The sequence below is a fragment of the Pituophis catenifer genome, unplaced genomic scaffold, assembly GCF_029215685.1.
Source record: "Pituophis catenifer annectens isolate HBS135680 unplaced genomic scaffold, rPitCat1.0.hap2 SCAF_7, whole genome shotgun sequence".
NCBI classification, from domain to species: domain Eukaryota; kingdom Metazoa; phylum Chordata; class Lepidosauria; order Squamata; family Colubridae; genus Pituophis; species Pituophis catenifer.
The window spans coordinates 43971422-44115600 of NW_027256887.1; the positions used below are offsets into that span (position 1 = coordinate 43971422).

Below are 144179 nucleotides of genomic sequence, written 5' to 3' on the forward strand. Positions count from 1 at the left end.
GGATGGGGAGAAACAGGCTCCGACTCAACCCCTCCAAGACCGAGTGGCTGTGGCTTCCGGCGTCCCGATATAGCCAGCTGATGCCATCGCTGGCTATTGGGGGTGAATCACTCGCCCCCACGGAGAGGGCTCATAACTTGGGCGTCCTCCTGGATGCATGGCTGTCTTTAGAAGATCATTTGGCGGCCGTGGCCAGTGGGGCTTTCTATCAGGTTCGCCTGATACGCCAGTTGCGCCCCTTTCTAGATCGGGACTCCTTACGCACAGTCACTCAGGCACTCGTCACTTCCCGCCTGGACTACTGCAACGCTCTCTACATGGGGCTCCCCCTGGGGTGCACCCGGAGGCTCCAGCTGGTCCAGAACGCGGCCGCGCGGGGGATTATGGGGGCGATGAGGCGCTCCCATGTGACACCTCTCCTGCGCGAGCTGCACTGGCTCCCGGTGGTCTTCCGGGTGCGCTTCAAGGTGTTGGTGACCACCTTTAAAGCGCTCCATGGCTTAGGGCCGGGGTACTTACGAGACCGCCTTCTGCCACCAATAGCCTCCCACCGGCCAGTACGCTCACACAGAGTAGGCCTCCTCAGGGTGCCGTCCGCCAGACAATGTCGGCTGGCGACCCCCAGGGGGAGAGCCTTCTCTGTGGTGGCGCCCACCCTCTGGAACAACCTCCCCCCAGAGTTACGTACAATAACAGACCTCCGGATTTTTTGTTGGGCCCTGAAAACCCATTTATTTCAACTAGCTGGGCTGGCTTGAGTCAAATTTTAAATTGATTTTAAATTGGAACAGTTTTAATTATGGCCAAGATATTTAATTATTTTAACCAGTTTTTTAGATTTTGTATGTTTTGTATGTATGTCTTGTTTTTTACTTTGGCTGTTCACCGCCCTGAGTCCTATATTGGAGAAGGGCGGTATAGAAATTTAAACAAATAAATAAATAAAGAGGATGGCTGCTCAACTGACACCCAAAGGTGCCATGCCAAGAGCCACCCCAGCTGGAAGTGGACAGGACATCGAGCCGGACCCACTCCTCTGTAAAGAGAGACCACGGGAGGAAGCAGATGACCACGAAAGAGAAGGGCCACGAGAGGAAGACAAACTGAGAATGGCCCTGCTGAAAATGATGGAAGCGCCCATCAGCAATGGAGAGCTCATCACGAAACTCCAAGGCCTCCTAGAAACCCATGGAGCAGCGATGAGCACCCAAGAAGAGCACCCAAGAAGAGCACCCTTACCAGCCCGGTAAGGGAAAGGGAAGGGGATTCCCTCGCAGAGGCCCTGGACATAGAGGGGCTCAGTTTTGCGCCAATTTCCCGGTGGCCATCTTGGAATGGCCAGCAACCAGTGGGAAGCCGGGATTTGAATCCAATGGCGGGAAACAGCCAAGGCCCCAAAACAAATGGGGGGCATCCAGAAAACAACTGCAATAGACAAGCCCAAGTAAACCAGAACTTGCCTAGCGTGCTCGAGATAGAAAAAGCAATGGAGACTCTAGCAGCAGCCTTTGGCTCCGCATTCAAGCCTCCTGCACCAACCACAAGCTGCAAGGAAAACCTCGAGGGCCAAGAAGGCACCAGAGTGACCACCGGCTATGAGACACCAACCCTATCACTACCAAAGGGGGCAACGTGCTTCCATGACGAACAAGAAACCCCGACCACCTATGGAGCAGAACAAAGGCAGGACTCGAACTCACCACCCGCCTCACTAACTATGAGGGATCCAAGAGAAGAGAGACGTGCCAGCTACCTATCTGCTCTGCGACCTCTGCCAGGCTTCTCCAACCATCCAGGGGCCAGCACATCCGGATCAGGACCAGCCATCGCCACCGCCGCTGCCGCCATGCCACCAATCCTCGAAAGTCCTCGACTTACGACCGTTTCGATCCCGAGCCTCCAGCCATTCTTCGCCAGGGACTACACAGCCCAGCAGCGACTTCCAGGGCCCCACGATGCATCCAGACCCACCAGGGGTGAGTCAAGGGCTCCACCAGCAGGCCTAGGCCTAGGCCTGAGAACTGCAGCCATGAGCTCCCCTCCAGACGGCCTCCAGCATGAAATGGGCCTCGCACATGCTCAGACGCCACCTGTAGGAAGAGAAGGGAGGAACATAGAGATAATTCAGAACATAGAGACAAGTCAGTACAGAATAGCCATTCCCATGCCATATTGTGAGTTCCCTCACTCATAAAACCATGGACAGCTACCCTCTGTAAGTAACCATTCTAACAATTCTGGGGCTTTACCTGTCAACTTTCCCAAACTGCAAATAGATGGAAAAAATCTTCTAGAGTGGAGTCAACAGCTGCAGATAGTTTTTATGAAAGAAAACTTACTTTTCCTAATATCAGATCCACCCCAGAAACCCTGGACTTTTGAAATTGACTGTAACCACCACAGGGCTTTTTGTATTTTGTTAACCAGTATTTCTCCAACTTTGTACCCAAGCATAGGGAATCACATGACACTGCATGAAGTGATACAAAAACTTTATAACCTTTTTTACAGCAGAAGTAGAGCAACCACAACTAGGATTTCCAGAGAATTCCATTCTGCCAGACTTAGACCAGGGGTCCCCATGAGTGAACACCTGTTAAAACTTAACGCAACCAGGACTGAATTAATGCATAGGGGTGAAGCAATCACTGAGGAGAGTATGATGAGTATAGTCATAAACTCTTTAGACAGTAGCTGGGACAACTTTGTGATGCAATTGGACAGCCTCAGTCTAGAACACTTAACATTAGACACACTCACTAACCGCCTTATTGCAGAGGATAATTTAAGGAGGGACCACCACATGTCAAGAAGGGACCCCAGACCCACCAAAAGGGTTGAGTTCCAGGACAGGGGAAAGGTTGCCCCAGAGTGTTTTTCCTGTGGGTCCAGGAATCATTTAAGGAGGGATTGCCCCAGAGGTGATAGGGACAGGAGATATAGAGAGAGACGGTCACCAGACCGCAGACATTTCAGGGAACAGGGACGTGGCTGGTCACCCAACCCTAGAAAAAGCAGTGAACGCAGGGATGCTTCCAGAGATAGCAACCCAGGGACCATGTACGGCTTCAGGCATGGTAAAGCAGACCCCAAGCAGGGGACAGATGAGAACATGTGGCTTCTGGATTCAGAAGCCACTAATCATACAACACATAACCCCAATCTATTCACCTCCCTCGTAGAGACAGACTTCAAGATCAGAATGGCTAACCAGAGCACAGCCAAGGTCATAAGGAGAGGGAATGTACATATACCAGGGGTTGGGAAAATAGAGGGGGTACTGTATGTACCAGAAATATCCCACAATGTCTTAGCCATCGCAAAGCTCACAACAGACACAGACACAGAGGTAACATTCAAGGAAGGCAGGGTACAGATACTCAACCAAGGAAAAAGGGTTGGCAAGGTAACCACACATGATGGATTACCATACTTTACACCCAGTGAGAACAGCGAGGGAAGTATAAACACAAGCATCACCCATGACCAGGGGGAAGACACTGAAACTAGAGGGGGACCCCAGGAGGAAACAAACACTGTGTCACCAGGCAAAAACAAGGTATCCGTGGGAAAACCCATCCACGACAATTGTGCCCACCTCCTTCACAGAAGGCTAGGACATATCAGTTTCCCGGTTGTAGAAAAAATGCTAGGATGTACAGAGGGTTTGAAAGTAAAGGACTGCAAAAATTATTTGGAGTGTTCAGTGTGTAAATCTTCAAAAAGTAAGGTCAAAGCAAGGCCCAAAAGGTCAGAGCGCACAACCATTTCAGCTAGTACACATGGATTTAGTGGGACCACTGAGACCTTCCATTGGACACAGGAAAAGGTTTTTCTTAACCATAGTAGATGATTACAGCAGGTATGGCTATGTGTACTCTCTCAAGCATAAAAATGAGACATTCCAAAGGTTCAAAGACTTTTATAAAAGGGTGGAACTACAACATGGGGCAAAAATCAAACAGATAATGACTGACCGGGGCACAGAATTCATGGCCAAGGACTTTGCAAAATGGTTAAGGGAGAGGGGCATATTGCATTTTAGCTCCACCCCTTTTTCCCCATTCCAGAATGGGGTCTCAGAATGAAAAAACGGATTGCTCCAAACAATGATGAGGTGTGTTTTGGAGGACGCTGGAATGAGCCAATCATTCTGGTCAGAGGCACTACACTATTCAAATTACACACTAAACAGGTTGTGGTCAAGCTCAATCAATAAAACCCCATACGAACTAATGTACAATAGAAAACCCAACCTAGCCCACCTACACGTATTTGGTGCCCCAGCTGATGTCCACATTCCCCGACAGCTAAGGAAGAAGGGAGAAAAGGTGTCAAAAAGACTAAGGTTCGTGGGCTATGAGCCTGGAACAAAGGGATTCAGATTTGTGGACTGCAATAACAAATTCATTGTGTCCAGGTCTGTGGAATTCCATGAGCACTCGAATTGGTCAAAGCTCCACTGCAATGACATTTTCCTTGGCAGAGACATGCAACCACATAACCAAAGCGACAAAGAACTGACCACCAGGGGGCCAGAGGAAACTGAAACAGACAGACCCAAACACCAAGAACTGAAAGCCGAGGAATGGAAAGAAGGACACCCCACACTGAACCTAGATAGCCTCACCGAAAAAGAAGCCGAATGCCTGCATGAAGCAGATACGCCTCCAGACAGACCAACTAGATCCAGTAGGAACAAGTTACCAAAGAGACTAGAGGACTACGTCATGTCCATACACACAGAGCATTTCACACCCAGTTCCTACGAAGAGATACTCGGCCTCCCCCAGGAAGAGAGGGAAAGGTGGAAGCAAGCCATGGAAAAGGAGATGGAGAGCCTCCGAGAACTACAGGTATACTCGCCAGCTCAAGCACTTGAGAACAAAAAGCCAATTGGGACTAAGTGGGTGTTCAAAGTCAAAACACTCGAAGACAACAAAACGCTCTACAAAGCAAGGTTGGTCGCACAAGGCTTCGCCCAAAGGTACCCGGAAGACTACACGGACACCTACTCCCCCACAATCAGGGCTGAGAGTGTCAAGAGCGCCCTAGTAATTGCCACCATCCTAGGGCTGGAAGTATTCCAATTCGACGTGCAAACTGCATATCTACACACAGAATTGGATAAGGAGATCTATGTTAAGGCCCCACCAGGATACAACGATGGAAAGGACAACACATGGCTCCTGAACAAAAGTTTATATGGACTCAAACAGTCTGGCAAGAGGTGGTACGACTGTCTAGCCAAAGCTCTCAACACCATGGGCTTCAAAGCCACCTCTGCAGACAAATGTTTTTTCACAAAGAGAGAGGGAGGAGCATTCGAAGGTGTTCTTGTGTATGTGGATGATATATTGTACATAGGGAAGCAAAGGGCCAAATGCGATAAATTTACCACCGAGTTAGGAAATCATTTCTCTCTGAAGTCACTAGGGAAGATAGACAAGTACCTAGGGGTGCAAGTGATTAAAACTGACAAGGGCTTCCGGATCTCACAAAGAGAGAAAATCATGGAACTGTTATCCAAATGCAACATGTCAGGGGCAAAACCCTGCGAGACACCCATGCAACCAGACTTCATAAGGAGCATGTACAATGAAGCTGAACCCTTCGTTGACAACAAGCTGTACAGGTCAACAATAGGCTTGCTACTCTACATCGCCAACTGAACGAGGCCTGACATCGCTCTGGCCGTCAATCTACTGTCCAGACACGTGAGCAAGCCCGCTGCCCTGCACTGGGATGCCATAAAAAGACTGCTCAGGTACCTGAAACACAGTGCCAACGCCCAGCTGTGCCTCGAACCAGACCTGTCTGAGAAACCCAAGTTAACCTGCTATGCAGACGCTGACTGGGCCGGGGATGCCAAAAGCAGAAAAAGCACTTCCGGGTACGTAGTCTTCTTAAACAATTGCCCTATACATTGGTATACGGGAAAACAGAAGCTGGTGGCCACTTCTACCACCGAAGCCGAATTCGTCTGCTTATCAAAAGCCGCAAATAACCTAGTGTGGTTTGATGATTTACTTACTGACATCTGGGCCGAACCAACATACCCCATAGTCATACATGAAGACAACAAGGCAGCTATAGAAATATCAAAAGCAGATACCGTGGGACAGAGATCAAGGCACATAGACATAAAATATAAACACGTTAGGCAATTCTCAGAAATGGGGTTCATTAAAGCCATATACTGTGACACTGAACAACAAACAGCAGACATACTTACAAAGCCACTACCTCATACACGCATATCTCACATCAAAAATATGTGTATATATGTAGATCATGTGTTTTATGTACTTAAAATGTATGTTCACAGATATCATATGTCCGCCATTAATTAGACATTTAGAGGGGGATTTGTTTGGGTAAATGTCTAATTCTCCCAGGCAGGGGCTGGCACCTCCCCATATCCCATCATACCCCCTTACCTCAGACTCCTCCCCTGGTATATAAAAGGGTCCTACACGTGGGCATCCAACAGTTCCAGATGTGTGCCTGCAAAGACAAGACAGAGGTCAGTGACCTTTACCCTGAATTGGGCCTAGGAGGACTCCAGGCCTAGAATAAAGAATCAATGAAGAGATACCATTGTCTCCTGTGAGTTATTGGGTTAGATCCATCCAGCATTAACATCCTTAACAGGGGGGTGCCTACTAGCCATCTTGTTTTCCCTGCTCCTGAAGACAAACTAATGGCTGAGACAGTTCAGCTATTTGCACTGTTTTGGTTTTTATTGTTTTGGTAGAAGTGTTTTAAATAGTTCAGCATTTTGAGTGCTTTGGCTATATATAAAAGTAGTAACTGATGGATCATATCCCTCCCTCTCATAGACACACATGCCCATAGACACAAACCGGAGTGCCTTTGCTATACTTGCTGCAAAAGGATTTGGAGAGGGAGTGTTGCGGTTTTTTTAAACTGCTTAAATGAACACTTATTCAGTATTTAGATTACTTCTATTAATTCAGATACTTATTTTGCCTTATTGTACAATAAGTAGGTTTACACCAGAATTTGTTGGATTAAATAATTTTATATACCCTGTTTCCTCAAAAATAAGACTTCCCCTGATAATAAGCCCAATTGGGCTTTTGAGCGCATGGCAATAAGGCCAAGCGCTTATTTCAGGGTTCAAAAAAAATATAAGACAGGGTCTATGTGTCTGCATATCTAAGTCCAAATGAATTCAACTGTTTTAATTCCCTAGAAAATGGACATATCATTACATTTTTAATTATGGTTTTTGATATATTTAATTATGTTTTATAATCCACTTAATCATGATCAAAATATTAAGACAAAAAGAGGAAACCAGACATCTGATGTTGGCAGCACAATCCTAGATATGTTTTTTTTCAAAAGTGAAGCTTATTAAGATCAAAGGCTCTTATAAATCTGATTCTATGAAACTTAGGCACTTGATTTCAGCTCTAGTGTATTTTATTGCATTGTTACATTGATACCTAAAGAAAGGGGAAAGAACAAAGATTAGGGAAGTATTGGTTTGAAACATTCAGACCACAGCACATTAGAAGGCATACATTAAAAATTATTGAGTAGAAATGTATTTGTAATCTACTATATTAAAAAATCCTCTTCTCACCCTTATGGGTGGTTTATATGAATCTTGGTTCCTTTAACAGAGGCCTGGGAGATTTTGCATAGGATCTTAGTTGTTCCTTGCACTCTTCTGGACAGTTGTTCCTGGGATCTGTTGGAGAGTCTCTCCCAGTTTAGGAGTCACAGCACCCAATGCTCTGCCACCACTGGGACCAGTTGGCCTTTACTTTCCACATCGTCTCCAGTTCCTCCTTCAGGCCCCGTTACTTCTCCAGTTTCTCATACACCTTCCTGATGTTGCTGTCACTTGGCACTGCTACATCTATCACCACTGCCGTCTTCTGGTCTTTGTCTATTACTACGATGTCTAGTTGATTGTCTGTCTGGATTTGGAAATCCCAAAGAATCTTAGGCATCTTATTTTCCACAACCTTCTGTGGGACTCCCAACTAGACTTAGTCTAGCCCATATTCCAGTATGCCAGCTACATGTTCTGCTGTTTCTGTCTCTCTGTCTTTGAGGTCTTTTTGCATAGTCTGCACCTTGGGTTCTGTCTAGTGTGGTAGCCTCTGTTTCTATAGACCTGGTGCTTAATGCCTGGTCCTATGCTGTTATGATCAGTGCCTCAGTTCAGCCCTTTCCAGTCACTGGTAGGATTTCCCAATGTCTGTTACCTTAGCTATCTGTTGATTGTATATCCATGCAAGATCTTTATTGAAAAGTTTTACAGAAAAGAAAAAGATTTTCCCTCCCTTTCCCTCCCCTCATCCCACCCTCCCCCCCGACTTCCCAGAGCAAAATACAAGGTATTTCAATTAACAATCATAAGCTAAATTAACCTATCTATTCTTAGACTACTAAATCCCCCCCTGACACCTTAACTCCACTATAGATAACATAATACTTCTAATACTTAACATTCATTCATAAGCTATTTGATATTTTCTTGTCTGATACTTATTTTGAATATAATCAATCCATCTTCTCCATTCCGATACGTATCTTTCTTGTGTATAGTCCTTCAAATGTGCTGAGATTTTCGCCATTTCTGCTAAATTCATTACTTTCAATATCCACTCTTCAATAGTAGGCAAAGAATCCTTCTTCCAATATTGCGCTACCAACAGCTTAGCTGCTGATATTAAGTTCAAGATCAATTTAGTCTCTAATACTGTACAATCCGTCATTATACCCAGTAGAAACAATTAAGGAGTAAATTTCAACCTTTTTTCAAAATGTTCTGCATCACCCACCAAATTTTTATCCAAAATGCCTTGATTTTCTTACAAGTCCACCATATATGATAATAAGTTGCATCATCAAATTCACATCTCCAACATTTAGCTTGCAAATTCGGGTACATACATGATAATTTTTTAGGATCTAAATGCCATCTATAAAACATTTTATAAAAATTCTCTCTCAAATTTTGCGCTTGCGTAAATTTAACATTTCTAACCCAAATCTTTTCCCATGTGTCCATCATCACTGGTTCCTGAAAGTTTTGTGCCCATTTTATCATACAATCCTTAACCAGTTCCGTTTCTGAATCTATTTCCAATAATGCATTATACAACCTTTTAATATGCATTTGACTTTGATCTCTAATCTGTTTTACCAAGTTTTCCTCATTTTGCATGACACCAATTTTCTGATCTTCCCTCCATCTAGCTTGAAGCTGACCATACTGAAACCAAGTATAAATTATCCCTTCTTCTTTTAATACATCTAAAAATTTGCAGCTTACCCCTTTCCATAAAAAGAAGCTCTTTATAAGTAATCACCTCTGTTTTTTGTTCTATACTTATATTTTCTATTGCATGTCTAGGATTTGCCCATTTGGGTATCTTATAATTTAGCTTGTATTGATACTTTTTCCAAACCCTCAACAACGCATTTCTAAGTATATGACCCTTAAACACTTTATCCACTTTTTTTTCATATAACAGATAAGCATGCCATCCATATAACAAATCATAACCCTCTATATTTAACATTCTCTCTTCAGTTAAATTAAACCAATCGCTAATTTGTGATAAAACAGCTGCTTCATAGTACAATCTTAAATTAGGCATTTTAAGACTTCCTCTCTCACGTACATCCTGTATAATTTTCAGTTTCACTCTTGGCTTCTTCCCGCCCCAAATAAAGGTATTAACCCCTTTCTGCCATTCCCTCAAGTTTCCATCTTTCTTAAGCACTGGTATCATTTGAAACAAAAATAAGAACCTAGGTAATACATTCATTTTTATTACTGCTATCCTTCCCAGTAAAGATAGTTGTAGCTTTTTCCAATTTTCCATTTCTTTCTGCACTTTTTGCCAAAGAACTTCATAATTGTTTTTAAATAATTTCGTGTTTGAGGCTGCAATATATACTCCTAAATACTTAACCTTTTTAACTATTTCAAACCCCATTATTCTCCCTAAATCTTCTCTTTGAGATATGGACATATTTTTAGTTATCATCTTTGTCTTGTGTTGATTTACTTTAAATCCAGACACCTTACTGTATTGACCTATTATGTCCAACATATGTGGAGCCGCTTCTATAGGTTGAGATAAAGTAACAACCAGGTCATCTGCAAATGCTCTTAATCTATAATATTGCTGTCTAATTACAATTCCTTTTATTTTATCAGAGTCACGTATCTTATTCAACAAAACTTCTAAAGTTAAAATAAACAACAATGGAGACAAAGGATAGCCCTGCCTTGTACCTTTCTCAATTTTAAAAACATCTGTTAAGCCTCCATTAACTATTATTTGTGCTGTTTGTTCCTGATATATTGCTCTAATTGATTGTATAAAATACTCTCCAAAGTGCATTTTCTCTATTATCTTAAACAAAAATTGCCAATTCAATCGATCAAATGCTTTCTCTGCATCCAAAAATATAAACCCTGCAGCGACCTGGTTGTTTTTTTCCAAATATTCCAATAAATTTACAATTTGTCTAACATTATATTTCATTTGCCTCCCTTTTATAAAACCTGATTGATCATTATGAATAGTTTGTTGCATAACTGGCATTAATCTATTCGCTAATATCTTGGCAAAAACTTTATAATCAGTGTTCAAAGGTGATATTGGCCTAAAATTTTCAGGTTTGGTACAGTTTTGATCTTCCTTCGGGATCAGTGAAACAAAGGCTGTTCTCCAAGAGGGTGGAACTCCTCCCCCTAATTGAATTTTATAAAATAATGCTCTAAGCGGTTCTACCATTTCAAACTGTAAATTCTTGTAATAAACAGCTGTTAATCCATCTGTTCCCGGAGCTTTACCTGTTTTTAACTGTTTAATTGCTGCAATAATCTCCTCAGAGGTTATTGGCTGATTCAATCCTTCCCTCTGTTCTAACGTTAATTCAGGAATATTCTCTTCCTTTAGGTATCTATCTATATCTATGATACCATCTCTATCTTGTCAAGTAAAATTTTTCCTACATCTATCCTTTCTTTAATATTTTAGACATATCCATAGAAACATACATCATTACTGATATTTTTGCTATTGTGATTTCTATTTTCTGTTTCATTCTTCAGAAGTCCTCAGTTTAGTACAGTGGTGAAATTCAATTTTTTTTACTACCAGTTCTGTGGGCGTGGCTTGGTGGGCGTGGCTTGGTGGGCATGGCAGGGGAAGGATACTGCAAAATCCTCATTCCCTCCCCACTCCCGGGGGAGGATATTGCAAAATCTCTATTCTCACCCAACTCTGGGGGCCAGCCCGAGATGGCATTTGCTGGTTCTCTGAACTACTCAAAATTTCCGCTATCATTTCTTTGAACTACTCAAAATTTCCGCTACCAGTTCTCCTGAACCTGTCAGAATCTGCTGGATTTCACACCTGGTTTAGTATTGTCATAACATTTTGCATCATTTTATAGGCTTTTAAAGCTTTCCTCTGCATAAAACCTTTCATATGCTATAGTGCCCAATATTTGAATATTAAAGTTGCTTATCAGTTTTCTCTTGTAAAACCCAAAAATATCTATTTCTTCCAATAAACCACTTGTTCTTTATAATTAATTCCAAAAACTTGTAAAAGTTTCAATATTCCAATTTTACCTGACCCATACTGCATTTATACATTTTATTTAGCTTTTTATTGTATTTCATATTTACATTCTGAAGCTTATGATTAAATTTTTTTTTCATTCAGGATTGAAGGCAGACTCACTTAGCATTTTCAAATTTGTTTATTCCAAAATTCTCTAATAGCTTAGAAGTAGTTAATGAGTGATTTCTGAAAAAGATTAGGAAGTGAGATTAGCAAATTTAGTGTCCTTTAAAAAACTCTTCCAGAGTTGCAAGAAAGTTTGCTAATCTCATCGTCTTCTAGAGCTCAATCCCATTGAAAATTGTTGTTCTATTGTCTCTTTACAAGAAGCCATTTCCCGGAGCACATGTGAGCAATCTCCTGTCCTTATCTGGAGAAATTCCAAAGAACTAGTCTATTCAGCGGTTCCTTACTCTTTGCCATGGTCATTGGATCTGCTTTCATAGAGTTGATTTTGGTTCACTTTGCCTTCCCCAGAAGTCTTGGTAATCTATTATAAATTGATATTTAAAAGTATATCAAAAAATGTAACAAACTAACTGTTTCCACCCATTTCGTGTGAGGTGCAGCAAGAAGGAATATGGAGGCAAGCATTCTCTGATGTGTGTGATGGAGCATAGAGGGAGGATTCTGCCAACTCAGAACTTTCCCGGAGTGACCCAGATCAAGAGACTGCACAGTCCTAAACTGGAGGGGGGGAGGGGCAAAGAGATTCAGGGTAGCCACACCCTAGAATCTCTTAGGATATATCTAGTAACCTAGGAAGATTTAGTTTGGCACAATTCTATTAAGTGTAAGTAAATAAAAGACTGGACCCACTATCTCATCTCTGGGCTTGAGCCTGACACTGTGGAATAATTTAGAAACTAAAATAAGAGCTGTTATCTAGCTTTTGATGTTCAGAAAAATAGTTATATCTAGCTTTTCTGGAGATCATTGGGAGACTAAGGAGTTGAAACAGCTAATGAGGGATTAATACTGGTAACAAATGGGTGGCTTATCATATATTATGGTTCTCTCTCTCCCTCTCTCTCTCCCTCTCTCTCTCTCTCTCTCTCTCTCTCCCCCCCCCTCTCTCTTTGTTTTGATGATGTTGCTATAGTTATATTATGTTTCTGACCGAAGCACTATAGTAGCAATGGAAAGAAATAACACACATCATTAGTGAAAAAGACCTAAATTTAAGATGTTTGACTTCCAATTCAGTAAAGAAGAAGAGGTCAACCTATTTTCCAAAGCACCTCGAATGACTTGCTTCCAAAAGTTGTGGGTGCTCCAATAGTGGAGGTTTTTAAGAAAATATTGGACAACAATTTATCTGAAATGGTATAGAGTTTCCTGCTTGAGCAGGGGGTTGGACTAGAAGACCTCCAAAGTCCCTTCCATTTCTGTTGGTCTATTTTAAGTACAACTGAAGCAATTAAATGTCTCTCTTACTGTTGATAGGAAAGCTGTTGCCTCATGGAGACACAATGTAACTGTGTTCTGTACTGGTCTTGGGAATCACTCTGACAAGAAAGAACCAATCAGGGTTCAATATAGTATTGAATATATTAGATATAAAATTTGTAATTTTATTATAACACATATATGACATTCACATAACATACAACATATAAATATCTTATCATTTTTAAGCATCGTTTCATCATGGTCTTCCTTCTGTTATTTTGTCTTTTTTCCCCTGTGTCTTCATTTCATTCCTCTCTTCCCCCCCCCCATTGTCCTTTTTTTTCCTTCCCCCTATAAAGATCTATATATTTTACTTATATCTTTAATATTATACATTTCTACATTCTTGTTATATACATTTTTATTTCACTCCATACATTTGTTATATATATATTTTATAGTCATAATCTTCTCCCCTAATAATCTTTATTCTTTAGTTCTAGTCTTAAGCTATTTATACCATTTATTCCATATTCTATAATAGTCTCTTCTTTTTCTTTAATTTCTTTTGTTAATCTGTCCATTTCAGCACATTCTAAAATCTTATCTATCAATTCTTCCTCATTTGGAGTTCTTTCCTATTTCCAATTTTTTGCATATACTATTCGTGCTGCTGTTAAGATGTTTAGCATCAAATATTTTACGTCTTTGGAATATGGTCTTGAGAAGATTCCTAACAAAAATGTTCTGGTTTCTTTTCTATTTGTTGGTCTGTTATTTGTTCTATCCATTTTTTGATGTTTGTCCAAAATTTTTTTGCTGCCGGGCACGTCCACCATAGATGGTAATATGTTCCTTGGGATTTCTTACATTTCCAACATGTTGCGCTATTGTTCAGATGTATCTTTGCAAGTCTTTTCAGTGACATATGCCATCTATAAAACATCTTCAGATGATTTTCCTTGTATGCCGCCGATAGTGTTAATTTTGCATTTACTTGCCACATTGTTTCCCACCTCTCCAGATCTATTGTATAATTAAAATTTTGCGCCCATTTAATCATAGTATTCTTCACTATCTCTTCCTCCATTTTATATTGTAGTAGAAATTTATAAATTTATAAATTTATAAACTATAAATTTATAGTTTTTTATTTTGTATTAAATAAAATATTAACGCTTCTATGGTTTAACATATCAATGTCATTTTCTGTTTTGAAAAGATCTTTGATTTGCCATTGAATTTCAGTGCTGTAGCCCTGATTGGCTATGGCTGTTACAGAATGGGTTTGATGGACACCACCATTAGTTTTCTCTTATTAGCTTCTTTGTATTTAAGTTACAGATATTTGTGCAGAATCTTCCTCTTTTCCCCCTTTTCTAGCACTTCAACAATATATGTAGAAAAAATACTATCAAAAAGAAAGGGGGGAAAGCAGATATTATTAGATTGTTTGAAGAAGTTGTGGTATCCCCTCCAGGCAATGACTACCTTCACTTATTTCATTTATAAATGTCTTAAGCATATGTGGAACAGATTTCTAAGGTTGATATGTACCAACTTTGACCTGGGAACTTGACAAAAAATACTTTCACTTCTCTGGGAGTCCAGGATTTGTAAATGACAAACTTAGTAAATGAAAGTGAAAGCTGTAGTTATTGTCCTCAGGTGTCAAAGTTTGATTTCACTTTATACTGCAACATATTGGACCTTCACAGGAAATTCCATTCATGTCATAAAATTACCGTATCATCACAATGTGTGCCAGACCACAATCTTAGAAACAGAAATGTATACTAATAGGGAAAAAGTGATGGGGGCAATGATTCTCTGTTGTGGCATAAAGGCATTATGTGTCAACTCATCTTCCTAATGTTAAAGAGGCAATTTCTCATCCTCGTAAGCAACACACAGTGCAATTCTATATAGGTCAACTTGAGATCAAACCCTGTTGAATGCATTACAGCTTTCTTTGGGATTAGAAAGTATATTTAGAATTGAGACATTAAAAGTGTCAACATTTCAAAATAGGTATAATATCAATGAAAGTAAGAAATGTTTTGTTCCTTTCTTAAACAGCAGGCTGGATCAATAGAATGAGGCAGCTGCTTTAGGTAGCAGCTGCTGAGTGGTAGTAACTACTTGTAGAAGAGAAGACCATGTGCTCTAGATTTGGATAGCATCTTCCCCTTAAATGGAAGTGGATATCATAACTTTGCAGAAATATTAGCTTCCTTTTGTTACACATCCTACATTTGTTTTGCATCTTAGTTGTTGTCTATGCAAAACATCAACAGATATAATTTCTCATACTTATTGATTTGTTTATTCAGGCATTATAGGGAGAAAGGAGAGGAAAAAGAATTTGTCTTAACAAAACACTTATGCACAGTGTTTGAAAAATAGAGGAGATTCCTGTGGATGCTCTATAGTTGTAAATTCTCCTGAAATTCATACCAACTTCCAGAGTATCTTCTGCACATGATGGAAGTGTTCTCCTTTTATGCAGGCTGGTTACATGGCAGTCTCTATTAAAATAGCGAATGGAGAGGAGCATTATCATTTCACATACTACATTATTATTTGATTTGCAGCTTGATATACCATGACACATAGTATAGATGCAAAATTAAATATTTTAATATACTTTTCTCTCTGTGTGTGTCTGTATATGTGTGTAAGGGTGTGTTTGTATAATTGCATTTTCTTGGGATTTCCATATTTCAAAGCATTGAGAACTGGTTTTTCAGTCCCTCTTTTGTTGACTAAAAGACTTCAGTTTTAGTACTGATGGATGTGGTTACATTTCTTTTCAAAGGCAAAGCTTTCTATGCCACATATATCTGTTTCCTGTAGAGAGTTTTTTTTTAACCCTGTGAGAAACATTCTTTAAAATCCCATCCTTTCTTGTGGCTACAAAAAGTGTCATAGAACACTAAGGTATTTCATTGAAAACCATCTTGCTATCTCATCATATGGAAATTACAAATTGCTGACAAATTGTCAGAGAGATTCTTATAATGAGCTTCAAGAATATCCCATTGAAAGTTCAGCATAAACCACAGACATTCCATCCCAAGTGTTTGGGCTGTTTTCCACAGTATAAATGGAACTTCGGGTTAACAAGGATTGTTCCAAATTCAACCTACAGATCATATTCAGCCTTTGAAAAGAAACGGGAAACCATGTTTTCTCTAGGCAACTTTGTGCCAATAACTTCATAGGGTAATACAGATACTGCATTATAATTAAAAGAACACATTTCCTTATAAATTTCACCATTCATATTGTTGTGGCAAAAATAAAATGATAATTTACTTCTCAGACATTTTTCTTTGACCCTTCAAACCTGACAAGGACCAGGAACAGTTCCCACTTAATAGAGTATCAATTATATCAAACCCCAAACTCATGGATGATTTCACTCAACGGTTTCAGTAGAAGTTAAACAGGATGGGGGAGAGGACTGGGCTCTGGGACACCACACAATGAGATCCCATTGGTGCAATCTATCCACTCCCACAGGAGCAATCCCTGAGGAAGGAGGCAAGCTAATGCAGCCCAGTGCCTCCCACTCCCAATCCCCACAGTCAGTTAAGAAGAATGTCATGGTCAACAGTATTGAGAGCTGCTGTGAGATCAAGGAGCACAAGGATGAAAACATCAGTTCTCAACAAAGCACATTGAGAAGCACAGTCAGTGCTGCCTCCATAATATACCCTTATCTGAAACTGAGCTGAATCAGATAAAGATAATCCCTTTCCTCCAAGATCCTCCAGAACTTCTAGGCAACCACCTTCTCCATAACCTTCCCCACAAAGATTGGAAACTGGATGATATTTGACCAGAATGGTGCGATTCAGCGCAGACCCAATGAAAAGGAAATGCCTCCTTCAATAATGGGGAATATGGGGGAGTAAGAGTCATTTGCAACTGCCTCTTCAATATTGATGTATTGGAGAACTGGACGGGGGGGAGGCGGTCTCTGCAGCTCCCAGTAGGATTGATGAATTCTATCTTTCTCTCTCTTCTTTTTTTAAACAGCTTCTCCTCCCTCACCAAATTTGGTTCATTTCTGTACAGTTTTCAAAGATTTAGACTAAACCTGGCTTCTTTTATTTTCAGAAGGATTAAATGGCCACATTTAACATAACATGTGAACATAACATTCTGCTTTCATCAAGAGAAAGAAATAAAAAATTGCCTTTAGCTTGTTCACTATTATTATGGCTGGTTGGACATTCAACCAGATGTTTAGACTAGATTTTGCACTTTTGTGCACCTATGAAGTTCTTCTCAAGGACCTGGGATAGCTATTGTTGTTTAATATTAAAGGTATCATCTCAGGATGTAAGTTGTTCCAAGAAAAGCTGCCTTTTGCAATTGATTGAAGGTGATTTTATCAATGCCAATGGTATTCAAGTCATACCCCAAATGTTTTGGGATTGCATCCAGGACACCTATTACTATTGATACTATTTTGGGGTTTTTTTTGCCACAGTCATTCTTATTTTTATTGTTATCCAACAGAGAGAGGCAGTATGAGAGAGGGAGGACTAGACCTCAAGGTCTTCTGGTTTCTAGACCAGCACCTTAACCACTGCACCAAACTGGCTTAATCAGTACACCAAAGTGGCTCTAATAATGGCATGGGGCTCTGAAGGAGAAGCTGTTAGATGGAGAGGGCTAGTAGTGTAACCGAGAAGTCATCACCATCTCTCCACCCCAAACCCATGGTTTATTAGTGTTTTAATCATTTGTAATAGTAGTATGTTTTTATATTTATAATTGTTTTTGTATTTGTATATTTTATTACACTGTAAGCTGCTCAGAGTCTCCTTGAACCACAAGATGGACAGAATATAAATTTAATAAAATAATAAATAAAATAATGCTGCTATAATAATCTTCATTATTAATATCAATAATAAACATTAATTAATTATTAATATTATTTATTTACTAAATAAATTTATATGGCCGCCCAAATTAATTCTGCTGACTCTAGGTGGCTTGCCACATTAAAATCCACAACATCCACCAGCAACAACACTCCATAGCAGCAACATAGTAGCCACTTGATTGGCTTTGTATTAGCCTGGGGTTCCCATATAAACATAATATGTAAATTATAATAATCTAATAATTGGTTGATTTTTTTTTTTTTTTTTCTGAACAAATGAAATCACAGCCCTAAGTTAAATCTTGGCCAGCCAACCAAGAGACAACTAATGCATGCAGATAGCAGCAACCAGCTCAATGGTCTAAAAGAATATTTTGTCTTATTGGCGTTCTATGCAAAATGCAAAACCTTACAGAGAAGCAATGGTGCTGGTTCCATTGTTATAAGAAAGTATGATAGGATGAGGAATTCTGAGAATGATATTGGAACTTCTGTTTGACTTCTGTTGTTCATGCCTTCTTGTGTGAATCAGTGCAATGTACTCTACATGAGGCTGCTCTTAAAAAATACTCCGAAGTTACAACTGAAGTCAGGTAGGGCAGCTCAAGAAGTTAAGAGCACATCTTCTTTTTCCTAACAACAACTTTGCTGTAGGAACTGATTATTGGTTCGGTTCTGAGTGCAATTTAAGATACTGGTTGTCCTCTTTAAAGTTTCATGGGGTTCAGAACCCAGATATCTTCAAGACTATCTTCTCCCAGCCACCTCTATCCATCCAACAAGAGATGGAGAGAAAGGAGGATTTCTGCTTTAACACAGCATAGAGCAGTGGAGCCAGAAAGGCAAGCATTTCCAATTGCTGCCTGGTTTCTATGGAACATCATTCCTCCAGATTTAGAGCAGCACAAAGATTAAGATCTGGCTTTTCCAGGAAATATTTGGGCTGCAATTGTGAGTCAGGTTCCCCACCCCACTCCTACTCCACTTGGTATTCGTTATTTCAGATGATATTCTTCAATATGATATGATTGTTACTTATTACATTGTTATGATTTATGGTAGATGATATTATTATATTTTAAGTTGCAATTGGATTGAAGACTACTTACAGATATATAAATGACTGAATGACTGAATGATCCCATCATTCATTTCGAAAATTGATTTAATCATTGCTTCTTTATGTTCTCATGAATAGATTAATGTCATTATAACTCAAGCCTTCTCTTTGTGAATGTTACGTAAAAGTATTCTCTTTTGTATTTGTTTTCCTCTCCCTCTTATTCCTTAAATGAATAAAATGAATACTTTTTATCCTGATTTAAATTATGACTTTTATTATTATATTTTAATTGCTCTAATTTAGGTTACATTAATTCAATATAAATAATATATACACACTATTCTCTATATATACACTATTCTCTTTCAGGATAACTAAAAACTAGATTACATTAACCCAGTCACAGTACTTCTCAATACCTTTCTATACTAGCATACTAAACTAGCATCCAACATGTCCATGTATTATTTTATTTACTGTAGATCTTTAAATTTTCATGTCTCTTTTTCAGGTTCTCAACAACTTCTATATAATTTATTATACTATCTACAAAACCAACATAACCCTAATCATGAACCTTGTGATGTCACCACAAGCATTCCTTGTGTGTGTTTTTTTTAATAAATACAATAAACAAACATCTCTTATCTTTGCTTTTTTGATACCCAATCTAATGTAGAACATATTGAAGTAGGCTTTTATTCACTGTCAGCTGTGATAGCTCATTGGATCATTGTGGCCAGTCTTTCTTAGCCAAGCCTATACCACAGGATTGTTGCATGGAAAAAGAAAGTCCTGTACTGAACCTTGAGCTAAGTGCATACCAAATCGATCTATTTCTGTTACTTATTGTTCAGTGCTGAACTACTAAGCATTTTATTTATTCTCATAAGTGCTCTACTTCATCATATACTATGCACATTCAGCAAATTTCAACTCCATATTTCCATAAAACATTCCATTATTTAAGCCTATTAGCTATCATATATGTTATCTAAATCAACATTGTATAATAAACTTTCTCACATTTACAAATTTCTCAATGACTTCCTGAAGAACAAATTCTTGACTATTCACATCTTCTTCCTGGTGTAAAGCCAAACTGCTCATTGTTACCATTCAGAGGTGATATTCAGCAGGTTCTGACCAGTTCTGGAGAACTGGTAGCGGAAATTTTGAATATTTCGGAGAACCGGTAAATGCCACCTCTGACTGACCCTGCCCCCATCTATTCTCTGCCTCCCGAGTCCCAGCTGATTGGGAGGAAATGGGGATTTTGCAGTAACCTTCCCCTGGAGTGGGGAGGGAATGGAGATTTTACAGTATCCTTTCCCTGCCATGCCCACCAAGCCACACCCACAGAACCGGTAGTAAAAATTTTTGAATCCCACCACTAGCATTGTACCCTTTCCATCATAGTTCTTTTTTGACGTAGTTTGTACATTATCCACATGGAGTTTTTACATTTTATTTTCTATTTTATTTTCTATATGGAGAATGCTAACACTATCATTCCTAAATTGCATTAACAGAGGGATAGAATCAGTGGTGGGTTCCAACCGCTATTACTACCGGTTATCTTTGCACACACGCTTTGCGAAGAGAAGCGAGGAGAGGAGAGGAGAGGAGAGGAGAGGAGAGGAGAGGAGAGGAGAGGAGAGGAGAGGAGAAGAGAAGAGAAGAGAAGAGAAGAGAAGAGAAGAGAAGAGAAGAGAAGAGAAGAGAAGAGAAGAGAAAAGAAGAGAAAAGAAGAGAAGAGAAGAGAAGAGAAGAGAAGAGAAGAGAAGGGAAGAGAATAACAGAGTTGGAAGGAATCTTGGAGGTCTTCCAGTCCAACCCGCTGCTTAGGCCGGAAACCCTATACCTTTTCAGACATTTGGTTCTCCAATCTCTTCTTAAAAACTTCTAGTGTTGGAGCATTTACAACTTCTGGAGGCAAGTTGTTCCACTGATTAATTGTTCTGTCAGGAAATTTCTCCTTAGTTCTAGGTTGCTTCTCTCCTTGATTAGTTTCCACCCATTGCTTCTTGTCCTGCCCTCAGGTGCTTTGGAGAATTTGTCTCCCTCTTCTTTGTGGCAACACCTGAGATATTGGAATACTGCTATCTTGTCACTCCTAGTCTTTCTTTTCATCACTAGACATATCCAATTCCAGTAACCATTTTTTATATGTTTTAGCCCCTAGTCCCCTAATCATCTTGTTGCTCTTCTCTGCACTCTTTCTAGAGTCTCAACATCTTTTTTACATTGTGGCGACCAAAACTGGATGCAATATCCCAAGTTTGACCTTACTAAATCATTATAAAGTGCTATTAACACTTCACATGATCTTGATTCTATCCCTCTGTTTATGCAGCCTAGAACTGTTTTGGCCTTTTTGTCAGCTGCAGCACACCGCTGGCTCATATTTAAATGATTGTCCACTAGGACTCCAAGATCCCTCTCACAATTACTATTATTGAGCGAGGTACTAAATATACTGTACCTGTGCATTTTGTTTTTCTTGCCCTAAATGTAGAACCTTACTTTTTTCACCATTGAATTTCATTTTGTTAGATAAGGCCCAATATTCAGAACAATTAATCAATGAAACAACTTGCCTCCAGAAGTTGTTGGTGCTCCAACACTGGAAATTTTTAAGAAGAGATTGGACAACTATTGGTCTGAAATGGTATGGGGTTTCCTGCTTGAGCAAAGGGTTGGACTAGAAGACTTCAAAGGTCCCTTCCAATTCTGTTATTCTGTTATATATTATTCTTATATTATTATGAAATATACGGTTTGATCGTATCATTCAAGGTATGCTACACACTGAACAGTTTCAGCACATTTTGCCCTGTATGTTACAAACAAAACTAAATGACACTCATGCATTCATGCAATCTGAGATCTTTAATCAAGATCTCAGATTGATTAATCTGAGATCTTTAATCACAAGGCAACAGACTGGTGTCCATACTCCACAACCAGGGCTCATACATAGTATATGGACATAAGGGTACTCAATAAATAAATACATTCCAACTGTATATTAAGAGCAAACTATCACCTCATAACCAATAAATGCAATAAATAAATCATCAGAACATTGGGAAACTGTAGAATTTTGAGTTTAATAATTAAATATATATATATTCCATTAAAAACACCAGGTATCGAAAGATTTAATTTTGAAAAAAAAAAAAAGATAAATATGACTGTAATAAGATTAATCTTAGATAATATTATAAATTTAAATAATTTAACATTTTAAACTGATAAATACCAATAAATAAATGTTATATATTAAAAGGTTGTCTTAAAATAAGATAGACTATCATCCTTGGAAATTTAGTATATGTCTCTTCTGTTTTCTTGGATTTTGTCCTCTACTTCTCCTTTCTCTTTTTTTTTCTTCAATGTTCACTTCAGACAAGACACGAAACATTTCAGATATTGCCTTGCGTTGAATTTTCACATCATTCATCTATTTCAAATTAAAAAATAGTAATACATTAACAATAGTTGAAGGTTATGAGAATAAAACAATATGCTATGTACAGTATATTTATTAAATAAAAATTGTGGTAAGTAATAATAGTATGTATGCTAGAACAGTGAAAGGAATAAACCTTTTTCTGCTAGGAAGACCTTTCAAACTCCAATTCCCTAATCCAATAATGTAGAATTGGAAATTTGCAATATTAGGCCTATAATTCTTGAAGATTCCTCTTCAGCCTGTTGTGAATGTGATCACTGAAAATTAATAGCATGGTTTTCTACCAAGTTCAGGTGACTAACATATTAAAACTATGATGTATAACTTTTACACACTTCAAAAACAGTGACATATTCCCAAATGTCTCCTTAAAAACAGGAAATAGGGGAAAAAAATAGATCTTGCTCACATGAATGATGTTTTCCGTATATCTTAGATAATGCACTCAATGTCTCCTAAAGCTCCTCAAAATAACCCAGTAACTGTGGTTTTCTTTAAGGAACCAGGAACTACTACATTATTTTTATTCCCTCCTGCTATAATAGGAGTGGGGACTGCATTGTTTAGATCAGGGTTTCTCAACTGTGGCATTGCTGGCTAGGGAATTCTGGGAGTTGAAGTCCACCCATCTTCAAGCTACCAAGGTTGAAAAACACTGCTGTAAGGGAATACAGAGACAACATTGAAGAAGAATTGCAAGAGAGATTATGTTTGTCAGTCCTAAAAAAGAGAAGTGGTGATGAATTAGAGACTCCAAATAAGCTTAGATGGGTACCGTTTGGGGGCAGGGAGAAATGTTGACAGGTTTTCAAGACTTTGTTATTATATCTGCTGTATTAAAGCAGTTCTTTATGGTGTCTGCTTCCTGGCGTGGCCTTGAAGGATTTCCATTAATTTTGAAAGCTTGACTGAGTTTTCTTCGCCTCTTTTACACCAAAGAGAATCCAAGCAGGATAATTCTTATAATGTAGAACCTTGCAAGGGTTCTGTGCTTTTCTTTCCATACCTCTTCCTTCTGTTTTATACCTCAGCAAATTATGGGGGAGCCAGTCTGAGTCAGTCTAATTTTCTTATTCTTTCCACCATGTTTTTTTTTTCTTTTTTGCATTGGCTGTCTTTCTAATGACCCCTGGCTACTTTTTCCATTGCCATTTTATGGAGAAATGGGCCAGATTAAGAAATCAACCTTATGTAGACCAACACTATTTCTTTTATAAAGTTATAATATTAGAATCCTGCAATTCTGAAATGTGCCTCCCCCCCTCCTTCCTTTGTATGAACTAAGGGGCTATTCTGAGACATTTACTCACTTTGTGTTCCTGCTCTGGGGTCAGGTTTCTTTTATCAGACCGTTCCTTGGCCGAAGCTCTTCCTCCTGTTCCTCAAGGACAGTCCCTATTCTCTCTGCATCCTAAAGTTTCTTTCTCATCCCTTCCTCTTTCTCAGGCCTGAGCAGGTGCTTGTGCAATTGATCTCACATTTCTTCTTCAAGGTTATTTCAGTACTCCTCTACAGTATCAGTATTCTCCAATAAGAAATGATCTAGATTCATTTGTCTTGCCTCCCATCACCTTAACTAGCATTGCCTGTATGTGGGAAATGGATGTACATGAGGAAATCTTTGTTTTTCACAGTTCCTGCACTAAGGCCTGAAGTTGTCTTTGCTATTTAATAATTGTCAGATGACTTCAGATTTTCAGATCAGCTCCTTAGTTCAAACAAAGGAGGGAGCAAGGAGGCCCATTTCAGACCTGCAGGATTCTAATATTATAACTTTACAATAGAAGTAGTATTGGTCTACATAATGTTGATTTCTTTTAATTGTATCCTATATTATAAAGCAAAATAAATTGTTGATACTTACCGGAAGATTTGCCACCTCAATAATATCATTTGCTTTCTTCAAACTTTCACTGAATTGTGTTTTATATTGTTCAACAGCTTCTATTATCTGTCTGAGATGCTCTGGAGTTTGAGTTCTGGTTTTATTTTTCAACATGTTGCTATATATGGAAATCATCTGTGCAAGTAAAATCTTTTTTTCATTGGCCTGCCAGAAAACCAGCAAAAAAGAAATATATTGGTCACATTTCTCCAGTTACAGAAATTTAAACAATTCAAAAAAAAAGGTGTCCAGGTTTTGTTTTGTTTTTCATTTTACCAGAAGTATCCTCACACTTGTAACTGATATCTTTGGCAAAACTCAATGTCAAAACAATGGCTAGTTCTTTCTGAAATCAAAGTGACTTCTTAGAGTTTGTCCTGATGTATCTCCAAAATCGTGTCAGTGTGGTTGATAAAGTTCCATTCTTGACATATAAGTTTTATATAAAAAATGTGAGCATTGTATAATTTAACAAAGCTAACAATATATTCCATGTTCTTGTGTGTAGGGAAAATCTTCTATTGCCAAGTGTTTTGGAGTAATTGATATTTCATCTCAGGATTAAAGATAAAATATGTGTCCCCCTCCATTGAACAAATGGAAGAAATTACCTCTGTCCATAGTCCACTCTTAAATCTATGTGTGAAAATAGATCCTTTATCAGCGATGTCAGACTGACTGGTGTTCTGAAATACAAGATACAAATGGCTCAATCCACAATATAACATAATAAATTCTTTAAAGTAAAAACTCTAGTTCAAATCCAAACTATGTATAGGACATTTTTAAAAACTACAGTAATACTTGGTCTCTGATTCCTCTGTTTTACTTCTGCTCATAAATTCAGCTTAGAAAATGAAAGAAATGTTTTAGAACTAAGCACATGTTTGTCAACTTTGTTGCCTTCCTTTTAAATTAGAGGTAGGAAGAACTCATGGAATGATTTTTACTTCCCAAGCATAGCATACTAGCATAAGCAAAATAATGCATCACACCAAATGCAGCTGTTTTTAGTTTGTATTCCATAAGCATTACTAATGCTAAATTACTATATTGTTATTATTTAAAAATAGCATAAAGTAGTAAATATAAGTGTTAGATTCAGCAATTACATTCCATTGGTTCTGGGTTTCCAAGAAAACTTATTTTCCAAGAATCAGAGAAGAAAACACAGCACTAATTAATTCAATATAGTTAGACAAAGTTTAAAGCTATAGCTACTTTGACAACACAAACAAGGAGAATGCCTTAAAATGCCAATAGTATTATAACATTAAATGGAGAATAGAGCTTAACAACTTCTTCTGCACAGAAATATGGTATTATTTTTAATATTAAACAATTAAGATAAGTAGGCTGCATTTTCCTCTGTGGAGTCAGTAAGTAATTTGATGAAAATATCCCTTGAGAGGTATCACTAGTATGTGATTACTATATGTAATTCAGCTTGTGGTGATACATCCTCAGCCAAATTTTATTAACACCAAAACCTGCTTCAGGTAAAGATATCAATCTGTTGAGAATGATATGAATGAACTGTCAAGCTCAACACTTAAACTATTTTTATTTTCAAGAATCTTCTATAATTATAAATTACAAAATAAGAAAATTGTTTGACACTTTTTGAATGAAAGCTTTGGGAAAAATACATTTGCATGAGGATGTTTAACTTGTCATAGAACTATGAGAAGGCATCTGCCAACTTATATGTTCTAATGTTAGTCAATGAAAAAGTACTAGAGGTTGCTCATTCAAAATGAAATACCTCAGATTATGTAATTGAATAAGTAGACAACTCTACCCGTTTCTCTGAAATAGTCACATTTTAACTATGAACTCCTAGAAAAAAAATCATACATAGACCAATTTTATAACTTTGTCAGATGTATTAAAATAAACAGTGATGTGTATGTGAATTAGTAGTTATAATTGCAAAAATTTTTGTCAACAGAGTCTGTAGTAAAAGCAAGTACTAAATAATTCACCCCAAACTCAAAGAATTAAAATGCAGAGTTTTCCAAATTATTAAAAGTCTATATCAAGCCACATTACATCAAACTGGGTAGTTGCACCAAATAATAGCTGTAGCTATGGTAGTATTCAATCAAAAGGAGAAAAGAGACTTTTAAAAGAAAGTTTGAAAACATACTTACAAAATCATTCTCTAGCTTCAAAATAGAACCTTTGATATGTTCAAAAATTGAACCAGTAGTGAAATCAGAACAAGTACTCATTAGAATGAAAAAGAGACAAATCCTCCAAGCCATTATATCTAACCTAAGTAGAAAAACTACTTTGCTACAGATCTGGAAACTAGAATCAGAGTAGTGTATCTACTAGTAACTTGATTATCTACTTGCAAGTCTGATCTTCGCCTCTCTGGGTGGTGATATATATACTCGATCACTGAAAATTTTCAACCAAGCAGAATTACGTGTTTTAACACAATTCAGGAAATGGTATTAAAGAAGAGGTGTTTTGGTTTTTATTAGTAGGTCTGGTGTGGGATTTCACCATTTGAGAGTTTCCTTTAAATGACAAGGCTCTTCATGTGCTGAATGTTACTTATCCAGCAATCAACTCTATAAGGATCCTTCGAAAGCATGACTACATCAGCAAAAGGCAGAAGAAAATTTCCCTGTCAAGCCCCATGGTCACTTCTTGAAAGAAAACCCCTTAGACTGTAACCTGACTTAGCATCTGTGTGGGGAAGGTGCACGACAGGAAATTGGGATATGAGGAATAATATTCAAAGAATGCATTTTAATCAACCAGATAGACAAAGAAATCCACATCATGTCATTAACGGGTCAGTTTGATACATGTGCAGCATATGTTATTTACTTAAAGTAAATATAAACTCTTATCTTCAAAAGAAAAATACCAGAAGGATAAAGCATATTTTCCATAAATAATATAATAAATATAGGTATAGATAGGTTCATGCCATATTTATATATATTTTTTATAAAATCAAGGAATAAGGACACGGTTGACATTTGGTTCTCTGTTAAGTCCTATAACAACTCACCTGAAAACTGACCCAATGTAATTCCATAGTAAGTTTTTGCAATATTGCTTTTCAGTGATGGGTAAGAGAAATAATGTGTCATTGTGCATTAAAAATAATAATAAAAGTCATGATGGAGGAATTCTCACCAAAATTGTTGTTATGTAGTATCTTATATCTCGGGGCAAGACTGTATCATTGATGAGTATAGTCTTACCACAGAAAATAGGAGTGAAGTATGAAAATACAACTATATCCCTGAATACCTCCAGAGGCAGATCTTTAATTTTCTTAACCAGAATAAGAGAATAACATACTTGCAAGGGACCTTGGAGGTCTTCTAGTCCAACCCTTTCCTCAAGCAGGAAACCCTATACCATTTCAAACAAATGGTTGTCCAATGTCTCTTCTTAAAAACTTCCAGTGTTAGAAGCATCCATTGATTAATTGTTCTAACTGTCAGGAAATTTTTCCTTAGTTCTAAGTTGCTTCTCTCCTTGATTAGTGTCCTGCCTTCAAGTGCTTTGAGAATACGTTGACCCTCTCTTCATTGTGCTAGCTCTTTAGATTTTTAGCCTCCAGTTTTAGCCTTCAGTTCCCAATCATCTTTGTTGCTCTTCTCTGTACTCTTTCTAGTGTATCAACATCTTTTTTACATCATGGTGGCCAAAACTGGATGCAGTATTCCATGTGTAGTCTTACAAAAGCATTATAAAGTGATATTAACACTTCACATAATCTTGATTCTTTCCCTCTGTTAGGGAGAGAATTCACAGCCATTAAAAAGCAAAAGTTAGAATATTTTGGACATGTGATGCGACACCCAGAAAAATACGGCATCCTTCACTTAATCCTCCAGGGAAAGATTGAAGGCAAACGAGGTCCAGGCAGAAGAAGAACATCATGGCTTAAAAACTTAAGGGACTGGTTTGGACAAAACTCAGCAGCACTTTTTCATGTGGCTGTTGACAAAAATAGGATTGCCCACATGATCGCCAATATCTTTCCTTGGGAGTGCGCCAAAAGCATTAATGAGACCAGTGTCTGTGCTGTTAAGTACCTCTTCGCTGGACACGGCTGGCTTACTCCCACTTTCTTCCTCTCTCTTTTCCAAGGTTGAGAATGCGGAAGAGACAGCAACTTTGGGAGCTCACATGTTAACAATTAAGGGCTTAACTCTTTTCTCACAGAAAACTCTGATGGGAAAGATTTGAAAGGTGTGCCTTCATCTTGAATAGCATCAGTGGTATGGTCGGCTGCTTAAAAGACAGAAGAATTCACTTCCAATTTGGGGCCTCAGGAAGCCCAAAGCAAAGCAAGTAGTAATTGATAGAATGAAGGACATGGAGTTCCAAGAAGAACTAAATAGGTTGTCTCTCCATAGTAGGGACAGAATCAAGCAGGGTGTGTGGGAATCAGCAGGATATCTAAATGATCTGATCTTCCCAAAACAAAGAATAGCTTTCTTCAGAGCCAGATTTAATATTCTTCCCTCAGCATTTCTCCAGGGTAGGTACAAGAGAACACCAATAGCAGAACGGGTATGCATATGTGGAAAGGGAGAAGTCGAAGAAATCTCACATGTTTTATTGTACTGTGAGTTATACAGAGAATGTAGGTCAATATACATTCTCCCCTTACTAGAGAGATTGCCAGGGAGGACAGACGACTTTTATGTAGGCTTTCTCCTCCAAGACTCAAATCCGGCTATCATGTGTGCAGTGGCAAAATTCTGTGTCGCTGCAATGTCCACAAGAAAAAAATTGGTTACCGAATTATAATGTCAACTGGTGCCAATTGTTTTGAGATATCTATAACAATACATTTACTCACATACTTATTGGCTCTACATGCATGTAAATTAGATTTGAAATCATGTATTTTCATAACAGAGATGTTATTACTCACGATTAATGTCAGTATTATTTTTAATTTATTGTATGTCTATTGCTGGTCGATGACCGTAATAAAGAAGAATAATAAATTATTATTCTTCCACCAATGTCCGATGATGGATATGGCAAAAGAAGAAGAAGAATCCCTCTGTTAATGCAACCTAGGACTATGTTGGCTTTTTTGGCAGCTGCAGTACACTTCTCATATTTAAGTGATTGTCCACAAGGACTCCAAGATTCCACTCACAATTACTACTATTGAGCCAGGTACCACCTATACCAGTGATGGCTAACCTTTTTGCCATCGCATGCCAGGAGAAGGGGGGCGGGTGAGGGTAGCGCATGCACATGCCCACGTGCATGCGCACGCAACCCCCCCCCCCACTCCTGGCACATGATGGCCAGGGAGGCCCGTTTTTCTTTCTTACCTGGTTCCAGATCCTCTCTATTTATCTGGGAAGGGTGAAAACAGCCTTTCTCACTTTCTCGGAGGCCCTCCAAAGGCCTGAAACAGCCCATTTCCCAACTCCCGGTGGGACAGGAAGTGACACCCCAGCCTCCAGAGCCTCTCTAGGAGTCTCTAGGAGGCTCTCTAGAAGTCTCTAAGAGCCTCTCTAGGAGTCTCTGGAGGCTGGGGAACAGCAAAAAACATCACTTCCTGTCCCACCGGGAGTCGGGAAATGGGCTCTTTCAGCCTCCGTAGGGCCTCCAAGGGAATGGGAAAGGCTGTTTTTACCCTTCCCAGATAAATAGAGAGGATCTGGAACCAGGTAAGAAAGAAAAACGGGCCTTCCCCACCCCACCCCACCCCGGCCCTCCAGAGGCAGGAAACAGCCTGTTTGTTTCCCTACTTCTGGTGGGCCCAGAAAGCCTGAAAATCAGCTGGACGGCACGCGCATGCGCCCCAGAGCTGAGCTGGCATGCCCACTAATATGGCTCCGAGTGCCACCTGTGGCACACGTGCCATAGGTTCGCCATCACAGATCTATACTATACCTGTACATTTGGTTTTTCTTCCCTAAATGTAGAATCTTACTTTTTTCACCATTTCATTTTGTTAGATAAGGCCCAATGTTCAAGTCTGTCAAGAGCCTTCTGCACCTTAAGCCTATCATTTGGAAAGTTGGTTATTCCTGTCAGCTTGATGTCATCTGCAAATTTAATGAGTTCCCCATCTATCCCCTCATCTAAATCATTGATGAATGAACCATATTGAGTGTAGTTGGTCAGCCAGTTACAATTTCATTTGGTGGTGATGTTGGCTAACCCACATTTTTCTATCTTATCAAGTAATAGGTTGTAGTCTACTTTATCAAATGCCTTACTGAAATCCAAGTAAATTATATCCACAGCATTTCAAAGTAATTTGCGGGGCGGAGTGCTCATTGCATTTTGGGGGTTTGGGCGCTTTGAGCACTCGGTCCGGAAAAGGTTAGCCATCACTGATATATATATATATTCAAAATTAAAACATCAAAATGCATAAACACATAGAGATAATAAGCAGCTTTCTTTTAAAAAAAGAAAAACTTTCATACTGCTCTGTTTCTATTATCTTTGAGAGCCATTATTACTATGGTTATTATAATACCACAATAGCTACCATATTTGCCTTATAAATGGAAAGTTGCCAATTCAAAATCCATAGAAACCTTTTTAATTACTATTTTTCTTAACCTTAACTTTTTATTTTCTGCATACTTTTTAATTAAAAGCTACAATGGTGAACCATTTCAGCATTATTTCAATCAACTAAGGTATCAGTAGAAAGGTTTCACACACACACACACACACACACACACACACACACACACACACCTCTGCAGCCAAAAAACCCATAGATAATATCTGAAACTTGCTATATTCCGGGGAAAAGTCATTTCCGGACATCCATATTCTTATTTTTTATTTTATTTTAAACACATTAAAATAAACACACAACATACAACACTTATGTACATATCATTTTTCTGTTGTTAACAGCTCATTTAAGGTGATCCTTTCTTATTATTTACATATATTCCAACTTTTTCTTGATCTGCTTAAACAATCTAATTTTCTTTATATCGACTACACTATAGTTTGATCTTCAACACAATCTCCTTTTTTTTCCTTTCCCCCTTTTTTCCTTTATTCCTTTTTTTTTGTTTTTCTTTTTCTCCCAGCAATCATACCATCTGTACCACACTCTATAATAATCTGTATCCTCTCTTTCCTTAATTTCCTTTGTTAACTTGTCCATCTCTGTGCATTCAAGGATTTTTTTTAATTAAGTCCTGTTGGTGGGCATTCCTTCTTCCAATTTTGCGCATATATTATGGAATCCCTAGTAAAAATTGCTCTGGCTCTCCCTTTACTGGTTTCTGTATTATCTCCTCTAGAAGCTTTTTAACTTTAGTCCAAAATTGCTTTGCAACCAGACAGGTCCACTAGAGGTGATAGTATGTTCCATAGTTATTCTTACATTTCCAGTATTTTGGTGAATTACCAGGGAACATCTTTGCTATTCTAGCTGGCGGAAGATGCCATCTATGAAACATTTTCATCTGGTTTTCCTTGTATGCCGTTGATAGTGTCAATTTCATATTTATTTTCCACATCCTTTCCCACTTCTCTAATATCGTATGATTAAAATTTCTTGCCCATTTAATCATAGTGTCTTTCACTGTTTCCTCTTCCATTTTATACCGCAATATAAATGTTGGCTGATGGCGCCCAGGATGAGGGCATTCTCTGTGGGCGCACCAACCCTCTGGAATGGTTTACCCACTGGGCTCCGGATGGCCCCCGACCTCCGTTCTTTCAGCGCTGACCTGAAGACATGGCTTTTCCAATAAATTTGCTGATCTGATGGGAGTTTTAACTAATCTTTTGGGGATTTTAATTGAGTATTTTAGTCGTAATTTTACTGTTTTATTGTTTTATCTTTGTGAGCCGCCCCGAGTCCTTCAGGAGAAGGGCGGCATATAAGTACAAGTATAAGTATAAAAGTATAAGTATAAGTATAAGTATAAGTATAAGTATAAGTATAAGTATAAGTATAAGTATAAGTATAAGTATAAGTATAAGTATAAGTATAAGTATAAGTATAAATAAATAAATAAATAGAAAATTTTAGAGGTAGGCAACATAAACTGATTCTCCATGTTGTTCTTATTGCTAAGAGATGCTGGATGTGAAGGCAGTATGAAATCTTATGACTTTTGTATAAAAGGCAGAGAAGCAAAAGGCAAAAGAAGAATCAGATACTATACAAAACATACAAGAATACTGCATACACTGTACTGAATCCAAATAATTCCTTATAACTTGGAATTACAAAATTATGGAACCAGTAGAGAAGTGCATTGAAGATTCAGAGAGAAGGTGAACATAACTAAAATATAACACAACAAAAAACTGCATTTTGGCCCAAAGATGTTGAAAATAGCAAAATGTAGGTATGATAGTGAGAGATATTAACTCATATGAATGTCTGGGTTTTTATTTATTGTTTTAAATAAAATATTTCTAACTAGTTGTAGCTGAAAAATTAAGGAAAGCCAGCTGATAAATTTTCCAACAAGAACAAGAAGCTAAACTAGATAAAATGCTCAATCTAAAACTTCTAAATTCTCAATTTTAAGAGGAATTCTTCCTCCTCTCCGCAGCCTTTGAATGGTGTAGTTCCATTCTCTTCCAGTCTGTTCATTATCTATATGAAGCCTTGGGAGAGAATATTAGGGAATGTGAGTAAATGCCAACTTTATGCAGATAGTTCCCAGATCTAGATTGGTTTCTATAGTAGGCAGCTGCTTGGACTGGACTATATAGCCTGGATGAAATTTAACAATTTAAATTTGTTTAAATTGTCCAATTTAAACTGGACTATATAGCCTGGATGAAATTTAACAAACTAAAACTGAATCCTGACAAGTTTGGAGAACTTTAGCACTTCAAAATTTCTATTGAATTTTGCTGGAACTGGGTACGGTCCCACTTCCATTGTGTGCCCACACCCAGGATTGTAAACTGAGGTGCTTCTTAAACCTGTTTTTTTCCTGAACACTTATGTGAATGGGAGATATCAAGAGGTGCTTTCTATCAATTGTATTTAATCTAGCAAGGTTGTCCCTTCCTGATAGATCAGATACGGCTTCTGATTTATGGGCTGGTTTTCTCCCCAATATTGTTATGCGTTCTATGGGTATAGTTTATGCCTTTGAAGGGAAATGAGAAGTTGCAGCTGGTCTAAAATGCAGCAACCAGATTTCCATCACGTGTCTCATCAAGAATATATGGCATCAGTCCTGACTTAGCTACATGGCTCTCTATTGTTTTCCAAGGTTGTTGTGTTTTTTTTACTCACAATGCCTCTCCTGTTTGCCGCCCAAGGGATCAGCTGTCCCAATATTTCATTAACTGGAAGCTCCATTCCTAGATTAGTGATCTGCTTGGCTGCCACTAGAAATAAAGTTTCACTAGAAATAACTAAGATTAGGGTCTCTTCAGTAGCAGCACCAATTCTCTTGCAGCTGATGGTGTGATTTTTTTTTTCTAGCTGATGTGCTTTTAGAGAGGATTGAAAAATTGAAAACCTATCTTTATATTTAATCCTATTGGCTTTATGTCATTTTTATCAGTTATTAATGTTATTGTTTGTAGCATATTTAAATCACCAAATAGCTCTTACCAGAAGTAATATGACACAAATATGTCACTATTTTTGTGCCTTTTAGTCAGTGAGAGATCCTTAGTGCTTTCTGAGCTTAATTGTTTTTTTGGAGACATTAGGTAACATCAAACTAGGTAACATCATCAGTACTAGAAGCTAGGACTAACAATGATGATGCTACCTTTGGAACCAACTTCCTTTGGAGCTCCGGATGGCCCCTGACCTTCGCTTGTTCCGCCATGATTTGAAGACCTGGTTGTTTCGTAGCCTGGACTGATGGGGGAGGGGGGTTCTTAATAGTTTTAAATTGATTTTAAACTGTTTTAATTTGGAGTTTTAATTTCATATTGTTTTACTGTGCAATTGTGCATTTTATTGTTGTCAGCCGCCCTGAGTCCATTGGAGATAGGGCAACATATAAATCACATTAACCTTAAACTTAAACTTACCTAGTTTGGGTAATGAAATGTCTGCAAGAAAACAACCAACCTTGGTTCAGAGAGTACCAAGGACCCCTTCTTTCAAGCCTGACCTACAAATATTCTCCTTTATTGCTTCAGAGCCGCGATGGTACAGTGGTAAGAATGTAGTATTGCAGGCTAACCCTACTGACTGCCAGGAGTTCAGTCCTGACGAGCTCAAGGTTAACTCAGCCTTGCATCCTTCTGAGGTTGGTAAAATGAGGATCTAGATTGTTGGAGGCAATATGCTGATTCTGTAAGCGTAGAGAGGGCTGTAAAAGCACTATGAAGCAATATATAAGTCTAAATGCTATTGCTATTGTTTTTAGTCAATGTTGATTCCCTGCAGTTTTCTTGGCAGATTTTGGAAGTGATTTGCCTGTTTTAGGACTCAGAGAGAGGGACTGGCCCAACGTCACCTGGCTGGCTTTGTGCTTAAGGTGCTTAAGACTAGAATTCATAATCTCCCAGTTCTAGGTCTAGAGCCTTAACCACTATACCAAACTGGTTCTCTATGATAGAAAATGCATTTTTAAAAAATCATTACTACACTTATAAAAATGAAGAAATAAGGTGGTTACCAAGAGTATCTGAACTTTCTCTTATGCCTTCATGCACTTATAGCTTCTGATATTCCAGACTTTCACTAGACGGAATTTTGTAACGTCCTACATTTTAGTAATAGTGACAGTATTTGCTATGCTGCAACTGAATGAATACTATCAATAGGCAAATTTATTTCTTTTCTTTTTCCTAAGCTATCAATGAAACTAAAAAAAAGTGTATAAAAAAGAACGAAAGCACATTTCACACTGTCCCCATTTTGAAACGGGAATATACAGTTCCAGATATGTCTATGCAGGAAAGCTCTTCTTTTTAACTTTCCATCATACAAAATTGCCATTCCTAACTATAATGACTAAGCGAGGCAGTTTTTTTAAAGAAACAAAGCCAGCATACAAAGTAAGATTTACCACCTATGACTAGGTGAGAAACTCCGTCATTATTCAGCCCAACCACTAGTGACAGTTTAGGTGAAACCAAGCCAGCTAATGAAAAATTTCTTCTGAAGAATTTCCAGCCCACCTTAAGCACATATGTGAAACAACCTGCAACTCCTCTGAGGTTTCAAGATGCACTAAACTATACAGACCCTGCAAAATTCTGCATTCTGACAACATGTCAAAATGCCATTTAAGTCCTGGAGGAGATGCCTTTCATATCGTTGGTTCAGCCACACTTCAAGCAGTTGCGTGGAAAACATTGAACAGTACATGCATTGTGAACAAATGAAAATCCATTCTGTGTTGCCACTAGATACAGGTAGTCCTTGATTTACAACAGTTTATTTAGTGACTGTTCAAAGTTACAACGGCATTGAAAAATGTGATTTATGATCATTTTTCACACTTCACAATCTTTGCAGCATCACAACATTGATGTGTCCCAAGGTCATTTGATCATCGTTTGCAACCTTCTGACAAGCAAAATTAATGGGGAAGCCAGAGTCACTTAACAACTGTGTTACTAACTTAGCAGCTGCAGTGATTCACTTAACTAGTGTGGTGAAAGGTTGCAAAATGGGACAAAAGTCACTTACAAATGTCTCACTTAACAACAGAAATTTTGGGCTCAAATGTGGTCATAAGTAGAGGACTATCTGTATTGCAGGGTACACCTTCTATCCTGAGGGGCCAAAAGTCCTTCACCCCACATTAAATAGCTGCAAACGTGCTTTTCACATTTGATTTTTTTTAAAGATACAGACATTTCATTTTCTTGCAACAACAACAACCAAAACTCCTGTGGCATTCAGAAAGAAGTAAGAAAGACCTATTGTCATCTGCACAAATGGTGCCCATTCCAGGCATGGTGTATTACTTTCAAGGTCAATTAGACCAGTTTGACATATGGAAAACAGGTTACTCTTGACATGGCCTCTTCTGCTTTTAATCCATTGCCTCTGGTGGCTGTCTCATGCTGCTCAGTAGTAAGGCTCTGAAAAGTATGGGATTTGCTGGCAAGAATTAGCTTTGTTAGGCCCACTTTACTTAGGCAATTTTTAATACTGCTGTTCCTCGTTTCTTATCACTTTACAGGGTGGTAACCTGTAGAGCTTGCTTAAAATTCACAGTGTGGTTTATTTGTGTATATGAAGTTCTTTACTCAGGCTTCCTGTAACTCAGAGTGGGCAACCTTGTGACCTCTGAGTACTGAAGGGCACACATTTTACACATTGACATCATAACAGAAATAAGGTTGAAATTTGGGGTGGAGAGGATAATGGGGTTTACACAACATAGACATATTTAGCTTATCAACATGATACAAATAGCTGTTTAATTTAGTTGAAAGCTAGGAACTGAGAGGATCTAAGAACCATAAAAATAGAGCACTAAAACCCCTTGTAGTTGGTCCATCATCACTATAGACAGTCTAAAGCTAAGAAACTTCTTTTAGATGTTTCTCTGCAGGCTTCTCTTAGGCTTCCAGTTCTATAATTGAGGTTACTGCCGGATTACGATGTTCTTTCTCTCACTTTGATTTCTGCAACTGGAATTATCCACTGGAAAGTACATTTTCTTCTTCAGTAGAAAGAATTATTTTTTTTCCACTGATGTCCTATGCTTAGATTTTTTTTATTATTATTATTAATGTAGAGTTTTCCTTGTTAACAGGGAATGTTACAAAAATGACAAAACAGCAGCAATTTTCCAGTTTGCGGGTCATTACGACAATCGTTCATACCACTTGGAAAAGATTTCAACTCACTCCCTAGAATGCTGAGCAGGAAAAAAACGATGCTTTATGACTGATTTTGGTATTTCAAGCAACAATGACTTGGTTCTTTCAGTTAGGGATGAAGAGCTATTATACATATAACTCTTTCTTTTTACTTTCTTTCTTTCTTTCTTTCTTTCTTTTTCTTTTTTTTTTCCTTTCAGAAATCAAGTAGGAAATAACTCAAAGCATTGTGGTTTTTTTTCTCTAAGATGTCACCCTCAGCTTTGAAACTCCAGCCTTTTCAAAACTGAAAGGCATAAAGAGAGAAAGCTTTGAGTATTCACCCATCTTTTCTTCCATACACAGCCATGAAAATACTGTGTTTTCACTTCTTCTCTGGCAAGTTCTCTGTTAACTCAACTAAACAGAACTGATCAGAATATTTCCTGTGGTCTTGCGAGTTGTCACCTATCTTGTCACCTAAAATTAAGATTACTGAAAATCGAGAGAGGCATCATTCTATCAATAGGTTATCTAAGAGCTCCTAATATTCTGAAAACCAAATAAAATAATTTAAAAACCTAAATGAATAATATCAGCATAAACACAAAAAGCTTATTTTGCAGTAGGGTTTATTTTTTAAAAATAAAACAAACCCTATGGCAAAGTAATAAGCTTTTTTTGTATGTTAATATTATTCACTTAGGTATCTATGCCTTCCTTCTCATAACTATTTTTCTGATAGCTCTGTAATTATTTTTCCATTTTTGCCTGGCACATTTTTCATTGTAGCCATACAGAGAAGATTGCTGTGAATGCTTATCGCTCTATTTGCCCTATTTCTTTATACACCGCAGTGCATTAAGAATTTAATTAACTTCTTACTACTACTATTCAACCTTCCATTTTTGGCGGATTTAGTTCTGTGGCGATACAGGGGAGAAACCAATAATAATTTCCAGATCCCTATCTAGGACAAAAACCCACTTTATTAAGCAACAGGTTGGAAAAACTGGCAAGCCCTGATACATATTACAAATTCCTCTGATCTTCTGACCAGGGGTAACCAGAATAGCAGCATGCCCAATTAGAATCCCAGAACCAAGCTGCAGTGCCTTTCTGATAGAACATCTCTCTCGGAGTTCCAGTAGTACCCAACATCTCCTATGGCCAAGAAGAGATTGGGCAGCAATGCTCACATGAAGCTACTCATGTGAAGCCCAGACAAAGCTGAAATAATACCAACCAATCCTCCTCCCTTGATGGACAGGTCCCTTGTGCTCATGGATATTCTGATCTTTGCCAATTCCTTGCATCGCAGGAATTGATCCACAGATTGAGATAGCAAAAGTAGGATTTACAGAGAAATGTTTATGGGACACAAAATGAAGTGGGTCATGTTTGTTTGGCCTAGGAAGGCAGGATGCACTTAGGTGGCAAGGGAGACAAGCAATTATTTATGGAGACCATTTTACTTCTCTGATGCCATTCCTGCTCTCTGGAGTTTCATCCAGATCCAACCATGTCATGAATTCCAAAAATCTGAGTTTGTAAACAGACCAGGCTATTTGTGATTGTGGCTGGTAGATAAAAGGAGCTGGTGCATGAATTGGGGGGCGGGGGGATTGCATGTTTGTGGCAGTTTTTTATTTATTTAGGTTTAACTTTTGTGCCACCTTAAGTATTTTTATTTGGTGACCTTTTAAGCCTAATAAAATGATTGTTGGTGTTAAAAGCATTGTTTTTGTTCTTTTTCTTACAAGGTTGCCAGAGAGGTGCTATCTAGCCATCACACTCCAATTCATGAGAACTGGTTGTTAAGTTGTCGTACACATTATAGAGAAGTGTAAAACTCATCTTTTCCTGTTTGTCCAAGCAGAGAATAAAAGAAAGTCCAGTACACAACTGAGAAGATTTTGCACACCCAGGCAAAATCAGTCTGGCACTTCGGCTACTATTGGTTCCTTTTTACAGAACTTTATGAGCATAATTGAAGTTTTAAAATGCAAAAAAAATATTCCAAATATTTATATATACATAGGATTCTAGACACAAAGTTGTGGGGTTTTTTTAATTTGTTGGTTGGTTGGTTGGTTGGTTGGTTGATTAGTTTGTCAAACATGTACAAGATAGCAGGTATGAATATGAACATGGACATGAACGAGGGAAATGAATACAAATAAATGGGAAAAGTAGGACAGGGACAGTAGGCACGCTGGTGTGCTTATGCACGCCCCCTTTATGGACCTCTTAGGAATGGGGTGAGGTCCATGGTAGATAGTTTAAGGTTGAAGCTGTGAGGGTTTGAGGATGTAACAATGGAGTCGGGTAGAACATTCTAGGCATTGACCACTGTTGCTGAAGTCGTATTTTCTGCAGCCGAGTTTGGAGCGGGTTACCTTGCATTTGTATCAATTGTTTGCCTGTGTCTTATTGAGGTTGAAGCTGAAGAAGTCGTTGACAGGTAAGACATTGTAGCAGACAATTTTGTGTACTATGCTTAGATCAGACCTCAAGTGTCACAGTTCCAGATTGTCCAAGCCCAAAATTTCAAGCCTGGTGGCATACAGGATTCTATTGTGAATAGAGGAGTGGAGTACTCTTCTCGTGAAATACCTTTGGACGCACTCAATTGTATTAATGTCTGATATAGAGTGTGGATTCCAGGCAGATGAGCTGTATTCGAGAATTGGTCTGGCAAAGATTTTGTATGCCCTAGTTAGCAATACGTTACCGGAGAAGAAGCTTCGCAAAATTAGATTAACAATTCTTAATACCTTTTTGGCAATGCTGTTACAGTGAGGTCTGGGGTTTATATTATTTGAGATGAGTACGCCTAGGTTCTTGACAGAATGAGAGTCGTCTATGAGGTCATTTCTGCCCAACTTGTATTTGGTGTTCTGATTTTTATTGCCAATGTGTAGGACAGAGCATTTATTAGTTGAGATTTGGAGTTGCCAAATGCACAACCATTCTGACACATGGTCAAGGTTGCTTTGTAAGGCAGCAGCATTGTCAGTGGTGTTAAATAATTTTATGTCATCAGTGAAGAGGACACAGCTGCTTTTAATATGATCGTATAGGTCATTGATGTAAAGCAGAAAGAGTGTGGGTCCTAGAACACTGCCTTGGGGGACACCGCTATTAACTGGTGCCAGATTTGATAGGGCTCTCCCTATTTTGACTACTTATTGTCTGTTTGACAGGAATGCATCTATCCATTTGTGCAGGGATCCAGAAATGCCGTAAGAACTTAGTTTTAACAGTAGTTTGTCGTGCACCACTGAATCAAAGGCTTTGCAGAAGACTGTTGTGACCTAGGCCCATGTAGTGATTACCAAACACAATTCAGTCCTGAACAAACTTATTTTAATAAAACACCTGAGAATTAATTCATTCTCAGCTTAGTCCAAAACAAATTCTTCATAACTAGTCCGTCGGCCTTATCACAACCTTTGATGTCTTTGGCAACCTGCCAAAGGCTTTTCTTAGCAAAAACCCCACAAAGTTCAAGAGACGCTGACAAGAAGCACTGGAATCAAAATTGCTTTTCTACAAAGAACCCAATGGCTCGTTGCTGCTCTTTTAAGCCGTATGGGATTGGCCAATCATCTTCTGACCTTACTACCGAGTCATCCTTTTTGCTTCAGCTACTCTTGCCTTCTGGCAGCTCTTTGCATGTGTGCGCTAAGAAAAGGCTCCTCCTGTTCCTCTGCCTCTCTGCTGTCCGCCTCTGTAGACTCTGGAGTCCGCCCATCGCTCCCAGATGACCCTGGCCCCATCTCTGCCTCAGATGCAGAGCCCTCCTCCGGGCCTTCCCCTGACTCCAGGACTGGCCCATTGTCCTCCCCAGCCTCCTCACTGTCCGACTCCGCTGCCAGGTCTGCAGGCTACTGGTGGACCACAACAAAGTCTATGTAAATTGCGTCTATTGCTTTACCCTGGTCAAGATGTGTGATCCAAATGTTTCTGCAGTGTAGGAGTTAATCTAGATTGTACCTCTTGGTTACTAAGAAGAAAAGACAAAGCTTTATGTAGCAATGTGTATTAATTAACAGTAGGCAGCACAATTTATGGATGCTTTCGTTAAAGTCCTTGAAAAAAAAACCCAGAAATTCTCCAGTAAATTTTTTGATAGTGGTATTTATTGTTAGTAATTACAAAGACAATAGCCCAGATTCACACACACACACACACACACACACACACACACACACACACACACCGACTCTAGGCCACAGACACATAGTTTATTACAATTGACAGAGGGATTCTGCAAAGTGGCTTTCATATTCTAGCATTGAATAAAAGAACATCTACACCTTTTCTCAGAAACCCCAGTTCAGTGTGAGTTTTCCCAAGCTGCTTTTGCTGCATCAGTTCAAATGTTGCCTTTGCTGTATTTACAAGAAAGGTGCAACAGCCCATTTCTTGTGCATTCTGGACCTTTATGTATATTTCTTTCCCTGTCGATTTCCGAGTTGAGCTGTTCCAATAATACAAATTACTGTTTTGCAAATAGGAGCATTTACCTAACTTTGAGAAAAAGTTAGATACTGGATAATGATTCAGGCATGTATGCAGTTCTGGATCTACTTGTGAATGACAATTTTATATGGTAGGTGCAAATGTCTGTGATTATTTTGAATCAATAGCAGAAAAAATTGGGAGTGCACTCCGCTGACTGCAGTGACAAAACTAGCAAACAGAAGCTAAACACTAGGTAACCTGCTAAAACAAATATAAGGCCAGATTACTTAACACACACCCAAACTAATTCTAATCTTATATACAATGGCATTTGAAGAATTTATGGTCCATTTTTCAGAATTTCTGCTGGCAAAGCAGTTTCTGCTGCAGGAAGCACCATTAGCTGCAATATTAATCAAAACAAGACTAGATGGTGTGTTGTGTAGAAACAGCTCAAGGCTGACTGCAAAGCTAAGAGCAAGGAGCTCATACCAACTGCAGAGCAACCATGAAGTTTTAGCAAAGAAAACCCTTTCATAAGTTATCTGCATCATTGAGATTATTGCAAATTTGGTTTCTGGGGGGAGCAAGTTTGCAGTAATAGCTAAGCTTGTAGCATTTGTTTGCAAAACACACATGCAATATGGGTACCCGCAATTGTTTTCTTTTATGAGGAAAACAGCAGCTACTGAGACAAACACCTTGGAGACCAGAGTTTAAACATACATTAATCTAACACTACACGCAGACAGTTTGATGTAGTGGTTAAGGCATCAGGCTACAAATCAGAAGATTATGAGTTCTGAGCCCACCTTAGGCATGAAACCAGATGGGTCACCATGGACCAGTCACATTTTTTTAGCCCTGGGAAGGAGGAAATGGCATACCATCTCCAAAATCTTGCCTAGAAAACTGTAGTCATCAGACGTCAACATAGGTTCAAAGACAAAAAAAGTCCAAGCAGACTCATCATTGCTTTGAAATAGGAAAATATAGACAGATATATATCATGAAGATCCTAGATAAGAATCTCCAGGTTAAGTTGAAGGACATTAAACTTGGAGAGTAAAAAGGGAGAGAAAATAGCAATGTACAAGGTTGCCATCTAGTGGTGAAATGGAAAAAAATGTCAATATTCAGTTTGGTAGATTGCACTGCTATCTATACTATCAGAGAAATATGTCCCATTTCTAAAGTTGGTAAATTGTCTATAATAGCACACTGTCAGAATACTCATGAAGTTTAAGCCATGAATTCCATGCAGTCATAAGATTGTCCATCCTACTTTAGAAGTTAATATGAGAAAAATGAACAGAATGAAACATTTTTTTAAAAGTAAGATATAAATTTTACCCTCTTTTTTTTTTAACTGCTGTTTTGTATGCTGATTCATATTCAAAAGGGGAAGGCTTCATTCGTATTGCCATGGCTGCCATATTTTATCATGCATGGACACCCTGCTGATTCCACTGACTATATGTCCGTATCTATCTCTATATCGAATCTCCAGCACTTAGAGAAAGTGTTGTAACACTTTCAATAAAGAGCACAAGGATAGTAGGCATTGTCAAATAAGGTTCAGCTCTAAGTAGATTGGAAAAATCCAGACAAAGACTGAACATGGGGTCTGCCTCAACAGATCCTCCATCGGATTTACATTATGAAACACAAGGGGCTTGTGATGATTTTTAAGAGTGAACTCCAAGTAGGAAATCAGCTGATATCTCAAGAATGAGAATGAAAAACTAAGTGCTGTCACAAGTATACAAACATCCCCCCAAAAATTCTCAGTGTTAGTAGAATTACTATGTGATTGTCATAATTAAAATCTTACTATTTATTTATGAAATCTTTACAATACATAAAAATAAAAGGCAATCCATCAAACATCCACATCTGCCTATCTCAGGTACTTGGGAAGGACTCGATAGGTTGATAAAAATGGAAATCCAGTCTGAATATCAAGCTGACTGTGCAACAAAATATACAGTGTAACAAACTATAATAATATGAAGGAACTAAATTGCTCTGGGACTGAATTCTACAAACAGTTAAGCAATTGCCACATAACATCCCAGACTTAACTATTGTTGATAATAAAGACAAAAATGTCTGAATAATGAACAATGCAATTACCTGGAGGCTTCAGAAAACAGGTAGTCCTCGACTAATGATCATTTATTTGGAGACTATAGGCAACTTTTATCAGCCAATGCCACCGTTTAGATATCCTGAGATGTGCCTAAGACCTCTAAAAGTTATGACCAGCATTTTGAAATACTGCTCCTACGGCACTGGCATAATATGGCAGAGTCAAGGTTAACCAGAAGGTATGTAAATTCTGCATTTTGAAACAAGTAAAATCTCTAGGTGGTCTTCAAAGGCAACCCCACATAGATCAAATTACAGTCATCTAAAGAATGTAACTGTCCTCAGTGTGTTCTGTGTCAAGTAAGGTCACAAATGGTCTATCAGCCAAAGTTGAACGAAGACTCTCTATTCCTTTAGCACAGTGATGGCTAACTTTTTCTGGGCCGAGTGCCCAAAGTGTCCATGCAGGTGCCCATGAATGCATATGCCCATGCCCAAATCCCCAAAATGCAATGCGTGCGCATCCCCTGCATGCACCCCACCCCCGTGCATGCACGCATCCCCCACATGCGCCCTGCCCCCCACATGCACATGTAGCCCCCGGCACTTACCCTGCCCCCCATGCATGCACGCATGGCCCCCGCATAGCCTCTCCCCCATGAATGCGTGGCAGAGACCCAAAGACCAGCTGGCAGGTGGGAAGCGCACACACGTGCACAACAGAGCTGAACTGGGGCGATGGCTCACATGCCATAGAGAGGGTGCTGCATGCCACCTCTGGCATGCGTGCCATAGGTTCGCCATCACGGCTCTAGCAGGAACCCCAATTTACACAACCTACAACAGTCTGGTTTCTTCTTTGCAGCAGATTATTTTTTAGAAGATGACAAAAAACAGATTTTCCTGACCTGTAGGAACATGTGAAGACTATATGTCTGCTCAGAATTTGTGAGTGTTCTCGCTAACAGGCATCTCCTAGAATTATGCAAGAACTGCTCCATAGGTTATATGAAAAGCTGCAGATGACTTTCACACATTCTCCTTTTATTACTTGCTTGTTTATAGTATCTATATTTTTCTGCTGTATTCTATAGACATGAAAATAAATTCCCCTGAGCAACCAGTTCTTTGAAACTTTTTATGATTTATTTTTTAATCATTTGTTTAATCATCTTACAATATAGTCACCAGTTATTAACTATGACTGACCAATAGTATCATAATATGTAAAATTATGTCAACTTCTGATAGTTTTAGATCAGAAGTCTTATGATTTTGAATTATTAAGTGGATATGACTGAAATTTGGTTAAAATGATATGCCCAAAATATTTTTAAAAAAATGGAGTAGCCCAGAAACTTTTGTTTTTACCTATGTGCCATGGTGCATTTACTTTAATATAGAACATTTTAGTGTAAATTAAAAGACCTGCTATTGAAATACCAAAGAAATAGAAAACAAAGAACCATATATTGTGAACTGCACATAAAGCCAATAATTGATTGAAAAACAATTAAATATAAACCAGATATAAATTAATTAGAGTAGTGCAATATAATCTTTTGTTACTGAGCATCTTAAAAAAATACAAAATGTAATGTGTCTCGAGAGAAACATAGAACATTATAGAAATATGTTCTGAGATGAAAGGACAAATCAATTCCACTGTAACTACGATATGATTATCTTCACTGTAGATGAATGTCTGATGTGTAACATATTCATATGAGTGGTAAGAGTCATTTTTATCTGTTGCCTGGTAAAGGTAAAGATAAAGGTTCCCCTCGCACATATGTGCTACTTGTTCCCGACTTTAGGGGGTGGTGCTCATCTCCGTTTCAAAGCTGAAGAGCCAGCACTGTTTCCGTGGTCATGTGGCTAGCATGACTAAACACAAAGGCGCACGGAAAGCTATTACCTTCCCACCAAAGGTGGTCCCTATTTTTCTACTTGCATTTTTTACGTGCTTTCAAAGTGCTAGGTTGCCTGCTAAGAAAATAATAAAACAAATTAACAGAGAAATAAAACAGCAACAAAATATCTCTAATTATTATGTATTCAAGCTGACATTTTATTTGTGGGAAATGGTCTACTCTTCCTTTTTGGTTTTAAACATGAATGGAACCTCGCCATTTCAGAAAAGACAGGAGTCCATTGATTGAATAACCACATAATACTGATGATTTATTCTAAAAACGAGAATAAAGCCAGGCTATTGGCATATGAAAGATTAAGGTTTTAAGTTCCCCTGATTTCTATAAACAGACTTCATAAATACTCTGGCAAAATTGGTCCAGAGAATTTAGCTGCTGAATTTAAGTAATAGCTATCATCCTCCCAAGTTAAGACGTAGTCCTTCTCATTCTTGGCAAGAAAATACAGTAACAATAAAGATAAATACTTACATTTTATTGCATCTTTCATGTCAAAAGTCTTCCTTTTTGCCTAATGATGGGGCCAAACCCCAACATCAGATTTCACTCTGCCTGTCTGCTAACCTGTATATAGATCTCTGATTGAGGCTTGGACAGTCAATGTGTAAAGGTGTCTCCCCCTTGTGGCAGCTCTTTAAAAAAGGTGTAAGTCACATTTTTGCTCTCCGAGGGAGCATTTTTAGAAAAAACAATTATATTTAGTTATATTTTAAATACGGGGCTACATATATTTTAAATATGGGGTTTCACGGGTACCATGACCACTGAAGTGAAGCATTGATCCTCCAGGAGGGTTCATAATGATGTTCTTTTTTACTGCCGCATAAAGAAACTTCAATAGGTCTTTTAAGGGCTATTTCTTAATGATGTCATTTTCATTCTCTGTGGAATCAGTTTGAAATCATTTCTAATTATTCTGGTATAAAAATGATGTTCTTCTCACACAAAACCTGCTGTAGAGACACTCTAAAGAACCTCTGTAATAATCATAGGGATGATACAGTTGGGGGGCAGTGATCTACCCAGGTTCTATTGGATATCTCAGTCACTGGGAACTAAGACTGCCATTTTGAGTAAAATAGAGTAGAGTAGAGTAGAGTAGAGTAGAGTAGAGTAGAGTAGAGTAGAGTAGAGTAGAGTAGAGTAGAGTAGAGTAGAGTAGAGTACAATGCAATGCAGTGCAATGCAATGCAATGCAATGCAATGCAATGCAATGCAATGCAATGCAATGCAATGCAATGCAATGCAATACAATACAATACAATACAATACAATACAATACAATACAATACAATACAATACAATACAATACAATACAATACAATATGGCTTGGCCTTGGTTGCAAACCTGGCTTGCACTACCTTTGTAATGAGAATATCACAGCACTTATTAAGGTACCTGTGAAGCCACAGCTAACAATTCATTCCTTTCTTCCATTTTCCCAGTTCTATTTGAACCCATGGTACATTATTAGATCTCAAACTTAAATCAACTTCTACTCCTTGCTTCTATTATTTGTTGAAAATCCAGAGGGTTTTGGGTTTTGAGATCAGAATTTCTTTTAAATGTCAAAACTGAAGTCAGGCTGCAACTCTGGTTACTACAAGTTTCCAACAGCCTTGTTTGGAGTGAGGAAAAGATACATTTTCATCATTGCTGGAGCTGAAGAAATGGCAGCCAGAAAGCCTTGTTGTTCACTGCAGTACAAGGAAGGCACAGGAGCGGAGAGAGAAAAGGAGCTTGTGAAGGAGTTGAAGTCTCCACTGCTCCATGCCAAAAACTACCCTGCCCTTTAAAGGAGATGGATAGTGCTGCCAAGTGGGGGAAAACAAAAGCATTCAAAATACAGTAAACCATCAAACCATCCAATAAACTAAGTGACCAGAGAATTTGCTTTGGTTAACTAATGAGAATTTTCTGGCTAAAGAAGGAAAAGGAGCATCAGAAAGGAAATCAGACACAGATAAAAATCCAGCCAACAAATAAATGCATAAATAATATATTTTCAAAACTAAATTGGAAGATCATTTTCAGTGACAAAGCAGCTCACCACAGAATATAACAACATAGGGTAAACTTGGAAAAAAATGTGATTTAGGTGTGATTGAAATTTGACAGCATTTTTATTAGGGTTATTATTTAATAATTGACATTCTTTTTAGATCTATATATAGAAGAATACTCCAAATGAGAAGTTTATCTGTAGTTTTTACTGTGATCCTGTAGCAAATATTTGATATTTCAAGCTGATGTCTTTGTTTCAGTCACTGATCGGCACACATGTGCATTACAGGGTGGTAGGTTGTTATTACTGTTAGGCAGTGAAAGCCATTTTCAGTCCTGTCAAAACATTCTGTTCAATCAGCGTCATTTCCTCAAGAACAGCAATTTTTGTAATTATAGAGTTTAAGTTCCTCTTCTCTGAGTAAGGTAAAGCCTCTGTTAATTTTATGTAGTGCACAACAGAGAGCTAACAGGCTAATGTTGTGACAGGCTGTCATTTATGCTGGGTGGCTCATTATTTTAACTCCACATTATTTCCACAGTAAATAAACAAAAAGAAATGGATTTCTTTATGTTCATATGAATGACTAGGTCATGTGTAAATATTATTCAAAATGATAAGTCATGCATTTAAAATAATGTACTGAGGTAAATAAATTCAATTCACTTTCTTGGACTTTTCCAATAGCAGACAATGAGAATAGCAAGAGATTGTATTGTCTGGAAAAAAATCTAGCTTCCTATATTGATAAGATCTTAAACCTTTATAATTCAGCAGAGTTTGGCTTGGCCTCCAAAATTTTCAAAATGTGCAAAATAATAAATGAAGAGCTGACAAAAATCAAGAAGAAGCTGATAGCACATTTACAGACTAGCAAATTTTACTAAAAGGCATATGCCTTTATGAATTAACAGCTCACTTGATCAGATGCAGTAAATGTCTAAGCTGATGTAGCTTTACATTGAGAAAAAGAACTGAGTCCTTCTGAAGCATCCATTGTTCTTCCTTATTCTCAATGTGCTCATTAAAATGAGCACTTTCTTTCAAATTACTTTTCCACATTTTTGAATTTACTTGCTTGGAAGGTCTTGGACTGGCTTTATTGCTGCACATTCATCAACATAAAGCTTTTGAAAGGCAGTCAATCTGAAAGAATCCAATGGAAGGAGCTTGTTGGGATTTAATTGAAACATGGAAAACCAGGGAAAACCACTGGAGGGAGGGTTATGCAATAACAAGCAGGATATTTAAGCAAACTAGCCACTTTGTCAGAAAGCCACACTCCATTGGTAAGAATCTCAGTTTGGAGGCAAACTTCCAAAGTGGATAGTCCAAAAACAGTGTCAGTTATGGACCAAACCTTTTGGAAACAGAAGCTCAAAGAAAAGTCTTTACTCTAAAAGCAGAACAATCAAAAAAAGTGGGCAGTGGCTACTTTGAATGGTAGAGAAAATAATGAGATGTCTTGGTATGGGAGATTTGAAAATATTGTGGGTACTAGGGAGAAGGGTTGAATGGGAGGAGTATATTCCCAGATGTATCTCCTACTGTGGGTTGTTTGAGGGCAACATGTGGCATTTGAGACTGAAAAGTTTTTCCATCCAGGCTTTATATTAGAATCTAGATTAGGTGTCCAGTTCTTTGCCAGTAAGATATAATCATTTTATAATTAATTTTCTAAGCTGACAAAAGAATGGTTTAGAAACACAGCTGATCAATTTAATTTTTTATCACACTTTATTAAACTGAAAAAAGTAGTTCAAGAAAGAAATAACATTAGCTTTCTATCTTATTAATCAAGACAATTTAAAATAATATTAGAGACTGCAGTGCTGCAGGATTATTAAAAATATTAAGGAATAATAATAATAATAATAATAACACAATGTAATACAGAGAACTGAGGTTTTAAAAATTACTATGAGGTTCTCAAAAAACACACAGAGAAAATCCAGTTTCCACTTGTTTTTCCTCAAGGAATGTTGTTAATAAAACTTTGCAAAGAAATGTTGCTATAATGTTTAAACAAAAATCAAGTACAGTTATCTCAAGTTATTAATGTGAATGGAATTATGGGAGAGACAGAATAAATCCTATGTCAATCATTATGCTAATCATGAGTCTGATGAAACAACGGTAGAGTCTGCTAATTCAGGCAGATTCCCATTTCATTGGGTTGGATCCTTAGAGCCAACTAACCTAGGAAATACTCCAGAACTGGACACAGAATTCTAAGTGTGATCAAATGTAGTATAAAGTGGTACCATCACTTCTCATTATCTTATGCTATCCCTCTGTCTGATGCAGCTAAGACTGTATTGGCTTTTTTGGCAGTGGCAGCATGCTGCTGGCTCATACTTAAATATCATAAGGATACCATAGGATACCAAGATCCCTCTCAAAGTTACTACTGTTGAGACAGGTACCACCTATTCAATACCTGTGCATTTGGTTTTTCTTGCCTAAGTGCAGGACCTTGCTTTTCTCACTTCTGAACTGTATCTTGTTGGATAGAGCCCAATGCTCAAATCTATTAACCTGCAATCTACCATGCTTCTGAATCATGAGCCTATCTCCCAATTGTGGCAATACCTCCACCCAGTCATGTGTCAATAGCAAATCTGATGAATTCCCCTTCAATCCACTTATCTAGGTCAGATGATGTTGAAGAACATTGGGCCCAATGCTGAGTGCAGTTTATCAGCCATCTGCAAATCCATCTGGTGGTGGTACTGTCTATCCCACATTATTCTATCTCATGAAGAAGTAGGCTGCAGTCTGTTTTGTCAAATGCCTTACTGAAGCCCAAATAAACTATATCCACAGCATTTCCCTGAATTTAATCACATTATCAATGAAGGCAATAAGATTTGACAGCATGATCTGGTTTTATATGTTGCTTAATCATCTTTTCCAACCACATGTATATTTTCATCTAATATTTTCTTGCTTTCATACATGTCCACCACATATGATAAGAAGTGCCTGGGGTCTGATTACATTTCCAACATTTGGCGGACATGTTGTTAAACATTTTTGCTAATCTTGCCGGTGGCAAATGCCACCTGTAAAACATTTTATAAAGATTTTCCTTATATGCAGTCAAGTTTTCTATCCACTATTTCATTAAAGTCTCCTAAGCGACAAATATTTTCAAGTGTCTTCTTATGAAGTTTTTAATAAAATTCTTCTTGTCCATTATTTGGTGCATCTAGGAGTATCTGTTTTTTATTTAATGTCACTTCCACCATCAAAATTCTCCCTTCTTCATCTTTAAAAATTTGATTGGCACTTATTGTTTCTTTAATATATAACACCACCCCTCTTCTCTTTTGTTGCGATAGTGAGGAGAATAGTTTCCCCAATTTGGGATATTCCAATAATTTATTATGGTGTTTTAATCTTTGTAGTTTTGTATTTTTTTTTTCATGGAGGAATTCAGTCCATTTATATTAATTGAAAGCAACTTTGTTTCTTCTTGTATTGTTTCACTTCTATATGGATCTTCTAGTTGCTCTTATTTCTCTCTGTTCCTTCATTCTTGCTCCTTCTTGTTCTGCTCCTTCTTTTTTCTCAGCTTCACTTTCCTCTTGTTGCATACACTTTTCTTCTATGATTGAGACTTCTTGGCCTTTTATGTTTTATTTCTCCCCTCGCCTCCTGTCCCTCTTCCATATTAAAATGATAAACATAAATTTTCATTGCTCTATCCAGTGAGTCCATCTATGTCTTTTTTCATGCTAAGTAACTAGGATTCCCTCAGGTATCAGCCATCTAAAGTTTACATTGTGTTTAATCAACATTGTAGTCAGAAACTGATATTGTTTCCGTAGGTCTCTTACTCTCCTAGGAATCTGTTTCAAAACTACCAATTGTATCCCCTTACGTTGTAATGGTTCATCTCTTGCATTATTAAATATTTCAATATTTCATCTCTTATAGATTTTTTCACAAATCTCACATGTACTTCTCTTGGAAGTTTGTGCCTCCTTGCGTAATTCATGTGTATTCTGAAGACTTCATCTATCTCTGCCTCCATCTCCTACTTGTCAATCCCTAATGCCTTTGCCAACAACTCTTTCCTTATGTTTGGTAAATCTTCCCCTTTCTCTTCTTCTATATTCTGAAATCTTAAATAGTGAGCTGCTTTTTCTGTTTTTAATATTATCACCATATTTTCTAGGTCTTTATTTACTTGTGTCAATCTATGATTTGTTTCATCTTTTTTCTCTACTTGTTCTGATTTCTCCTCCATTTTCTAAATCCTTTGTTCATTTTTTGTTATCATTTGCTGAAAGTTCTCAAACTTTTCATCCATATTTTGTATTTTTTTCTTTCATCTCTCCCATATGGTTTCTTACTTCCCCTATATCTTTCTTTATCTCATTATGATTTTTTGTCATGGCATCCTGCATCAACTGGAACAGTATATCCTTTTGGAATGTATTTTGGAATGTATTTGATTTCTCTGGCTGTAACATGCTCCCTATTGACCTCTGATTAGATGGACTTGAGGAGGCCAATGATTGTGTGGGAGATGCTTTCTTCCCTATTTTGGTTAAGATTTGAGGCACTTGTCATCTTGGCAGCTAATGTTGCCTTTTTACTTTTTCTTCCCCTATTAATAAGCTAACAGTAGGTAAACCCACCAGCCCTACTAATAGCCAAGGACTAACCAAAGGTTAACCACAAACCACACCCCAACACTTCAATATCCCACAGATATAGAAGAAAAAACCAAAGCACCAATCCAATTCCTTCAAATTCAATCAACCTTCAATATCTCAGTATCTCAGTCAATTAAATTTGTAATCCACAAGGTCTGCTGTATCCCCAGTCTTTAATACTCCAATGTTCCATGATATCAAGCTGGTCCCAATAATCCACAAAGTCAATCCATACTGGCCATTCTTTATACAAGGGCTCAAACGATAAAAAAAGAGGAAAGGAAAAAAATATTTATCCTTAGGGATGTCCTTTGTACTGTCTTGTTTTATCAAATAGTATTTTTAATCCACAAGGCCCGCTATGTTCCCAGTATTTAATACTCCAATGTTCCAAGATGTTAAACTAATCCACAAAGTCAATCCACATAAGCCTTCCTTTATATAAAAGCTCAAAAAGTAAAAAGAGACAAAAAAAAATATTTATCCTTAGGGATGTCCTTTATATTGTCATGTCTTCTGTCAATTAGTATTTTTAATCCACAAGGCCCTCTGAACCCCATGTTGAATATTCCAATCTTCCAAGATATCAAGCTAAACCCAAAGTCTTCTTCCCAAATTCTCAAAACAAATTTTGTCTTTCCACTTTTCCCTTCAGTCATTCAAAAATATTTATAATCCACAAAAATTCAAAAGAAGTTCTTCTCTATAGCTGCCATCTATCTCACTTTTCCCACATTGGTTTCCAAAACAAACTGTATCTTCAGTCTGTCCCTCAACACCAGGTGCAATAATTCTCAAATCAAAGTGTATAAATTCAGTCTTGTTATTTAACTTTGTCACTTCCAAAATATTTTTTTATATTTTATCTTTGGCCAGTAGATGTCACCCTTACTCTCTTTTTCCCTTTCCATTATGAGTTTGTAGATCCAGGAAGAGAGGAAAAGACTTTCACTTGTTGTAGCCAAAAGCAAGGGAAAAATAATTAAATAAAAGTACATTTTATCCACATATCCATACCTTAGATAATACTTGTCTTGTTAAAATACCTAGTCCAGTCTTTCTCTTCCATTTTAAAGTTAATTTTCCATTCTCTTCTCTCTCTGTTCCAGTGGCTTTGTAATCAGCTCAAAACTTTCACTCTCCACTTTCCTTTGGAGGGGGAAAAACAGTTCCCTCCCTCCTTCTCTCTGGAGTCCCCCTTTCTTCCTAAAGGTATTTTTGAGGAATTTAATTTAATTCTGGCTAGAAAGTAGGCGATCCTTACCCAGATCTGGCACACTGCTTCACTTTTCACTTCTCTCTGTGCTTTCTTCTTCACAGCTCCGGTTCAGCCATTAATAGCCATCTTCTTCTCCTCCTGTCATGAAGATTTTCTGGATCAAGCAAAGTGGACCACCATCCACTTGCGATCAATGGAAAGTCCTTCCTATCTTCATTGCCCCTACAGGGTAACTTTGAAGAACCTCCAGGCAGGCAGAAATTGGTTGGGTTCCACGGAACTCCGCTCACCACAACCGTCTTGCTGTGATGTCAGTGTGAGCTCCTCTTTTCTTCATTTCTAAGTGCTCACAAATCTCCTGTTTGATTATCTTTTCTAGGATTTTCTGAGATATTAATGGCAAGTCTGTAGTTTCCTGGATCAATGTTTTCCCTTCTTGAAGGTTAGAATAGCATCAGCTCTTTCCAATCCTCTGGCTCAGGGGTCGGCAACCTGCGGCTCCAGAGCCGCATGCAGCTCTTTGGGCCCTCTGCTGCGGCTCCCTGTTGTCCTGTTGCAACAGAGAGATGAAAGAGCTGTCGCCCTGTCACAGCAGTGGCATGGCTGGAGCCCTAGTGTGGGAGCAAAAAGCCCCTGCATTTGCCTTTGCACAGCAACAGCATTCTACCTTCATCGTGGTACATTTGCTGTTGTCGCCAGCAAAAAAGGCTGGGAAGAATGGTGGGGACGTATCTTGCGGGGTGGGGGCCATCTCCCAAGCCTGGCCTTCCTTCTCCCTTGTCAGCAGGACCAAGATAAAGAAGGGGGCGGTGTAGGAAAGTGCTCCCCTCCCCCACCAAGCACCAAGCACAACAGCCAAGCAGGAGGGGGAAATGACCCAGCAAAAGCACCCCTATTGGCAAGTTGGACGGCAGAGAGGCATCGCCCAGCTCTCACAGCAGGACACTGTTCGGCACCTCCAGATGCAAGCTGCCACTTTCTGTTTCCTGTGCCTTCCCAGATCTCAGCTCCTTCGTCCCAGTGAGAGCTATGTTTTTGCTCACTTTCTGTTGCCTGTGCCTTCCCTGGGCACTGATGGCTGGGGCCATGGGGGGGGGGGACAGCAGAGGCGTCAGGGCTGCTTCCCCCCCTCAGCAAACCGGGCCTCAAGGAGCATGGAGAGTTGCAGGAAAGTGCCAGAGGGTCAGAATATGGGCTTCGATGTCACCCTACACACATTTCCAGCATGCACTCCTCTGTCCCGAAGTAGGATTGAGTGGGGGGGAAGGAAGCAGGGGGAAGGGGGAAGGGTAGGAGGGAAGGAGACGTCTGGCTGGCTTTCCTTTGGCAGGGGGTAGGGGGAAGACCCAATACCCCCTCCATGGCCTGCCGCTCCTCTTGCAGCGCTTTGCGCAGCACAGAGAAAGTGTGCTTCACAATGGGGGAGACGGCATCCCCTCCTCCTCCTGGAGCCCATTTAACTGCTGTGCAAGGCACTGTGTGCAGCAGTTAAGATTTAGCACACTCTTCACAATGGGGGAGATGGCATCCCTCCTCCTCCTGGAGCCCATTACAACATGGAGCATCTTCCGCAGATGGGCCGGACCAGTGTCTCAGGTACAGGCAAGACTAAGAAGCGCCAGAAGAAGCCTCTGTTAGATGAGAGGCAAGTACAGGGGCATTTCCCTCTCATTTGGAGCGAGTCTCCATCCCTGCCGTCGCCTTTGCCTTCTAGCTTCATTTATCTGGAAATCTGAAATGACTCTTGATTTTAAATCCTATGTGAATGTGTGGGTGAAAGGAAGGAGTTATTTTGTTCAAGGTATGAGATACACTCCCACAAATTCTCAGGTTATGAATGGAATGGGCAGACTCCATTACATTCGTAACTTGAGGATTACCTGTATATCCAGGTCATGGTTTCATCCCACAAGTTACAGTAATAGCAACAATATCTTTATATTTATTACCAGTTCAAACCCCAAACAATCACATGAACTCAATTCAACCAGTTCAAACCCCAAACAATCACATGAACTCAATTCAACTCAGGAAAACAATCCTATGATAATCATGTTGTTTCTATTCTTCTCCTGGAGAGACACAAAGACAATAAGAATATATTATCTTTACATTATCTGTCTCATTGCAGCCAGTTATATGCAAATATCCATAGCAGGTTCCCAGCAGGCCAGAAGAGGGAAGGAACTTTACAAAGTCTGATCTTGTCATAAGAAACCAGTGTAATCTTTATATGGTGTTGGGAGAATTTTGCTGGAGGAAAGGTTGTTTGTTTCATATGTGAAAGAGCATACCAAAATGCAATTATACCACATCTAAAATTTGCATTCTGAATTGGCATAGTACATGAATTGCTCTCTCAAATGAAGGAACTCTAATTATTCTGAAATCACCTAACAATTGAATCAGGATCTAGGTTACATGATAATTTCTCAAATGTCATATTGAAAAAACTTCTATTTCCACCCAGTCTAAAAAATATAGACTGCCACCTACTCAGCAGGATATGAGATTTCTTCTGTGCATAGGTCTCCATTGCCTGTTCAGCACAAGGTTCAGTCATGTTGGTCCTCCACAATAAAACATTTTTAAAAATCATATGGCTTTTATTATTTGCTTTGCCAGCATCAAGAAGCAAAACATTTTGCAGTGAGGATTTCTCGGGCCTCAAAGGCAAGATGATTTTTTGAATACAGGCCATGTTCTAAGACTTTGGGGATCAGTTTATACAGGCGGTTTCAGCAATTTATCAAGAACAAACGGCACAAATTATTATTAATGGAAGTTTAACTACGAATTTTAGTATTGAAAAAGGAACAAGACAAGGTTGTCTGCTATCCCCATTGTTGTTTATTTTAACATTAGAAGTCTTGTTGAATACAATACGGGACTCGAGTACTTTGAAGGGAATAGTGATAAAGCAAGAGGATTATAGAACAAGGGCATTTGCAGATGATCTGGTTGTTACCCTAACACAGCCGATGGAATCAATAATCCAGATGAAAGACATTATAGAAGAATATGGTATGGTATCAGGATTTAAACTGAACCAGAAAAAAACTAAGATGATAGTTAAAAATATGACACAAGATCGAAAACAGGAATTTGAAAGTAAGGCAGGCTTTGAAATAGTATCAAAGGTTAAATATCTAGGAGTTCAGGTTGCAGATTCAAATATAAAATTGTTCAAAAATAATTATGAGGTGTTGTGGCGAGAGGTACAAAAGGATATGGAAACTTGGAAAAAACTGCAGCTGTCTTTACTTGGAAGAATAGCAGCAGTTAAGATGAACGTTTTGCCAAGATTTCTTTTTTTTGTTTCAAATGATTCCGGTGCTTAAAAGTGATAAACAACTGGGAGAATGGCAAAGAGGAGTGAATAAGTTTGTATGGAATGAGAAAAAGCCGAGAGTTAAGCTGAAAATTATGCAAGATGTTCCAGAAAGGGGAGGCCTTAAACTTCCAAACCTACAATTATATTATGAAGCAGCAGCCTTGACGCAAGCAAGTGATTGGTTTGGAAGGACAAAGACTGGAATATTGAATATAGAAAGTTATGATCTTGAATTTGGTTGGCATGCATATTTATTTTATGAGAATAAAGTGGATAAAGTATTCAAAAGCCACATACTTAGGAACTCTTTGATGAGAGTTTGGAAGAAGCACCGATTCAAATGGGATTATAAAATACTGTTATGGCTGGATCTTGGTCATATCATGTGGAATACAAATATAATGTCACTCGGGGGGGTTATATAAAGAAGTTCTTTTTATGGATGGGGGCAGATGGCAATTAAAGATATTAGAAACACTGTTGGAAGAAGGGACTAATTTAACTTGGTTACAGTATAATCAACTTCAACTGAGATGGAAAGAAGACCAAAAAACTGGTATAATGATGCATGAAGAAGAATTGGTTAGACATATAAAAGAGAAAGGTCCAATGCATATTAAGAGGGTTTATAATGTTTTGTTAGAAAGAGATTCGGAAAATGAATTGGTTAAAGATTGTATGATAAAGTGAGCACAAAACTTTGCAGAGCCAGTGATGTTGGAAACATGGGAACAAATATGGGTCCAGAATGTTAAATTTACAGATTCGCAGAATTTGAGGGGAAATTTTTATAAAATGTTTTATAGGTGGCACTTAGATCCTAAGAAATTATCGTGTATGTATCCTAATGTTCAACCAAAATGCTGGAGATGTGACTGCTTAGATGCCACATATTACCATATGTGGTGGACTTGTAAGAAAGTGAAGGCTTTTTGGATAAAAATTTGGTGGGTTATGCAAAATGTTTTGAAGAAAAAACTACGGTTCTCTCCACAATTGTTTTTATTGGGTATAGTTAAGGGTTTCACATTGGATGAAACAAAGTTGATACTGTATATGGTGACAGCAGCGAGATTATTGATAGGTCAATACTGGAAAAATGATGTTATGCCTACTATTGAAGAATGGATTATGAAGATGGCCAGTTTTGCAGAAATGGCGAAGATCTCAGCATACCTAAAAGATCGGACTCAAGAGACTTATGTATGGGAGTGGAAAAAATGGATAGATTATGTGCAGAATAAATATCAAACTAGGAAATATCAGATAGCTTTTAACTAAATGTACTATATAGGGATAGAATAATTGAATTTTTATGAAGATTTGAATAATATACAGGGGGTGGAAGCGTTCAAGTTTTATAAAATGTGATTTTGATTTGGACTATATTCTGAGGAAGTCATGGGGGGAGGGGAGGGCTAGGGAGGGTTAGGGAGGGTTGGGAGGGGAAATTGGGGAGAAAATGTATTTGTAAAACTTTTTAAATTAAAAAAAAAAAGAAGCAAAACATTTTGCAGTGAGGATTTCTCAGGCCTCAAAGGCAAGATGATTTTTTTGAATACAGGCCATGTTCTAAGATTATCCCATCAGATTTCCAAAGATACAACTCCAGAGATCTTTTTGAAGACCAAGTCATTTCTACAATATACTCACATGAAGAATTTATGTATGAAAATAACTACATTAAGTAGGGAAATATGCAAATATACCCAAGTCCAAATATCCCATAAAATCTCATTTTTTCTATATTGTAAAATAAATCTTGGTGAGTTTTATTGTGCAGAGCAAAAGTGCATGGGACAGGATCCAATGATTTCAAGCAGTTGCTGACTTCTTCACATTAGACTGTTAATCAGAAGGGAAGAATTTGTCCTACAATTGATTATAATACTCTCAACCTATCCATACAACCATCATTCTCATGACATATTGTATATCAGACACACATTAGTTTTTCTAATAAGTAGGGCTACTGTATCTGCAAAATTCCAGACAATCACTAAATGTTAATGAGAATTACAGAAGGAAAGCTCCTTCTCCTGGTTATTCAAATCTGTTTGCAATCTAGATGCAATTATCCTATGAAGCCAACTTTGGATATCCTTCTTTGCCCCCCATCTGAAGAAAACTGGAGTTTAACAGAATTTGTGGACAGTTTGTATTTCCACTGACAATAAATGGTATCTCAACCTGCACCCAGGCAGAAGATATCTTAATTTATATTCTTCCTTCTTCTTGCAAAAGATGAGTAGCCTGTCTCTTCCACTCTAACCACTTACAACAGTTAGAAGTACTAAAGGAACCCCATGGTTGCAAAACTGCTGATACGGTTTTCTAACATTCTAAGGCTTATCAATAGAACAAAGTCAATAAATTGATCTTTTGGAGGGTTTTTTTTCTTTTGCAATATTTTTCACAGTAGCAATTGTGGAGAGTTAACATTTTTTTTAGAAAAAAACATTTTGAATGTAAGGTGGACGGAGATTATTACTACATGAACTCATGTGTTAAAGATTAGCATTTTAGCACTCCCACAAATGAGATTTACATTGCTCTCATTTAATTGATTACAGAAATAGTAAAAAATTCTGAGTCTCATGACTCAGAGAAGGAGGGCCTTCTCGGTGGGGGCACCCACTATCTGGAACGAGCTCCCCCCAGAGATACAGAGGATCCCGGATCTGCGCACTTTCCGCCGTGCTCTTAAAACCTTCCTATTCCAGCAAGCTGGCCTGGCCTAATTTCCTCCCCTGTTTTAAAATTCTTTTAAATTGAAATTTTAATCTGTTTTAAATTATTGGTGTTTTTAATTGTCTCGGGCTAAATTATTTAATCTGGTTTTAATTAGGTTTCTAACTTTTGTATCTATGTCTAAAACAAACAAACATCATGGAAACTTATATATTGGACATTTTATGACACAAAACCAAATGTCAGGCGAGGCATGTTTAGCTGTGCAGAAGTATTGGCAGGTTTCTTTTCTTTATTCTTTATTCATTTGTTTCAATTTATTTGTTACAATCCAGTTGAGGAGCTGAAGATCTACATCTACTGCTGAGAACTATTTCTAATCCATATTCTTTGGATTGGGTTATTTGGAGGAAAAAGCAGCAAAATAACTTCAGAATTACTGGGAAACTGCATGACTAATGATCACAAGCTATGTCCTTCAAGATTACACTACAGCTATTTAAAACTGCCCAGGTTGTTAGAACATGCAAAACGTCTTTCCCACTCTCCCTCAATAATACAGGTAGTCCTCAATTTACAACCAGAATTTCCATTGCTAAGCAAGGTGGTGGTTAAGTGAGTCATACTCAATTTTACGACTTTTTTTGCTGCATTTGTGAAGAAGGAAAAGTCTGGGACAAAGAAAACAGAGTGGTCTAGATAGTGTTCTTAGTTTCTCCGCCCTCTTCCAATAGCTGCCCAAAAGTAGAATTCTTGGACAAAGAAGACCACTGGTTATGTCAGAGCTGGCTATTGGGTTAAGTAATAATATGATTCCTGTTCAATGAAAGCAAAAAGCTATTTGACATTTCCTTCTCATCCCCACAGTCAGTAGTCAATCAGGTACATAAAGTTTTTAAAAGCATGTCATCTCAATAATAGTCTCCCCCATGGTTTACTCCCAGCACCTGGTAGTAAGCAATATAAATAAGACTTGGAATTAAGGGTTGCAACATGGAATGTTCATAAAAGAAGGAACTGGACAAAATAATGAAATGACTATTGCAAGAAATTCCTTTTTCTCCCCTATCCCTGCCATCCACTGGTAATATTTCCAAAACTAACTAGTTATGTAGAACTCATAAAATGCAGTCAGTTGGGATATATTAAACAAATGACTTTTTATTGCTAATTTTCAAACATTAAACAAATCTAATATTCAGTTTTATTAAAAAATGTGTACATGTGTGAACATAAATAAATCATATAAATTATATCCAAATATATCAAATATAACAAAATATAACAATAAATTATTAGTTATATCCAGTGGTAATACTCATTAAAATGTTATGGAAAACATATAGTGATTCTTTGAAGACAATACTGTTAGCAGGTAAAATATTCTCAAAAAATTATTCAGGTACTTAAATATATAAAATTGTATCACTTGCCAGGATACTATCAAAATTTCCACTTTCATAATTGTTACTTATTCAGTTAGAGCTCCAAGGGAATCATTAGTTGCATTGGACCTCCATTCCTATAATCTCTAACCACAAAATCATTAGGTGATCTGGCTGATGATGAGGCCATTTGTGGTCCAACAGATCTTCAGAATAACAGATTGAGGAAGATTTTCTGGTTCTAGAAATAGCTAATAAATTTTATGATAGGGATCAAGCATAAAAACACTATTTTCTAAATTCACTTTCTTGCAAAGATTCTAAAAATAAGAATCCCAGACTAGAAAGGGGCATCCAATTCTTATAAATATTCAACATGAATAGATGCTTACATATAATTTGTCTACAACATAATTGGAGGATCTATAACTTTCTCCAACTATAGCTCTCCAGAGGTATTAGGACCACATCTATGGCATAAAATAGTATGGATGAATAATTGCCATTTTAATTCATTTTGAAAGGTGTATATAGCAGAAAGGCTGCTTTAAGTTTTACTGTACTAACTCTCACCATCCCTGATCCACATTCAGTATGAACAAGGTCTGATAAACCAGTGGCGGGTTGCTATCGGTTCGGCCCAGATTGGGTGAACCGGTAGCGGCGGCAGCAGGATGCTCCACCCATCTGCCTGGACGTCTCTGCTCATGCAGAGAAGCTTCTGCGCAAGCGCGTGAGCAACCATGAGTGAACCAGTAGTGGCCGAAATTGAAACGCACTACTGGTTTAAACCAGTGACTTCTAGTTGAGCACAATTTTATATTACTGTTCTGCACATTAAGCACCCTAATGCTATGATGGTGGTAGTTCAAGAGGAGCTTTCTGAATTCACAATAATTTGTAAATTTTTACAAGGATATGTGACTGAAAGTGCTACTGATTGAGTTTGCTGTGAGTCCGAACTAACCATCAGCTTAGCAGCAGCCCCATTGTTTAAACACTTTTAGTTAGTCTGTCCTCAGCTTAATCAATATTAAATTCTCCTTTACATTATGCTTAAAATTCTTTGACATAAAAACATCATTTTCTCGTACATAAATTAGGCCTATCGTAATAAAATATTGGTCAAAGCTAATATAATAATTATTATTATTATTCTGGAAAGAAGTAAATAATTTGAGATATATTTGAAATCTCAGAAACTGCAGCATCCAAAAATATTTGTAATTTTTTTTTATCATATAAACAAAAATTTCTGCAAACTGACCTTAACACTGACCTCTAATATATATTGCTTTTTCTTCAGTATATGAAAAACATCATAATTTTGACGATTCTTTGTTCTTCTTGTCCTTGTGCCCACTGCTTGCTTTCTTTGAAGTACATGCATCCCTCAGATAGTCATACAGCAAATCAAGTTCACCAACCATTTTGTTCATTCCATTGTCTCCCAACTGAAAAATCATAGCAAAAGTATGGTCTTCAACAGATCCAAGTACATGCTGCTTTGCCTAGAACTTTATTTGATGATGATTTTTATAAAGGCCTCTACTCTACTTAATCTAGTATGGCAAAATATTGCTTGCTTGTTTTAACATATGGAAGGTAGGGGTTTTTTGTTTTTCTTTTGTCTTTTGTTCTATACTATAGGATCAGTTGTGTTATCCCATATGATAAAAGACATAAGACATACAGTCAATTATCAAGCCTATTTAGGGTAATCATGGCCTTGCAGAATCTAATTCTGATATCTCATATACACAACATCAAATAAAATGTAATCAAAAATTATAAAAACTTATAATTTTAAAATATCCTATGGCCACTTGAGTAGCAACTTAAAAACTAAAGTAATTAAAGAAAGCTTATACTATATTAAATATATGTGGACTTCAAACTGTCATAATCCAAATCTATAGCTACCGCAGATTTTGACAGGACTTAAAAGATGTGAAACCATGAAATATTCTTTGAATCCATAAATTGGAGGCTTAATTTTCTGTTGAAAAAAGATCATAGCTCCTTTGACTGATACCTGTACTGCATGTTTACCTGCATCATGTAAAAAAAAAAAAAAACATTCCCAATATATTGCAAAGAGAGAGCTGTTGCATTTGCCATCACCAAGATTATTGCTTTGCTCTGGTGTTGTTTGCCATCATAGTGAAAATATGCAAAAGCAAATATGCAACAGTTCAAAGTTTGGCAAAATAGCATACTAAAAACTAAAAATCAAAATAGGAGATGTTGAAAACAACTGAAGAAATGTAGGGTGAAGGAAGAAATACAAATAATGTGGATGCAACTATAACTGCCATATTTTTTGGAGTATAAGATGCACCTTTTTCCCCAAAAAAAGAGGGTGAAAATCTGGGTGCGTCTTATACTCCGAATGTAGCCCCGCCCTGCTTTTCAAACGGAGGTTTCAGAGGCTGAAAAAAGCATCAGAAACGAAGCTTCAGAAAAGAAACTCCCAAACAGAGCTTCAGAGGCTTTTTTTCAGAAGCTCTGTTTCGGAAGCTTTCAGAGGCAGGAAAAAAAGCAAAAAAAAGCAAGGCACAGAGCTCACAACCAAGGAACCTGCCAATCAGCTTTTTTCTTATTTTCCTCCCCAAAAACTAAGATGTGTCTTATACTCCGGTGCATCTTATACTCCAAAAATATGGTACATGTCAAGTTTCCCCAATTTGATTCTTGTCTTGATTTAACATGGTCTACCTTTTCTCCAATAATATATCTACAATTCCTGAAAGCTGGTCAGAACTATTCTAACATTTAATTCAACCTTCCATAGTGACCAAAATAGGAGCATACCTCCATTGTTCTCATCAATCTGTTCTTAAATTAATGTACCTGTTCTAATTTATCTTTCATTCTTTTCAAATTTCCTTCTATGTATCTTGTATCTTCCAGTGGTTTCTGAAAAGGAAAAATATATATATATATAACAATGTGGTTTGCATTTCACAACTCTTTCTTTTTACTTATGTTGAACTTTAGAAATCTTGGATGTTTTGATTTGAGGTTTCCTCTGTTAGTGTTATCAGCACCAGAGCTATGGTATTAGATGTAGATGTATTTAGATAAACAGAAGCCAACTCTATTTGTAGTTTGAAATCATCCAAGAAAGAAAAAGAAGTGGACAATTTGAAGAAAGTTGAGAACAAGGGATAGAGAACAGATAAAAACCATTTGAAGTTTTCTCCAAACTGGCATTTCCTTTACATATGCTGAAATATTCCTCCCACCATCATCTGCAATAAAATGGTCTGTATTCTGACAGGAGAGAGTGTCTGCCAATATACAATTCTTATCATGCTTACACAGTCACGCAGTTCTCTAGTCAATTCCGCAAAAAAATATATTACTTCTAGGAAATTGGGATTTGGGTTCTTCAGATCATGGAGGACATGTGTGACAGTATCTGTTACTCTTTTCATTAAGTAGCAACGTTCATTAGTCTGCAAAATAAACAGGCAAACAATGGAGATTGGAATATGCAGGAATAAGCATCTACGTACATCGACAATTGCAGGAAAGGCAAAAAGGAACAAGTAACAAAACATGTGTTACGTTATCCTGAGCAAAAACCACAAGGTACATACTAGCATCCAGTGGTCAGGATGTAAGTATGTAATGATTGAAATCATGTCACTATGTCTGTCTCAACATTTTGACAGTTTACTGCCATCTGGAGGAGTGAGTCACCGAAGCCAAGATAGCCCTAACTCTGGGCCTTAAGACTCTTCCCTTTCTCAGTAGACTTGCACATGTGATGCATATAAAAAAGGACTTTGATTTCATAATTACAGCTTCTGTTTCACTTTTGAGAGATTTTGCTGCAGAAGCCTAAGTTTATATTGATTAAAACAATTAAATTAATTAATGCATGTTTAAAATAGAGTCTCACCGTGACGTTGATGTATAAATCCTGTCCCACAAACCTGTTAACTGTGTCCTGATCATAAACTCTTGCCTGAAAAGAGAAACAGGAAAACTGTAAGGCAGAAAAAGGAGCCTTTAGCTTTATGGAAGTCCTATTTTGTAGCTATCAATTTACTGGGACTGCAGTAGCTTTCTAATTTCACCAGGGAATTGTAGAAATCAAGAAAAAGGTAGAAATAAAAACGTACATTTTTATTTGAGCTAGCCATAGATTCATACACTGCATTTTGAATTTTTTAAAAAAATAAACACAGTGGCTGATTTCTGCATAACTTGGTAAGCAATATGCCATTACTGACAAACCATGGCAGAATCACAAATCGATCTAAGCCAAACAAACTAATATGAAAATCTGGCAAAAAGAGTAAAACTCACCAAAATAGGAAATCTGAGGAATTTGCTGGTGAATCTTGACATGAAAATCACAATATATTGTAAATATTTAACAAGTCTGAAATTTACAAGATTTATAAACAGAACATAACAGGGAGCAAAATTAAACAACTGGCAATGTGCAGAAAGCCAATAAAGAAATGGACATGTACCAAGCTGCTACCAGATTGCCCTGCAAAGACTTCTGTATATGTTCCACTGAGTTATGGCTTTTTCAAATTGTACATACCCTATTTCCGCCAAAATAAGACATCCCCAGATAATAAGCCCAATCGGGCTTTTGAGTGCATGGCAATAAGGCCAGGCACTTATTTCAGGGTTCAAAAAAAGGCAGGGTCTGATTTTCAGGGAAACACGGTATTATATATCGAATTCGGGAAACCCTAACTCACTGGGACAACTCCAGCTGTCACAAAATAGCCTGTCTTTTCAGAAAGAAAAAAAAATGGCAGGAAAAAAATGGATGAAAACTAAAAAACACCCAATAGAAAGGTCCTACAGCCAATACTCTGGCACTGTGCAAAGCCCTCTGGTTTTACCTCTCTGGCCACGGTATAGGTCATGTTCTTGAAGGCAAACCTCCTGAAGTGATGTCGGTTAAGGCTGCAGGATTGATCATTTAGCGTGCTTGTTTGGTTCAAGGGCAAAGGACTTGCAACAGTGAGGAGGAAGAGGTAATAACAGCAGAACACCCAAAGAAGATAGCATCTTGTCCAATTCTTCCATAGATTCATATTTCCAAAAGAACAGCAGTCAGCCCTGGAATGTCTCAGCTACAGCTGTGGACTTTATAATAGACAAGAAAAGTAAGATTACCCCAAAAAGACACATAAAATGAATAGTTCTAGTCTAATCATATCTATAAAACAGCAAGGCATATAGATTAGTACTTACTTGAACTTTTTGGATGTAATTTAAAACAGCTGAAGGTACTCTTATATATGTGTGTGTGCATATCCATTACTACTGTGCTCATATAATAGAGATGAGTTAAAATGACATCATCAGGTCTCACACTTTCCACTTCCTGACAATTTATTAACCACAACATAAAAAAAAAGCCACAGATACAGTAAATTACTTATGAAGTGTCCCAATTGATGATGATGGGGGTAAAAGGGGGTTTTGTTACCTTGATACATGCAAGTTAAGGTCAACCTAAATGTGATATCATGGTTTAAAAATGCAAATTACAGGCGGGAAAGACAATATATCTGGGTCAAGCTCAGCAAAGGGTTAAAGCCTCTTTTGACTTTTTCCCCATCAAGATCATTACCACAGGTCTGCTATTAGACCTTTTGAAAAGATAACTCATAAACTGATGGAAATTCTAATCTCTGATTCTGGTGGTTGCTAGAACTGCAGACAATATATCCTATAGCATGGAAGAATCTCTCTCTAGAAATGAGACTGGCCTGCATTTTGTTAGTTTTCCAAGAGGTACTAAAACCAGAATTGTTTAGAAAGCTTACAAAAAATTAACGACATCAATGCTGTTTGGACTGCTGCTGTTGTGGTGGTGAGATATTGTGAAATATAGGTAGTCCTTGACTTATGACAATTGAGCCCAGTGTTTCCATTGCTAAGCAAAAGAGTTGTTAAGTGAGTTATGCCCCATTTTACAACCTTTTTTGTCAGTTATTAAATGAATCACTAAAGTTGTTAAGTGAAACATGCAGTGGTTAAGCAAATCTGGCTTCCCCCCATCGGCTTTGCTTTTTAGAAGCCAACTGTGAAGGTTACATATGGTGATGACATGTCCCTAGGACAATACATGCCAGATGCCAAGCACCCAAATTTTGATCACATAATCATGGGATTGTTGCAATGGTTGTAGGTGTGAAAACTGGTCACAAATCAGTTTTTTTCAGTGCTATTATAATATTGAATGGTCATGAAATGAATGCTTGTGAGTCGAGGACTACCTGCACATTCAGTTTCTTTCATGATTACCTAGTACAATGTTGTCTACAAGCCAGAAAGTGAAACAGACCGACCTTTATGGAAATATTAGCCTCATGCCTATAGTTGTATGGGCTTTCTGTATCATTTTTTTTGAAGCTTTCTTTTAAAAAGAGTGGAATTGCCTCCTCATTCCTTAGATGCTCCATATACTATGTAACAAAGTTACTAATCAAGAGTAATTGGTCAAATATCTTGTTAATATTCTCAAGCCAAAGGAGAACGCTATAAAAAAAGAAAGCAAATTGTTATAAAAAAAAAAAAGCAGAGGGTAAAAGCCAACTGTCCGAGTATGAACATTGAAAGGACAGGTTATACATTTTTACATATACATATACCAGTGGTGGATTGCTACCAGTTCACCCCAGATCAGGCGAATTGGTAGTGGCGGCGGCAACGGGAGGCTCCACCCACCTGCCCAGACGCTTCTGCGCATGTGCAGAAGCGTCACGCATGCACATGGAAGTGTCATGTGCACGTGCCAACAAGCAAAAAGGTAGCGATGGGTTTTGAAACCCGCCCGACATATATGTATATGCTTCTATTTTTTTTCAACATCATTTGTTAAATCATTTGCAGCAATAATCATTTTATATTTAAAAGTACTGAGAATCTAGACTGATAGGATTTAGCATAGATTGAACTCTATGTGACAAATTGCAGTTTCAGTACTATTGAAAATATTTTTAAAGTGTTTTGTATATAACATAGAATTCTATAATATTTCTATGTTCTATACAAAACAATACAAACACACTTGATACATCTTCTCCAGAGGTGGGTTTCAGCAGGTTCTGACCAGTTCTGGAGAACCAGTGGCGGAAATTTTGAGTAGTTTGGAGAACCGGTAGTAAAAATTCTGACTGGCCCCGCCCCCATCTATTCTCTGCCTCCCAAGTCCCAGCTGATCGGGAGGAAATGGGGATTTTGCAGTAATCTTCCCCTGGATTGGGGAGGGAATGAAGATTTTACAGTATCCTTCCCCTGCCACACCCACCAAGCCATGCCCACCAAGCCACACCCACAGAACCAGTAAAAAAATTTGAAACCCACCACTGATCTTCTCTAAAGGAGGAACTAGGAAAGCTTCTGAAACCCTGCTGGACATAACACAAACCCAAAATAGGTACTCACGATATGTCTAATAGTGTTTAGTAATTGAAGAGCCAAAATGGACTATACAGGAGAGTATTCTTCCCAAAAGTGCAAGATTGCAGCTGCTTTAAGTCAATCATAAATTAGATTATGATAAATAAATTAGGTATTATTCAGAATGATTAATATAAGATAAAGAATTGTTTGCTTATTATCACTTCTCTCTACTTAATTTGAATTAAATTTTCTCATATATAATCAGAAGGGCAAGGAGTCTGAATCTTATATTGCTTCAATGTTGTGCTTATTTTCTGGCAAACTGTAGTTTCTACATTTTTTTTTAAAAAGAACTGCTTTAAGCCAGTGGTTCTCAATCTTTTCTTCCCCACAGCCTCTCTTTAAATACCTTTTGTGTCATGGACCATGACCACAGACCCCCAAAACTTAACTCAAGATTTAAATCAAACATTTCTTTAACCCTTTGTGGACCCCCTGTGATGACATTGCGCCCCCCAAGTGGTCAATAGGCCACAAGTTGAAAACCACTGCTTTAAGCCATGTTATATGAGATCCCATCTAGAACATCATTAAATTGGTTGGAAATTGCTCCCCTTAATTCTATTATGCATATACAACTCTGCTGCACTTTCTATAGTATCTTGAACATCAAAATGATGTGGTCAGTTCATCCTGCCACTTTCACTTCTTCAATCTGCCCTTCCTTGTTGGTTGGATCTAGGAGAACCAATTTCTTTGACTCTTCTTCAACCTTCTGAAAAATGAAAATGTCAGTAGGACTACTGCAGAATTTTGGGGATCTTGCAACCTTGACCAAGTTGCTTTTGTAACTATTACTTCTTCCTGGAATTCTCAGTTCAGTTAACCAATTTAGCATTACAAAATTGTGGATATTGGCCTCCCAAGTCCAACTGAGTTTTGAGCTATGTTGTTGTTGCTGTTATTGTTTTAATGAGAGCTTTGGCACTACTGATACAATCTGACAAAGATTCAGTGTATATGTTGTGATTCCTAAACATTTTAATATCTTCTTTGTCTAATGTGGATGGACTAATATATTCAAGATTACCCTACAATTTTTGCTAGGCCTAAAATAACATTAACATAATGTAGCATCTACCACTGAAGAATTATAGCAGACATTCCCAATTGCTTCATGACATTTTTTGCTTTTTATAAACATTATGTAATAATGAAAGACATGATATAGTAAGTCCTACTTAGATTTTTTTTTTCTTTCCAATAACATTTTGGAAATATACCTTTTTCCATTTATAAACTAAAGAGTGGTTCCAAGCCACGTGTACATTTTCAGATTCCCAATTTGGTAATAAGTCAAAATGGCTGTTACTTTCAAAAGTTAACCCATATTAAAAGCAAAGAAACAGGAGTTGCATCACAAGCCACAATAATTTCCTCCTTAATTTTAGCTTTCAGTCATATAGATGATCTCTACTTTTTTCTTTATCTTAGAAATTGTGCAGACTTGTTCTGACATATTGAACTTGTTGTATTCATATACTGTGAAATTATGTTTGAAATTATGATTTGAAAATTTGAAAGAAAATTTGAAAGATTTCAAATTTTTGGATGAGATTTTGAGGGGCTAACATATCAAAGTAACAGCATCATGGAGGCGGATTTTTTTAATATTTTTTTTTTTAAAAAAAAGAACATGAAAAGAGCCTGCTAAAGACCAAAGAGAAGAAATGGTGAGGCAAATGGGAGATGTTACCAAGAAGAAAAGCCAAAACCAAGAAAGAGAAAAGTCTTAGATGTAAAGAACCTAACAAGGAATTTCAGAGGGATGATAGAAGGGACAAAAAAGTTTATTACAACAATATCTGTATGGCACTATTGACCATATACATGTTCAGGGTTCTGCATTTGGTATATGCTTTCTCAAACATACTAGTGTCAAGTATGACTGTAACAGGCATGTCACATCCAGGCTACAAAATCGAGGTAGAAAGCAGCATCTCTTGATCATCTGGGTTTGTAGTCCAGATAAGATCTCTGATATCTGATAATAACTTTGTTAAAACAAGTATTTCCAAAAAAAATATTGGCGGCAACAAGAGGGAATGAGTCAACATTGGACATGTATCATTAAAATGTGCAATATGTTCCAACTTGAAAGAAAGCATCAAGTTCTGAGGTTTTGTCCCAACTTCAGGCTAACTAATTTTACACTGAATTCAAGATAAAACATTTTAAGCTGTGCTGTTTGTTTATGTCAATGCCATGATCGTGTTGTTTTCAATCATGATAATTAATGGTGAAGAGCTATATCTTTTGCTACTTTTATGTTTTCATGGACTTCATTGAAATTATTCCATTCAGTGTTACTTTTGGTTTGGATTCTGCTGGTATTTGTGTGGGCAAGCTGCAAAATTCAGTAAGGTTTGTGGTGTTGGCTGTTTTTCCAAGTCAAGCAAGCAACATTCTGTATGATACAAGTTTTATTCTTTCAGAAACAACTCAGAATATTCAAGTGGAACGTAAACATGGACCACAAAACAAATCCCTTTTTCGATTCTATGCATCTTATTGAATCTTCAGATATATTCAAATTGGCCTACTTAAACAAAGATTGGCAACTAATGTATGCAGCATATACCTGGAATCTGTCAATTGTGGCTTCTTTTGATTTTCACCTTTTAGAATCTATCTACTTTACTTTGTTGAACTTGAGAACTTTGATTTAAATTTTTACACTAACATTCAATGGTGCAAATTACCCCATCTCTCCTTGGAATGGACAGAAAGGATCTAGGAGTAATGTGCACCATTGAATATTAGTGTAAAAATTTAAGTATAATTTTATTTTCAATTTTGCCTGATATACAATTATGCAGATTTCCCTCTAATAAATATGTTTATTCATTATTTATTTATTTATTTATTAAATCTTTACACCGCTAATCTTCCTACAGGGTGACTCTGGTCAGCTTTTATTTAGAAATATTAAATAGAATATCTATGAATAATTGCACTCACCCAAATTTTTTCCTAATATGTTCTTTTAAATTGGGGATAAGATTTCAACATTTGGAAAAATGCAAATACAAAATTAGATGAATTTGCACTCATATGAAAAATAAATAAACCACTGATTGATCCAGGATATCTGCCTCTATACCCAACCAATGACACAAACATCACTGCTGTAACCAAGTTCATCAACCTGCTGCTGGTCATTCTCTTTTCCTTTTTTTCTTCAATCTTTCCCATCATTATCGACTTCATAAGGGAGCAAGATTTTCACATAATTATCCTAAATATGATAATTTTGGATACTGGCCACTTGTGCCTTAAGTGAGCACTCTGAAATTATTTGTTCTATTATCCGTTTGTTTTCTTGATTATCCATTTCCAAATCCCTTCCCAACACCAAAGTTCAAAAGCATTAATACTCTTTCTATCCTTTTTCTTTTGTTTTTGTTTCTACAGAACCATTATCTTCATAGTTCTGATCTTAGGTGATACAGACACATTGCAGCATTTTGTCCAAGTCCTTATGGCTAGTATTCTAAATCCTAGTCTCTTGGCTGCTGGTTCCTTTACAATTGATAGTTGCTTTTCTTCAGGACTTCAATACCTTCATTGCTAATTTTAAGACTATTTACTCTCTGTTATTATTGATTTGGTCTTATTTATATTTAATCATAGTGGCATCTTTTCACTCTGCTCCTTTACTTTCACAGAGAATATGTGATTAAATCTTTCTTACTGTGGTTGTTATTGAAGTTAAGTGACCCCAGGGTGATATCACCAGATTTATCCTTGTTTGTAGAAGATGCCATATTTTTAACAAACTTTATTTTATAACGTGTTCCTTCACGTTTGTCTTCTTTTGCTTCTTTATACTATTAAAACTTTGGAGTCTATTGCCTGAGCTAGCCTTCTATAATTGACATTCTGCTATTGTGAATTATTATTTATTTCTAACCTGCTTTTTTTCCATTCTCAAGGCACTGAAAATTTGCCTGCCTCCTATTTGTCTCAACAACCTTGTGAGGTGGTTTTTGCTGAAAGAGAATGACTGGCCCAAAGTCACACAATGGCCATCTGCCTAAGGGAGCCTAGAAGTCTCATATGTTCCTGCTAGACTAGCAATTTAACTACTACACCAATAAACAGCTTGTCTGATAATGTAATTTAAGGTTAGAAAATACAAATTTACCTCTTTTGAATCTGGAGGGATTTTCTTTTCCTAAAAAAAAAAAGAGAGAGAGGTAAAAAAAAAGGTTGAAAGAGAATGCAATTTGTTGCTTGATTTTTGCCAAAATAAGCCAGAACATCTAGCATTTCTCTAAATGCGGTGTAATTTGTTTTGGGTGATTGTAAGTATTATTTTGCTGGCATGTGAAATTAGGATTATTGTACATTGGAATCTGACAACTGGACAATGTAAATGGATTTTCTATGCTATGAATTTGTTAAAAATAGATCTTGCTAGATTAGCCTTATTGCATTTGAGAAAGTTATCGTATGACAATTGATCAGCTAGCTAGTTAAAAACTGGCTGGATTGCATGAGATTTAAGTATATACATATTGACCATACTCATAAGAGAATTCACCAGTGAGTTCTCATCAAATGAGAAAGAAATATCAAGATAACAAAGATGTTCTAGGAAATTAGAATCAAATGCCTCAATCAGAAAGCAGATTTGGCTGAATATTAGAAAAAGAATCCTAAGAATAAAACAAGTTTAACAGTGGAACCAATTACTCAATAAAAGTAGGTCAGAATCTTTATTGAATTAATTCTGGAAAGAAAGGTAATAAGGATTCTGTACCAAGAAGATTTTGGCTCAATGACTTAACTAGCTATTTCCAACTCTAGATGTTCCCTTTATGCTTATTTACAACCAATGTTACTATATATCCATTAGTCATCAGTTTATTCATATTGGAAGAACAAGATTTCTAAGTACTAAGTACTAAGTCATTCTGCATGTTGTAGCTAATCTCTCCAGAAAACCTATCTTTCTTATCTCTTTAACCACAGAAACAGGAAACACAGTAGTTTTGCTGAGATTAGACATTTAAAAAAAACTTTCAAATATTTAATGATACAAACATGGGTTTTCAGACTAACTTTGTACATTTACATCAAATTTCCTAAATATTGTGATCCAATCTGAAAATTGTCTGTGATGCAAAATCTGATGTTTGATAGAAATCTCTAATAGATGCTCACCCTGAATGAGCAGTGTGGTATACACCACATTCCTATAAACTATTCTGACCGTGAGAAGCACCAATGGACAGTGTGATATAGGTTATGTTGCCTTTATAGGAAAAGGCAACGGAAATATTGTACACAATCATTATATTTTATATATATATATATATATATATATATATATATATATATATATATATATATATATATATATATATTTGTTTTCTCAGGTTTTCGCGGGTGTTTGTATGTAGGTCTTTGGTTATTCGGGTCTTCTCCCACGTAAAATTGGAAGTGTCTTGGCGACGTTTCGACGAAGTCTCATTCGTCATCTTCAGGCTGGTGTTCTCGGCTTCGTGCTTCCAGGAGCAAATGGAAGCACGAAGCCGAGAACACCAGCCTGAAGATGACGAATGAGACTTCGTCGAAACGTCGCCAAGACACTTCCAATTTTACGTGGGAGAAGACCCGAATAACCAAAGACCTACATATATATATATATATATATACACACACACACACACACACACACACACACATACAGACCAAGACAAGCAAGTAGCAACACTTACCTATAGATGGGCTGCTTCTTTCGGTTCCAGTTCACCATTTTGACCATCATCATTTCCAACTGGGGACTATTCTACAATCTATCAGGTAATGGACTTTGTTTTATACTTGAGCTACCAGGACATTATGCATCTTTGTTTACTTAATATCAGCAGTTCACTCAAATATTATGATTTCTATACCCATGAAACCAAGACTGGCTGTTCCTGAACCATCTGAACAGATTTATGGCTATTGATCCAGCTAGTGGAAATTTTCTTATAACCATCTACAATTATTCTTATAGGAGGGAGTCTTATTGACTTACAGAAGGGAGGAATGGTTTGGCTTGCAATTGCCATTTCTTTGCCTGTAATGTTGATTGTCCTAATTGGGGAGGAATGAAATGGGAGAAGGGCACTTAAGGCCAAATCAAAAGACAAAATGGTGAGGTTGGTCTACTACCATGATAGTGAACCTATAGCACATGTGCCAGAAGTACCATGCAGAGCCATCTCTCCAGGCACGTGAGCCGTCACCCATTGCTCTTCAGGGTTCTGGTGCTGGCCAGCTGGTCTTCACGCATGTGAGAGTGTCAGAAAGGGGAAGAGCAGCTGCCCAGTGCGCATGCCTGGAAGATGATCTTCCAGTTTCCGGCATGTACATGTGCACCAGCCATCTGATCTTCCAGTTTCTGGTGAGGACCAGCTGGCCAGTGCACATGCACACGCCGGAAACAGGAAGATCACCTTCCTGGCATGCACATGCGCACTGGGCAGCTGCTCTTTTGGTTTCCAGTGCTCCCACATGCGTGAAGACTAGATGGCCGGCACGCTGGAATGCAGAAGAGCAACGGGCGATGGCTCACGTGCCCGGAAAGATGGTGCCGAAAAGGTCCGCCAACACTGGTGTATTAGATAGCAGGGTACTTTCTAGTACCTTACCACCCTAGTTTTTAATTTCAGGTTTGTGGGGAATGACTACACCCTCTACCCATGTTTATTTTCTAAGCCTGTATGCAAAACCAAATTGTGGCCCAGATACATTTTGATAAATAAATGTTTTTAGTTAATGGGCCACTTTATAGCATGCCAGTTTCTTCATTATTTATTTAGTTTCAAATTTAAAAGCTTGGCGGATGCCAAAGGCATTACTTTACCTTCTGCTCTGGATCCATTTCAAATTCTGAGATGTACACCCACAAATTGTTCTGTCTTTCTCTTCCTATCTACTTATTTGTGCTTATTTCTTTGCATTACACATTCACGCATTTTTGAATGGTCCTTGACTTATATTCATCTCCAAAATGCATATTCTGTTTAGGGCCTCTATTCTCCATGTACATATGTGATACCTGAATAGAGCCATATACATCTATGTGATTCTGGTGATTCTGTATTTGGGGTTAAGATACTATTGTTTGGTAGCACTGTCACAGATATTTTCAGCCACTAAACCTCCATAAATCATTTATATAAATAATATAAATTCATTTCCAGTGTAACATTAAGCCATAACATCTTAATATCCCTTATACAATGTGACAAAAGCACATTGAATAAAATGATCAGGAATGAGCAATCCTTGGTAGCCGAATGCTGCACAATGATTGGAAGGGATATAAACTTCTAGTGGATAGGGCAATGATGCAAAATAGATGGGGCCGTTTTGATACAAAAAAATTCTTCCCATCCATTCCCCAGCATTTCTGAAGAATGTTTTTGTTTTATTTTACTCTCTTATGCCTATTTTCAGGCTTACAGTACAATATTGGGATATTTCTCACCACAAATAGTGGGGATCTTCAGCAATCAAGATCTCCAAGGACCACATAAAGCAGGAAGGCTACCAATGACCAGAATCCTGTACAACCTGACATTTTCAAAAAACACTTTGAAATGAAGTAAACAAGCACATAAAATTAGGTGTAAGCCCATCATAGTAAATGTATTTTTTATCTACCATTTTTATCTGTTTCTGAGATGGTGATTCATTGACCACATGGCAGCTATGAAAGCAGTGACTTAGGTATAACAATTCCTTTCAGATTTTTACCATCGAAGAAAGTATGTCATGACAATATTCCATTTGATGACCTACTTAAGTGAATGAATGCTTCTTTATTATCAGTTTTAATGTGGTGTTTCTTAAGCAGTGATTTATTAAAAGTTTAGAACTGCATCCTAAAGTCATTTATGGAAAACTGCATGGACATTTTGAGCGAATGGGCACATTTCAATAGAACTTTCACATACTTGTTTATTGATCAATTACGATGTTTTGATGTGTGTGGTAATTTACAAGACAGCCATTTACCTGAAGACAAAATTCATAAGGATGCTCCTACTAGTACCCAGCCATACTTCTATCAAAACAGTTTGCCTTGAGTGCATTTCCAACCAAAGCACTGGAGAGCAGAGAACTTGGCAGGTACCAAGCAAAGTATTCTAGCTTTAGGGCTGCCCTTGGGCACCAGAGTGGGACTGTTAGATTTGGAGAAACCCAAAGAACTCAAAACTTTCTTCTGAGCAGCCTGTACAGAATTAATTGATGAAATTATTATGCACAAAAATGATGCAAATCAATAACTTTATAAAAGGAAGATGTAATAATATGATACAAACTAATTGTAATGTTTTAATTTATTATATGTAGAGAGCTTATTAGTCTGACAAGTTGAAACAAAGAGGCACGGAGCTGCCAATGTTTCACTCTTGATATGGATTGATTTAGATACTCAAGTTGGATGTTGACAGGGAAGAATTTTAAGATTTTCATCAGCAAATAAAGGCTACATACTAAAATGTAGCCTTCTTCCATACCATATAAATTATTTCTTGATAATAAAAAGTAAAGGTGACAAACTGTTGGAGGCTAACAACATTTAACTGATTTCAATATTGATTTCAATTTTGAATCTCTGCAAAATTGTTGTAACTCCAACCTTATGTTTTCATTTAGAAAAATAAGATGAGGAATGAGGAAAGCAAAAGGGGAGCTGCAAAAACCCATGAAGGTTAATGTGTGAGACAACTGGATAAAGGGCCAGTTCATTAAGTCCAAGCAATTATTCTTTTGGTGCCTTGTTTTGTGCTAGTCAAATATTTCAGATACAATTATGGATTCAAAGACACCATCGAACAACACCATGATTCATCCATTCTTGCAGAAACACTGAAAATTCCAGGTCTGAAATGTAAGACGGTGCCCAATGGGGGTGTCCTATGTCGGAGGTGGTGAGTGGACTAGGAAGTAGATCCTACCCTCATCCTGTTGTATTCTGGTTTTAAACTTATTGTATAGTATATAGCCTTTGTTCGTTTTAATTTTTAATGTTTGTATGCTTGCTTTTATGATGTTGTAAGCCACCCAAAGTTCCTTGACAATAAAATGGTCAGCAAATAAAGTTAATAAATAAATAACAATAAATAATAACAAATTGAAAACATCCCATATTGTATATCACACAGGAATTTAAAAGCAGGGTTGCAGGGAGAGGATTGCAAAGGGGCAAACTGTCTTAATTTTTTTTTAAAAGGTCTCCACAATTCAGCATTTAATGGGTCTTTTCCTTACCCCATACCTAGCTCAGGGAAGGTTAAGGCTGGTAGCAACACATATTAGTTACCAAATTGGCCAAAATATTTTTCTTAGTATGTGCATGAAATCCATTCTGGAAATCATATAACAAGGCCATTAAGGATATCTTTCATAACATGTGATGTGCATCAAATGCACATCACATGCAGAACTTTTATGATACAGGTAGTCCTCGACTTACAACAATTCATTAGTGACCGTTCAAAGTTACAACATCACTGAAAAAGGTGACATGACCATTTTTCACGCTTACAATTGTTGTAGCTTCCCCATGGTCACATTTTACATCCGAATACTTGACAACTGACTCACATTTATGACTGTTGCAGTGTCCAGCAGTTATGTAATGCCCTCTTGCGACCTTCTGACAAGCAAAGTCAATTCACTTAACCACCATCCTATTAATTTAACAGCTGCAGTGATTCACTTAACAAATGTGGCAAGAAAAGTAGTAAAATGGGGCAAAACTCACTTAACAAATTTTTCACAACGTAAATGTTGGGCTCAATTGTGGTTGTTAAATTGAGGATTATCTATATTTAAAGACAGCCAACATAAAAACTGATAGAAGTCGATACATTCTTTCTTTACTCTTTGGTTTAGCAGGAATGTCAATGTGGCTCAAAACTTACAAGTATAATCTTTTGATTAAAACATTAATCAAAGTACTAGAACCTAACAATTTCATAACTTTAATTAGTCTATTCAGACAACTCTAGCCATCTATGCTTTACATGGCTATTAGAGCGAGACAGACTGTTGCCTATCCCATTTCTTTATAAATTTAAAATATCTTCAATTATGCTTCTAACCTTTCCAGAAGATGGAGTGATTATAAATGCTACAATGCAGCAATTGTGTCATAACCACATTTCTGAGTTGTAACATTCAAATTACAGAGATTAAATACAGGCAGGAGTGCTAGAAATCTGAATGCACAAATATTTCCAGGAACACCTCGCTAAGAAAATGGTGCACTCATTCTGCTGGGCAGACAGAATTAAATAAGCAAAACCCTAATTTATTGTACTCAAAATAAGCAATTGCTTTGTTTGGTCCCAAAGTGAAAGACCAACATTTGCAAAGATAATCAATTTGTTACATTAATGAATCAGTTGGGATCATTTTCAGGTAAAGCAAACTGAATGGTTCAGCAGCATTACTTCATTTTGTTAAATTAATGTTCATATATTCAACATTTCTTCCTCAACTAAAACTATCTCAAAAAAATTATTTTTGCAGAGTTGAAAATGAAATTATCTGATCTACATATAATTTCTGGATTGATATGTAAATGAAGACACCAAGATTTTCTGTTTTTCCAAGTGTTTCAATACATTTCTGGCCAACTTAAATGTATTAGTACATAGTTTGAATAAATATTTTAAAATAAAACAAAAATTTGAATTAACTGAAATTTATGTTGAAACAATGATACTGCAAGTGAAACATGAAAATGTGGCACAGATATGAACATTTCTAATTAAGATTTTTTTGTATACAAAAATATTACTCAATTTTTAAAGCATGTACAACTTGATTTCCCATCATACAAATCTAATTATCTTTAAAATATTACAGAAAAGTCAAGGGTTTTTCAACAAATCCTATCTTTTTAATGTTTAAATATAGTAACAGTAATATGTGAAAAGGACTAATTATATCCTTTATATTTACTATAAATTTTCATTCTAGTTTAAAACAATGCTCAATAATCATATCAAGAAAATTTCTGAATTATTAAAGTATAAGACCAACAATATATTGCTTCTAAAACTTGCTGGATTCAACCTCTTACCACTAGTCATGTTGACTAGAAATTATGAAATTTAGTGTCCAATAGCTAGGGAACCACATCCTTAATTCATCTTTTTCAAATTACCACAGAGTTGGGAAAGAGTAATTAGTCCCTAAACATAGTATTTAAAACACATTTTGCTCTTAGTTTGGCTAAGGATTCTCATGTACAAAACCTACGGCTAGCTTATCATTTAAACCCAAGAAAATGGACTGCCAAGAATGCATCTTCTCTGAAATTTTGAACTATCACACAAGAGTAATACATGCTCATGTGCTTTATTAAACAAGTCATGTTAATATTACAATCTGAAATGCCATAGACTTCAGTTTTAACCTAGTCATCATGATATAAATATTGAGGTAAAGGAAAATGGTGGGCAATATTGAAATGCCAAAGTATTTGAAAATTTATTATGACGGTAATATTTATGACAGTGACTGTATTGCTCATGATAATTTCATAATAGAAACTGCTTTAAAAAATTTCCCTGACTTGGTTTCTTCCAAAATTTTCCCAGAATTCCCAACAACATGGCTATTGGTCCTAATGGCTGGGAAGTATAGGAGTACTAATCTTAAAAGATCATCCAACTGGGCAAAGTTAGTTTAGTGTTGTAGAATAATAAAACTGTATTTGATCTATCAAAAACTGATTGTCCATGTTGGAACACAGAGATTAATAATAAAGAATCCAACAAAAGTTATAAATAAATGTAATGATTGAAGGTTTCTAAATAATATATTTAGGATTACTGAGTAATACACGAATAACACAAATAATCCTTAGTTGCTAAGTAATCCCTAAAAGTAGAAGGTAGTATATTGTTGTTTCATCTTTGTTTTTGCTTCCGCATAACTTTTTCATTGTTGGGTTGTTGGCCATGTTTAATGTTGCATTTCTGTTATAAGATCAAGGATTTCTTGAAACTTATAATACGGCACCATTTCACTGCTTTTTAAAAGTGATATGGAGTCCTTTGGAATTCATTAAATAAAAATAGCTTATGATATAATCTATTTGTTTGTAATACTTTTTTTGAGAGTGAGGTAGAATACAGATTTTGGATAAGTTAATATTTCAAATCAAGTACTTGAGTATCAAGCCAAATCAAAAAGAATATTTGAATATCCAGAATTTTTATATCAGATCCTTTCCCTTTATTGGTAAAAAAAACCCCAGTATTTAACTATTTTTTTCTAGTAAAAATTAAAATACCCTACTATAAAACAAATTACAAACACAGCAAAATTCAATCACATCTTGCCCCAGAAATTTTCTTTTCTTCTTTGAGCTCGTTCTAGAACCTGAGATGCAAGAGAACCAGAAGCAGCAGATCGAGAAGACAACTGGGACAGTCGGTCATCATCATCTATAAGTACAAGGAACAATAATGATATGAAAATTAGTATTAGTATGGAACATACCCAAAATATAGATAGCGAAAAACATTAGTGAAATAAACATTGTCTAAAGCTCTAACTAGCATACACTACACTGCATGGCTTATCATGGGAGGACAAAATGGGCCAATGAATAGCACTTCAATATTTTGTTTTGGAGAATATTTGAGAAGTTAAAAATAACAGAGGTAAATCATTTAAATAAAACAGGATTGAAGAACAATCAGAAGTATTTTACTAATGATTTGATGGTCAAAACAAAATAAAAGGGTTTGTGAAAACTGCATCTAGTTGCAGGTATACATGGGGGACTTCTGATGAACAATCTCAAATTCTAGAAGGTTCTGAACACTGTTCTGCATAGGCATAGAATCAATTTAGATGAATTATAATGGTCAAATGAAGGCAGATCTTATAAGGCATATTATAAAGATTCACCATGAGGACTATGCAAAATAAACGTGTGCATTAAAAAGAACTTGACTTCTATGATATTCAAAGTCTGAAACCCCTACTGCTAATGATCCTTGATTATTTCGTTACCTTTGCTTTTCTGTTTAGCAAAGTTATACAAGTAGTCCCTACTTACTGACCATTCATTCAGTAGCAATTCTAAGTTGCAGCAACACTGAATGAGTGATACTTGTAACCAGTTCCTGAAGTTTATTTATTTATTTTATATATTTATTTCCTCAAGCATGTATTTTATGACAGATACAAGTGTAAACATTATAAATACATGAAAAGGATACGAATAAAAGAAAATATTAGGACAGGGACGGTAGGCACGCTGGTGCGCTTATGCACACCCCTTACAGACCTCTTAGGAATGGGGTGAGGTCTACAGTAGACAGTCTAAGGTTAAAGTTTTGGGGATTTGGGGAAGAAACCCACAGAGTCAGATAATGCATTCCAGGCGTTGACAACTCTGATACTGAAGTTGTATTTTCTGCAGTCTATTTGGATCGGTTTACCATGAGTTTGTATTTATTGTGTGCTCTTGTATTGCTTTGATTGAAGCTGAAGTATTCATTGGCTGGTAGGACATTGTAGCAGATGATTTTATGTACTATGCTTAGGTCAGACCGAAGACAGCAAAGTTCTAAGTTGTCTAAGCCCAAAATTTCGAGTCTGGTGGCATAAGGTATTTTGTTGCAAGTAGAGGAGTAGAGGACTCTTCTTGTGAAATATCTCTGGACTTATTCAATTATATTAATGTCCGATATGCAGTGTGGGTTCCAGACAGATGAGCTGTATTCAAGAATTGGTCTGGCAAAAGTTTTGTATGTCCTAGTTTGCAGTTCAGAATTACCAGAGAAGAAACTCCACAAGATTAGCTTAACAACTCTTAATGCTTTTTTAGCAGTGCTGTTACAGTGAGCTCTGGCACTTAGATCATTGAGATGAGCACTCCAAGGTCTTTGACACAGTGTGGGTCATCTGTTAGATCATATCCGTCCAGCTTGTATTTTGTGTTCTGATTTTTTTTTGCCAATGTATAAGACAGAGCATTTTTTGGTTGAGATTTGGAGTTGCCAACTGTTTGACTATTTTGACACATAGTCGAGTTCTTTTTGTAGAGTAGCAGCATTGTCAATGGTGTTGAATAGTTTTACATCATCCGCAAAGAGAATGCTGTTGCTTATAATATGATTGCAAAGGTCATTTATATAAAGAATAAAGAGTGTGGGTCCTAAAATGCTGCCTTGGGGGACACTGCTGTTAACAGGTGCAGGATTAAATAAGGCATTCCCTATTTTGACTACTTGCTGCCTGTTTGATAGGAATGCAGCTATCCACTTATGCAGGAATCCGGAAATGCCATAAGATTCTAGTTTTAGAAGTAGCTTGTCATGTACCACTGAGTCGAAGGCTTTACAGAAGTCTATATAAATTGCATCTATTGATTTACCCTGGTCGAGTTTTGAAGTCCATATGTTTTTGCAGTGTAATAGTTGCAGATTGCAGGACAATTTTTTTCTAAAGCCAAATTGCTTGTTAGAGAGGAGGTTGTTAGACTCTAAATAGAGGGCAATGGACTGGTTTATGATTGATTCCATGACTTTGCACTTCTGCAGTCACATAGTCACAATTCGGACATTTGGTAATCAATTCACACTTAAGATATTTACTGCGCCCCATGATCATCACAAAATGTCAATGGACAAGCTGGCAAGGGAAGTGGTAAGTCGCACCAGTAGGTGCCCCTCGGCTTCCCTGTGCTCATGCAGCACTGCAGCCTCCTTCACCTATCTTCCCTACAGTAGCACTGACCTGCAGCCTTTTTGCTCTCACAGCCTGCATCAGGCTTTCCTTAGCACTGCCTCCTGCAGCTTCCTATTTAATGACCCGCACATTTTGGGTTTATGACATCAACGAAGACTGCCAGAATTTTTGTTGCTAAGTGAGGCAGTCATGTGATGCTGTTACACTTTATGACATGACTCGTACTATCATTAATGTCTGAACAATTATCATCACAAAAAGTATAGGAAAATGGCCAGGCATAGATAATGATCTGATAATTCTAAAATGTTTAATATTTTCAGTAGCTTTGCTAAGCAATTTGAACAAGCCCCATGTTTTCCAGTCTCAGTTGTTAGGAAGTATGAGGTTGCAGAAGATCTTTCTCTTTTTCTTTCTTTCAACATACAAATTTTGTGTATGCAGATGCATGGATCAGATTCAGGCAAAGTATTCTTAAATTTTCCCTTTTCTTATTTAGGGGTATTGCAGGCATAATAATTTGCCCTGTAAGATAAAGTTATGCTTTGCAGTGCAAAAATCAGCAATTTTTCTGCAAGAAATCATGACTGTACATAAAAATGCTAAGTTACAAAGAAAATTACATTTCAAATACTGTATTTCCTCTTTAGTGGTTAACATAATACAATTTTCTAACCCACCAATAGTTCCAGGTATAAAAATTGTGCCAAATCTGTATAAAGTAATTTTATCATCTCATGAATATTTTCAAACTCACTGCCACCCATTTTTATTGCTCTATTTCCAGAAAAGACCAATTTTGCCAATGAGGCACGTCAGCAATCTTACACATCAAGTAGAGCATATGGTCAAAAGATATTGAAATATTTTTTGAAGGTTTTTAAACTGGAGCAAGATAGCGTCTTTACCCACTTTATATGTTCTTTATTGCACAATTTCAAAGCTACTGTTCAGCTATCATTTTCTCATTGGTGCCTTCTTTATCTTTAAAAAGATCCAATAGGATCTTGGCTGATTTGAATTCTACTATTTTTATTTTTTCTTATTCCGGTCTTTGTATGGTCAGTAGCATAATCACTTAAGGCACTACAATGCTAGACTCAGTTTAGAGGGCCTCCTTGTGTTCTCTTGCTCCATAATTGTTGTAGCTATGCTTGCATTTTGGTCTGTGACCGTAAATAAATTTATTATTATTACTAGCCATAATAGCTTGCAGGCTGTCAGTTAAAATTAATGTCAAACTCCTGGCAGCGGGTCTGTAACTGAAATCCTCTATGTGCTGTTTGGGAGTGCCAGTGTGCCTATGGACATTTCTTATTAACAAGTACCATATTCCACCTTTTCATATTTATTAAAATTATTCCAGGTTAAAGAAAACTGGAAGTTGGAATGCTATAAAATAAAGTATAATCAGCCATTAGGTGTTTTTTATTTTGAAGAATACATTTTGAAGGATACATTTTGATTCCAAATGTGTTCCATAAGCTTTGTTAGAAGATAAACGGGACAGGCAGCTACATCCATATTTTTATCACAAAATTAAACTATCTATGAAAGTTAGTAATTATGAATTTGAGTAAAATTTCAAATGCTTAGTAAAGAAGAGTTATGAAATCACTCCAAAACATTTCAAATGAAAACTTTCCATTTTAACCATATCCAAAAGACATAAACTTTGCTATACAAGAAATTTCCATTAACATTAGTAAGCAAGAAGTACCTATTTAGGTATGTCTTGCCTATCTCCTATCAAGATATACTGTATTTTTCGGAGTAAGACACACCGGAGTTTAAGATGCAACTTAGTTTTTGGGGAGGAAAATAGGAAACAAAAATCTGCCTACCAGGTATTCATCTGGCTAGCGTCCTTAGTCTGGTCAGGTTCAGCACATTAGTTTGCTGGTTTTGAGAATGCTTTTCTCATTGCTTTTCTCTCCAAAGATCAGCTGTGCTTTAGAAGCTATTTTTTATCCCCAAGCAGGGGATAAAAAGCCCCTGCTTGGGGATAAAAAACAGCTTCTAAAGCACAACTGATCTTTGGAGAGAAAAGCAATGAGAAAAGCAGGCGAAGCACGGAGATCGCTTCACTCACTAGCACCTCGTTAGGGCTGAAAAAAAGCTTCGAAAAAGCTACATTCGGAGTATAAGATGCACCTAAATTTTCAGCCACTGAGGGGGGGGGGGAGTGTGTCTTATACTCCAAAAAAATACGGTAGTACTAATAGAACTACGTTTTATTTATTATGTAAACAATATCTGAAATTTATTAACCAACCTTCATCATGATAGTTTCTCTCCTGAAGGGGTAACTGTAACCAGCTCCTTTTGGGGCTTGCAATGTTACCTATTTTATCAATTCAGAAATATGTTATTTTGTACCGTAAAAGGAAATTAAATAATGTACAGAATATTTTCAGAATAGGTTGTGGGAATGGGAGGTGCCAGGCTGGGTTATTCTATGCTCTAGCTCTATGGACTGAGTTGAAACTTCTGAAAGTCCGCCTCCTTGGTGATGTTCCTTCAGTGTTTTTCAACTCAGCCTATCCTCATGGACACAACTTTTTCAGCTCCAGAGCTTTGAGTTGAGCTTAGTATAATTCCCTGGATAATTTTTCCCCCCTTTGTTTGTCTTTTTACTTCCTTGTTGCTTTGTTTTCATGATTCTTATTTCTGTAGCACTGCAGGGGGCTCTCCGCGCTTGCGGATTTGAGCTGGGGGGGTGGCCGTGTCTGGCACCCTCTTCACTTCCCTATCCCCTTAGATTGCTGAGTCTGGGGGTGCTAGCCAGCTGCCTTTCGCCCCGGTTGTTTAGAAGAGCGGCGAGAAGGGAGCCTCCTTTACAGCTGCCAGAGCCACGCCAGCCTTTGGAAGCCTTGGCACGGCTTTTCCTTTGATCCCCTGCTCATCAGCTGTGCAGCAGGCGGCTTTCTTTCTGATTCAAACTTTGCCGTTGTGGGACTGCTACGGCCGCGCCAGCCTCTCGCAGCCTAGGCACCAGCCATTCTTGTCAAGGAAGTCCGAAGCGGTCAGTGCCAGCTGCCGGGCCGCGCTTGGAATTTTTTTTTTTTTTTAGTTTTGCACAACACGGTCCCATCTGCAAGCCTGTATGTCGCAGCAACCTTGTTTCCCGTGCAATTGTTGGCAGCCTTGAGTCCAGGCGGCTTTGCTTTCCCGGCATTGATTTGGCACAGAGCTGGTGGGGCTCTCTGCAGCAGCGGATGGGAGCCCAGGACATTTGATCCAGCCTTGGGGACGGCCTGTGGGTTTGCTTGGCAGCCTGACCTGGTTGATCCTGTGAGCCTGAGCCAGTCCGATTATTTGAACTACAACGGTTGTGGTGGCCATTTTGAAGTTCCAGTGGCCATTTTGTCAATGTGGATCAGGCCAGTATTTGGGTTCTCTTTACCTCATAAGTGACTTTTGGACTCAGGCTTCCCTTCGGTGAATTGTTATTGGTGTTAATTGTTCTGGAGAGCTACTGGACCTGTGAACCCCTTCTACCAGACATGGAGGAGTCAGGCAGACAGGCACCCTTTTCTGCTGAGGGCTCTTGGTCGCCTCAGTCCGACAGGGGCAGGGCACCGGTCAGGCCTAGGATGGCCAGCATCGCTGCAGCTGCTAAGATTAGGGCCAGAGCCAGCCCTTCATAAAGGGCACGATCGGGATTCACTAAGGCAGAGAAGTAGACGGCTCAGATTAGATAGAAGGCTCTGGACAGGGAATTTGCCAAAGTCTTGGCTGGAGTTTTACCTCATGATCCACCTCCTATTGCTATTGCTGACCACCACCCTTCTGCTTCAAATACAGACGTTGCAGTTCAGCAGATTCAGGCTGCTACTTCCATGGCAGAATCCTCACGGGCCTGATTCCCTGAGAACCGGGAAGATTCTCAGCCGCAGCCTGGACCTTCGGGCACCTGAGGCCACTTTCACCCCCACTGTGGTGGGGCTCCGCCAGGGGGAGATGGGGGAACAGGATGTTCCGCAAGTTATGAAGGGCTGGATTGATCAGGCAATTAGATGGGGCATTGCAAAGGGTATGCGTCAGCAGTCCCAGACTTATGCCCAAATGTATGTCTTCCGACCGGAAGTGGAACCTCAGAGGCTTATGCCGGCTCCTGTTGAGTACCAGGACCCTGACTCAACTACTCCCTCAGAACTGAATTTTTATGCAGAGGACTATCAAGGGGAGGGGGAATTTTCAGATTTGGAGCAGGAACCACATCCGAGGCCGCCCTTCAAGGGATTGTTTAATCCTGCCCTTCTAAAACCGTTGTTGGCCAAGGCCAGGGCTACAGCCCGTTTGGGTCCGGCCCCATCGCTCTCCAGTCCTGACATGGGTAGTAGAGAGCAGGATGATTATCTATTTACGGAACAGGCAGTGGAGCTGATACCATACCCATCCTAGGGATGTTTTTGGACATGATACGTAGACAGTGGGCTTCCCCAGCAGGAGCTTCCAGGGCCACTGGTTTGGACAATCAACTGTTTGCAGTCGATGCTGCCATGTTTAATTTGCTGGAGGTTCCCAAGGTGGACTCTCCAGTGGCGGCGCTCACATCCTCTTCCGTTTTACCACCTGATGCGGAGGCGCCTTGAAGGCAGAGGATAGGAGGGAGGAGACAGCACTACGTGGGGCTCACCTGGTGGATTCTTGGGCTGTGAGGGCGTCTTCAGTGGCGTCCTTCCTCACTAGGGCGTCGGTTCAATGGCTGCGCCAGCTCCAGTATCACTTGGCGCCCGACGATGTACGGGCTCATCAGGATCTATCTAAGATTTTGGCAGCTACGGAGTACACAGTGGACGCGACTTTGGCGGCCGCCAGGTTTTCTGCCCGGGCCATGGCTTTGTCTGTTACAGCGCGGCGTATGTTTTGGCTATGCCACTGGCGCATGGATGGTAAAAACAAATGGAAGCTGGCCTCAGCTCCATTTGAAGGGGGTTAGTTGTTCGGCCAGGCCTTGGATCCTTTACTTGTGGAGACACGGGACAAGCGGAAGGTACTCCCTTCCCAGGGCAGGAGGCCCAATTTCCGTCCATCACCCTACTATAGACGGCCCTCCTTCCACCAGGGGAGAGCTGGGCCAGGCTTTCCCCATCAGCATCGGCCCTTTCAGTACTCTAGGCCGAGTTTCCAGGCCAATAGATCCACCTTTGGCAGGGGTAGGCAGCAGCCGTCCAACAAGCCCTTTAGGGGCAATGGTGGCAGAGGGGCTAGATGATCCAAGTGACGACCTATTGGAGGCAGGCTTGCCCTGTTTGCGGACCGCTGGGACGACCTAACATCAGATCATTGGGTGAGGGAGACAGTAAGAACAGGGCTCTCCCGTTGCCCTGTTTCTGGAGACCCAGTCAAGCGAGGACTCATGGATTCAGCTATCCAGCATTTGCTGGATATTCGGGCCATTCAGCTGATTCTGCCGGAGCAACGGGGGCGCGGGTTCTATTCAATCCTCTTTGTCATCCCAAAGACCTCGAGGGGGTGGGGTGGAGGGCAATTCTAAATTTGAAGGGATTCAACACTTACATTCTCTACAGGAGGTTCAAAATGCACTCCCTGCATTCCATCTTAGCGGGAATCAGGGAGGGTGATTTCTTAGCTTCCATAGATTTAACAGAAGCATACCTCCATGTCCCTATTCGGCCGGAGCATTGCCAGTTTTATTATCCAGGCCACCATTACCAATATCTCGCCCTGCCATTTGGGCTGGTTTCCACCCCTCGAACCTTCACCAAAATTCTTTTGGTCCTGGTGGCATACCTCAGGTCGATCCCTATCAGGATCCAGTGTTACCTGAACGATCTGCTCCTATAGGCGTCATCACAGAGGCTAGCGGAACAGGACTTGACTACGATAATAGGTACGCTGAGGGATCATGGATTCTCTGTAAATTTGGAAAAGTGCAAGCTTTGACATTCAACGAGACTGGTCCATCTAGGGGCCCTGATAGATACTCAAGCGGGTCAGATATTCTTGTCCTGCGAACGGCATGAGAGCATAAGGGTGCTGATATAGCTGATTCAGCAGGATCAGAGGGCGCCAGTGGCCCAGTTGTCCCAACTGTTAGGGAAAATGATCTGTCTGGCCATAGTCCCGTGGGCAAGGTATCATGCAAGACCACTACAGTGGTTCTTGGTTCCATTTCAGAGGGCGGGCACCAGCTCATCCAAGATCCGAGTACGGGTGCGTCACGGGTACTTCACTCCCTGGGTTGGTGGACCTCAGAGGCCATCCAGAAGGGTTGCTATTTCAGAGAGCCTTGCAGAGTGATAGTGACATCGGATGCCAGTCTTTTTAGCTGGGGAGGCCATTGCGGCTCTCAGGTAGCCCAGGGACGCTGGTCTCAGCTGGAACTCTTCCAGCAGATCAATTGGTTCGAACTGTGGGCTGCCCATCTGACCCTTCAGACATTTCTACCACAGGTGAGGGAGCAGCATTTGCTCCTCCTCACAGACAACATGATTACGAAAGCCCATATAAACAGGCAAGGGGGAACTCACTCACGGTCTCTGATGCTAGAGGCGGAGACCCTTTGCCAATGGGCAGAGACTCATCTTTTGTCCTTGACAGCGGATCACATCGCCGGAGAGGCCAACGTCCAAGCCGACTGGCTGAGTTGAGCCGCCGTGGATCCATCGGAGTGGAGGCTCCATCTCAGCCTGTTTGCGGACATAGTCGACTGGTTCAGTCGACCGGTGATGGACCTCTTTGCCTCTCCAACGAACACCCACCTTCGCTTCCTGTCCCGTTTTCCTGCCGCAGGAGTGGAGGGGGTGGATGCTGAGGATCCCGTGGCCCAGGGCCTCTTATATGCCTTCCCTCCCCTACCCCTAATCCCAGCTGTCATCAGGAAGGTATTGTTGGAGGGGGCAGAGATTGTGTTGGTGGCCCCTCACTGGCCCAGGAGGCCGTGATTCGCCGACCTGGTCAGCCTGTCTTGTCGCCAGACCCTGGACAGAATCTCCCTCTGCCAGGGGCCCGTACAGCATCCCAACCTGCAAAGACTGCAATTGGCCGTTTGGCAGTTGCGTGGCAGCTCCTGACATGAGAGAACTTCTCTACCAGGGTCATCCGGACGATGCAGGCAGCCAGGTGGCCTTCAACCACGCGCATCTACGAGGCCATGTGGAACAAGTTTGCCGGTTGGTGTGCAACGAGACAATTGGATCCTACTTCAGCATCTGTGGCGGAGGTGCTGGAGTTTTTACAAGAGAGCCTGGAACTGGGACTTTCCCCTAATACTCTAAGGAGACAGGTGGCTGCACTGGGCTCAGTATTGATCTTTGGGGACTGGGGCTCCCTCGCTAACCATCCAAGGGTGAGGACATTTATGCGTGGAGCGTTTAATTTAAAACCTCCTACGCTTCATCGTTCATCATTCCGCAGCGGAGCTTCTTGGTCTGCGAGACTCCCCCCTCTCGCAGGCTTGGCCCTCCACTCTATCGAGGGCCTACCTCGATGACGGACTTTGGAACCCCGAGAGGTGGCATGCCGCAAAGAGCGGGTTGTGGGGTTTTTTAAAATTGTCTTTTTGTAATCTTTTAAGGGGCTTAGGGCGGGGGGTGAGGAGGGAGGGGCATAGGTCAGGCTCGTTACAGGGGCATGGAACGGAAGGCGGGGAGCGGGGTGTGGAGGAGCTCAGTGTGGATAGGGTGGAGGGCAATTCTATCAGGACCGTGGCTGGGAGGGGCAGATATGGCGGGAGTAGGGGGCCACATCAGGTGGTGGGGGCACGCACCCACTATCTCCAAGCGGTGGCATGCCTCGGCCCCCATGACTCTTCTCGTCACCCCGGCTGTCCAGAGTCTCAGAGCCCAGGCCTTAGACTGATGCTGTGCAACGCCAGGTCCGTGGTTAATAAGGCCCCCCTCATTTGTGAGCTAATACAGGAGGGGGGTGTGGACCTGGCAGGTATTACAGAGACCTGGCTGGGCCAAGAGGGGGGGTCCCCCTCGTAGAGATGTGCCCACCAGGTTTCCGCGCATTCCATCAGCCAAGGGCCCAGGACAGGGGTGGGGGGGGTGGCGGTCGTTATAAAGGAAGGTCTTGATCTGAGGGAGGCCACTGTACCTCAGATAGCCGGATGTGAGTCTCTCCTGGTGAAGTGGGACCATGGGATGCAGGTGGGCCTGTTGATCGCGTACCTGGCTCCTTGCCACGTGACAGCAGCCCTGCCCGAGTTCTCAACGTTATTGCTGGGGTGGCGGTTGATACCCCCAGACTTTTGGTCATGAGGGATTTCAACCTGCCGTCTACCGGTGAGGCGTCTGGGATGGCTCGGGAGTTTATGGCTTCCATGACAGCCATGGACCTGACAATTAATTCATGGCCCCACTCACGTGGGAGGACACACTCTGGACTTGGTTTTTATCTCTGGTCAGTGGCTGAGTGGTCTGGATATAGGGGATATAGTTATTGAACCCCTGTCATGGTCGGACCATTCTCTCCTGAGACTGGACCTTTTGACCGCTGCACCCCACTGCAGGGAGGCGGAACCGACCAGGTGGTTCTGCCCCAGGCGCCTGATGGATCCTGATAGGTTCCAGAGGGAGCTTGGGCCAGTTCCTGAAACTCTGGCTAACGACTCGGCTGAAGACCTGGTGGCTGCCTGGGATAGGACGGCCGCCGGTGCTCTGGACCGAGTCGTGCCTTTGCGGCCTCTGACCCAACGCCGAACCTGCCTGGCCCCTTGGTTTTCCGAGGAGCTGAGGGAGATGAAGCGCCGGAAAAGACGCCTAGAGAGTGGTTGGAGGGCTAGTCGCTCCGAATCCGACCGAACACTAGTTAGGTCTCATATTAAGACCTATCTAGTGGCGATAAAAGCGGCAAAGCGTAACCACTTTTCCGCTCTTATTGCATCGGCAGATAACCGCCCAGCCCCCTTGTTTAGGGTGACTCGCTCCCTCCTACATCAGGGAGCGTGGGAAGACCCCTTGCAAGGGCAGGCTGAGGATTTTGCACAGTATCTGCACGATAAAATCACTCAGATTCGGGAAGGCTTGGACTCTGACTGGGTAGATCCTGGCGGGGTGACTGAGGCTGGTCTTGAGAATGTTACCTGCGATGAGTTCGACCCTGTGACTCCTGAGGACGTGGACAGGATCCTGGGGAGGTTAAACGCAACCACGTTTATTGGACCCGTGCCCCTCCTGGCTGGTACTGGCCACCCGGGAGGTAACACGAGGCTGGCTCCAGAGGATTATAAATGCTTCTCTGAGAGAGGGTTTCTTGCCTCCCGCCTTGAAAGAGGCGGTGGTGAGGCCCCTCCTCAAGAAGCCTTCTCTGGACCCGGCCGTTTTGGCAAACTACCGTCCGGTCTCCAACCTTCGCTTTGTTGCGAAGGTTGTGGAGAGTGTGGTTGCGCGACAGCTCCCACAGTTCCTGGATGAAACCGTCTATCTAGATCCGTGCCAGTCCGGCTTCAGGCCTGGGTACGAAGGCACGGAGACGGCATTGGTCGCATTGGTGGATGATCTCTGGAGGGCTCGGGACAGGGGTTGTTCCTCTGTTCTGGTCCTGTTAGACCTCTCAGCGGCTTTTGATACCATCGACCATGGTATCATGCTGCGCCAGCTGGAGGGATTGGGGGTGGGAGGCACCATGCTGCGGTGGTTCTCCTCCTATCTCTGTGACCGGTCGCAGTCTGTGTTGGCAGGGGGGCAGAGGTCGACCTCGAGGCGCCTTGCTTGCGGGGTGCCGCAAGGGTCGGTCCTCTCGCCGCTCCTGTTCAACATTTATGTGAAGCCGCTGGGTGAGATCATCCATGGTTTTGGGGTGGGATGCCATCTGTACGCTGATGACACTCACCTGTACATTTCCACCCCAGACCACCCCAATGATGCCCTCGAAGTGATGTCCCAGTGTCTGGAGGCCGTGCGGGTCTGGATGGGGAGGAACAGGCTTCGGCTCAACCTTTCCAAGACCGAGTGTCTGTGGATGCCGGCGTCCCGGTATAGCCAGCTGGTGCCATCGCTGGCTATTGGGGGTGAGTCACTGACCCCCCCAGAGGGGGCTCGCAACTTGGGCATCCTCCTGGACACACGGCTGTCTTTAGAAGAGCATATGACGGCCGTGGCCAGGGGGGCTTTTTATCAGGTTCGCCTGATACGCCAGTTGCGCCCATTTCTGGATCAGGACTCCTTGTGCACAGTCACTCATGCCTTGGTTATGTCACGCCTGGACTACTGCAATGCTCTCTACATGGGGCTCCCCCTGAGGAGCACCCAGAGGCTCCAGCTGCTGCAGAATGCGGCCGCGCGGTTGATTATGGGAGCGACGTGGCGCTCCCACGTAACACCTCTCCCGCGCAAGCTGCATTGGCTCCCAGTGGTCTTCCGGGTGCGCTTTAAGGTGTTGGTTCTCATCTTTAAAGCACTCCATGGCTTAGGGCCAGGATATTTGCGAGACCGCCTGCTGCTACCGATAACCTCCCACCGGCCAATACGCTCTCACAGAGGGCCTCCTCGGGGTGCTGTCGGTCAGGCAATGTCGGCTGGCGGCCCCCAGGGGGCGAGCCTTCTCTGTGGGGGCACCCGCACTGTGGAATGAGCTGCCTCCTGGAATACGATTGATCCCAGACCTCCGGACCTTCCGTAAAGCCCTGAAGATGTTTTTATTTCATCAAGCCGGCCTAGCCTAAATGGTTTTTAATTGGGATTTTAAATTTTATGGATTTGGGGTTTTAAATTGGGTAGCCAGTGATTTAATTCTTTTTAATTGTCTTAACTTTTGCATTTGTATGTTTTTTAATTTTGGCTGTTCACCGCCCTGAGTCCCTTCTGGGAGAAGGGTGGTATACAAATTAAATTAATAATTAATAATAATAATAATCGTTATCCCACTTGGGACCTAACTAAGGTTTTACAGGCATTGACCAAGGCACCTTTTGAACCATTGAGGGAGGCTAGTCTTCGTCTCCTGTCGTGTAAGGTTGCTTTCCTTATGGCCGTCACGTCTGCCCGACGGATTTCGGAGCTGGCGGCATTATCGGTGAGGAAAGACTTATGTATATTTCACTCCAACACGGTGGTCCTGCGGCTGGACCCTACCTTTCTTCCAAAGGTCAACTCCTTGTTTCACCGAGCACGGGAGTTGGTCCTGCCAGACTTCCGCCCAAGGCCTTGGCATGCTTTGGAGCAGACCTGGCATACGATGGATGTTAGGAGGGCCCTCCGTATTTATATCTCAATACCTCTTCCTTCCAGAAAACAGAGTCCCTGTTTGTCTCCTTTCAGCCGTCAACTCTTGGCCACAGAGTGACCCCTTCCACGGTGGGGTGTTGGCTTCGGACATGTATAGCATGTGCTTATGAGCTTCAAGTTCTCCCGATGCCTCAGGGGATAACGGCCCACTCTACCCGCAGTGCAGCCACGATGGCGGCCTGAGCTACTCAGGCCTCCGTGGAAGATATCTGTACGGCGGCTACATGGACATCTTCCTCTCCCTTTATACGTCACTACAAACCTGATTCATACACCTCGGCGGAGGCAGCGTTTGGGAGAAGAGTGTTGCAGAGGGTCCACGAGGATACAGGGTCGTTGGCCCAGGACAGTTCCCACCCATAATGCTGGCCAATCTTTGGTATATCCCAGCCTGGCACCTCCCATTTCTACACTATGGAGAATGGACGCTGGTCTTACTGTGATACGTTCCTTCTCGTAGTGTAAAATGGGAGGTGCCAGCCCCACCCTGTCTTTGTCTGTCTGTCCCGACTCCTGTTGGGAGGGAAGTGTTCTTTCTGTCTTTCAGATGGCCTTCCATTCGCTTTGTCTTCATTGTCAAAACTGAAGGAACATCACCAGGGAGGCGGATCTTCAGAAGTTTCAACTCAGTCCATAGAGCTAGAGCAGTGTTTCTCAAACTTGACCCTTTGAAGATGTATGGACTTCAACTCCCAGAATTCCTCAACCAGTATGCCTGGTTGAGGAATTCTGGGAGTTGAAGTCCATACATCTTCAAAGGGTCAAGTTTGGGAAACACTGAGCTAGAGTATAGAATAACCCAGCCTGGCATCTCCCATTTTACACTACGAGAAGGAACGTATCACAGTAAGACGAACGTCCCTTTAAATAAAACATTGCCAGCTGCTTAGTAAAAAACCAGTTATGAAATCACTCCAAAACAGATCCAGTTTGGATCATATCCAGATATGCCACATATTCCTAAACCTGACTGTAACAAGTTGCTCTAAGGTTTATGAAAATTCAGCACAACGGGAAGGCACTAGACTGAGAAAACAAATCTACATAGCTGCAAGCATTTACCTGAATCTAAATCCAACAGTAACTTTCTAAGTAACTATATTCTTATATTCGTCTTTTGATCGTTATTTTTCAAAGGATAATCACACTATCAAGTCCTGTTCGTTACAAACCTAGATTTCAATTTACTGCAATTTGAGGATTGATTACTGTTTTTGCAACAAAATACTAAAGTTATCTTAAATAGATAGGTCAATCTAAAGAAATATAAAGGTGTATCATGCAAACCAACCATTATGCTGAAACTCTGGATCTCGGAGACTTCCTTGAATGCGACAAAATGGACTCCAATAGGGTACAGCAGAAGCTTTAGACAGCTTTGTTTCTGAAACTATAGGTATCTGCTCGGAATGCATTAATGTTGCACAGTTTCTTTTACCAGAAGTATCTTGATTGGAGTACTGATCTGTTTGTAGAGGCAAAGGGTCCAAAGTTTTTAGTCCTGCAACTGAGGAATCAGTCACAGTTTTTTCTTCATCCTAAAATGCCAAAACAAATATTCTCATTGTAAATAATTCTGTTATTTGCTATGATTCCCTAATGTTGTTAACAAAAAAAACCAAAGGCCATAGTAATAACTGGTATTTTAACAAGTGAAAATAGTTTAAAGTCATTAAATGAAAGCAATCAGCCATGCTTCCATTTTGTATGCCTTATCAATAACTCAAAGATATGTGCAAAAGTTTTTGAATTCTAAATGTTTCAAATATGAAATACCTCATCCCAAATTTGAAATGTTTGAAGCTAAAAATACTCCATTCCAAATTCAAAATGGTCTGAACTGAATTTGAAATACCTATTCCAAATTTAGCAAAAGGTTTTCAAGCTTTGAGCCAACCACATTTTGTGCAGTTATTTTGAAACATTCAATCATAAAAATAGCATTAGAATACTTCCAACTTTGAAATAAATTACTTCCAACTTTGAAATAAAGGCATTTACAAGGCATTGTGAATCTGGAAAGTTTTGCAATCTCTAATACAACTTGTTAAAAAGCTTTGTTATCTCATTTATTTACTATAAGGTGCCTTACAGCAACTGCTTTCTTATGTAGAGATTTCAGAAATCCTGCATGTAGTTGTGTGCTATAATTTATATAGTAAATAAATATATAATTATATTAAATATAATTTTTCAATATGAATATGTAATTACTAGTTCCAATTCTACCCAATTACCAAAAAGAATTATGGATCTTGCAATGAACTTATATATATATAAGTTCCATCCCACTGCCTCCTCCCTCCCTTTGGCAAATTAAATTACACTACCCAGCTGCACATGTCCCAGATCTGTGCCCTCACCAAGCCCCTTGAAACCCAGACCAGCAAGACAACAAAAGTCAGAGAAGAGGGCGGACGGGGAAAGGTACAGATGGAGAGGAGATAGGCAGGTGGGAGAATAAGCACCAGAGCAGCATAATGTGACCAGGGGATGCTGCAACTGGTCATAGAAGCAGGCCAGTTGCAAGTGCCCAAATTTTGATTATGTAACCAGGGGGGCACTGCAACAGCCAGAGCCTAAGGACCAGTTGTAATTACATTTCATTCAGCACCATTGTAACTTTGAACAGTCACTGAACAAATAGTCATAACCGAGGACTACCTGTAATCTCCAAACAGAATGAAAAAGGTGACTCAAGCAAAAAGGACATGAAAACCTCTTAGAACAAAGTGAAAAGAATGATGCTAATTGGAAATACAAATAAGGATGCCTAGTAGAATTATGAAGTTAAAGGAATTTTGCATGAGAATAAAATGCATATAAAAGAATTGGTCCTTTAAAAAATAACTGTAAGAGAAAGATATTACATAATACGCACATAGACAAAAATTACTTGCAAAGAATGTAATCAAAGATATCAAGGAACAATTAAGGTTAAAAAAGGCATTTAAAATGTAGAGCTATTTTAAAAAACTGTTTAGGAAGCTATGAAAAGGACTAAAGGATCTTCCAGCAATGGGACAAAGTTAATAACAAGTTAGAAAAAGCATGCTAAGAATGGCTTTTTGAATTCTTTACAGCTCCTTTACCAGAAATGACCATAGAAAGTGTGTTTTCTTCTATGTAATTAAATACAATATTGCTCTGTGTGTCAGATTTCTCCTCCTCGTGTGTATATGTGCATATGGTCCACTCTGAGTCATTGATTGGAGGCAGGATGGAGAGGTCAACAGCTTTCTCCCATAGTGATATATTGGAGACTTTTTTCCTGCAGTATTTTTTTCATTAGCTGCAAGTTTATTTTTTAAATTTAAAAAATACCTTCTCCATTTATACCAAATTTCGTTCCTTTCTATTCAGTTTTCAGACAGTTATTTTGCTGACAGAAGTACACTGTCACCCTGGATGATTTATTGATAGAGACATGAAGTATAAATGTACAAATGCTTATAGTAACATTAGAGAAATTTTGTTCGGGAATGTGAAAATCCATGTACTTTTTTTATAGAGATGGTGCCATGTTGAAAACCTGAGTGATTTATTCAGTATGTTGTATAACACAAGTTTACATTTGAAAAGTAATTTATCAAGATAATTAACACAGAAAAAGGAGATAATAAGTGCAAGTTATATCTAAATGATAAAACCAAGCTAGTAGATCAATTTATGTAAATTGGAAAAAATATTTACTAAATTAAAAGAATGGGAATATTGATAAATGGAAAGATTTGGAAATGTGGTTAAAAAGTGTGGCTATTGCAAAGAATAAATATAAAAAGAAACAAAATCTTGGTGGTGCAGCAGACTAAAGTGCTGTTAAGTAGCACTTAGCTGCCAGCTGCCTGCAATTACTGCGAATTCAAATCTCACCAGGCTCAAGGTTGACTCAGCCTTCCATCCTTCCGAGGTAGGTAAAATGAGGACCTGGATTGTGGCGGCAATAAACTGACTTTGTATAAAAAAGAACACCGCTTGGGTGGGCCAAAAGCCCTACTAAGCAGGTATATACAAAAGTATGAAGGCTATTGCTTAACGCATTGTAAGCCGCCCTGAGTCTCCGGAGAAAAGCGGCATATAAATCGAACCAATAAATAAATAAATAAATAAATAAATAAATAAATAAATAAATAAATAAATAAATAAATAAATAAATAAAATCAACTGTGATTTTTATGGTGCTGCCCATTTTGTTATACTGAAGTGACAGTTGCATATGTTTATTGATAGTATGGATATATGGTTATAACGAGTACAAAATGTTTGTTTAGGCAGTTTGGTCATAAAGAGAAAGTAAATGTCTATCAAACTATACAACCAATATGTGGAAGAAGAATAAATCGATTAACAGCTAAGATAAAATTTAGAAGGTCATAGTTGCAAAGAGTGAGATTGTCAAAATGAAAGAGGTGAGATAATGAAGAACAAAAGCCAAAATATAAATTGATACAAAAGTCTGAGGAAAGCAAGAATGGTTTGCCAAGATAAAAACACAAGATTTACGATAAAGGGTGTTGGAGTATATATACAAATTATTCCCTACATCATTCTTCTACATATCACAAATTCTAATCAATTAAATCAAATTTAAAACAGGGAATAGACTGTTACAGATTTCATTATATATAATTTCCCCAGTGTTACAGGTAGTCCTTGACTTACAACTGGCATTTAATGACAGTTTGGAGTTATGATGGCCTTGGAAAGGGTGCTTTATAGTCCATAAAACACTTCCAGCCATTAAAAAATGTTGCACTATCCCCACAGCGGTCACAACTGCATTTTAGGCACTTGGCCACCACCTCATATTTAGAACTGGTTGCAGCATCCTACAATCACAAAACTGCAATGTGCTACCATTTTTGTCAGTGTAGCAAAAAAGCCACTTATGACTGAGTGATTCACTTAATGACTGCCATAAAATCTATGGTAAAATCAGGTCCTGTCATATGGTGCTTCAATTTACAATCATCGAGACTTATGACCAATTGTGGTCCTAAGTCAAGAACTATCTGTTCTACTTTACAGTTTCTTATTTGACAAAATTATAATTTCTTTTGTAATTATATATTTTATAGGAAGCAAAAAAGGACATTACAAATATTTCTTACAACAATTATACCTTACCGTGTTAGTTTTTCCTTTTATTTGTTCTCTTGAAACTTGACTATTTCCCAAATACTGCTTTTCTGAAGATTCCTTTTCTATTTGCAGTAAGGATGAATGCTTCTCTTTCTCAGGAGATACTAAAACAGCACCTCCTAAAATAAAAATGAACAATAGGGTTGCTAATTGTGGCTATATTATATATTTAAGAAACTATACCACCTGCATATATAGTAGATGTATAGAAATGCAAAAGGGAAGCTACTAAATTCATATTCTGCTTGTAGACTTTCCAGGAGCACCTTGGTAGTCATTGCTGAGATAACATTGATGATCAACTTCCTTATTTTCTACATTCACATTGGAGCAGAATATTGGGCTAGACTGGCTTTAATCTATTCATCATCACATTTTATTCTCTTTTTAAAATTAATTTAACATAAAATGAATTCTTAGGGTGCATGTTAATTTATATTTTAGGAAGTTAAATAAAAACTACCAGTCTTTTTACCTGCAGCTGGGGTTGTCAGATCATGATGTGTTCTTTGGATTCCACCAAGCGTTCTAAGTTGTGGAGTTGGAAGCCTACCACGTGCTCTTAAAGATTCTGAAGAATCTGCCCTGCCTTCTGAAGAACTTATATTTTCCATGGCAAAATAAGTAAGAAATGTGACAAAGTATAATTATCTAATGAACAATAATTTAAAATCCAGAGTCAGCATTAAAAGTTGTAAGTTCTGAATTATTTGAGTCACAAAGTATCACAACAGAGCTTCCAAGTTATTATCCCCAATCTCTAAATTCTGTTTCTTTTTTTGAATTTGTAATTGTTTTTGAAGATTATTTGGGATTTTGTTATAAAATCTAGAGTAAATTTTGTCATTCAATCAAAATAATTACAGATCAGTTTTCAATCACTGATCTTGTCATTTTCTAAATTGTGCTTTATCCTTTATTACATTTGAAGAATACAACTGCAATCATTTTTTACACTGTTACTTTACTGTCCTAAAAATGCTTATTAAATGTTATCCCAGACAATAATTTTCAAATGATACATTTATCTTAATAAATATCTATGAAATGATTATGAAATTTTTCTTCATATGTTTAAACAGATGTTACTTTAAAAAAACATTGTATTAAGTCAGTGAATCATCTTTAATTTCAGTAAGTCATTATTCATAGCTGCATTCAAATCATAAAAAGATTGCTTTATCAAACTTTGCAAATCAAAATTAGAAGTGACAATATACGAATGAGAGTGCTATTTGAACATTTGCTTAAGGCAGGGGTGTCAAACTGAATTTCATTGAGGGATGCATCAAGGTTGTGTTTGAGCTTGGGGGGCCGGGGTGGGCGTGGCCACGGTGGGCATGGCCAGCTCGTCACTCGTGTCGGCGCCTGAGGCGGCCTGAGAGCTCTGCCAGCAAAAACAGGCTCCTGAGCACCATTTTCGGCTGCGACGGCCTCTTGCAACCCTCTGCCAATGAAAACAAAGCTCGGGAGGACTGCACACAACCCTCCTGAGCTCTGTTTTCGCTGGCAGAGGCACCACAGGCTGGTCCTTCACTGTTTCCAGAGTGGCCCCACGGGCCAGATCCAAGGTGCCTCTGCCTCCAGTGCTGCCACGTGAAGATGAATCTCCTGCGGCCGGCCACCTGCTCCGGCCCACCAATTCTCAACTTTTCCACAGCCCACAGTGCGTCCAAATCGCCTGCCTACCCCCCACCCTCCCCATCTGCTGCTTGGGCAGGGGAACAACTCACCTGTGCTGTGCGGGCTGCACAGCCCGAGTGCACCGACCAAGGGACCGTCTGCAGCTGCTGCCAGATACCATCAGTCCCCACGCACTTACCACCTCTTGTGTGTGTGCCAGGGGATGAGGTACCTAGCCAAGCTGATCACCCTGAAATTGTGCTTTCCCAAAAATAAGCCCTAGTGCTTATTTTGGAGCCCCAAAAATATAACACCAGGTCTTATTTTGGGAGAAACACGGGTAAGAGATGTTTAATAATAATAATAATAATAATAATAATAATAATAATAATAATAATAATAATAATAATAATAATAATAATAATATTTTATTTCTATACCGCCCTTCTCCCGAAGGACTCAGGGCGGTGTACAGCCAATTTAAAAACACAAGACACAACAATAATTAAAAATTAAAATAATTAAATAGATTTGGCCGATTTAAAACCCCAAAAATTAAAATACCCCAATTTAAAATTATTATATTGACAGCCCTGCCTGGCGGAACAACAGGGTCTTCAGTGCGCAGCGGAACACCCGGAGGTCGGAGATCTTACGTATTTCCGGGGGCAGTTCATTCCACAGGGTTGGGGCTCCCACAGAGAAGGCCCTCCCCCTGGGTGTCGCCAGCCGACATAACTTGGCTGATGGCACCCTGAGGAGACCCTCTCTGTGGGAACGGACTGGTCGGTGGGAGGCTATTGGTGGCAGAAGACGGTCTCGAAGGTACCCGGGTCCTGTGCCATGGAGCGCTTTAAAGGTGGTAACCAATACCTTGAATCGCACCCGGAAGACCACTGGGAGCCAGTGCAGCTCGCGCAGGAGGGGTATCACGCGGGCACAACGAGGTGCGCCCATAACCACCCGTGCGGCCACATTCTGGACCAGCTGGAGCCTCCAAGTGTTCTTCAAGGGGAGCCCCATGTAGAGAGCATTACAATAGTCCAGCCGGGAGGTGACAAGGGCATGAGTGACCATGCACAAGGCGTCCCGGTCCAGAAAGGGCTGCAACTGGCGGATCAGGCGAACCTGATAGAAGGCCCCCCTGGCCACGGCCGTCATATGCTCTTCTAAAGACAGCCGTGCGTCCAGGAGGACACCCAGATTGCGAGCCCTCTCTGTGCGGGGCAAAGATTCACCCCCAATAGTCAGCGATGGCACCTGCTGACTATATCGGGACGCCGGTAGCCACAGCCACTCGGTCTTGGAAGGGTTGAGTCTGAGCCTGTTCCTGAGCCTGCGGTGGTCTGGGGTGGAGATGTACAGCTGAGTATCATCAGCGTACAGATGACACTTCACCCCAAAACCACGGATAATCTCACCCAGCGGCTTCACATAAATGTTGAACAGAAGAGGCGAGAGGACCGACCCTTGTGGCACTCCCCATGCGAGATGCCTCGAGGTCGACCTCTGTCCCCCTGCCAACATGAACTGCGAGCGGCTGGAGAGGAAGGAAGAGAACCACCGCAAAACGGTGCCCCCTACTCCTAACCCCTTCAACCGCTGCAGCATGATACCATGGTCGATGGTATCAAAAGCCGCTGAGAGATCTAATAGGACTAGGACAGAGGAGCAACCCCTGTCCCGGGCCCTCCAGAGATCATCCACCAACGCGACCAATGCCGTTTCTTTTTTTTTTTTTATATATATACACTTTATTGATTTTTTTTTAAGACAGATAAAATATAATAACAATTTTGTTTGACATCGGATTCACAGTGTCTGTACATATATACATGAAAAAATATCTGGTGTCATTTATACTATACATTTCTAATTAATTTCTGCACCTTTAACTCCTTCCTTGATTCTATCATTTATCCATTCGTACCATCTTCCCCATACCATATCATAATCTGAATTTTCATCATCACTTATCTCGTGTGTTAATTTACTTATCTCTGCACACTCTAATATTTTGCTAATTATAAGGTCGTCTGGTGGTAGGTCTTTCTTTTTCCAGTATTGAGCGTACGCCAGTCTGGCAGCTCTAGTTATGTGTATTAGGAGGTGGACCTTTTCCTTTCCATGCCCTTTCTTTACCATTCCCAGGAGAAATATTTCTGGATTCAAATCAATTTCTTCTTTGAGTATGTCTTTCAACCATCTCCGAATTTTGCTCCAGTATCTTTTTGCTTCGGGGCATGTCCACCACATATGAAAGAAGGTGCCCTGACCATGACCGCATTTCCAACAATTTGGGTGTACATTGGGGAACATCTGTGCTAATCTTGCAGGTGCTAAATGCCACCTATGAAGCATTTTATAATGATTTTCCTTGTACGTGGCTGCTCTAGTTAATTTATAATTTTTATTCCACGCCTCTTCCCATTCGTTAAAGTTCAAACTATGCCCGATATTTCTCTCCCACACTCTCAATTGGTTTCTGATTATGTCCTCATCTCTATCCTCATCTAATAAGTAATTATACAGCTTGGCCAACGCTTTTTTTCCTGGTCCCATCAGAATTTTGTCTAATCCGTTGTATCCTAATTCTAAGCCAAATTCATCCTTATCTTTCTGGTATCTTGATTTTATTTGCATGTAAGTCCACCAATCTAAGATTATGCCTTGGTCTCTCAGGGCATCATTTGATTTAAGGTTTCCCCCTCCGTCGACAATGTCTTTGTATCTGCACAGTTTCTCCATTCCCCACCTGTTGGGATAAATCAATGCCTCTACCGTAGAGAGCCAATTTGGGACTTTTGTATAATATCTCTGTCTAATCCCCGCCCACGTTTGTATTAGGGAGTCCCTGATTTTATGCCTGTGGAAGTAGGTTTTCTTTTTCTTATCTTTGTCCCATAAATACGCATGCCACCCTCTCTGTAAATCATGGCCTTCTAACATTAGGATTCTCTTATTCTCCAAAGTGATCCATTCCCTTATCCATATAAGTTCACTGAGGAGCTGAGGGAGTTGAAGCGCTGGAAAAGACGCCTAGAGAGCAGTTGGAGGGCCAGTCTTTCTGAATCTGACCGGACACTGGTAAGATCTCATATTAGGAATTACCTAGTGGCGATAAAAGCAGCGAAATGTAGCTATTTTGCTGCTCTTATTGCATCATCAGATAATCGCCCGGCCGCCCTGTTTAGGGTGACCCGCTCCCTGCTCCACCAGGAAGCGCGGGAGGACCCCTTGGAGGGTAGAGCTGAGGATTTTGTTCAGTATCTGTATGACAAAATCACTCAGATTCGGGAAGATCTGGACTCCGACTGGGTAGTCTCAGGGGGAGGGACGGGGGCAGGTCTTGAGAATGTTATCTGGGATGAGTTTGATCCTGTGACCCCTGAGGACGTGGACAGGATTCTGGGTAGACTGAACGCGACCACTTGTTTATTGGACCCGTGTCCCTCCTGGTTAGTGCTGGCTTCTCGGGAGGTGACACGAGGCTGGTTCCAGGGGATTATAAATGCTTCGTTGGGTGAGGGTGTCTTTCCTGCCGCCTTGAAAGAGGCGGTAGTGAGGCCTCTCCTCAAGAAGCCTTCCCTGGACCCGGCAATGTTGGTAAATTATCGTCCGGTCTCCAACCTTCGTTTTGTGGCGAAGGTTGTTGAGAGTGTGGTTGCGCAACAGCTCCCCCAGCACCTGGATGAAACGACGTATCTGGATCCGTTCCAGTCGGGCTTCAGGCCAGGGTACAGCACGGAAACGGCATTGGTCGCGTTGGTTGATGATCTCTGGAGGGCTCGGGACAGGGGGTGCTCCTCTGTCGTGGTCCTGTTAGATCTCTCAGCGGCTTTTGATACCATCGACCATGGTATCATGCTGCACCGGTTGGAAGAGTTAGGGGTGGGAGGCACTGTGTTGCGGTGGTTCTCCTCCTTTCTCTCTGACCGGTCGCAGTCTGTGTTGACAGGGGGACAGAGGTCAACCCCGAGGCCCCTCATATGTGGGGTGCCGCAAGGGTCGGTCCTCTCGCCTCTCCTGTTCAACATTTATGTGAAGCCGCTGGGTGAGATCATCCGTGGTTTCGGGGTGGAGTACCATACGCTGACGACACCCAGCTGTACATCTCCACCCCGGATCACCCCAACGATGCCCTTGAAGTGATGTCCCGGTGCCTGGAGGCCGTACGGATCTGGATGGGGAGGAACAGGCTCAGGCTCAACCCATCCAAGACCGAGTGGCTGTGGTTTCCGACGTCCCGATATAGTCAGTTGATGCCATCACTGACTATTGGGGGCGAATCATTGGCCCCCACGGAGAGGGCTCGCAACTTGGGCGTCCTCCTGGATTCATGGCTGTCTTTAGAAGAGCACTTGACGGCCATGACCGGGAGGATTTTTCATCAGGTTCGCCTGATTCGCCAGTTGCGTCCCTTTCTGGATCGGGACTCGTTACGCACGGTCACTCATGCCCTCGTCACCTCCCGCCTGGACTATTGTAATGCTCTCTACATGGGGCTCCCCTTGAGGAGCACCCGGAGGCTCCAACTGGCGCAGAGTGCGGCCGCGCGGGTGGTAATGGGAGCGACATGGCGCTCCCATGTAACACCTCTCCTGCGCGAGCTGCACTGGCTCCCGGTGGTCTTCCGGGTGCGCTTCAAGGTTTTGGTTACCACCTTTAAAACGCTCCATGGCTTAGGGCCTGGTTATTTACGGGACCGCCTACTACCACCAATAGCCTCCCACCGACCAGTACGCTCTCATAGAGAGGGACTCCTCCGGGTGCCGTCAGCCAAACAATGTCGGCTGGCGACCCCTAGGGGGAGAGCCTTCTCTGTGGGGGCACCTACCATCTGGAATGGGCTCCCCCCAGAGATACGGAGGATCCTGGATCTGCGCACCTTCCGCCGCGCTGTGAAGACCTTTTTATTCCATCAGGCGGGCTTGGCCTAATCTCTTCCCTTTTTTAAATATGTAAATTTTAATTTGTTTTTAAATTATTGGGGTGTTTTAATTTGTCTGGGCCAAAATGATTTAATCTGATTTTATCTGGTTTTTAAATTTTTTGTATCTATGTTATTTTATTGTCTGGCTGTTCACCGCCCTGAGTCCTTCGGGAGTAGGGCGGTATACAAATCAAATAAAACAAAAACATAAAACATAAAACATATCAGCTTTGCTGCTCTATAATACATTTCCCAATTCGGGAGTCCAAATCCTCCCACGTTCCTTTTTTCCTGTAAGATTTTGAGTGAAATCCTCGATTTTTTTCCCTCCCAAACGAAATCCCTAGTGATCTTATTTAATTCTAGGAAAAAAATTTTCTCTAAAATCACTGGTAAGTTTTGGTATAAAAATAGGATCTTGGGGAGGATGTTCATCTTGATTGCCGCAATTTTGCCTATAAGTGACAATTTAATCTTTTTCCATCTATCCAAATCTTGTTTTAATTTATTAATTAATGGAGTATAATTATCTTCTCTTAGAGATGAACACCTTTTGGTTAGCCAAATTCCTAAGTATTTTATTTTTGGGACAACCTGTAGGCCCAAAGTTCCTTCTATCTCTTTCTTCTGCGCCTCAGTTACATTCTTAGTTAGTATTTTGGTTTTAGGTTTGTTCAATTTAAAGCCAGCCACCTCGCCATATTTACCCAATTCCTCTAATACTTTTTGTCCAGATGTTAATGGGTCTTCTAGTATTAGTGCCACGTCATCCACAAAGGCTTGCGTTTTATAGATCTCTTTTCTAATTTTTAGCCCTTTAATTTCTTTGTTATTTCTAATCTTACGTAATGTTGAATGTTGTAATCTTACGTAATGTTGAACAGAAGAGGCGAGAGGACCGACCCTTGTGGCACTCCCCATGCGAGATGCCTCGAGGTCGACCTCTGTCCCCCTGCCAACACGAACTGCGAGCGGCCGGAGAGGAAGAGAACCACCGCAAAACGGTGCCCCCTACTCCTAACCCCTTCAACCGCTGCAGCATGATACCATGGTCGATGGTATCAAAAGCCGCTGAGAGATCTAATAGGACTAGGACAGAGGAGCAGCCCCTGTCCCGGGCCCTCCAGAGATCATCCACCAACGCGACCAATGCCGTTTCTGTGCTGTGCCCCTGCCTGAAGCCCGACTGGTACGGGTCTAGATAGCTAGCTTCATCCAGGTGCCTGGGCAGTTGTCGTGCCACCACACTCTCAACAACCTTCGCCACAAAACGAAGGTTGGAGACCGGACGATAGTTAACTAATTCAGCCGGGTCCAGGGAAGGCTTCTTGAGGAGGGGCCTCACCACCGCCTCTTTCAAGGCGGCGGGAAAGGCATCCTCACTCAGAGAAGCAGTTATAATCCCCTGGAGCCAGCCTCGTGTAACTTCCCGGGAGGCCAGTACCAACCAGGAGGGACACGGGTCCAATAAACATGTGGCGGCACTAATCCTACCCAGAACCCTGTCCACATCCTCGGGAGCCACAGGATCAAACTCCTCCCAGATAATATTCTCAAGACCTACCCTCGTCTCCTCCCCCGGACTCACCCAGTCGGAGTCCAAGTCTTCCCGAATCCGAGCGACTTTATCGTGCAGGAATTGCACAAAATCCTCAGCTCGACCCTGCAAGGGATCCTCCCGCACTCCCCCCCGAAGAAGGGAGTGGGTCACCCTAAACAGGGAGGCTGGGCGGTTCTCTGCAGATGCGATAAGAGCGGAAAAATGGTTAGATTTTGCCGCTTTTATCGCCACTAGGTAGGTCTTGATATAAGACCTCACCTGTGTCCGGTCGGAATCAGAATGACTAGTCCTCCAAATGCTCTCTAGGCGTCTTTTCCGACGCTTCATCTCTCTCAGCTCCTCAGAGAACCAAGGAGCCAATTGAGATTGGCATCGGGTCAGAGGCCGCAAAGGCACGACACGATCCAAAGCTCCGGCGGCCGCACTCTCCCTGGCGGCCACCAGCTCTTCAGTCGAGTCGTGTGTCAGAGTCTCAGGAAATGGCCCAAGCTCCGTCAGGAACCTTTCAGGATCCATCAGGCGCCTGGGACGGAACCATTTAGTCGGTTCCGTCTCCCTGCGGCAGGGGGAAGTGGTAGGAAAGTCCAAGTGAAGGAGCGAATGATCTGTCCATGACAAGGGTTTAATGTCTAAGTCCCCTCTACCAAGATCATTCAACCACTGACCAGAGATGAAAATCAAGTCCAGAGTGTGTCCTCCTATATGAGTGGGGACTTGAACTAACTGGGTCAGGTCCATGGCCGTCATGGAAGCCATGAATTCCCGAGCCACCTCTGACGTCTCACCCGCGGATGGAAGGTTGAAATCCCCCATGACAACAAGTCTGGGGGTATCCACCGCCACCCCGGCGATGACGTCGAGTAGCTCGGGTAGGGTCGCTGCCACGTGGCAGGGAGCCAGGTACGCAGTCAGCAAACCCATCTGCACCCCACGGCCCCACTTCACAAAGAGGGACTCACATCCGGCTATCTGAGGAACAGTGGTCTCCCTCGGACAAAGACTCTCCCTAATAATCACCGCCACTCCCCCACCCCTCCCCTGGGCCCTTGGCTGATGAAATGCACGAAAACCTGGTGGGCACATTTCAACGAGGGGGACCCCCCCCCTCTTGGCCCAACCAGGTCTCCGTAATACCTGCCAGGTCTGCACCCCCCTCCAAAATAAGATCACAGATGAGGGGGGCTTTATTGACAACCGACCTGGCATTACATAACATCAGCCGTGGACCCTGGGCCTGAGACTCTGCACAACCCAGGCCATGAGGCGCGCATTGGGGACCGGAGTGCGCAATTGCTCGTAAACAGCGTATGCGCACCCCCGGCACATGATATGGTCCCCTGCGCCCGTCATACCTGCCCCTCCCACTCATTATTTCAATTATATTGCCCTTCTTGTTATCCTCCTGCTCCCCGGATAAATTTTCTTTCCTGACCCCTCTGCTTCAGCCAATCAGCCTGTCACCCCGCTCAGTAGCTATCTGGACCCCCCCCAGGTCCATAGCCCCATAACTCCAAACAGGAAAAATAATATTTCAGGTATTTACTTTTGCTGATTGTTTATACTGGCATCCTTGTCATTTTTTTCCACTTCTTTAACTTCACCAATTTCTTGCTTATTTTCTTCTTCTTTGCATTCTCCTAATATAGGCGACAGATTTTCTTGTTGCTCATCATCATGTGATTCATCCCAAACTAGACGCCGCTTGACAGGAATAGTAAGAGCATCTGATACACCTAAATTCCCAGTGCTATTTTGCTGCGCAGGTTGTGCCAATATTTTAGGACCTGAAGATAGTTTGTTTTCAGGGATCCTAAATAAGGAATAACAATTTATTAAATGTAAGATTTAGTAGCCATTTATATATTGTAAGAAATATTTGGGACTTCTTCAATGATATGACTAATGACAGTTGTATCAACTTAAATACATTTATGTTTTAATTATACTCATCTGCAAATTTAGTAATAAAGCAAGCCAAATGAGGACGACCTAAGAACTATACAACTATCGGTAGCTCTCTGTGACAGTAGAGGCTTGAACTGAAAATCAAGAATAGATTTTCAAAGGAGTTTTGTAATATATGCTAGCAATTTGCTAAATAAAGGAAAAGGGGGAAACAGTTACTGTGCTTGACAATCTTTGTTAGTATCTAAAATCTCTTTGAATTCTCTGTACACATACTGTACATGTAAATGCACACATAAATACAGTGTTCAAGGACCTTATCTATTTTACATATTCTTAATCAAATTTACTTGTGAAAAAATGTGCAAAAGTCAAAAATATTCAATAATATGCTCATATTGTGGTTAAAATGTTTTTGGATGTAGCCTGATTCTTAATAATTTCATGGATATATTCATGCAGTAAATGATTGATATACATCACTTTCTTTCAAGATACTTTTTAAAAAAAATTCCAGTCTAGCCTATAGCTAAGGGATTGCCTGGATGTTTTCCAACTAAATATTAACCAGGCCCAGCCCTGTTTAATTTTCTATCCCAAAATATCACACTTCTAAAAACACAACCTTCTCCCATGTCTAATTTCCTACCCTGCTAAGTCAAGTGCTCTGATATTGTTGCTCATGGTTTCTTCCACAGTGGATTCAGAGGACAAATCCCACAGTCTATTGCTATCTGACAGGATTTGATTTAAATGATCTCTGGAAAAGTGGGTTCCTTGTATCCTCTGCTTATAAGCTTCTGCTTTCTCTCGAAGTTCTTTCACCTGGATATGAAGATTTCACACTGTTATTGATGGAAGGGTTTTTTTGTCAACTTTGTTGGCTAATTAACAGCCACCAAAAGCACAAAACAGCATGTCACAGACAATGCACAAACATTGCAGCACAAATATCGAAGGAAAATATATTTTTAAAAATGCTTCTTTTAAGCAGTCATGCCAAAGATCACGGATCAGTAAATTACTCAGCAAGCATCAAAAGGACTCCAACTATACATATGCTTAATATAACAATAGTTTTTTTATGATTCATAAATTTTATAATTTCCCCAAACATGAAAAACTTAGACATGACCAACCTCCACATACCACATGGTATTTAGGGTGTTTTGAGAACCCTGAGGAGAGGAATACAAAAATAAACAATATTTATTTACTAATTTTGTATTAATATTACAAATTTACTTCAAAAATTAAAATGATTTCTTCATTCTGCTATGACTGTTATTCTCCTGCCTCCTAGAGTTCATACTACAGAAGTGTAATTTAACTTCCTTAAAAATAAAGCATATCAAATGAATAGTATTACTCCAATCCACTAGATTGAATAAATACTTGACAATTGTAAAATGATGCATAGTACATTTTCTGAACTGATAATGAACAGCAAAAACTAATCTCCATTTTTACATCAGTCTACCAAATTAAATAAACAGTAGCTCCTTTGTTACTGTTCCCTAAATCTAATTTTTACTAGGGAATGCTGACTTTAGCCAAGGTAGGAGAAATTGAAGTTTTCTGGATTTTGTTCTGTGGTTCTTTGTGATTTGTGAGGGAGTTTAAATTAGCTTCAGTGGTGGTTGTTTCACAACAGGCCATACCACTTGTATTATTTTATAACCTAGCATAACTGTTTCATCAAATTGTTTCACAATACCTAGGAGTACAAATAAAGCACTTCTTTTTAAATGATTAAATAAGCCCCAACCTTTGCAAAATTCAGACAGCTGTTTTAGAAGCTGCCGATGGTGGTTTCCTTTACATGGTTCTCCTCAAAATGTGATGACAGCATTTCTCATTTTTAAAAAATTGCAGCCAGTACAGTATGTAACAGAAACAGAAACCAACAGATGTCCCAAGAGCATCAAAAACAGGACAGCAGCAATATTAAGATTAGTTGCATAGCATTAAAGTATTTAGTGTCTCCTACCAATTTTCTATATCATTTTATGGATTTTACATTAAATGTTATTAAGTCAAAATGAAGATTAATTATCAATAATTAAATAAGATTATTATTTATGGTGGGAGAAGAAATTATCTTTTATTTATTGAAAAGGTTAGAAAGTCTTGAACACTGGGAACAAGCAACAAATGCACACTGCTATAGAACCTGCTAGAAAGCTTGAATTCTGAGGGCTGTTAATTATCATTCTGTTCTTTACTGTCTTTACTGTCCAGTTATTTCACTGTCCGCTTATTTCTTCCGCTCACTTTTTTTTAGTGGAAAAAGAGAGAGCGGTGTGATGGCCTGTTGGTGAATACGCTCACCTCTCACTCTGATGGTTTAGAGTTCAATCCTAGATAGCAGATTTTTCTCTCCTTAATTAATTCTTAATATTCAATTAATGTGAATTTATTTTATATCCGATAATGCCCTTTTTGTAGTATAGTTTTTATATAAGGGGAGATCTTCGGAAATTGTTCAGCTGAAATAATTAACTCTGGGATGACAGGTTTGAAAATATCAGCATCACATAGGATCTTTCTGTTTAAATATTTATTATCTTGTCTTCTTTTTAGATCAAAATTATCTTTTTTTCATAAATACAAACCCCATCAATAAACCAGTTGATGAGAAAAATTTCAGAGAACTTGCAAGAGACAGTAGTTTTATTCAGATTGCTCTAAAAGCTAATTATTTCCTCTATCCAATAACAAAGCAGAATGCCAAAGTTTAGGCACATAAAAAATGATTAAAGAGATGTAACACATGAAACTAATCTCTATTTTAGTCTTCTTGATTACAGAAATCCAGTTCGAACTAATTCAGGAAACCCTCTGTAACTTTTAATGGACAAATATTTGAAAACAAAATTGCCTATTCAGTGATTGTTCTCTATGCAGATACATGAAAAGTAAAATAAAATCAACAAAATTACAAAAGCACATTTACCAATCAAAATTTAGTGAAAAGAGTTACCTTGTAACATTAGACTTCAAATCAAATGAGGGAGATATAATTATAGTAGAAAACAAATTATTGAAAGAGTGGGTGCACAAAGAAAGCCATTTCTGAGAAACAAGAGCAGAGATCCAAAATAGCAGCTGATTAAATGCAATACTTAAGTTCTACCATGTTCAGTAATAACATTTTATTCTACATTTTTCTGCCATATAATACTATTTATAAAATATACAATACCATGTATTAAAAGGACAACTTTCAAAAGATGAAGCAATATCAAAACTTTCAAATGAATTCCTTGGAAATAATCATATACTCACTTGATAAGGTATATTTTTTCTGACATGGACCCAGGCTCCTTGTTTATAGATGTACTGACTAGGAGACAAGAATTTTGATCTATATTCTGTATTCATTTTCCTAGAAAAACATAGTTGAAAGTAAGAAGAATTAAATATTACTTTGTAATTGTGTAGGGAAATAAGAATGCTAAATATCAAAGTAATACAGAGAATAAAATAGAAATTCAGCAAACATTTGTGTGGGAAGAGTGTGTCTTTGACAAAAATTAATTTTTCAAGAGAGATATAAAGGTCTCAAGAAAACCAGATTTTTGGCCAACACCAGAACCACTACATTAAACTGGGTTTTTATTTTAGAAGTCACTGAACAGAATAAACTTAAAGAGAGATAAACTAAGAGACGAATCAGGAAATCTCCAAATCCTCCATGGGTTCATATGGGGACATTAAGCAATCCCTATTTCTTAAACACAAGGAAGAAGGGAAACATAACAAAACATTCCTTCTATTCATTTTCAAAGTTGACTATATTTAAATAACTATGTGTAGTTAAAAGAGAATTCAAGGCATTTTATATTTTGATATGCTTACTTAGAATGTCTATGTGAACACAGCAACTTCTGGTTTTGTTTTTCTTCTTTCTGCTTTGTTTCTAATTCATTTTGATTTGAATCTTCTGGTGTCTTTGAAGTGGTTTTATTTTTTTCATTCTAAATTTTTTAAAAAATATATTTTATTGTTGATTGTATAAATTATAACATTAAAATATATAACTATATTTATTAAACATCTAACTTCTAAATGCAATGATTAATCTTAATTTTATGAAGTATATAAATATTTTAAAATGTTTCCAATAGAACACTTACTGATTATAGTTCTTAGTATGATATTCGTGAACTTCAGAAACTCAATAATTGTCAGAAATAATTTGAATATACTATGCTGCTGGGAAAATGTATATTCATTTGATTGAAATGAAATATGATCAGGAAATAGGAGTAGAAATAAATAGACATAAATAGAAATCATTAAGCACATGTTTTTCATATTACAACACTTGTTTAGTGACCATTCAATGTTACAATGGCACTGAAAAAAGTGACTGTTTTTCACACTTACTCACATTTTTATTTACTTCATTGCCTTTTAGGTTACTTAAGATATTATTCCCAATATTCTAGATCTAACAAATTTGAGTGTTTTTATTCATATATTCATGCCAAATCATCTATCATTATCTGTAAATATTTTTCATACCATGCTTTTAATTTTGACTTGATGGAATGAAGATTAATTTATATATATTTTGAATATATTTAAATATATTTTGAAATGTTTGAATTAATATTTAACATTTTAATGAATGAATAAGACCAAAAAAATATCAAGAACTTAAAAAAAAATCTATGTGATATTTTTTAAAAAACTTTTAAAATATGCATCACTTCTTTATATATTGCAATCACCAGGACAAGAACATGAAATCAATCAACCAAATTAGACATTCTAAGTATAGAAATTGCTAATTGAAAAGCATAATGCTTTTTAATTTATTATCTTTTAAAGCATAATGCTTTAATAGATAATAAATCAAGTATAATACCTTTTCTCCAGAGGAGACTTCTACTGATTCAGATCTAGGACATTCACTCTCTTCCAGAAAGCATTGTTTCAGTTGTTTTACAGGGGGTGAAGGTTTGAAATTCCTTTCATATTCAGTTTCAGGAATAATAACAGGAGACTTAAATGGAGGAATGGATTGACTTGATCTGTGAATAAACTTTGGTTTATAAAATACATTATTTTTTTTTATAAAGCTAAGTAACTTTGCCACTGAAATTAAAGAGACTTAGTGATGTTTAATCTCTACTACATTACTGCACAGCAGAAAAGTCTTAATCAGTTGATAGGGAACGATCCAGCCATTTAGTTACAGGCAATACTACTCAAAATACAACTGTATATACCTGAGAAGTCAGCTAATAAAATCAATTATACAGTATTTGGAACAAAATGGAGCATTTCACATGCAATGTAATACATCAAAAACGCAATACAACAAAACAATAACTGAAAAAAGCCCCAATGAAGATATTTTCCTGCATAGTAAATCTGCACTGAACAAGAATCACAAAATTATTTTATTAAGACTTTAGTCTATCTACAAAGGAACTCTGGAAAAAGCCTTATTTTCAAATTAAGATTTATAAAGTTGTGCAAAACTTTTCAAAAATGAAAACACTTCTTAAAATATTTAGTTACCTGATCTGCTGCAAGGACTGGAGAAAGCTTCTGTGGGGTTTTCCAAACAAACTCTCTTTGATACTCAGAACTTCTAGGGAAGCTTCTTGATCGTGAAATATTCATGCCTGCTCTCCTCTGTAGAACTCTGTTGAGCTGACAACCGATATTAATAATATATTCAGAATGTCATATCTTTTTGTGGTCTAGTATCAGAAGTTTTTATCATCATTAATACTAAGATGGACTATGCTGATAAGAAAAGTATGTTATGACATTCTACAAGCTTGCTTATACACAAACATGGAAACATACTTTTTACATTTAAACCCTGTTCCTGTTACCATTACTGGTTAAAACTGCCTTTGATTTAACATGACAGAAGCATTGGGAATATTTAGGCTCTCATATAAAGTCAGTGGCAATTTATTTACTTGAATAATGAAACAATATGCCTGTACAGGTAATCCTTGACTTACAACAGTTCGTTTAGTGACTGTACAAAGTTACAATGGCATTAAAAAAGTTACCTATGACCATTTTTCATATTTATGACTGTTACAGCTTTCCCATGGTCACATGATTTACATTCGGATGCTTGTCAACCGACTCACATTTATGACGTTTGCAGTGTCCTGGAATCATGTGATTACCTTTTGCAACCTTCTGACAAGCCAAGTCAATGGGGAAGCCAAATTCACTTAACAACTGTGTTACTAACCTAACAACTGTATTACTAACTTAACAACTGCAGTGATTCACTTAACAAATGGCAAGAAAAGTCGTAAAATGGGGCAAAACTCACTTAACAAATTTCTCACTTAGAAACATACATTTTGGGGTCAACTGTGGTCATAAGTTGAGGACTACCTGTAAACAATTATTTTAACATTGTGTCGACATTAGCTTTCTTGACTGCTTCTTTTCTATTATGTTTTTCCTTTTGGCTAATTTATATTACTTATACAGGAGTTTAGGGAAAATCTATTAAATCTGTATGATTAAATTCTTAGTAAAAAATTGCAGGACATTACAATTTTCTTCATATTTCTTCCTTGAATTTTCTTTTATGTTATTTATAATTCTTTAATCTCGTATTTTTTATATTGACCCTCTTTCTGTAAACATTATTCCCTTCTTTTTCCAAGCCCTCAAGGGGATTGTTTGCTCTATCCTTTCTTAGAATCCAAAGATTCTTGCACCTCTCCTAGCGTAATGATTACTTTTCCTAAACTGAGCATTATTCAGATATGTAGACTCTGATTTCCAGAACTTTCAGCAATTGCCATTCTAGCAATTTTCCATTGTGGAAAATTCTGCAAATTAAAATTCAAGAATATGGAATGCACCCAGGCAGGGAAGTTTGTATTGTCCATATTAATAAAGTTACAATAAATTATTTCTGAGCTTTAACTCACAACATCAAATCAAACTTTTTTTTGTACTTCCTACCCCATGATCTGTTTTTCCTAATTCTTTTTTGGTAGATGCTAATATTTTATTTTCATGCACTGGAGTTTGGGGCACTGACTTCTTGCTTTTTTTAAGTGCTTCAGTTGATTCAGGTCCAGATCCTGCAGAGTTGAGATGCAGTTTTTCAGGAAGCCTAGGTGAATCCGATGTCTCAATTGAGTCCTTATTCAGTTCAACATCCTTGCTGTCGGTTTTGTGCAATTTGACTGGCTCACTGACTTCCAATTCTGATAACACATCTTTCTCCAAGCCATTACCTCCATTCCATTGAAAAGATTTTGAAATTTGCGTGTCATAATAAGGCACTCTTCTCTTGGAAATAAAATTTGGTTCTCTTGTGATCCCTGTAATACATGTAATATCAAATACTCTGAAAATTCTGAAAAAGAACACGAGCACCACTCTATTTCTTTTGCAGAAGAAAAAAATATATAAATAAACATTTCATCAAAGAAATGCTTCTTTTAGTTTGGATAACACCTAGTAGTATATTAACCTTCAGTCTTACTTTTCATTGCCAAATACACATCAAACAATGAATAATAATTAACTATTTTGACCAAATATCTAAGTATATTCTCTTTCAGTCTTAACCAAGTTAATTTAGTATCTAACATTGTTGTGGTTTAATGGTATCTAATGGTATTTAATGGTATCATGAATCCAAACTATGAAACTGTGTTTACCCCACTGCATGATAAAATTTATTTTATGAAATCTAGATAATTAGTATGTAGAAAACAGTAACTATTACAAGTGTTTCTTATACAAGAAATACATCACAAAGTATTTAATTTGTCTTACCAAACTCATCTGATCGAAGGCCAGCCCATCGGCACTTTTGTTCATGTGTAGAACTGCAGAGTCTAGGCTGTTCTGATGGCTTCCATTTGAAATTTCTTTTGTACTCACTTAAACCCTACAATAATATAAAATGTGAAATAGTAATTTTATGCCTTATTTCTTCCAAACTCATTAAGTCACAACCTGGCAGAATTGATGTAAGCATTTTTAATTTATATCAAAGGTCAAATAATCTTTCATAACAGTAAAAAATAAAGACAAAAGATTTCGCCAACAAGCTTTCCTATTTATATGATTTGATTCTACCTGAATACACTTTTGCATAAACGTGGTTACATTCACATTTGTAATATGCCTATCTTATTTCCTTAAGTATTTTATTATGTATATGCAGTTCCTTCAGATAGTAAAATTTACTTTAATATTAATAGGAAATGCCTTGTAGAAAGGAAACAAAACTTATTAAATTTCTACTTCAGATAATTTAACCATCAGAATCTAACTTCACATCATGTTTGAAATTATATAGGTACTCCTTGATTTACAATCACAATTGGGACCATAATTTCTGTCATTGTCACTAGTCATAAGTTGAGTTGACCTGATTTTAGGACAATATTACATAATCATTAAGCGAATCATCAAGGTTATTAAGTGAATCATGTCATCATTAATCAAATCCAGTTACCCCCGTGGTCATTTTTGCCAAAAATTGGCAAAAAATGGTTGCAAATTGTGACAATGATTGCAGGATGCTGAAATTGATCATAAATGAAATCCTGTTGCTAAGTGTTCAAGTTGCAATCATAAGACAATAGAAGTAGAGAGATGGTCATAAATGCAAAGTACAGGTCATAAGTCACTTTGTCTGGGGCTGCTGTTATTTCAAAGGGTTGATAAAACAATCATATGTTGAGATTTTTTTAAAGCAACTAGCTTTCTTTAAAGATTCTGGATGGGTAAGTGCTTTTGTTATAACTGTTCTGTTAATTTACAATTAAAGGGTATTATAAACATTAGATAAGTTATTATTTAATAATTAAGGGCTATAATACATATTAGAACAAAAAATCGATCTACATCATCACATATAATGTTCTATATGGCACATTATCTGTCAAAAGCCCTGTCTTTGCAAGTGTAGCAATTTGCTTACAGATGGGAATATTACTCTTAATAACATAATGCTGCACTTATAACTTAAACTTCACAGTGAGGTTACCAACTGTAAATATGGTATATATTTTGTCCAGTTTATAAGGTGACATTAACCTCATTGTGGAAATAGACTGAAGCTGGTTAATTTTTTCCAAGACTTAAACTTAATTTTAAAAGCAGTTTGAAATTCTGTTCAACTACTGAGCAAAAAATATTTTCATGTCATGAAGTATTTTTTGCACATAATAGGTAATTTCATCTGCAGGATTCCACATATTAATAAAGAGAGACCATTAGAAGTGTTTCATTCCACATCTAATAGTTAGGTACTCTTTTATGAAATACTATACAAGATATCTGGGCAATGAACAAGCCAGTCTCCTATTTGGTTTTCCTTATTATTTTCTTACTTTCCCTCTCTTTTACTTAACAATTAACTGCTCTCAAATTTCCTATATTGGAAGCCAATGATAAAGCTCAGGTTTTATAATTCACAAATTCAGATATAACATTATGCTCTTTAATTAACAATCCATAATTTTTAAGAATACTTCACGAGATCTTTTTCATAGGTGGTTTAATATTCCATATTACTATTCTTTAAATAATATTTTACTACTTACAAGAGAATAAAAGTTAATAGTGAGCAAAACTGTATTAAACAGAGGGAGGGAGGGAATATTGTATTTCTATACAGAATATAAAGTGGCTTTCCTTTCTTTCATAATTTAATAGGTTTCAATGCTTAATTGGTTACACAAGAAAAATGTGGATTAATGCTCTACTCCTGACCATTCATCTCCATTGAATAAAAGATTGAAACAAATGGAATGATAACACAGATATGGACTTTTCTTTTTGTATTTATAAAGAACTGTATAGGTTTAGGGCTGGGTTAGGATAATTACAAGACAGCAGGGTGGTTAAAAATCAATGATTTTTAAAAAAAAATCAAAAAATCAGATTTTTTTTATTTAAATCGGATTTTTTTTATTTAAATCAATTTTTTTGATTTTTATCGAATTTATTTTAATAAAAAAATTTTGGAGTAAAAATCTATCGTGAGATAGTTTTCTATTCAAGATACATAAATAATTTAGTTTATTCAGCATGAAATGGAGCTTGGTTATGTAGCATGAGGCTGTATATTCTGCAACACTGGGACTATCGGTGAGTCAACAGTGGGTCAAAGGAGTAGCAGAGATGACAGTTGCTCTTTAAAAATTATGATTTAAATCGAGTTGATTTAAATCAAGCCTTTTTACTAGTGATTTAAATCATGATTTAAATTGTGATTTAAATCAACTCGATTTAAATCAAATCCACCCTGCAAGACAGTACACCAAACTGAAAGAATATAACTTGAACTATTAAAGAAAATTAAAATCCAAATCTCCAAGATCCAAATTCTGGGATGGTATTTTTGAAAAAAGCTGTTTTTGAAGGACTACAGACTGTTTCTAGAGGTGAGTAGTATTTCAAGGTTGCAAAGTCTCAACTTTTAAATATTTCATTCCAAAGCCATTCCAAACCTATCAGTTGTATTCCAGTATTCAAATAGACTATTCCAAGTGTGAAATTAGGGTTGGAGAGGTCTGTTTAGATGTCAGATCACTTCTTATAAAGTTGGAATGAACTTCTAATGAGGCTGAGAAACAGTATTTGGATTCAGTACAGATAACCCTCATTTACTGATTCCCTTGTTTAACAAGTTTTACTTTACCAGTATTAAAAAGATCCAGCCTTGTGGCCAGTCTTTGCATTTACAACTGTCACATCCCACATTCATGTGATCATCATTTGGGCACTTCGCAATCAGCATGCATTTATAACTATTAGTATTCTGTAGTCATTCAATTACCATTTTGCATGTTTCCCAACAGGGCTTGCAACATGCAGTTAATAGAGAAGCAAACCACAGTCACATGATGTCTTGTTTAATTAGTATGATTTTAGGATGGTTATTAAACATTGATTCGCTTACTGACCAAATGGGAAATGACATCATAAGTCTGTCAGAAGTCATATGATTTTCTGCTTAACAACAAAGTTGCTGGATCCAATTGTCATTGCTAAATGAGGACTATCTGTATGCTTCAACCTCTATGTTTTATACACCTACTGTCATGGGTAAAATTCTACTGTGTTAGAATAAATCTGAAACCTGCCTATTTTACACATGTTGTAACTGCAGAGCAAATAAAAATAGATCAATACAAGCAGGAAAAAATAAATTAAAAGGCACAAAATGTTTGTATAAGCTATGTGCAAGTGCCATGTAATTTTTATTGCTTGTGAAAGTGTTAACAAAATTAATATTCATATATATTTCAAATGCCTTGAAAATTATGTGTCTACTTTTTCTTAAAAGCCACTCAGCTTTCTCTTTATTTCACCCTTCAGTGGCTTCGTAAATTAGCTTTTGTCTGAACTACTGCAAACTGAATTATGTATTTTTTATCTTTACCACTCACAATGGTTACACTGTCATCCTTATTTCCAAAAACTTAGGACATCATGTCATGCTCAATTCACCACCTCTCTAAACTCAAAGCAAAGAATCCAAATAGCACTTCTCACAGCTCAACTCACCTCATCCCATAAATATCCAAGGGCTTTTCTGCTATATTCTTGGGCTGTTCCAATTCATTTCAGTAACATTTACACTGGGATAGACCATAATATATCACGCCCAAGATGCAAAGATAGTCGTCTTCTATTCTAAATAGTACAATTGATTCTAACCTTGCCTTTACCTAACATTCCCACCTTTTCCTCTGGCAGGCACTAACGATGTTAAATGTATTATAGGCATTAGACTAATTTATTATTATACTACAATTCTTTCCATTTGAACCCAAACAGAGCAGACAATGGAGTTTCCCGTCGTCGAACAGCTTTTAATATCTGAATAAGGACCGTGAATAAGGAGAGACCCAGCCTTAAGACTTACCACTGATCCTAGTTTCCCATGCCAGCTCATTCCCGTTGGTAACCACATGCTAACTAACTCAGAGCTCACTGCCTATCCTGGGCCCACTTAGGCTGGGCTTGGCGAAGGGTCAGCGAGACAACCATCAGCCGCCGACCCGGATTATTTGCTGGTGGAGAGGGAACAAACCCCTAAAGCGACGACAATGGGCGCTTCTCTTGAAACGACCAATAACGCAACGGCCAATACCAAGTACAGGCGAGGGGAGGAGAGAAGAGATAAAGAACGGAAGCCGAGGGCTTGTTCTAGTTTAAAGTTTCTGAGCAAGAGGGGAGAAGCCTCTCGCTGAGGACACGACGGCAGCCCGCTCTCACCTTCCAGCGTACAGGCATGACTCTTCGCCTGGCTGGAACGAGACGTGGCCAGCGAAAACGTGCAAGTCTTCTACGGGGAGAAAAGAGGGCGGTTGCTGTGGAAGCAGAGAAGGACGCAACAGCCGTAAACACCGGCGTTTCCTTGACAAAAAGCCCCGCGGCCTACTTGGCTCCGGGCCTCGGACGCCTGCGCGAGAAGCCTCCAATCAAAGCCTGCACGGGGGTTTGCCTTTGCCGCCCCTCTGGCTCTCCCCTTTCCAACTGCCGGCGGCTCTCCCGAGCGGGAGTGCCTTGTTTGCTAGCGGAGGAAAGGGGTGGGGGCGGGGTTGTTAATGTTGATCTCTCGGAGAGATCTCTATAATCGTCTTTTATTCGTCCTCTAGGTGGTTGTAACCGCTGTAGGATAAGGTGGGTTTATGTTTATATTCAGATAAGCGTCCAAATAAATAATGAATGGGGAAGGCCTTACGATATTTATTTCCCCCCCCCCATCAGATTGTTGAGATAAAATGAGGCAGAGATGAGCCTCCGGGTGCTTTAATGTGTATTTAATAGCGCTTCCCTTCCACGTTGCTTACTTGTAAACGGAAAGAGATGCGAGTGAGGATTAGCAGATATCTCTTGAGGCAAAGGAGGATTTGGAGAATTGGAAAGGAGGACGAATGGAGGTAAAGCCAGGACACGCCAACTGCTTAATCTCTTGGCATCTGCAACAAAAATTACATTTAAAACAAAAAAAAATGTATTTAGGCTTATATAAAATCACTTTTTCCAGAAAACAGGTTTTTTTACAGTTGAATCTTTCCAATATATTTTTATTTTCAAGAACATGCTAGTAATAGTAAAGAATTCAGATATGAAAGGTGCAGGTTGGAAGAAACAAGGTGCTGGAATCAGGAAATAATGTAAATCTAGGCTGTGAGTCTCAATAGACAAGGAAAAGAAACAATTTACAACGGCACATACATAAATGTTTAATGGCTACTGTTGTTAAAACAATCCAAAATAATACCAGACAATATTTGATTTTAAAGCTGTCAGGGGAGGGAGAATATACCCTCCTGTCTGATAAGCCTTTCAGATGTCAAGTCTATACAGGTAGTCCTCAATTTACAACAATTAGTCTAGCGACCAAAGTTACAACAGCACTGGAAAAAGTGAATTATGACCAGTTTTCATACTTGACAGTTGCAACAGCCCCAGGTCACATGATAAAAATTCAGACTCTTGGCAACTGGCATGATTGTGGTGTCCCAGGATCAGGTTATCACCTTTTGCAACGTTCTGACAAAGTCAATGGAGAAGCCAGATTCACTTAACAATGTAACTGCAATTATTCATTTAACAACTGTCAGAAGAATAATTTGAGGTTCCAACTAGAGCCAGGGTTGTGCAAGAATAAATAAAAATGAAATCTGACTTAGTAATGGAAATTTTGTCCTCAATTGTGATTGTAAGTCCATGTACAACTCTTCTGAGAGGCAAATACAAATATAGCTTATATTTGTGCATTCTTATTTAAAGGTAACTTAAGCTGTTTTATTTAAATACCACTTTAGTTTCAAATTGCTCAAACTTCATGTAGTTTATCTGTACAAAATCATATGACATAAATGGTTGCCAAATGGTAGATATGTTCTTACGATACACCAAGCCTCAAGCTGTCCAATTAAATTTTAGCTTAACATATTGTGGGAACCAACCCATGTTTTTAATGTATGGTTCAGTTTGTAACAGAAAATCAAACTGATTTGTGAAAACTCTAGTTAAATTAATCCTGGGAAAGAGTCCTGTAAACATAGCCTGTTGCCTGATCCTCTTCATATTTCCTCACAAGTTTGTCTCATCAGTTAAAAGGAATTTAAATCTAGGCATCAAAAGCATAGGACTAAATTCCAACTAGGAACAAATATTCAAAAAGAGTAAAATATATTATACATTTTAGTCAATTCTGGTGACTTCCTTTCAGCATATTCTTTTAGAAGCCATAATCTCATTTTTAATAAGAGAGGTTAAATTTACTATACAGTAACATTCTGTAGAGAAGAGCTGTTAGTTGGCTGTATTTCAAATTACTCAGCAGATGTAAAATTGAGCAGAAAATAGCTGGTGTGCCACTTACTATGCTAATGATTACTTTTGGAATTGTGCAAACTAGCAGCTGTTCTTTAAGAATATATGCAATTTGTAGATGTAAGCATGCAATCATTGCTGTGGCCAGAGGCACAGGTTATTAAATTGCATTATTGCACAGCCCTGCATGTTCTTCTTTATGTAATAACAAAATGTCTTATAATGAAATTATATTGTTGAAAATGTCAAATTTAAACAAAATAAAATGATCCAAGGTTATCAAAATATGGGTCTGTGTATTAATAGATGTTAGTAATATGTACAGTTTTTGGTTTATGTATATGAAATCATTGTAATAAAAGGGAAAGGGAAAATACCATGAAATAATGTATTAACTATCTATACACTACTAAAATTTTCTTTCCTGTAACTTTTAATTGAGTAAAATGGTGTATCAATAGGGCAAAATGTTTTTTAATCATATTTTTTATAGACAAACATACAATACATAATCATTCAGTGTATCATCTGCATACATCTTTTGTGTCTTCTTCTTCTTCTTATTCCTCCTATATTGATCATTTCTTGGTATTATCCATTCATTTAGTGTAACATTCTCCCCACCCTTTCTTCTTCCCTTGTTTCATTACAACCTTGCCCATATATATATATATATGTGTGTGTGTGTGTGTGTGTGTGTGTGTGTGTGTGTGTGTGTGTTTGTGTGTTTTTCTTCTAGCCAGGTTTTCCCTACGTAACCGAGGTTTTTTGTAGCTCCAGCTCAGTAGAATCACATCTACTCGGTTCTGGGCTTTTTTCTTTTCTAACAGCTAGCAAGCTCTAACTGCTAGGTGGGAGACCTAAATAGATCTATTTCTAGCTTGTTTGCTTTCATCAGTAGGCCACACCCATATCTTATGTATCCTCCCTGTAAAGGTACAGTATCAATTTTCTTCTTCGTAGGGTTTATGTGTGTTTTTCTTCTAGCCAGGTTTTCCCTACGTAACCAAGGTTTTTTGTAGCTCCAGCTACAAAAGAAAATTGATACTGTACCTTTGCTCCTGGAAGCACGAAGCCGAGAACACCAGCCTGAAGATGACGAATGAGACTTCGTCGAAACGTCGCCAAGACATTTCCAATTTTACGTGGGAGAAGACCCGAATAACCAAAGACCTACATATATATATATATATATATATATATATATATATATATATATATATATATATATATATATATATAAAATCTTCTCTAACCAATGATAAAATTGTCCCCATATCTTAAAATATTCCAATTCCTCTCTTTAATTATCAAAGTCAATCTATTCATTTCTGCACAATCCAATATTTTCTTAATTACTTCCCCCTCTGAAGGGATTTTCTCTGCTTTTCATCTTTGCGCAAATACTATCCTCGCTGCAGTTATTACATGTATAATCAAATATGTGTTTTCTTTACTAATTTTCTCTGGTAGGATACCCAATAGGAACAGTTCAGGTTTTAAATCTATATGTTGTAGCATTTCTTCTAACCATAATTTAATTTTAATCCAATAATTTATGGCTTCTGGATATGTCCACCACATATGATAATACAATCCTGGTATCTGATGGCATTTCCAACATTTAGCTGATTTGTCTTTAAACATTTTAGGGCAAAATGTTTTGAACCAAGATAACATCAAATTGACTAATATAAAAATGCATTCAAAATCCAGGATTCATGACTCCTCTGGAATTGAAATTTGGCAAATTTTATAACAATGTTATGACATAAAAATTATCATAAAACAATTTATAATACAAAATATAAAACATTTCCCATGCTGATGTTTCAATATGGGCTATTTTCAAGGCAAATACATATCTGAATGTATTCCAACTTTTCCAGTGAAGATAATTCACTAGAAACTGTCTCATTGTTGAAGGAAATTAGCTAAGAAACAACTCTGAAAGGATGATCCAATGAGTCATCGGCTGTATAGTTCTCTAATATAACTATATAACTATAAAAATAACTTTATATAACTATAACTAAAGAGGTAGTAGTTTGGCTTATACTAGCATGGTGCCATGTATGTTTTAAGGACTCATATTGTAGCAACTTATGCTTTATTTCTTTACAAAGTTCGATTTTTGTTCGATAAACTTACATTCCCTCTTTTAAATTAAATATTTCATAATTTCCCAATTTAAATCAGCATCAAGAGCAAACTATTAAGGGTTGCCAGTAGGTGGCAGAGTAAACTAGATTGAGCTTCATGTGTATTACCGGTATTTAAAAATAATAAACATTGCTTGTTCTGTATCAATTTTTAAAACTGATTTAGAACCAGTGAAAAACATACTGCACCAATTTACAATACATTAAGATGCCTATTTTTTCTAAAGTTATTTTAGCAAAGCCATTGCAGTCTATTAGCTTATACATTTATTTATGCCTCAACTTGAATAAGAGAATTTTGGGAGAATCCTGCATTTCTGAAAGTATAGCTTTCCTTTTATGTTATGAGAACTCTCATTGTCCTTGAGGGGTTTTATATAGTTGATGCCTGAGAGACCGAACCAGTTGCAATTGATTATGACGGCTTTTTTTCACTGCAGCATCAGACCTATGGAGCCCACTCTTTGAATTATTAAAGCAGTGTTTCTCAACCTTGGCAACTTAAAGACATCTGGACTTCAACTCCCAGAATTCTCCAGCCAGCCAAGCTGTCAGAGGAATTCTGGGAGTTAAAGTCCTCAGGTCTTAAAGTTGCCAAGGTTGAGAAACACTGTATTAAAGAGTCTAAAGACCTATTTTACATACGCGCTTTTCTCCCTTAGCAATCTAGTTTTAATATTGTGATTTTGTTATTTTTGGTATCTCAAAGTTTATATTATCTTTGCTATTGTTATTTATGGTTTGTATAATGGATTTTGAAATTTTATTGATTTGATTAATTATACTAACTTTTATTGCGAATCATTGTAAACTAGATTTTTTAGGAGTGCAAGTTATAAATTTGATAAATAAATGACATCTTACTAATTAGTCTTCTACTGGTCATCTGAAACAAAAGAGACTAATGGGATGAAATTATGGCTCTAATTATTCAGGGGATTGAAAATCTGCTACTTGTCACATAAATAATTGCTTACATAGATTCTGCATGGACAATTACGATGAAATTTTGCTGAAATCGTTGAATGGGGCACTGTTTCTCCCTCCAAAAACATACAAATAGATGCATACACTGCATAACACATAATCGGTATATGTTTGAAAAACCCTAATATATTTTATTGTTACTGATTTTTTTTATCATTTTTCTCTTTTGTTCAGTTTTATTAAATAAATACAGCAAAAAAAAATGAGACCAAAAATTGTGTTTTCTTGCATGGTTGTTCATCATTTGCAATCCGTTTTCTTACTTTTGACTCATCTCACCTCACAACTTCTGGGCTTCCATCTGCCACAGAATGTCCTGTCAATATTATTCTCTTTCAACTGCAGCAGCCCATAATTGCAAAACTGCCAACAATTTACCATTTTACCATCACAACTCACAACTTGGATGTTTCTATTCTTTTTAAATTCAAAAGACTGAAGCCCGTCTGCCTGCCTTTCCTCCCTTCCCTTCCCTTCCCTTCCCTCCTTCCCTCCCTCCCTCCTTCCTTCCTTCCTTCCTTCCTTCCTTCCTTCCTTCCTTCCTTCCTTTTTTTGTTCTCCCATTTATCAGTTGAAAAGAAAGCTGATTCCATGCCATGTGCATTTCAATATTCAACTGACAATTGCCCGTTAGTTTCAAATTGCTTGGGAAATATTGGGAAATGAAACTTGTGGTGATGTGGTAGTATTTGAAGTACATTGTATCAAATAGATAAATTGTGGTTTGTTCAGTACAGTATTTTGGAGGATTATCATAAATATTTGAACTCACTGCTATTTGGAATTCCCCACTTTCACCCATTTAAGTGCATTATCCATTCTATTTTTTTTTTTCATCTGGATTTTAAATGTTAACTATGTTAAGAAGTATGGTAGTATACATTTTGCCAGTTTTCCTGTTAGCGTTCTTAGGTATTGCTAGGTTTTTATTCTAAATTACAAAAATAGTATTTCATAAAGTTTGTTCCCATAATAATCATGCTTCACTTTGACAAACTATTTAAGTTGAAAAGTTGAAAATATTTCTCCAAAGAAATAAAGTAAGCTTCAGTTCTAGAAATATAGATAATTTTATAAAAATTGGTTCCTTAATGGCATGAGATGATGGTGGTGGTGATGATGATTTTTATCTGAGGAAATTATGCTTCTCTTTCAAAATACTTTATGATAACATTACTTTAGTGTAGTAGTTAAACATACTGGACTAGGAGCACTTTTGGGGAAGAAATGGCAAAGTGGAAACAACTAGTGGAATGAAGATCTGGCAAATAGCTTTGTAATTCTCTGGACAAAGTGGGGACTTGAGATAATCTACAAGTACTTCAGACAGTTGCTTCTTGCAAGAAGCCTGCAAGGCAACAGTCTCCAATGGGTTTTAGAGTTCTAGGAGATGAAGGAATAACCATATTGCTTAGGTTAGCTTCTTCAAAAGGGCACTGGATTCCCATATTTCCTTTTCTAATCACTTTTGGAAATTGCTTAACTTTTTAAAACTATTTTTTAACCTTTAGACTAACAAATTCTGTAACATTTTGTTCAATCCTTAGGGAAAAAATCTAAATACAATTTTTAAGAATTTTAAAACATTTTTAATTAATTTCATTGCACAAGGTGCAATGACAATAAAGTAAACTAACTAACCAAACATCAAAAGGGTATAGTTTGGAAATGGACTAAGGATCCAGATGGATTGGGATAATTTATAAGAACTGTTCCTGTGGGACAATGTTTTCATTTAGAATTTAAAAAAATAGAATGGGGCTTTGAAGGATGGACACTAAAGGGAATAGAACAAAACTAAAGATTATAATTAAAGAGAACACATTGCTACAGAATGGAGCAAAATACGGTATTTTAAAATTCATCATATTAAAGGATATTTTTAAATAATGGACCCAGAAGTTAATTTTAAAAGTATCTCGCTCTATAGATAATGTTTAAAAGATATTATTGAAGAGGAACAAATTTTACCAGACAAGACTAGACAAAACCACTTCTGAATTGTTGCCAAGAAAACTTTATAGACTGGTCCATGTAGTCACCAGAAATCATGATTGACTCAAAGGATCATAACACTCAGGAAAATGTGTTTCCTTAGTGCCATGATATTGATGATGATGATTTTTTCTGAGGAGACTATTTTCCTCTCTCAAAATGCCTCATGACATTCCTGCCTACAGCAGTATGTGAAACAGTTCTACTCACTCTTGTTTTTCTTAACTGAACATAAGGATAGCGTTGTAACAAGGTCAACTCCAATAAAGCTTTTTCTTATCTTGGAATCATTAATATCATAGAGAAAAAAATATGTGCATCATTTCACAAGCTGATTGGCAATGTATACTTGTTTCTCTGCCCACATTTTGCTCTCACCTGTGCCTACAACATCTATTAATGCAAACAGCCAGATCAAGTCATATTTTCTTTATAACTGTTCTGCTTTTAACAAGCAACAGTCTTAATAATTTTTAAATATAAACAGAGCATAATATATGTAAAAGAAGGAGACAAAGACGGAAATACAAAAATTTGGCTACCTAATAAACACTGCTATCTTCAAATTCTTGCTGGTTTTGCCAGAATTATGAAAGCAGGGTCATGCTATTTTTCTTTTGAATGTTCATGCAATGTTGCATCAATGCTATGGTGCTTTCATTACTGTTGGCTAATTAATTGCTTCCATCATAAATTATACAATTGTATAAAGTAATCAGAATATTAAATAATATGCAATGGCTTTATCACCAGAGCAATTGTTCCAATTTTGAAAATAATAGTTTTCTTCACAGCAAGATTTCCATTCCTCTGTTTTCTTTAATTACTGATTCCTACAACTAATTACTCAAAATATACTAGCAGCCTGTTGGTGAAACAACCAACAGACCACTAAAACCACATGGTATCACCATTACACACAAACCAACTAAAACTCACCAAAACATCTTAAGTAAACCAAAAGATCCAGCAGCTCCAGAAGAAAAAACAGAATCATCTACAATATAAGGACCATAACAGCCACTATGCAGGACAAATAGAAGAGTAGCAGAGCCCATACAAATGACCCAGCTTTTAATTATCATGCTTCAAATATGTTATATGAAGTTGCTGTTCAGAGAAGTCTCTGGGAAAGGTGAAAGAAAGAGAAGGTCAACCATCAGGAAAATGAATTGACTCAACTACAGTAGCATTGGGTGCACCCTTGAAATATACCAAGGGATCAGACTGGGGACAAACCTTGGAGAAAATCTAAAATCTATGTGGTTGCTAAGAGTCAACATTGAAGTGGTGTAAAATAATCAGTCCCTAATCTAAGCATCTTATTAGAAAATTCCATCAAAATCTATAGTATTTATCTTAAGGCTAGCAAATCTGTGCTATAGTAATCCATATAATCAGCAATGGCAACAAAAATGTCTATCAATCAGGTTAAAAATAGCAAAGGCATACAGAAGGTACATAAATAGGGTAGAATAAACACCCATTGCAACCTGAAAAGCTAGACTTATTTGTACGTATTTTTTTAAAAAAAACCTTTTACCCCTATGAGTTCCTGAATCCTCTACCAGAGGCTTGGGAGTCTGAGAGTTTTGTACAATATGTAGCTGTTCCTAATATCAAGTGCCACCTTTAAGTGGTATAAAGTTAAAAAAAGATGTTTCCATATCTATGCTTAAGTCATGGATCTGTATTTCCGGGTGTCAATTGTTCCTGTATTTTAAACTGCCATTATTGTCAAGTTAACAAGCCAGGTTTTTTTTAGAACATTAAAGCTTATTTTGAAATAGAATATTAAAGCTAATCATGCTGTCCATATGACAAAGAATACATGCTTTGTCATTTCCTTTCAAGTTGTTTGGGCTATGTATCATATTTAGTACATCAGAGGGTTATGGCTCATTTCCTAATTTGACATTTCTCTTAAAATTCAAAGAGATATGGTGAAGTGGCAAGAGTAATATTTATACTGAATCATTATTTCATGCTTAATTTTCAGATCAAATATTCAGAAAATATTAAGCAAATATATATACTATAAGAATCTGCAATCTTTTGGTAGCTGAAGGGATATGCAACAACATAGGAAGGGCACAGTTAAAATGAACAAGGCAGTTATGCAAATTAGGCTGGGTGGTGAGTAGATTTCTTCAGTTGTGTGAAGACTTATTTTCTTTTTTAAAAGAATCTACATGTAGAACTTACCCTACAAAATACATGTGATTCTGACCCTATAATGGTAGGAAATCACGGTGCCATGGTGAGGTGGGGGGGAGGACAGGAGGAGTGGTAGTGAAGACTTCAAAAAAGGAACTGCCCACCTCAATATAATATAATAATATTGCATTAAAATAATTTGTAATCTGCCTTCAATGCAATAATTTTATAGCAATTCAATGTGACACATCAATGAAACTCCTAATTCAGCAATCGTCACATAATTCAATGAAGTAGTGGGTTCCCTTCATTGATATATTCAATAAATAATCGAATAAATCAGTTAAGAGAAACACTACAAAGGCTATTCAAGCTGATTTAAAACATTTTATCCCTACCCCATAATAATTCTAAATACCAATTTTCATGTTTTCATCAGGAAAGCAAAGAACCTTATTCAAGGACTCTTGTTAATTTACTAAGTATAATTCATTTACATTAATTCATGAATATCCCAGGCCAAATAGGCAGAGTAGATTCATGCTTTGCATTAGTACTTATTATCCTTGCTGTCTGCCATATGCTCTTAATTGTATTTTGGCACAGTAATAACTTTGGTTTTCCCAATGCTAAATGATGTAGAACGTATAACTCTTTATTTTTAATTTGTACAGTTATTTTAATTTGCTGCTACAATAATAAAGACACATAGTGATGAAGCCAGTTTTTACTTGTAGTATAATAACCTATTATTCCTCATCCAGATCTCAGAAATCTACTCACATTGACCCATGATTATCTTCACTGCTGTTCTCTTCAAAACATCAAGATTTCTGGATCAGCTGATCAGTCTTTTGGGTTCACCTCTATCAGAGCTACTCTGGTGGCTGCAAAAGAATGCTGCTAGTTCATGAGTTGTTCAAACCTACCTTAGCCAATTATAACTTAATAAACCATTATTCAGCTAATATTGACTAATAGTTCATAGTTTGTTGTATGTTCAATAGATTTTAATTATTTGAAAATACAGATGTTATCTTAACTAATATGTGCCTCAAATATAAAGAAAATAAGGTTAGCAAATTAAAGGAAGAGTTTCTTTACCTCCCAGGTCCACCAATACTAGTTTATCATCTTTTAATAATAAGTAACATGAGGATGCAATAAAACTTGCAATAAAAATGAACACAAATCATTTCAGAGCTGCATTTATCCAATGGTGGTAACTTTTTTATATCATTGCATCAACAAAGAACAGAATTGCCCAGTTGCTGAAGATTGGTTTTAAAAGCAGATTTAATTTATCTATTGGTAGTCTATTGTATTAGCAAAACACTTGCAAGATAAAGTAGCTCTCATCCACTCCAAATGAGATGCTACAAATAAAAATCTGTTGAACTGATAGAAGTACCATTTGGACAATTTGTGGAATCAGTTCCAATGCCTGACATCTAAAAAGCAGAAAAGATGCTTGTGATGTTAGGCAAATTCTGCTCTCTAAATCTGTCCCATCCCAACTTCAAGTCTTTTTTTTTTTTAGTTTTTATTAATAATAAAAAGAAAAAACAAAACCAACATAAATACATTGAAACAACATACAAAACGAACACACATCAATTCAGTCCAATGACTGACTCTTAGAAGATAATACAACGGTGGGTTATTTTTCATATTTCTATTTGTATCAATATCTACAGTCACCTATTTACTTAGTTATATATATACATATATAGTTGACTCCTTATTTACTTCTATGCATTTCTATTGAATAATCGAAAGTCATCTTTATATTCCTATTTTTGCCTCCAGCCAGCTGTACCATCTTTGCCATACTAAATAGTAATCAGTATCATCTTTCTCTTGTATTTCTTTTGTGAGCTTATCCAATTCTGCACATTCTGTAATTTTAGCTATTATTTTGTCTTCTGTGGGTAACTGTTCAGATTTCCAATGTTGGGCAAAGAGTATACGTGCCGCTGTGAGGATATGGATGATCAGATATTTTATTTCTTTGGTATATTGTGCTGTAATTATTCCCAATAAAAAGGTTTCCGGCCTCATTTCCAGTTTTTGTTTCGTGATTTCTTCAATCATTGTTTTAATTTGTTGCCAGTATTGTTTTGCCCTTCGGCATAGCCACCAGAGATGATAATATGTCCCTTTCTGTGATTTACATTTCCAGCACATCGGAGATGTATTTGGGAACATCTTGGCTAGGCGCACCGGTGGGAGGTGCCATCGGTAGAACATTTTGTAAAGGTTTTCCTTGTAGGGTATAGACAATGTCATCTTGTAATTTATCTTCCACAGATTCTCCCACTTATCCAATTCAATAGTATATCCTATATTTTTGGCCCATATTATCATATTCTCTTTGACAATCTCCTCTTCTAATTTGTATTTTAATAGGTACTTATAAATTTTGGTAATCATTTTCTGATCTGTACTTTGTAATATTTTATCCAATTCATTTGGTTCATTTTGGAATCCAAATTGTGCCCGATCAGTTTTATATCTTGATTCTATTTGCATGTATGGCCACCAATCAATGTCTATACCCTGATTTTGTAATTCTTGTCTTGTTTGTAATTCTCCTTCACTGTTCAGTAATTCTTTATAAGTCCTCATTTTCTCTATATCCATGGCATTGGGGTATATTAGTGCTTCCATTGTCGATAGCCATCGTGGAATCTTGGTATAATGTTTCCTAATCTCTTGCCATGATTTGTACAATGATTCTCTGATAATATGTTGCTGGAAGTATCCGTGGTGCTTGTCCTTTCCCTCCCACAGAAAGGCATGCCATCCGCGTTGTAATTCAAAGCCCTCTAGTGATAGCATTCTTTTATTCTTAAGGTCTATCCAGTCCCTTATCCAGTTTAGCGACACTGCTTTATAATATAACTCCCAGTCCGGTAGGCCTAAACCTCCTTTTTCCCGAATATCTTGCATACACTTTATTTTGATTCTGGCCCTTTTCCCATTCCAGATAAATGTTGTTATTATTTTATTAAGGTCCTTAAAAAAGTTCTTTCCTGGCCAGATTGGGGTTACTTGAAAAACGTAGAGTAATCTAGGCAGTATATTCATTTTTATGGATGCAATTTTCCCTAGGAATGACAGTTGTAATTTGTTCCACATTTCCAGGTCTTTTCTAATTTGTTTCATTAATTTATTATAATTGTCTTCTCTAATTGTTATTGCTTTAGCAGTAAGCCAGATTCCTAGATACTTTATTCTCTTTACAATTTGTATTCCTAATTTGTCTTCTAGTTTTGTCTCCTGTACCTTTATCAAATTCTTTATTAATACTTTAGTTTTTTGTTTGTTAATTTTAAGCCCTGCGACTCTTCCATATTCCTCTATCTTCGCTAGAAGTTTGGTTCCTGTTATTTCCGGTTGCTCCATTATAAATACCACGTCGTCAGTGAAGGCTTGCAATTTGTACTCTTCTTTCCGTGTTCTCAAACCTTTTATTTCGGCATCTTTCCTGACTTCATTTAGTAATATTTCCAATGAAATTATGAACAATAGTGGGGATAAGGGGCAGCCCTGTCTCACACCCTTTTGTATATCCAGATTTTCAGTCATATCTCCATTAATCATAATTTTGGCCATTTGGAGGGAATATACTCTTCTAATCATATGTAAAAATTTAGCACCAAAGTCCATGGTTTCTAGTTGCAATATGAGGAAGTTCCAATTTAGATTATCAAAGGCCTTTTGTGTGTCTAAGAAGATTAAGGCTACTTGTTTATCAACTCTTTTCTCGTAATATTCCAGGACGTTGATAATTGTTCTTATGTTATTTTTGATCTGTCTTCTTGGAACAAAACCGTTCTGATCTGTATGTATGTATTTATGAATAATTGTTTTCAGTCTTTGTGTTATAACCAACATGAAGAGTTTATAATCTACATTGAGCAATGAGATCGGCCTATAATTTTTAACTTGTGTGAGGTCTGTGTCTTCTTTAGGGATAAGTGTAATAATGGTTTCAGTCCAGGATTTGGGAATTTCTGCTTCTAATAATGCATCATTGAGGACTTGGAGTAACAGTTCGTCGATTGCATTTTGAGTTTTTATAAAACTCCGTTGGTATTCCATCCGGGCCTGGGACCTTGTTGTTTTTTTGCTTTTTCCTTGCTTCCACCAGCTCAGACATCGTAATTGGTCTATTTAATGCTTCTCTGTGGGACTCCTCTAATTTTGTGATGTTTGTTTTACATAGGTATTCCTTAATGTCTTCATCCCGAATCTCTTCTTTCTTGTAAAGACTTTGAAAAAAATCTTTGACTATACGTTTTTTGTCTAGGTTGGTATGGTATATTTGTCCTGTTTCGTCCTGCAATTGAAATATTGTTCTCCTTTCTTTTTCTTTTTTCAATTTATACGCTAACCAGCGCCCCGTTTTGTTTGCATGCTCAAAATGTTTCTGTTTTGCTAATTTGATTTTCTGTGCAATTTCTGTCTGGGTAATCAGATTGATTTTATGTTAGTAAGATTTGATTTTCCTTTTATTGTTTTGTTATGGGGCTCCTTCTGCAATTCTAATTCGTATATTCTAAGTTCTTCTAACAACTTATTCCTTGACTGTTGTTTCTCTTTATTTTTTTTTGCCATATACGCAATTGTAAGACCTCTTATGTATGCTTTAATTGTGTCCCAAAGGTTTTGAAGCGATGTCTGTTCTTTAGTGTTTATTTGTAGGAACATTTTAACCTCTTTCTCAATCATCTGTATATATTCCTTATCTTTTATTATTCCCGTATCCATCATCCACCTCCTTTGCTTTCGATGTCCTTTCCATATTATTTTAATGGGGTTATGATCTGCCCATGTGTTCACTGCTATTTCGATATTTTTTACCTCCTCTCTGAGGTCTGAGGTCATCCAGGCCATGTCGATCCTAGACCATGACCGGTGTGGGTTCGAATAATATGTATACTGTTTTGTTTGCATGTTTGCCTCTCTCCATACGTCATGTAGGTGTAGTTCGTTGATCATGTCTTTGAAAGGTTCCGGTAGAGTTTTCTTTCTGGTTTTACTCTGTTTATTACTCCGATAGTCTTTTTCTATGTCCATGATTGCATTGAAATCTCCTACCATACAGATAGTTTCGTATTCCAGGTCTTTAATTATATTGTGTAGCTTTTTAAAAAAGTCATTTTGGTTTCCGTTGGGTGCATATATGGATATTAATAATATTGTTTTGGATCCTGTTTGTATTTCTATTATTAAGAAACGTCCTTCTGTGTCTGCATATATTTGTTTTGTTTTTAGGTATTTCTTCACATATATTACGACTCCTCTCTTTTTTTGGTCTCCTAGAGCTGCATATAGTCTTCCTAATCTTTGGTTGTCCAATAGTTTTAGATGCTGTCTTTTTATATGTACCTCTTGGAGTGTTATAATATCTATTTCTAGCTTTTGAAGTTTTGTAAATGTCTGTTTTCTTTTAGCTGGTGAATTAAGTCCGTTTATATTGATTGAAATAAGTTTTAGCTCTTTTTCCATCTCTCTTTATTTATCTATCCGTTGTTTGCAGTCTTTTTGTGTTTCTAGTAATCATTTGCGTCTTTTCCCTCGCTCCCTCTCTCTCCATTCTTTCTCTTTCCAATCTTCTCCCCTCTTCTTGGTCTCTTTCTTCTTTCTCTGTCCGCTGTTCCTCTTGCCTCTTAAGTTCCTCTTCTTTTCTGCTCTCCTGCTCCTCCTCCAGCACGAAGTGTTGGTCGAAGAAGTCCTGTGCTTTTCCTACATTATTAATTCTGTATTTTTTGTCTTCCCAGGAGATTAGTAGACCCTCCGGTATTAGCCAGCGGAACTTTATTTTAAATTTATTCAACTGTGCCGTTAGAAAGTTGTAGTTCCTTCTTTGGTCCCTTGTCCTTTTTGGTATCTGTTTGAGGGTTAAGATTTCTTTTCCCTTATACATAGCTGTATCCTCTCTCATCTTCCTATAGATCTCTTCTTTTAAAGATTTTTTTGTAAATCTGATGTGTATTTCTTTTGGTAACTTATTTCTCCGGGCGTAGTTCGTATGAACTCTATAGATTTCGTCTATTCCACTTCGTATCTCTTCCTTGTCCCTCTGGGTCACTTCTGAAAGTATCTCGGTCATGATTTCTCCTAGGTCCTCCTCCTTTTGCTCTTCTATGTTCTGAAACCTTAAGTAGAAGGATGCCTTCTCCATCTCAAGATATGATACCGTGTCCTCTAGGTCCTTATTTGTGGCTGCTTGGTTATATTCCATCTTCTCCATTCTCTTATTCGTATGTTCTATTCTCTCCTCCACCTTATAAATCCTCTGTTCATTTTCCTCTATTTTGTGTTGTATCTTTCCTATCTTCTCATCCATGTTCCTAATATTATCCTTTATCTCTCCCACATCCATCCTAAGTTCCTCGTGATTTTTCCTTGTCTCCTCATGGTTGTAGGCCATGGTCTCTTGCATTTTATTCATTCCTTCCTGGATCATCGTTAATATGGAGTGAATGTTTTGCATATTAAGGGTGGGAGTTGCTTTATCTTTTTCCGTAGTTTCAACTGTTTTTTGTTGTGCTGGGGAGGCCATGAGTATCATCTGGCTTGATGGTATTTTCTTACTTAACTTAGAAATTGTTGTTGAACTTGTAGTTGCCATTTGTATTTCTTTTATTATCTTCTCCCAGAATTTCATATACTGATTACTATTTGGGCTGTTCTATTTCTTTTGGTATTTATGTTTGATTGGTGACTTTCAGTAATCCCAGTAATCCCAGGGAGATAAGCAACTAAAATGAGTTTCCTTGTCACACTATCACTGTCTATATATAAATTTATCTATAAATTCTATTTTTCACTTTTCAATATTTTACAGAGTTCTTCAATTCATGATGGCTGTCTGGCCTATATTACTCTTTAAACATGGGGTGAAATATAAGGGGAGTGAGTGAGGGAAAAGTCTAATACTTCAGCAATTCATCCGTTAGCTATCCTTATAATTAATTACTTACTATCTTATTTAAATTTATTATTAATTACTATTTATCAAATCAATTACCCTTAATTTCAATCCTAGATTCAATTAATCTGTCTAATATAATTTTTCAAAACTAAACATACAAAACAATATGATATTTAACTACCAAGATAAAATATAGCACTAAGATAAGTATAAATATATATTTAGAGTAAATATGAAATTAAGTTAACAGTTATATATATAGTATATAGGGTTATATATGAGATTTCACAAACAGTACATTTAATATTAATACTTTTTATGCTTCTTAATCATTAATTTGTTATCAGCTTTTAATATAATTAATTATACTTTACAGTTGATTCTTCTTCTTCTGGATCACTCTCTTCTCTTTTTTTTTTCAACTTTGTATCCTTCTTTTTTTTTTTTTTTTTTTTAATTTGATTTATATGCCGCCCTTCTCCGGAGACTCAGGGCGGCTTACAGTGCGTTAAGCAATAGCCTTCATACTTTTGTATATTTATACAAAGTCAGCTTATTGCCCCCACAAACTGGGTCCTCATTTAACCTACCTTAGAAAGGATGGAAGGCTGAGTCAACCTTGAGCCTTGGAGAGATTCGAACCAGCAGTAAATTGCAGGCAGCTGTGTTAATAACAGGGTGCTTTAAACCACTGTAGTACCAAGGCTCTTCTTATTTATTGTTCAGAGTCTAATGTCCCAATACTTTTATATTAAGTGTCCAATGTCCACCAAAGCTCCAAGACTCCCGAGTGTCCACCTTTCAACAAAGAGGAAAAAAAAAAAAGTAAAGGATAAAATAATCCAAGTCCCAATGTCTAAGTCCAAACCTCCAAATATCCAAAGTCCAAAAGTCCAAAAGTCCAAAGAAAAATATTCCGCTTAGGTTGATTTGATTTAGCTCCAAAAGTCACTAGCTTTCACTTTAAACGGAGTTTTTCTGCCGCTCTCTCTTCCGGTATCGGGTGCTTGTTAATTGTCTCGTTGTCACCTCCACAAAGGGCAAAGTCTATCAAATTAATCCCTTTCTCTCCTTAAGTTCCGTCTCTCCTCTGTAGCAAAATGTTCAAAATCCAAGTTTCTCTGGGATCACTTTCTCCTCCTGGGTTTCCCCTGGATTTCCTCCGCTTTCGCCGGTTGTTAATTTGTGCGCTGTCACTGTCAAGATGGAAGCCGTCTCCGCTTATTTCTCAGTCGCCGCTTGTCTAGCGAAGGTTCGCTTCTTAGTTGGAGTTTTATCTTCTTCCGCCTTCGATTCTCACATTATGGGTTGTAAATATACCTTTTGAGCTCTTTTTCTTCCCGATCTTTCCACCGAAGTCTTCTTTATTTGATTTTCGCTTCCCTCTTAGTCAGCTGTCAACGTTTCTGGCCAGCCGGGGTGGCTGGTTTTTCCCCGATCAGGATTAAGGGGGATTTCCTGAAACTTCGGGGGGATTGCTGTCCTCCCCGAGGTCCTCGGAGTTTCCCCTTTTTTCTATTGACCTCTCCAAGGTCAATAGTGCCTAAATCGGCTCCTATATCGGAGATATTAGGGACTTGGAGAACGGAGGTCCATTCCTTTCGTCCCTAACACGCTGATGTCACCACCGGAAGTCCCCAACTTCAAGTCTTGTTACACTGTCTCATCATGGTGGAGGTAGATACATGTACCAAGGATGAGCAAAGGATCTTTCAGAATTCATGTTAATGATGTAACAACTTTAAAGCCCTCAGGATGTTCAGTTCCTGATATTGTCATACATGGAGAGCAAATCTGGAGCTTTGAAAAGACAATTTCAGCAGAAATATAGAATGTTAAAAGCTTGGACATGGGAAAGTCCAGCACAGTGAAAAATTAAATGAATTGACTGTGTGCTGACATTTTGACCATCAATGAACTGAAATAGACTAGAATTTCAAGATGCTACTGTTTTCAACTCAGGACATTAAAAAAAGGAATTGTGCTGCTTTCAAAGTCAGGTAGGATATACAAAGACAGTATCTGGGTACAATGAAGCCAATAACAAAATAATATCAATTTTTGAACCCTTTGGTATGACAGTTTATACAATTTAATATTATGTTTATGTTCCAACTACTGAGCCAGAAGAAATTGATGAGTTTCATGATCAAGATCAGGCTGAAATCAATGGAACAGAAATCAACAAATAAGATGTGATCCCTATGGTTGGAGACTGAAATGCCAGAGTTGCAAATAGTAAGGAGGAAAACATAGTTGGACTATATGGTCTATGAAACTGAAAAGAAGCAAAAGAACAACTTATCATTTTCTGCCAATCCAGTGATTCCCTGCTGAGGAACTTCCCATTTCTTAAGTTGAACAGCTAAAACAGTGCTGCATTATTAATATTTGGTCCTAAAAAGTGCTAAGCTGGATTTCTATGAGGTAATAGGAGTGATTTAAGGATTTGGCATTAAATTATAGAGCTTTACATGTTTTATAATCCAAGTATATAACACTTTGCATCAAAATTTTGCAACATGCACTACATTTTTGGGGGGAATGGGAAACAGCTCATCACCAGCTACTTGGCTCAGCCCACAAGGTGTCGAATAGGAGTAGGAGCTTATCAATGAAACATTCAGTTATGGAATTGTCTTCTAGAAGAAATACTGCTAGTCAATTGAAGATTGCAAGTTGACCCAAGCATTTGTAGAAAAATAACTAATTCAAGATTATACTGCCTTTAAGAATTTTTTTTTAAATGAGCTTTGTTTTAACATTTGACAATATTGATCAAAATTATTGGTAGTATTTTCAATTTTTAATGTAATTGTTTTGTAGACAATTGTTTGCATTGCTCTTTTGTACATCATAATAGGCACCTTTAAAAACAAGTACATCACAATAGGACAATATTATATCACATTTTGACTAGATTAAAGCTAAGAATGGGAGTAAAGCAGTGGTGGGCTGCTGCCGATTCGGACCGATTCAAGCGAACCAGTTGTTAAGATTCTGTGCAGTTCGGCAAACTGGCAAATCCCACCCTGCCCACCCTGCCTTGCCCCACCCAGTCACTCCTCATTTTGCCCACTCGTCCAGCATAGCTGCTGCTGCTCTATGTCTGGCTCCCTCACGTACCTCGACCACATGGTCTCTTATCAGCCAGCCAGCTTGCCTGCCTTTGCCAGCATGGCTGCATCCCATGCAGCGCTCTCCCCGTGGCCCAGCTGAGTCAGCGGCTCTGATCTGCCTGGGTGAGCCTGCGAGCAAGGCCCAAGTTCCGGCCTACCTGCCTCCTAGGTGGCCCAGCCAGCTTGCCTGCCTTTTATGCAGTGGCTGCAGCCCAGCTCTCTGCCTCAACTACCTTCCTTCGCCAATCTCCACTTCTACTCACTCACCTAGACTAGACTCACCTAGCTGCCTTCTACTGCTCCCGCTTGCTCCAGCAGCAGAAGCCTCAAGGCAGAGGCAAGCATGGCTGGGCGTCCCTTCGGAGAAGCGGGGCTGGAAAGGGTGCTCGTCTCCAAAGCCTCCCGTTTCTCTCACCCTCTGCCTCCTACTGCTTCTCTCAGTCTTAATCCTTTTCTCTCCCTCTGCCTCCTACCGCTTCTTGAGACCTGACACAAAGAGCCTGGTCTGGGCACACAGCCCTCCATGATGGAGCCCTTCTTGGGGAGCAAAGGCTTGGACAACCTATTCTGTCCCAAAGGCCTCAATGAACTATAGACTTTCCACACGCCTCCGCTGACCCAACTGCCCTGCCTTTCATAGATCCCAATGGGGCCAGCGCCCGGTGGCGGCGCTCTGGGGGGAGGGTGGATGTCCCAGGGCTGCACGCATGCACCACAGCAAAGCAGCAATCTTGGCCCCAGCACAGTGTCTCCTCTGAGGGCTGCCCGCCATCAACCTTACTTTTGCAGGCAGCCGTGCGCTGGCCTCGTTGGGATCTGAAAGGCAGGGCGTTCAGGCCGGCGGAGGTGCGTGGAAGCTCTGGAAAGTAAGGCCAATGCTGATGGCGGGGGAGGGAGACCCGCTGCACTCGGCCAAAGAGCCACCTTTTGGGCCTGGCATGCTCGGCTTCTACGGGGCCTCTGGAGCTCCACTCAGATTTTGGCATCCTCAGTTTTCCTGCCTGAGCAGGGGGTTGAACTAGAAGACCTCCAAAATCACTTTCAACTGTTATTCTGTTATTTCTGAGATAAATAGCTAGGACCCTCACTGGGGCCCTATCTCTTTTGCTCCCTCTGCAAAATCTGCTGTTGAAAGTTCTTCATGTCTCCTTACCCTGAAGACCCAATTTCAATTTGAATTTAATCCCAAACCGATTGCCCTTTTGGCATTTATCTTGATACTTCTCCAAAAAGCCACATCTCTCTCTCTCCCTCTCCTCTCTCTCTCTGGTTTGCAATTGGCCCTTGAAATTCTATCTGCCTTACAGTAGAATTTTGAGTTGCTAAACGCAGGTGGCTGAATGTTGTTCACAGGTGTAAACCCTTACATTATTTCTCACAGTGAAAAGAGGATGAGAAGATTATTATATTAAGAATTAATATATTCTTAATTCTTAATAATTCTGGAAATTTAGAATATGAATACCAATTTATATCAGTAATAAATACCCTTCTATTTAAGGGTCCAACTTCAAAGATTTCTTTTTAAAATTTGCAGAGATTCTATCATCCCTAAGGATTTCTAAAGAAAATTTCCTAAAGCACTTTTCTTAATTAATCCTGGCAATCAGGAAAGTATAGCTTGGCATTATTATTAAATTTATTATAATAATCACTAAAATAATTAAAACATAAATATAAGCTTGGAAAGCATATAAAGTACTACAAATGCAAAAAGGACTAGCATTCTGCTAGATAGTCCTTGTATAGTTTTTATCAAGAAATATGTTCCATGTCACGAGCCACAAAGAGCTTTTTTAAATTAATTGCAATATGAATTAAATTAATTCACATATGAAAGAACCTGACTATAAAAATACCCTCTCATATATATAAAAGCTTTAGAACAAACATTTTATTTCTGGAAGTTTGAATGTTTGTCCTAAAGCTTTTATACACAGAGGGGATCCTGAATTATATATTAAACTTATTCTTTTTATTTCTCTTTGAAGTAATGTAATTGTCTAGCACTGTACCAAGTTGAGTACAAGTATCAATCCGAACTAAGATAATAAGATTTCTGAATCAACGTAACTTATTGCTGTTCACATACCTCAAGTTAATATCTATCTAGCAACACATAAGAGTATACAGTAGTGGCCAAAATTGTGGAAACCTTTTGCGAAATGTGTATTTTTGAGGTTTGATGGCTAACAACACCATAAAATTATATATCAATGGAAAGATAATTTAATAAGAATGCAATGCTTTTCAACCTTTGTTTGAGATATAAAAGTGGCTTTTTTCGTGGAATTCTAGATTTTAGGCCAAATTCCTGCAGTCTGCGCCGAACACTCAACTTCACATTGCATTGCGCCATTTTATCTTGTATACACCCAGATGATTTTCTTCTGTCATGTAGGCATAGTCTCTTAATTCTTCTATCATCACTTGCTCTTGTGCACCTTTTCCTGCCTTTACCAGTGTGGTTTTGTAGTGACTGAGTATTCTTATACCTCTTCAAAAACATAGAAATGACCTTTGGTTAAGTTTCCACCAATTTTTCTTCTAATTTCTTTATAACTGTAGCCTTGTTCACTTAATATTTTACACTATTTTACATCACTTTCTGGGTGACCAGTCAACTCTTTGCACCATTACTTTAATTTTATTATGTTTTACAAGCTCATTAAATGAAAGAACACAAAAAAACCAATCAACTTGATAGTGATCACATAACACATTGACAAATGTCCTCCTCTCAGCTTCAATACATGACATCAATAACTGAATCCTTCTGTGATCTGATTGGCTCATTGCCAAACAAAATGACACCTGATTGGCTCTCTAAACACTCATGCTCATTGGCTACAATCAGATGAAGAAAAGCTACCTGATATCAACCTAAGCAAATTGTGCTTTCTTTTTCTGGTTATTTGGCTATAACGTTTCATAGAATAAAGATAATTGAACAAACTTTGTTGCATTACATTCTTGACTAAATTATTTTTCCATTGATGTATACTTTTATGGTACTACTAAAAAAAAGTGGTGTTATTAGTCA

The 144179-nt window shown here is 38.4% G+C and overlaps 3 protein-coding genes across 3 annotated transcripts; all 3 read right to left on the reverse strand.

The window, feature by feature from the left end:
* Window positions 1–22307: 22307 nt before the first annotated feature.
* IFNG (interferon gamma) lies at window positions 22308–26621 on the reverse strand. Its single transcript, XM_070946739.1, has 4 exons — window positions 26508–26621; window positions 24966–25040; window positions 24334–24519; window positions 22308–22457 (listed from the first exon to the last, which is right to left on the reverse strand). The coding sequence occupies exons 1-4, from the start codon at window positions 26619–26621 to the stop codon at window positions 22308–22310; spliced, it is 525 nt and encodes a 174-aa protein (XP_070802840.1).
* Window positions 26622–61807: 35186 nt separating this feature from the next.
* Window positions 61808–72537, reverse strand: IL22 (interleukin 22). Its single transcript, XM_070946737.1, has 6 exons — window positions 72495–72537; window positions 65773–66019; window positions 64806–64871; window positions 64219–64356; window positions 63749–63814; window positions 61808–62349 (listed from the first exon to the last, which is right to left on the reverse strand). Exons 2-6 carry the CDS (start codon window positions 65965–65967, stop codon window positions 62215–62217), a joined length of 600 nt encoding a protein of 199 aa, XP_070802838.1. The 5' UTR covers window positions 65968–66019; window positions 72495–72537; the 3' UTR covers window positions 61808–62214.
* Window positions 72538–80585: 8048 nt separating this feature from the next.
* MDM1 (Mdm1 nuclear protein) lies at window positions 80586–121502 on the reverse strand. Its single transcript, XM_070946736.1, has 15 exons — window positions 121345–121502; window positions 117234–117348; window positions 116409–116773; window positions 114978–115112; window positions 114319–114495; window positions 113304–113422; window positions 112731–112830; window positions 110582–110620; window positions 110092–110267; window positions 109081–109347; window positions 99896–100020; window positions 99406–99539; window positions 95570–95816; window positions 85353–85421; window positions 80586–80820 (listed from the first exon to the last, which is right to left on the reverse strand). The coding sequence occupies exons 1-15, from the start codon at window positions 121390–121392 to the stop codon at window positions 80705–80707; spliced, it is 2232 nt and encodes a 743-aa protein (XP_070802837.1). The 5' UTR covers window positions 121393–121502; the 3' UTR covers window positions 80586–80704.
* Window positions 121503–144179: the final 22677 nt, after the last annotated feature.

Excerpts from the sequence above, each read along its gene's own strand:
- IL22 (XM_070946737.1), bottom strand. The coding sequence starts at position 65,967 with ATGAATCTATGGAAGAATTGGACAAGATGCTATCTTCTTTGGGTGTTC. Across the intron at positions 63,815-64,218 it reads CTAGAGAACTGCGTGACTGT|AAACCACTGGAAGATACAAG; the intron begins GTAAGCATGATA and ends TTTCCTTTTCAG. Across the intron at positions 62,350-63,748 it reads TGAAAGATAAATTAGAACAG|TTGGGAGACAATGGAATGAA; the intron begins GTACATTAATTT and ends ATGATTTTTCAG.
- MDM1 (XM_070946736.1), bottom strand. The coding sequence starts at position 121,392 with ATGTGGTTACCAACGGGAATGAGCTGGCATGGGAAACTAGGATCAGTG. Across the intron at positions 115,113-116,408 it reads TAGGAAAAACAGATCATGGG|CTCAACAGAGTTCTACAGAG; the intron begins GTAGGAAGTACA and ends ATCGGTTGTCAG. Across the intron at positions 110,621-112,730 it reads GAAAAAATATACCTTATCAA|GGTTCTCAAAACACCCTAAA; the intron begins GTGAGTATATGA and ends TCCTCTCCTCAG.
- IFNG (XM_070946739.1), bottom strand. The coding sequence starts at position 26,621 with ATGGCTTGGAGGATTTGTCTCTTTTTCATTCTAATGAGTACTTGTTCT. Across the intron at positions 25,041-26,507 it reads TGAAGCTAGAGAATGATTTT|AACACCAGTCAGTCTGACAT; the intron begins GTAAGTATGTTT and ends CTTGTATTTCAG. Across the intron at positions 24,520-24,965 it reads AGAGTGGACTATGGACAGAG|GCCAATGAAAAAAAGATTTT; the intron begins GTAATTTCTTCC and ends GTTTTCTGGCAG.